General features: G+C 61.7%; 3 protein-coding genes across 5 annotated transcripts; 1 reads left to right on the top strand and 2 right to left on the bottom strand.

The window, feature by feature from the left end:
• Positions 1 to 4,943: 4,943 nt before the first annotated feature.
• Positions 4,944 to 8,564, bottom strand: IGFBP1 (insulin like growth factor binding protein 1). The gene is made up of 4 exons (XM_002724212.5): positions 8,102 to 8,564; positions 7,180 to 7,343; positions 6,097 to 6,225; positions 4,944 to 5,566 (listed from the first exon to the last, which is right to left on the bottom strand). The coding sequence occupies exons 1-4, from the start codon at positions 8,487 to 8,489 to the stop codon at positions 5,435 to 5,437; spliced, it is 813 nt and encodes a 270-aa protein (XP_002724258.3). The 5' UTR covers positions 8,490 to 8,564; the 3' UTR covers positions 4,944 to 5,434.
• Positions 8,565 to 15,730: 7,166 nt separating this feature from the next.
• On the top strand, positions 15,731 to 21,516 carry CCDC201 (coiled-coil domain containing 201). Of its 2 annotated transcripts, none has more exons than XM_051828351.1 (3): positions 15,731 to 15,922; positions 19,028 to 19,435; positions 20,258 to 21,516. In XM_051828351.1, exons 1-3 carry the CDS (start codon positions 15,905 to 15,907, stop codon positions 20,342 to 20,344), a joined length of 513 nt encoding a protein of 170 aa, XP_051684311.1. In that variant the 5' UTR covers positions 15,731 to 15,904; the 3' UTR covers positions 20,345 to 21,516. The 2 variants fall into 2 exon arrangements, 1 of the variants encoding a protein (XP_051684311.1); XR_011382996.1 differs by lacking the exon at positions 15,731 to 15,922 and adding an exon at positions 17,637 to 17,818 and having other exon boundaries at positions 20,258 to 21,515.
• A 2,751-nt stretch (positions 21,517 to 24,267) lies between these two features.
• ADCY1 (adenylate cyclase 1) lies at positions 24,268 to 112,395 on the bottom strand. Of its 2 annotated transcripts, XM_070059440.1 has the most exons (20): positions 111,575 to 112,395; positions 95,639 to 95,788; positions 83,211 to 83,329; positions 80,365 to 80,476; positions 67,784 to 67,911; positions 60,514 to 60,672; positions 60,272 to 60,413; positions 56,645 to 56,800; positions 55,255 to 55,449; positions 55,067 to 55,164; positions 53,975 to 54,059; positions 51,511 to 51,600; positions 49,760 to 50,013; positions 49,343 to 49,469; positions 42,081 to 42,197; positions 40,477 to 40,623; positions 40,016 to 40,114; positions 36,417 to 36,531; positions 33,890 to 34,014; positions 24,268 to 32,138 (listed from the first exon to the last, which is right to left on the bottom strand). In XM_070059440.1, exons 1-20 carry the CDS (start codon positions 112,214 to 112,216, stop codon positions 31,836 to 31,838), a joined length of 3,363 nt encoding a protein of 1,120 aa, XP_069915541.1. In that variant the 5' UTR covers positions 112,217 to 112,395; the 3' UTR covers positions 24,268 to 31,835. The 2 variants fall into 2 exon arrangements, 1 of the variants encoding a protein (XP_069915541.1); XR_011382995.1 differs by lacking the exons at positions 24,268 to 32,138; positions 33,890 to 34,014; positions 36,417 to 36,531; positions 40,016 to 40,114 and adding an exon at positions 48,965 to 49,047 and having other exon boundaries at positions 40,484 to 40,623.
• Between the last annotated feature and the right edge of the window lie 19,354 nt (positions 112,396 to 131,749).

Genomic DNA, 131,749 nt, shown 5'->3' with positions numbered 1-131,749 from the left:
CCTACCCTAACCCAAACCCTAACCCTAACCCTACACTAACCCTAACACTACCCTAACCCTAACACTAACACTAACCCTACACTAACCCTAACCCTAACCATAACCCTACACTAACCCTACCCTAACCCTAACCCTACCCTAACCCTAACACTAACCCTAACCCTACACTAACCCTAACCCTAACCATAACCCTACCCTAACCCTAACCCTACCCTAACCCTAACCCTAACCCTAACCCTACCCTAACCCTAACCCTAACCCTACCCTAACCCTAACCCTAATCCTAACACTAACCCTAACCCTAACCCTACCCTAACCCTAACCCTACCCTAACCCTAACCCTAACCCTACCCTAACCCTAACCCTAACCCTAACCCTACACTAACCCTAACACTACCCTAACCCTAACACTAACACTAACCCTACACTAACCCTAACCCTAACCATAACCCTACACTAACCCTACCCTAACCCTAACCCTACCCTAACCCTAACACTAACACTAACCCTGACCACCTAACCCTAACCCTAACCCCCTGACCCTAACCCTACCCTAACCCTACCCTAACCCTAACCCTAACTCTACCCTAAACCTAACCCTAACCCTAACCCTACCCTAAACCTAACCCTACCCTAACCCTAACCCTAACCAAAACCCTAACACTAAGCCTAACCCCCTAACCATAACCCTAACCCTAACCCTATCCCTAACCATAACCCTAACCCTACCCTAACCCTAACTCTAACCCAAACCCTAACACTAACCCTAACCCCCTAACCATAACCCTAACCCTAACCCTATCCCTAGCCCTAGCCCTAACAATAACCTTAACCCCTAACCCTAACCAACCCTAACTAACCCTAACCCTAACCCTAACTCTAACCCTAATAACCCCAGCCCTATATCCAACCCTAACCCTAACCCTAACCCTAACCCTAATAACCACAGCCCTATACCCAACCCCAACCCCAACCCTAACCCTAACCCTATCCCTAACCCTAACTAACCCTAACCCTAACCCCCTAACCCCCTAACCCTAACCCTAACCCTAACCAACCCTAACTAACCCTAACCCTAACCCTAACTCTAACCCTAATAACCCCAGCCCTATATCCAACCCTAACCTTAACCCTATCCCTAACCCTAACTAACCCTAACCCTAACCCCCTAACCCTAACCCTAACCAACCCTAACTAACCCTAAACCTAACTCTAACCCTAATAACCGCAGCCCTATACCCAACCCCAACCCCAACCCTAACTCTAACCCTAACCCTATCCCTAACCCTAACTAACCCTAACCCTAACCCCCTAACCCTAACCCTAACCCTAACCAACCCTAACTAACCCTAAACCTAACTCTAACCCTAATAACCGCAGCCCTATACCCAACCCCAACCCCAACCCTAACTCTAACCCTAACCCTAGCCCTAACCCTAACTAACCCTAACCCTAACCCCCTAACCCTAACCCTAACGCTAACCCTAGCCCTAACCCTAACTAACCCTAACCCTAACTCTAACCCTAATAACCCCAGCCCTATACCCAACCCCAACCCCAACCCCAACCCTAACCCTAACCCTAACACTAGCCCTAACCCTAACTAACCCTAACTAACCCTAACCCTAACCCCGTAACCCTAACCCTAATAACCCCAACCCCAACCCCAACCCCAACCCTAACCCTAACCCTAACCCCAGCCCTAACCCTAACCCTAAACCTAACCCTAACCAGATCTTCCCGCTTAGACTCGCCGTCATCTCAGAGAGAACACGTGTGGCATCCATTGGCCTTAACGTGCTGTGTCGTGCTTGTGAGCCAGAACGCAGGCTGCCCCGCGCAAGGCCCCGGGTGAGCGTGAGCAGAGGTGTGTGCAGTGCACGCCCACTGGATCCGGGTGGCGGACGGGGCGGCGGCTGCAGCTCTGTGTCTCCAGCTACCCACGGGGGTCCGTCCAGTTCTCCTCTCACGTCTACTAGGTTTTGCCCCATTTACCTTGATGTCCTGTTGTTAGGGCTGTTCCGCCTTTTTGAGTGAATCCTCGCTTTATTATGTAAATCTCTGTTTAAAAGTGATCATCTGGGGCCAGCGTGGTGGCACAGCAGGCTAAGATTCTACCTGTAGCAGCAGCGTCCCCTTCGGGCCAGTTTGGATCCCGGCTGCTCCTCTTCCTATCCAGCTCTCTGCTGTGGCCTGGGACAGCAGTAGAAGATGGCCCAGGTCCTTGGGCTCCTGCACCCACGTGGGAGACCCAGAAGAAGCTCCTGGCTCCTGGCTCCTGGCTTCGGATCAGCTCAGCTCCGGCCGTTGCAGCCATCTGGGAAGTGAACCAGCGGATGGAAGACCTCTCTCCGTCTCTCCCTCTCTCTGTCTGCAGCTCTGCCTCTCAAATAAATAAATAAAATCTTTAAAAAAAATAAAAATATTTCTAAAAAAGTGGTTGTTTCCCCTGTGTGAAGTTTGCCCTGTATGAAATCCTGCTTTCTTTGATTCCTGTCAGCCTGCTGTATACGCCCATCCCTTTGTCTTTAACCTGAGTCTTTATATTTAAAGTGGGATCCCCCCAGGCAACAAATAGTCTGCTCCTCTTTCATTCTTTAAAGATTTACTTATTTATTTGAAAGGCAGAGTTATAGAGGCAGAGAGAAAAAGGTCTTCCATCCTCTGATTTACTCCTCAGATGGCCATAACGGCCGGAGCTGCACTGATTCAAAGCCAGGAGCCAGGAGCTTCTTCCGGGTCTCCCACATGGGTGCAGGGGCCCAAGGGCTTGGGCCATCCTCCACTGCTTCCCCAGGCCATAACAGAGAGCTTAGTCGGAAGAGGAGCAGCCGGGACTCGAACTGGCACCCATATGGGATGCCGGCACTGCAGGCAGCGGCTTTACCCGCTGTGCCACAGCGCCGGCCCCTGGTTCTGTTTTTTCAAGCACTCTGACGACCTCTGTCATCTAGTTGTTGCGTTTAGAACGTTTTGTTGAAATCAATGGTATTTGTAAATAATTTCTGTTTGCATTATTCCTTGTTTTTCCCCCCTTTTCCTGCCTCCTCTAGTTTTAGCTGAGCATTTCCATGGTTGCATCTCCCGTGAACTACACTTTGTGCATGTTGGCTGTGAAGGTTAATGCTGCCTGTCAACCTGACAAGGAGCCCGGGGGCAATCAAACACGCTCCAATGCTTCTGTGTGGGTGTTGGGAGGGGTTCCCGTTGACATCAGTACACTTGGTACAGCAGATGGCTCTCTGCGGCGTGGGCGGGCCTCAGCCACTTGGCTGAATGACGAGCAGGGTGAAAACCTCCTCCCCAGGCAGTAGCCAGGCCTCCAGCAGGCAGCGCTGGACCTGAGCTGCAGCCCGGGCCCTGGCCTGCAGGCCTCGGGAACGCATGAGCCCACAGATTTAACAGCTCCATCCCCGCAAGAGAGAGAGCCCTGGCAGGCACAGCCTGCCGAGGCAACAGAGGCCCAAAATATGACCCCGGGGTGCTTGCAGGAGGCACGGATAAGGCCTTCAAACGTCCACGGCAAACAGGTACAGCGGCCTCCAAAGCTGGAGACAGTGCGGAAATATGAGGGCGAGCTCAGGGCTGGGAGCTCCCAGCCCACCGCCCAGCGACAGGGCCTGGAAGCCTCGGTGTCTGCCTGAAGGAGACCCCGTCTCACCCTGTGTCTCACTGGAGCACCTCTTCCCACGAGCCTAACTTACACAAGCAGTGTGCCCTGTGACCATGACGGGGACGGGACAGGTGGACATCGGCCACGTGGGAAGCCCTGGTGAAGCTGGGGCGCTGAGCCCTGAGATTCTGCTGATCGCCTACAAGGGCAGAGGCACCCCCTGCCCCATCCAGACCAGTGTCCTGGCCCCTAGGGCTGCTGCAGCGGCGCCCGAGGCAGTGCAAGGAGAGACACTGCTGTTCAGAGCCCACAGGCCTCTGAAGGGGAAGGTCAAAGTGTGACCACTAGGAGGCGCACTCACGCGGGAGAACTCCTGTGTGTTCTCATCTGCACAGACGCCTGTTTAGAGGACCCATGGGGATGGACACAGAGTGTGGGCTGGCGGTGGGAGGACTGTAGCCCTGGATCCGCTACACTAACTAAGATGGACACGCTGAGCGTGAGGGATTCTGACAGGTTGGTTGCCTGGTCGCTGGGTGGCTCAACTACGGAGCAGAGGTGGCCGTGGGAAGCTTATCTGGAATGCTGGCCCAGTGCTGGCCCCATGCTGGGCCACTGCCTGCGGCGCTGGCGTCCCGTATCGGAGTGCAGGTTCAAGGCCCGGCTGCTCCACTTCCAATCCAGCTCCCTGCTCCTGCAGCCGGGAAAGCAGCCGACAATGGCCCAGATGCTCAGCCCCTGCCACGCACACGGGGGAACCGGAAGGAGGTCCTGGCTCCTGGTTTTGGCCTGGCACTGACGGCCCCTCTGCCAGTTCTAAGACTTCCGTCTCTCTGACACCCACCGGTGTTATCAGCAAGGCTAAAGGTGGGGCACTTTGTGGTCCAGTCAGAGTGGTGTCACCTGAAGAGATTGACCAGGGTAGGGCCTTGTGGGAGGGAGAAGCTGGCCAGACCCCTGGGATCCGAATTACAGCCGAGGCTGGAGGCCACAGCATGTCGGGGAGGAGAGACAGCCCTGCACGGCTCAGCCAGGGGAACAAGAGCTGGCCCATGGCTGGGAGCCCCTGGGATGAGGAAGGGGCTGGGCTGCGGGGGGGTGGGGGGGTCAGCCAGAAGCCACGGGGAAGGGGCTGAGAACCCTGGGAGGCAGGGGACTGGCGGAGAGGTGGAGGCCCAGGAAGGGGTGCTCGGGGCTGCGGGGACAAGGAGTTCTGCACACAGACCACGGCGCCCCCATATGGCACGAGCCCAGCGCGCATGGGCAGGGCGGGGGTGAGGGTGAGAGACGCGAGATCCCAGAAACAAAGACCACAGGCGATTCCACCGTCCTCGGTGACAAGCACGGGCCCGGGCGGGCGTTTATTCCAAACAGGCAGGCGTGTGTGGGTAACAGCAGGGTCCACCCAGGCAGCCAGGGTTAGGCACGCGGCACCTGTACTTGTCCTGACAGTCCACACCACCCCCCAGCACGCAGCAGGCCATCCCCAGCCTCGGGAGGGAGCGTGGAAGCTCCACGCCCGTCTCTGGGCACTGCTTTCCCACTCTGAAAACCCAGAGGGGCCGCAACGCCAGGATTTACACCCAGGCGATGAGAAGTGCTTCCTGTACTCTTGTATAAGTTAATACAGCAAACGTTACTATGTAGAAAAAATAAACTTACAGAGAATAAATAAACTGACAGCCTTACATATAAGTTGTATGTGGAGTATAAAAAGTAGCCCTATGTATATACATGCACAAATATATATATAAAGTGTGTGTTCTGAGGATAAATACACCAGATACTTAAATAGTGGGGGAGCACATGCTGCAGCCGTTCTCAGTTTTGTGCATTAAAATGCTGGTGGCATTTGGGGTCCCCTCTGATCTCCAAGGACCCCGGGATCCTCTTCCCACTCCACGGGTAGACGCACCAGCAGAGCCCGGCCTCTCCATCCAGGGACGTCTCACACTGCAATGCAAGGACCAGGGTCAGCTGAGCGGGGAGCTGAGTCACCAAGCCCCCTGATGCCCACAGTAACATGGAGGCTGTGGCCGAGGACCACGTGGCACCAGGACTCCACGCGGGTGCTGTGACAGCTGCCGGCTTGGTGGTCCCCGTGCTGGGGGCGCCCTGCCCCAAAGGAGCAGGCCCTGAGTGTGACCCCCCCACTCTCCGTCTGTTACAGAGCCATGCCTCAGTTTCCCCCAATAGAACCCACAGGGCCTGTGCTTCGCAGGGCCTCCAGTGCGTCTAGGTGGAGGCCGCGGCACGCGGGGCTTGTGCACTATTTGTCAGGCCTCAGAAACTCGGGTCCAGCTCGGCTCTAGTTTCCCTGCTGCTGGATCTCAGCTGAGGGTAGGCACGAGCCCTCCACCTCCACTGCTTGCTGAGTGCCTGAGCCCTCGCTGGGCCACAGCCTGAAACGTGCACTGTGCAGGGGGGTGGGCACTGGGGTGGCATTCTCGCATGAAAGAGCACGCGCCCGCAAGGCCACCCACCTGCTTGCTGTGATAGAAGCCGTTCTTGTTGCAGTTGGGCAGGTAAAACCTGTACACGTCCCCCCCTGCCTCCTGCTGTGCCTTGGCCAATTGCTCCAGCACTCGGTAGAGTTCTCGTTGGCAGGGCCCCTGGAAGACAAAGGGCAAGAGACAGTGAGCCTGCAGCCCAGGGAACCACCCGTCCAAGAGGCTTCGTCCCAGCTGGGAGGACGGGGCAGGGCAGCCCGAAGCTGGCCGGGGGACCCTGCACCATGGGGGCCAGCAGGTGCCCTCTCTGAACCCGCTTTTCCACCGGCAAAGTGAGGGCCACCAGTCTGCCTTGAGCTGACAAACGCAGGGGGCTCGGTTCCTCCCTCTCTGGGTTTCGTCTGAGCACCTGTCACAGAAGCCCCGGGCAGGAGGCTGGCTCACTCCAGGAAGATTCTCGCTGCCCCTCCCCTGCTCGACGATGCAGCCCCTCCCACTCAGAGCAGGCTCCGCTCTCTGCACGGAGAACTTCATTCCGCTCTCTGCACGGAGACCATTCCAGGTCTGAACCTCCCTCCTCTGCCACCAGCAAGGTCATTTCACGAGCGAGTGAAGCCTGAGAATCCGAGAACCAGCGTCCCTCCTTCTGCCCTCGCTTCCTGGTGTGGGGTCCTGGGCTTTTCCTGGGCTTTCCTGGGCAGAAGGGACCCCTCCTTCCCAGCCCCAAGGAATGCCTGCAGCTCCAACTTTGGTTCTCTGTCGCCCCCAAGTGGCGGCACGGACGACCGACGTGGATGGAGGTGACCAGGAGCAGTTTGGGTTGAGTCTGATTGTGAGATGAGAAAGTTCTCCAGAGGGCGACAATGGTTGTGAAATAACGGAATGCGTTAGGGGCCTCTGAGCCCACCCGGAAAGATGTCCACCAGAGTGCGTGTACGTCCCCTGTGCTCGGCCACAGCGCTTAGGGCAGGGCGAGAAACGTTCAGCGGGGAGGTGGCCACGCACCCTACTCCCAGGCGCCAGGCCCAGGAAGCAGGGCCCGGGCCCCCAGCTCCCCAGCCCAGCCGACCCCAGCCAGGGGCCCCAAGAGCACAGCGCCCGCCGCACGGGCCTCACCTTCCGCTTTGTGCCAGGTGCGCCCTCCTGGGCCCCCGTGCCCTTCAAGGTGCTGATGGCGTTCCAGAGGGCCGGCACGTCCTCGCTGGAAGAGGCCATCAAGTGGAAACGCTCCAGCAGCTGCTCCTCCGTCATCTCCCCGCTCTGGGGGGCCGTGGGGGGCTCTGGGGAGGAAACACACAGGCCCTGAGCCCTGGGGAGGCCCCGCGCTGCCCCCAGGTCCCCTCCCTCCCAGGCTTCTGCCGATGCCCCCTTTGCAGGCGCTTTCACTGATGTCCAGGGAGAGCAAAGACCCAGCAGCGAGACCGGCTCCATCCGGCACGGGGGGAGCGTCTGCTGGAGGAGCATGGAGCCATGTGCACGGCACTCAAGGGCTGGGGTCAGCTCCTGACACCATGGATGGGAGCCTTGGAACCTTGGCTCTCCCCTCCATCAGACAGGATGTGACACAAGGAGCCCGGCAGCTCACAAGGGGTCCCAGGGAGTGGCCCATAAGGGACCGCTCCCTCCACCATGACTCCACGGAAAGCCGCGCTCCGTTCTTGGAAATGGCGCCACTTACAGGGCTTGTGTGACAGAGCCGGTTCTGGACACACACAGTGGAGGGTGGGGGCAGCACGGGGAGCCCCCACCCCAACCTCCCCAGGCACCCAGAGCCAGCAGGGAGGTGGCAGCCACGCCACCCCACGGGCACAGGCCCTCGCCAGCTCTGCACTAAGCTGGGTGGCCCTGGGGCCTCCCCATTCCTCTCCTCTGCCCTGCCAGGACCACACCAGGAGGCCCCCGCTGGCGCCTGTATCTCCCTCCCCGGCCTGGGCTCCGGCTGCAAACACTGGCCCAGCGGGTTTTGAATAAGACCCTGCGAGGCCTCAAAGGGCTCTGTGTCCCAGGAGCAGGGACCCGGGGATGGGGGCTGCGGTACCTGGAGCTTTGGTGCTGGGGGCAGCACGCTGGGTGGCGGCAGTCTCCTCCCGCATGCAGGCGCCCTGGCCGCGGGTGAGTGCGTGAAGGGGCCGCGGCTCCCCAGGCAAGGCGCGGCAGCTGAGTCCGCGGGCGCAGCGCGCAGTGGCCACGCCGCACGCGGCGCCCAGCGGCAGGGCACACACCGGGCAGCAGCCGCAGCCAGCCGGCCGCGAGCGCTCTGGGCACGAGGCGGGCACGGGTGGGCAGAGCGCCAACTTCTCGGCAGAGCAGGGCGCGCAGTGCCACAGCTGGGGAGCGCCGGCGGCGGCGGCGGCAGCGGCCTGGACGGCCAGCACGGCCAGCAGGAGCAGCAGCGGCCAGGGACTGATCACGGGGATTGCGGGCATCTCTGGCGGGACGGCTGTCGGCGCTGGACACTCTCTGGGGGAGAGGCGGAGGCGCAGTGGCCGATGCTGCCGGGGCAGCGCGCACGCTTTATGAAGAGCCGGCCGCGCCTCCGCGAGGTTAATGATTGGCAGCGTGGTGCGCTAGCAGCTCGGTGTTCAAAATAAGTTTGTTTTTCTCGTGGGCCCAAGGCCCTGGGCAAACGCAGTGAGGAGGGAAATGGTTGCTTTCAAACTGTTTGTCCCGTTGTTAAGGGGTCCGCCTGGGGCCAAAGTCCAGTTCTGATGACGAGCGCTCAGCCAGGTGCGGGTGGCTCCTGTTTTGGTTCCAGAAGCCTCCAGTGCCCCCTGCTGACCCCCGCACATCCCCGAGGGTCAGCGGCTTTCCCAGTGCTCCCGGTTTCACTGCAGCCCTCGGGCCGAGCCTGCACCCTGCCCTGTGAGTCTCCAGGGGCCTCCCGTGCTGGCCAGGGCTGGCCAGCGGCTCAAGCCAGGAGCCATCTTGCCTCGGCTTTCTCTCGAGGTCACTTTCCCATTTCCTGGGCAATAAGAAATTAGTCAGACTTCAGAGAGAATCTGAACTACACAGGTGGCCTTGGCCTCCTCCGGCACCCGCTGCACGGCCTCCTGGGAGAGCGGCCTTCCCGGTCGCCCCAAGGCCCCTGCTGTGTGCCCCAGCCAGGCATGTTCCCGCCAGCTCGGCCGTCTTGGTCTCTGAGTCCAGGAGCCCTAGAGCGGCCCCAGCAGCCAGCCCAGAGCCAGGTTTCGGGCCTGGGCTGTCAGAGGGAGCCTGCCCAGCCCTTCAGTTCCCAGCAGGCACTGGGGCCAGAGGAGGAAGGACATGGACAGAACTCACTCACCCCTGTCGCCTGGCCCGAGCTCCCGCTCACCGAGCCTGAGCCTTGGGGAGACGCCTTGCTCTGTAACAGGGCGACTCGGCACCTGCCGTTCCAGAGCAGGCGGCAGCAGTGACCGCCAGGATTTCTTAGTTGAAGCCAGGACCGGTGAGGACAACAGCCAGGTCCTGGGAGACAGCCGGCGGGCACCAGGGAGCCGGAGCAGGGAAGCCCCTGGGGAGGGTTCTCGGCTCGGAGTGGGGGGGGGGGGGGTGGAGCAGGAGGTGTGAGGCTCTGGATGAGACATCGCAGAGAAAGGGGGGCTCTGGGATTTGGAAGGGGGAGGCACCCAGGGTCTGTCCATCCCCGGGGAGGGACGGCACGCGCTCGGCCGGCTCTGGGCCTGGGAAGACAACTCAGGACCTGACAGCGATGCCTACTTGGGGGACGGGAGGGTGAAGCTGGGGGCAGGGGACAGCCTGGGTGACTTCAGGAGGACGTCATGGCCCGTGTGAAGAGTAGCCAAAGTAAAACGGCTTCTCCTGCACTTCTGGCCACTTCCCGGGCTTCCCCCCGCCCCGGGGACTCCGCGAGCCCAAGCGGCCCCAGGTCTGCTCTGCGGCAGGCAGGGAAGGTCAGCGAGAGACACTACAGCTCCAAGGTCACGGCCAAGCTTGCTCCAAGGTCACGGCCAAGCTTGCTGCTAATTCTCAACCAACCAACGAGTTTGAAGCTTCTTGAATTTTTTTTTTTTTTTTGACAGGCAGAGTGGACAGTGAGAGAGAGAGAGACAGAGAGAAAGGTCTTCCTTTGCCGTTGGTTCACCCTCCAATGGCCGCCGCGGCCGGCGAACTGTGGCCGGCGCACCGCGCTGATCCGAAGCCAGGAGCCAGGTACTTCTCCTGGTCTCCCATGCGGGTGCAGGGACCAAGCACCTGGGCCATCCTCCACTGCACTCCCTGGCCACAGCAGAGAGCTGGCCTGGAAGAGGGGCAACCAGGACAGAACCAGCGCCCCGACCGGGACTAGAACCCGGTGTGCCAGCGCCACTAGGTGGAGGATTAGCCTAGTGAGCCACGGCGCCGGCCCAGCTTCTTGAATTTTTAAATATGTGTTTCCATTTTGTTTGAAAGGCAGCAAAAGAGAGAGATTCTCGTACGCTGGCTTACTTCCCAAATGCCCACAACATCAAGGCCGAGCCTGCTGAAGCCGGGAAATGAGAGCCCAGGTCTCTCCAGTGGGCGCCACCTCTGCTGCCCCCCAGGGTGTTAGCAGACACGGGTGTTAGCAGGACGCGGGATTGAAACAGAGCCAGGACTCCTGAAAGGGACCTGGGTGTCCTGAGTGGTGTCTCCAACCGCCACACCACACGCCCACCACAACCTTTTAGTTTAGATGCACATTTTTACATTTACATTTTCTGTTATAAATCAGCACTTCTATCTAGGTGCACGAACACTGAGTTCCAAGCGCAGTCCCTCGCTCCCGCCGTGTCCACACCTGCCTGCTTAGCACAGTGCGTGAAGCCATGGGGCCGGTGTTTTGGGACGCAGGGCCTGGGCAGTCACACGCTGGCCCGGCACTCAGCCAGCCCAGCCTGCTCCCCGGGGTCTGTTACCCTGCACGTAGCGGCGCTTCCTCCCGCAGAATCGATTCCCCAAATGTTTCCATTGCTTGCCTCATGGCAACAGCAAACCACACCGTGTGTGTCAACACTAACAGAACCCAGCCCTGCCTCCAGGCCCGTGTGGGCAGGCTGGCAACCGTCCATCTGCCCCGAGCCTCCCCCTGCCCCACAACGCCCACTCATTTCCCAGCTTCAACTCCTGCTGCCCTGTTAATTTGAAAAAGCCAGCATTACCTGTGTATCCCCAGGACCCCCTGTGTGGCCACGCCGTTCTCGGGGCCCGAGCTGCTGCCGGTCCATTGTCCCCATCCCTCAGCCCTTGGTCTCCTACCGACATCCCAGCAGCTCTGTCCTGGGACCCCCGCCTCCTGCAGCACCCCCCACAAAACTGCACTGCTTGTGCAGCGCGGGGACGGCGGCTGGCCCTGGTGAGGAGTGTGGTGGGAAGAGGGGGTGTCCGGCCGTCACTGGGCACCTGGCCTCGGAGGGCAGGTGGGAGTCCGTGTGAGAGGAGGGGACACCAGCCATTCACTTCCTGCCCAGAAGCTGGGATATGGGGAGAGAGAGGGGAGCAGGGGCTCTGGACACGACGCATGGGGGCTCAGACCCACTGGGGAGGCAGAGGACGCCGGTGCGAGGACACAGCAGGTGGAGCCCCCTCCCTTACAGAGCAGCAGGGAGGGGCCGCCGTGGGGACCCTGGCTCAGGCAGCCCCTCCCAGCACCAGCCACACACTCGGGTGGACACTGAGAGCCAGCCACCGTTGAGACAGCTGCAGGGCAGAAGGAGGGATGCTGGGGCCAGGCTGCCCCACGGGCAGACGGACAGGCAGTAAAGGCCTGCACAGGACTCGCTGGGCTGTCGCCACGAAGAGGCCTGCGTGTGTGCGTGCGCATGCTTGTGTGTGCATTTGTATGTGTGCGTGTGAAACCTGACCCCCCTCCAGCCTGGGGGCAGCAGCAGGGTCCAGCCATCCCAGGACACGGCAGGTGCCCCGAGCCCATCTGACAGGGACTGCCCAGTCAAGAGCTGAGAGCCCCCAGGTGCGGGGCTCAGGGGCTGGGGACGGCTTGGAGCCAGCATTTTATGAGCACGGGCGGTGTACTCCTCGGGCCAGGAGCAGCTGGGACAGTCCCCAGGGGCCTCCTCAGCGCCCCTGCTCTGCCCAGGGTCGTGCCCGTCCCTTCCTGCCTCACACAGGTATTTGCTCGCAAGTGGCCAGAGACGTGACGAGCTCCAGGCCGCAGGGCGCGCTCCAGGCCGCAGGGCTGCTGGGGTGCGGGAGAGGATTTCGGGGCCAGCCAAGGAACTCCCATGGGACCCACGTGGCGAAAGCCAGCCCTGGACCAGGGACCCGAGACAGAGCCTCTGCCTCCAGCCCTGGGAAGCCATCTGGTTCCCGAGGGCAGGAGCAGGCACGGCCTGGCCCTGGGGCCACCAGGCAGCGGCCGCTCTGCCCACTCACTGGCCCTTCCTGAGGCACCCAGAGCAAGCACAGTGCAAGCCCTCCACCCAGAGCTCCGTTAGCGGCTGGAAGGAAGGTGGTGGAGGCCGTGTCACGCGGGGCTGGCCTGCCCACCCGCGAATGCACCGCACGTGACCCCGGGCCTCAGTTTCTCTCCTAGCAGCGCTTGGCACAAGTGTGCACTGAACAGACGCCAGCTGTTTGCCTCCTGGGCCACACTGCGGGGCTCACTCCTCAGAGGCTGATGCAATCACCCGGGGCTCCCCTCACCCGCTGCCCCCCACTCTGCCCCCAGGCGGTGCGTCCCCCACTCGCCAGCAGCCGGAAGCTTGGGCAATCCCTGATCTGAAAACAGTATGAGGGGTCAAGGGCAGCGTCAGACTTTCAAAGGGAAAAAAACACTGCGATCCAGGAACCCTCAGAAGGGAAATCGTTTTTAACCTAGGGAAACACACACACGCGCGCGCACACACACACACACACACACGGTGTTCTGGCCGTGTTCAGGTCGACGCCAGAATGATGTAAACGCGTACAAAGGCCCGACCGACTGCCCTGGTCTCCCGGGCAGGTGAAGGTCATTGCTGTGCAAACTGCAGGAAAAGCACTCACGCCCACGCTGCCCGAGGCGGGAGGCACCCAGCCCTCGTCACGTCAACAAGCCCGGCTCTGAGCACAGTGGCAGTCGGAGGTGTCCAGGGGCCGGTGCCCCGAGACCAAGCTCAGACGGCCGCTTTCAGTCTCCGCGCTGGCCACCAAAGCTGGGCGACTCCAGTGTCCCTGCACTCAGGGTACAGCAGGCGTCCACCCGCCCCTCCATGCATGAGGTGCGTGCAGAAATCTGACCCCTGGGTGGACAAGACCCCCAGAGACTTGACGCACACACTCCACTCGGAGGCCACAGGCTCACCAAGCCCTCCGGTCCCAAAGTCACTCAAATCACCAGGGAATGGGCAGAGGATTGTGGGAAGCAGGTGCATTTGAAAGGAGGACAGAGCAGCCGTGGCTGCAGCTGGGAGCTAGGGTGGCCAAGAGAGAGGTGAGTGGCCCCAAGGTGGCCCAAGGGACCTTCCCACACAGTCCCCACTGCCCATGTGCAAACGGGGATCAGAGAGGGGACCACGCCCACCCAGGATGTCCCGGGCGTCGGGAAGCGGGGTCTGCTCTGGGAGCCCAGTGTCACTGGCTGAAGCAGATTCACCGGCTGCCGGAAATGGTGGAAGGCACCGCCCGAGGCTGGCCCTGTGAGGGGAGACAGGGTTGCCATCGGCAAGCGCCCTCGGTGTGCCAGTGAGGCCACCCTCGCCCCAGCCGCCTGTGTGGTCTCCCCAGCCGGTGCTGGGCCCAGCTCCTTCCTGAGTGCCACTCACGAGGGCTTCCACAGGTCTGCGTGTCTGCAGGCACCGACGACTGGCGGCCCCCAGCTCTCCAGGGCTCCAGGCAGGCAGCCACGGCCCCAACCCCAGCAGAGGGGTCTCAGCGCCCCCGTCACAGTGCGCTCACTGCACAGGGGTGCTGTCCCCAGCTCCCAGTGTGCCCCGGGAGCCCCCGCCATGCCTGGCTCTGCTGTCGGACCTGCCGCAGCACCGCCCTGGTTTTAGAGTCTGGACCTCCTTTGCACCTGCAAACTTCTCTTCCCCGTGACCGCAGACCCACAGGTGCGAGCGGCGAGGCCACCGTCCCGGGCCACGTGGCACTTGCCTTGGATGGCGGGGGCCATGTCACGGCACACCTGATGTCTCAGAGCACCTCGCTGGGCCCATGCCCATCACAGCAGGCGCCCAGTGCCTGGCTCACCCAGGACTTGGTCAACCCCCCCACTGCCTCCCCAGCTCCCCCTTGAATGGACTATGCCAAGTGAGTTTCAGTTTTTAGAATTTTTACTTACTCATCACATGTTTTCCTAGAAAAATCAGGAAGAGAACTTAGAATTTACCCATCATTGTGCCTGCCAGGTATCACCAATGTCACCATTTCTGTGTCTCTCTCCAGGCATGTGTGTGCATGCATGTACATGTGTGTGCACACGTATATGTGTCTGCTTTTTAAAGTGGATCCCCCATGTAGGCTTTCTCATTCCATGTGTCACCAACATCCCGCCTACAGTGTACACATTCACACGCGTACACGCACAGGTGTACATACATGCATGTGTGTGTTTGCACACACACTTTATCAGCTACAGATCTTTCCCTTAGATTCGTCCACACTGACTTCCTCTGTGTCCTTTTCCTGGAAGTGTGCACTAATTGGACCCGTAAAGATAACCCCTCTGGCTATCAGTAATGGCGCTAAGCACCAACCCCGGCACTACCCCCGACACTTGGCAGGTGGAATTGCTGGCTCGGTCACCCACACTTAAGCTCACAGCACATGAATGTCAACGTGCACCTGCCGCTGGGCAGCCCTGTACCACCAGGACAGGCAGGTGGGTCCCATGGAGGCCCCTGCTCTCTATGGTCAGGAACCTCAGCCTCTCTGGCCACCAATTGGTTCCTCAGAGCGGGCGTCAGGACGGTGCCATGGCACCTACCCCAGGTGTCAGCTCTGCACCTGCCCGTGGTCTGCGCCGTGCGTCCCTTGCCGAGGTCCCTGTGTGCACAGATGTCAGAGCTGGAGCAGCCCCCCAGCTGCCCGCACTGCACAGAGAAACCGGAGGGCCAGTGGCAAAATCCACCAAAGGCACATGGGGACTTAATGGAAGGTTAAGGAAAATAACTTATTAAACAGTATAAACGAGCAGGAAGGATACAGGGCAGTGACCTTGGTCAGATGGTCCTGGGTCCTGTCTCACTTCTGCTAGCCACCCCGGGCTGTTCTCCCCACCCCCAGGCGCCATCTCCCCGCACTGCCCCCCAGGTGCCGGGGGCCTGGGAGCAGGAGGGTCCTGCAGAGGAGCTGTGCAGATGGAATTAAAAGGTAAGTGTATCTTGGTAAAAATATTCTAAATCCACCCATCGTGATACACTGTTTCTGTGAACCCATGGGAGATACACTGTTTCTGTGAACCCATGGGAGACTGGGGCGTGTTTCTGAAAGCAAGCGAACACAGTGGCTGCTCCTGGTCCAGCCTCTGGCCTGGTTTTCAGGCCCCTCCCCCGAGGCACAGGTGTGCAGATACCCAGAGGGGGAGGAGATGGGTGTTAGCAGATGGCTTAGATGGGTGCCTGTTACCCACCTCTGCTCTGAGTCCATAGGGGGCCGGCAGCAGGGCGCCACCTGTCCCGCCAGGCCTCAGCCAGGCCTGACCTGCTGGAGGCCAGGGACGCACACAGGTGCACGCAGAAGGCACCAGCCAGGTGGAGGCCCCCAGCGCGAGTGAAGCCGGCCTGCCCTGCGCCTGCGCGGCCGCGTGCTCATTACATGAGCTCCAGCGCGGGTGAGCGAGCTCCTGCCTGGGCTGGACGTGCAGTGGGAGGGTCTCAGGGCAGGCACCACCACGCCACGAGTGCCCAACTCTCCGCGGAGGCCAGTCCTGCAGGGAAACGGGATGGAGCCTGGGGCGCAGGTATGGTGGAGGGGCTTTGACACGGGAGGACGAGGAGGCAGGGTCCCGCCAGTCCGCGGCTGACACAAGGCCGTGACCCTGCTCTGGCCACTCTGGGCAGGACCTGACTGTGCTGCCACCTGGGTCCTCCGTGATCTTGCCTAGGGTCCCCACAGGGCACTCCCACCAGCCAAGCCTGCTGTCATGTCCCCCTAACCTGGGCTGAGGTTTCAAGAATGCACCCCAGGCCTGGCCAGGCCCTCAGTGACAACTTAGTGGTGGGGGGACCCAGGTCCTGTCCTGGGACATGGGGCATTTCTGGGTCCATCCTGCGTCTGGAGTCTCGCAGTAGGAGCCTCCTGACCACAGCTCTCCCTCGGCCACGGCCAGGGGCAGGAGGGGCCCCAGAGCGGTGGTGACCTAGGGGAAGCCCCCCCAACACAGGCCATCCCAGGTGCAGGCCAGTCTGGTTGATTAGCACCTGCTGGGCGCCCCGAGGCCCGGACGGCCTGGAGGCTCTGATGGCAGGAGGCGGCACCTGGGTGATTCAACAATGTGCAGGTGCCTCGGGAAGTTCCTGGAAAATGGATCCAAAAGCTAAGCTGATTTCGGTGCAAACGACTCGGGTCCACGCAGAGGACTCCCTGCCGCCTTCGACCGCCTTAGAGCACAGGAAGAGACGGCAGCCTGGCTCTCCCCTCCCTGCCGCCGGGAGGTGAACGGGACTGGGGCTGCCGCTTGCCTTCCCTCGGTTTGTGTCTGGTGCAGCCAGAGTTTCCTGTTCTGTAAAAACACCGCACTTTGACAAATGGCCGTGTCCAGGAAACAGACCACGAGGGTGAGGGTGGGGGTTGTCTTCAGTCTTCTACAAAACGATGCCATGAACACACATTCTCCTAGGCAGAAACTTCTAGAAGCAGAGTTCCCGGTCAAATGCAGCACGCGGAACGCTGCCCGGTCGCCTCCCCACTGTGTCTAAAGCTCTTGTACTTGGGGTTTTTGTCTGCTGGACTAAACAGTGTGGGCTGGTTTCCTGCTGATCCATGCTTTCTCTCGGGGTGGAGTGGAGCAGGTGCGTGCTGAGGGGCCAGGCTCTGTGACCCACTGGGGCGTTGGTCCCCAGATAACAGGGATCCACCTCTTGTTGCCCTCGTGTGGAGTCGACATTGGTCTTTGAGTTTTCATGAGCGTTTCTTCCTTGCTCTTATCCTGCAGGAGTTTGTATTTACCCTGATTTTTCTCTTACAGCTTCTATGCTGGGAGTCCCAGGAAAGGCTTGATTAGGACAAGTGCTCAGGACCACCCTCCGCCTCCCCGTCCCACCCTTCTGTAGCTTTGCTTTCCCGTGTCGGTCCTTATTCCGCTTGGGATTTTCCTTGGCAGGTGATGTGCCACAGCAATCCAGGTCCGGTTCAGATTCCTTTACGTTTTTCTGGTAATCGATGAACTGTTAAAGAACACAGTCCTGATCGCCTGTGGCGTGTTCAGGCGCGAGGCAGGAGGCGGGGTCCTGAGCGCCACTCGCTTCCCAGATGGCCAGGACAGCAGGTGCTGGGAGACGGAAGCTCCCCGCCCCCCGTGAACGGTGGCAGGAACAAGGTTCAGCTCGTCCTGTCAGCTGCCCACATCTTGCAATGTTAACTCACCAGCAAAACACAAATCACGTGTTGACCCTGAGGCAGGCGACTTTATAAACGCCGCGTTCCCCATCACCGTCTGGGGCCATTCTGGCTGTGTGTACCTGGCCTCTCGCTCTCAGAGCCACCAGGATTTGGTGACGGGGCTCCCCACCGCCACAGACACCTCCCAGAGGCCACGCCTCCCGGCACCAGATTCCGTGAAGTGCCCACCCTCTTAAGACTTCACAGGGGGGTTAAGTCTGAACCCGTGAGGCCAGGGCACCCAGACCACGCCAAGGTACCCACACGCAATCACGATTCTTTCCTCACTTTTACAAATAGGTTAAAAGGAGCCTGTTAATAAGAAACTATATTACTTTGCAGTTTCTTTAAGATTTATATGTTTGAACGCAGGGTTAGATGGAGAGAAGGAGAAGGGGATGGGGGGGGAGGATGAGAGAGAGAATGAGAATATCTTCTATGCTCTGGTTCACTCCCCAGAGGCTACCAGGACCAGGGCTGGGTCAGGCCAAAGCCAGGAGCTTCACCTGGGTCTCCTATGTGGGTGCAGGGGCCCAAGCACTTGGGCCACCTTCCTCTGCTTTCCCAGGCCACAGCAGAGAGCTGGATTAGAAGTGGAGCAGCAGGGACTCGAACCCATGCCCATATGGGATGCTGGTGCTAGAGGCAGTGGCTTAACCCACTGCACCACAGCGCCGGCCCCTGCAGTTCCTTTTTGATAAAAGCCCCTGTCTCCAATGCCCACGTGTGTCCAGAACACAGAGGTAGTGACAGGCCATTCGGTACGAGCAGTGTTCCAGGGACACTGAGAGCACATGCCTCCCTTCTGAAAGCGTGTGGACAGGGCTGGGATCACCTGAATGGAGGCCGCACCCTGGACGAAGGCTTGGCTGGACGTCGTCCACGTGCAGCCACCAGCCCACCGTGGTCCCCCAGCCTACGCATGAAAAACTGCCGTGTCCAGCGGCCTTGCACCGTGAATTTGCACGTTAGGTTTCCATGTTAACTGCACATGTTAGGGTTACACGTTAACTTTCCATGTTAGATTCACATGTTAACTGCACGTGTTAGGTTTATGTCTTAACTATGTGTTAGGTTTACATGTTAACTTTGCTAGGTTTACATGTTAACTGCATGTTAGATTTATGTGTTAACTGTACATGTTAGGTTTAGATATTAACTTCTCATGCTAGGATTACATGCTAACTGTGCATGTTAGATTTACATGCTAACTGTCCGTGTTAGGGTTACATGTTAACTTTGCACATTAGGTCTATATGAAAATCAGCCAAGCTTGGATCCCACCTCACAAGCCTGTTTCTGGCCAGGGCTTGCTGCCCTGGTGGTGATGGTGGTGGCCTGGCTCTGGGGACATCGCGCCCTGGGGCTCCATGTTGGGGCCCCGGGCGGTCGTGCTGGGTCAGCTCCTGGCTGGGATGGTGGTCGCGTGCCCTCCGAGACCCAGGTCTCCTGCTTCCCCCTGCAGGTGCCGGCACTGAGCCCCTTCCCAGAGACGAGCCCCGCTGTGAGACGGCCGGTCACACACAGCACCCCCGCGGGGCCGGCACTGGGCTTCAGCCCCCCGGCCCCAGGAGGGGCGTCCTGCCTCACTGCGTCCCTTGAGGCCACACTCTCCTCCCAAGAGCTCGTGTCCCACCCAGCAGGGCTCATCCCTGCGACCACCGCCAGCAGGAGGCAGCTGTCCACCATCAGGGCATCCGGTCAGTCTTCGGCTCTCTCGGTCCCTGGGGAGGAACCACACACATCGGCCCCAGAGCCTCAGCAACAGCAAGGAGTCCCTCAAGCAAGGAGCGGGCTGGGGACCACGGGACTGCCTGGGATTCCTGACGCAGCCCCGAGGAAGAGACGAGACCCCCAGGCCCGGGCTGCTGCGGTACGTTCTGCCCCCAGCCCCCGCCCCAAACGCCGGAGCTCAGGGTCCCTGGGGGTGGTTAGGGGGCGACCCTGCCCCGGACAAGTGAGCTCAACACTTGCCTCCGGCCTCTTCTGTTTCCATGGCCCTGGGCTTCAGGAGGCAGCACCCCCACTCTGCAGGGGAGTCCTCCTGGGCTGACCCCGGCCCTTGGGCCATGGACGCCAGCACTGCCTGTCCCAAGGTGGCTCTGCCTGGACACGTTGCTGTGACCAGTGCTGCCTTCGGAGACCCCGCCCTCTCGTCACCGGCTGTGGGGCCTGGCTGCTTCTGGCCTCCGTAGTCAGCACACAGGGGCCTGGGGCCAGCTCCTTGGCAACCACCTCCCAGGGCACCTGAGCTGCACCTGGTGCTGCCGTCACTACTCCTGGGACCGCCCTGGGCTCTGAGGGGTCGGCGGGGACCTGGCCCCATGGCCCAGCACGGCCGCAGACAAGGCTAGCCCACCCGCACTCTGTGAGGCCTCTGAGTAGCCAGGAGCCAGGGAGTGGCCCGGCACTGCCGAGACCTCCCTCCTCCACCGGCTGGGGGTGCACCTGCTAGGATTGGAGGAGAAGCCCCTGGGAGCAGAGCAGGTGGGGAGCCCTGCAGCGGTTCTGTGCCCTCGTCCCTCTGCATGCCTGGAGGGAGCCCACGCCGCTAGCCAGGCCGCCTGCAGCACTGGAGGCCCCCAGCCTGGCGGGCGCATCTTCCCCTGGTGTCTGTGGCCCGGGCGCGGACGCCGGGCCTGGCGCCTCTGTTCAAGCCTGCCCGCGGTAACGCTGGGGCGCCTCTCCTGTGCAGATGGAGCGGGTGAGGCAGTGGGAGATCCGCCTGCTGCTGGACATCGAGGAGGCCGTGCAGCACGAGCTGGCCGTCCAGGAGGAGTGAGTGCCTGGCCCCAGGCCAGGGCGGGGCCCCACTCGGCTGTGCCCTCCTTGGGCTGGCCCCAGGCCCACGCCCCCTCGCCAGTGAGGTGTGGGAGGTGAGGCAGGGCCCTGCGTGTCGTCCTGTGCTCCAGGACGAGGCTGCTGGCCTGGATGGAGCCTGGTGCTCACCTCGGGGACATCGCCGCCGTCACGGCCTGGGTTTCCTTCCCTGAAGACAGACGCAACCCCTGCACGAGGACGGCCAGCTGTCCGGCTCCCGGGGTCCTCTGAGAGGGCAGGGAGCCGGAGCGTGGGCTGCTCTGGGCTCCGTTCCTTCAAACCCTCAGATCCTCGGGATTGGGGGGGTGGGGGGGGCTGTTGCAGAGAAGAAACACAAACCCCAGGGCACCGCAGCTGACCGGGCCTGGGACAGACGCTGCGCCCTGGGCTTTGTGCCGAGGGAGGGGCGTACAGGGCCCAGCTGCTGTGCCCAGCGTGGACTTGGAGCTGGGGCCTGGCTCCGTGACGGAAGTGAGGAAGAGGAGACGGCCTCCTGGAGCCCCAGCGTCCACAACACGAGCGTCGCCTCCCGCTTGTTCTTGTGAGGATCCCATCGCCCCTGCTCACCGAAAGGGCTGCCATTTGCTTTCTGCGCATGAGAGAGTGAGGTTCCAGGCCGGGCTGGCTGCTTCCTGCCACCCCGCTCCGTGTGTCTGCACGTGGGCTGGCTCCTCTAGGGCACAGGGTCAAGGCCAATGGCAGAGTGGAGTCATAGCGCAACCCCACGGGAAACCTCAGCCTGGACTGAGAAACAGGCGCCAAGTCCCTCTGCGCAGGTCCCAGCCCAGGAGGCCCTCTCTGGGGAAGCCCCCACCCCCTCCACACGGTGCCAGCCAGGGGCAGTGGCCAGCAAGACCGCGTCCCCAGGGCTGAGCCTCCGGCTGGCGGCTCCAGACACCACAGATGTCCCTCCAGTGCCCAGGCTGTGCCCGCTGTGTCGTGGGAACCCTCACAGCTCCAAGTTCTCCCTGCACAAACAGGTGTCCAACTAACTGTTCACTTTCTTCTCTTTTGTAACAGTTATGAATTGTCGAGTTATAAAACTGATGTATTAAAATGGTAAATTTGCTTTTCAAATGAGATTTAAAGTATAAAGAAGCAGAAAAACTGTAAGTGCACAACAGAGGTGCAGCTTCAGAGTAATTCTTCCCAATCCTTGTTAACAATAAAACTTCTCATGAGAACTGTTTCCAAAAGTCTGCGTTCAACGCCAAGTGATTCAGACCGGCTGTCAGGTGAGTTCCGGCCCTAGCTCGCTTCCCAAGGATGAAATTCAAATGCAGAGTGAGTCCAGCGAGGAAGAAAAATGAGGCAGGCATTTGGGGAAACGTGTCCTGGAAGGACTGGGGCTCTCGGGCGCTTGGAGGGAGGTGTCAGGTGCACAGGAGAACTTAGCCCGCCGCACCGCGACGCGAGCTGATCACCACCTGCTTGTCCGACTGAAGCACACGTGGCTGTGCCAGCGCTCTGGGCCGTCTCACAAATGACACCACGCAGCGGGGGGGCGCGTCCTGTCCCTGTGCAGGTGCCGACGGGAAACAGGCTCAGGATGGCAGAGGGCCGTGCAGCGTAGTGGTGGGCCGAGGCCCTGTTCCCCGTCGGCTGCCAGTCTCCGAGCCAGAGGCGAGTTTACCGGGATGTTCAGGAAGCCCCCAGGGCTGCCGCGGTGAGCGCAGGAGGCGCCCGTGAGCTCCCTGCAGCTTCGTGCGGATCCCGGGGGCGTCTCCTAAAGGCGGGCGTGGACATGCGCGTGCTCAGTCAGCTGTCCCCTCCTGAATGGCTCTGCAGAGCAGCCGTCCGTCTTGTGGTTGGCCATGTTTGCTTCTCTAGTTAAATTCCGCTTGTGTGCCTTTGGCTTTTTTCCTCTGGCTGGGGGGTGGGGGGGAGTGTCTGCATCATAAAGATTTAAAAACCCTTTAACTAGAAACTGACTTGAAGTCAGGAGGCACTTAGCGAAGTGTGCTTCCCACCTGCCGGGGCCGACCTCACGCGTGGACTTGGTGTGGCCGTGGACCCAGTGGCTGGCGAGTGCCCCGTGAGGATGCTTTGTAGCTGGGACTCGGGTTTGCAAAGTGCTCTGGGGGCTGTGATGAGCCTGCGCCACAGGCTAGGCCCCTGCAGCCAGCTGACGTCCACGAGAGCGGAGACCGAGTCCCCAGGAAGGGGAGTTTCTGCCCTGGATGCCGCGAGCCACTTCCTTAAGATAAGGTGTGGGTGTGCGTGTGTCTCGCTCTTGCCCACTGCTGCCCTGAGACCCAGGCAAGCACACACATGCACACACACAATTGGTTCTGTGCCCCTGGAGAACTGAGACAGCATCCAGGGAAAACCACGCTGCCCACTTCTCAATAGAAACATCAGGCCCGGCCCTCGCCACTCCGCTAACCCCAGCGAGGTCACTGCCAACTTTCAAAGGACAATAACTTGTCGGCTGTTGTCGCTCCCCCTCTTCGTGGAGGAACGACACAGGACCCTGCGCTGTTCTTTCGTCTGCTTGGCCCTCCCCGGGTTTGCTGCTGGTTCTTCCCGGGTTGGCTACTATCCCTTCCACCTCCGTGGAAGGGCAGTTCCCCCTGGCCACATTCCCCACTTCCGCAGGGGAGCAGCACACCGCCGGCCGGCTCTACTCGGGGGCTGCACAGGTGTTCCTTCAGCTAGATGTTCCCCATAGATGTTCCCGGTGCATGCCGTCTCTCTCCTCCTTTATAGTCCTCCTCCGCCAATCCCAACTCGGCTGCCCACACGCCGAGTACGCTGCTCTCCTCCAATCAGGAGCAAGTCCTACAGTTTATTGGCTGAACTGGAGGCAGCTGTGCGGAAGCTGTTTACTTCTCTCCCAGCGCCATATTGTGGGAGAGCAGATGCATAGAATAAGTCTTAATTCGAGTAACTTAGTCTAGTCCGGATTGCTCCCCACAGGCTGTGCGCACCTCTTAGGAGGTGAGACAGCTTACAGGTGAACAAAAGTGAGTTCATCACCAAGTCCCGCACACTCAGACCCGAGCGGCAACACTGTTCCAGCAGAGTCCTCCCGGCCAGGAGAGTGAAATAACATGGAGCCCCCACCGTGAACCTGTGACACAACACGGGCGCCCACGCTGAACCCGTGATGTAACACGGAGCCCCCACGCTGAGCCTGTGACATAACATGGAGCCCACACGGATCTGTGACATAACACGGGCACCCACACTGAGCCTGTGACATAACATGGAGCCCCCACGCTGAGCCCGTGACACAACACGGAGCCCCCACCGTGAACCTGTGACACAACACGGGCGCCCACACTGAACCCGTGATGTAACGTGGGCGCCCACGCTGAGCCTGTGACATAACACGGAGCCCACATTGAGCCTGTGACACAACACGGAGCCCACACTGATCTGTGACATAACACAGGCGTCTACACTGAACCCATGATGTAACATGGGCGCCCACGCTGAGCCTGTGACACAACACGGAGCCCACACGCTGAGCCTGTGACACAACACGGAGCCCACACTAAACCACGAGCGAGGATGGCACAGAGATGCGGGGCAGGGACAGGCATTCGGCCCCACAGTTAAGAGGCCCACGTGGGGGACCTGGATCGGGTTCCTGGCTCTCGGCTTCAGCCTTGGGCTGGCCCAGGTCGTCCTGAGCGTCTGGGGAATGGTCCCACAGACAGGCAGTGCTCACCGGCGCTCTCTGCCTCTCAAATGAAACTTTAAAGAACGTAAACACTGGTGGGCACGGCGCGTCAGCGAGAGGGCGGCTGTTCCGAGGGAGGCACACCTGCCTCATCCACACGCGCTTTGATGGATAAACCCCCCGAAGGCACACGCGGCAGGAGACACCCGCGAGCACCCACAGGACCAGGCATCCTCCAGCACAGGGGTCGTGCCGGCTTACTCAAGCAATTTTTTTCCTTTATTTTTGTTAAATAAGACTTCAGAAAGTCTAGTGCAAACACTCAGTACAAAAGTTGCAGTTAAGAAATGTACATTCACATACAACATTTCAGGCCATTCACTTTTTTAAATAAAAATAGGACAAATTAGTCAATGACTTGTCTCAATTTAACAACCTTGAAAAACACTGGAAGGAGCTCTACAGTGTTCAGTTGACATAAAAATAGACCCGTATTGATTATGCAAATCTATCATGAGAAGTTACCCAGTGAGATCGAGTGGCGGTAGTGCTAAAGCGCCCATCGCGTTCTCGGGCCGTGCGGGACATGGCCCCCGGCCCACGACCCCTCTCCAGGCAAACCCAGGGGCTCACACGGCCTTCTCCACTCGTGACCGTCCAGGCTGCGATCAGGATGGAATCCACCAGAGGCGGGGCCATGCTGACACCACTCTCCTTTGTGCAAGTCCGTGTGCAGTCAGTGCACGGGTAGGGCGGTGGAGGAAGGGAGACGGTGCATACTAAGTGCATGAACCGTGGTGGCTGGGAGGCTCTGGGCCCAGCCCACGGGTGGCTCGGGGCAGGCTTGGGCCAGTCCCGTGGTGCATGCTGCGTGATTTCGAATTCGAACTAAATTCCACACAATCAGGAATCTCACGGCATGCAGACGGCTTGCATATACACAGTCTGAACAGGGATGAAGGCGGCACCGGGCAGGTGCGCTCCGGGTGGCGGGTTGCATTGGCACTGCCGGCGCGTGCTGGAGGCAGCGGTGGGCTTCCTCAAGACCCCCACGTGGGGGCAGGGTCCCCTGAGACTTGGGTTTCCAGTGCCCAGGGGCCCGGGTGAGTGGTGGTTGCTGGTGGGAGGTGACCTGGCTGCTGTGGAGTGTCTCCCCGCTGCCCTGCGGGGAGGCAGATGGCTACAGGCGGGACCTGGCGGCAGCTTCCTCACTGCCGCCCCACAGGCGTGCTAAAGCCCGCGAGATGCCACCGAGACCTTGCAGCTCATCTAGGAGATGCCTCTGCTGAAACAGGAATTCCCAACACAGCAGCTGGATGGGCTGTGAACCCCGCCCGCTGAGGGTGAGCGGCCCAGCACCGGCGGCGGAGCTCGGGTGCTCGCCCGGCTTCCCACCACCTGTCCTACCTGGGAACATTCCCCAGGGCAACCTGCTCTGCCAACGTCCCCTCACCCTGGACCCCCAACACCCACGTCCTGGCCAGGGACGGCTCTGCCACAGGGAAGGGGAACACAGACTTCAAAGGCAGCCCTGGCTCCCTGGAGCCCCGCCTGGGACTGGAGCTGGACTCCCTGTGGGTGGAGAGGCTGGGAGACCCGGGCTGCTCCTTACCTGATGGCGGGGTGCCCCCTCCCAAGAATGACGGCCGCTGTCTTCCCTGTTTAAGGGGATGCTGTACCTTGGCCACTACAGCAGGCTGTGCACCTGCAAAGCTTTGGGACATACAGTCTACGGTGGCGAGGCAGGGAGGTCTCAAGCCTACCACGTTCGTCCTTGCTGGGAAGACCTCTGCCTACCGAGGAGGGGATGGCTTAGCCCAGACGAGGCACATGGCTGTAACTTAGCAGTCTGAGGCCAGGCAGGGACACCGATCCAAGGAGGGGGGCCTGAGAGCTGGCCTTGCCCACGAGAACCAACCCAGGCTATACCAAGAGCCCTCCTGCCAGGGGTCCCCTCTGCCACCAGGGACACTGGTGAGCAGACAAGCTAGCTAGCATTCTCCAGTTTGCAGAGGTCACTGTCAGCACAGGCACTAAATGAAATGCAGAGACAAGGGCTTGGATGGGGACAGAACAGGAGGTGACGCGTGGCCTTGCTTCTCAGGGTTGTCCCTCAGCTCTCTGCACCCCAGATCCTCCATGGACAACATGAGGGCTGCACCGCCCACTCCCTCCACGGCTTTCTGGGGAGAGACACGCGGCACACGCAGGCGCCCAGCCACAGCCCAGCCAGGTCCGCTGGAGACCTGTTCAGCGCACGGGAGAGGGACGGCTCCCTCCCTTGGTGATCAGGGTGGAGCTCATCGAGTGAAGGAACCTCCCACCCTCCACGAGGGCCAAGCACTCACACGTGCGATGATCCGTCAACTGCAGGGGCTGGACACGACACTGGGAGGCCAGGGCACGGCCACCACAGTTCTGACTTCCAAGGTGCTGTTTCCAGCCAGCGCAAGAGGGCCACCTGCCTGTTCCTCCTTCCCCTGCACATCTGGGACGGGAGCCAGCACCTCAGCCGGGGGGGGGGGGGTCTGGGAACAGGGGCCTGGGGCTTCTCCTGCTGGAATCCCTGTCCCCAGGCTTCCATGTGCACCACACCAAGCAAACGGGACCCATCCGGTGCCTCACGTCCCCAGACATTAGTGCTGCTACTGACCAGAGGCCTCAGAAAGAGCCCTGGTGGTTATGTGGAGCTGGGGGCCTGGGGGCTCAGGAGCCGCGAGGACCCCCAGGGGGCGCTGAGCTGCCCTGCTTCCGTGAGGAGGACTTTCCAGGGCAATCACATCAGACACGCGGGGCCAGCTCCCCAAACGCCCCAGTGGCCATCATGGCTGGCTGAAAGTTTAATTTTGTTCCTTACACAAATTGGTCTTAATCCCAGGAATAAGTGATTTTCATTACCTATGAAATTTCATTACCTAGTTGTGTGGCACACACAAATGCACAGTGCACACATGCATGTGTTCGCACATGGTACATATGAACATACATGTCCACAAATGCTACACACGCTTTGTATGCACACATGTGCTCACACTCAACACACGTGCAGACATGCAAACACACATGACCCACATGCACATAAGCACTCACACGTGCACGCATGCACACACATGGCATGAGGCATGTTCCTATGACACACACATGTGCACACATATGGCACATGTTGGCATAGCACACAGGTTCACAGACATGCACATGTGCACAGCATACACATCCCAGTGCTCACAAATACAACACACAGGCACACTTGTGCAGACAACATACATGTGCGTGCACTCCCACTGATCTGAGCTGTGAACAGGTCTGATTTGGACACAATGCATTCAGCTTCCAGGGAAATTCAGACGGGTGTTCAAGTTATGAACTGGCTGTTCGTGGTTTAGGGAAGCTGTGGGATGGACGGGCGGCGCTAACGGTGCTGACTTTGAAAGTGACAGGTCCCCTCCCATCCCATCCCAGGGTCTGGGGACAAGGCAGAAACCCGACACTCCCCCAGCGTCCCTGCAGGTCCGGCGCTGTGGCAGCCCCAGGAGCCCACTGTGTCAGCGGAGGGCTGAGCTCATGAACCACACTGCAGCCACTCTGATGCCCTGGCTGTCTCCCAGGCGCAGGGAGAGGGTCCTCCATCCCCCAGTTCTCCAGCACGGCCGATGCACCGAGCCACCCCCTCCCCCAATGCAACAGGGCTCACCCCTCCCGACACCCCCTGGGCACCATCCCTGCCCACCAGCAGGGCAGAAGGTTCTCAAAGCCCACCCCTCCGGCCCCAACCCCGGGAGCCCCTCGGCTTCAGGGGGTCCAGCTGGGACACTGCTCTCAGCCCTCGTCTCCCGCTGCCTGAACAGGGTAGGGTCGCAGGAGGCAGAAGCCATGGGCTGTCCAACCGCCACCAGCACCTTCACCGAACACCGGAAATAGCGTGTCCTCCCTGGTGCCAGAGCGCACGGAACAATGCGTGTGCAGATGGCCATCGTGGGTTTCTGAGGCCCAGCAAGTCCCCCGTTGTCTCTCTGCCACCCTTGGGCTCATCTAGAAGGCTGAGCCACACCCACACCGGCCCCAGCAGCCCCTCCACCCACACCTCCAGGCGGGTCCCCGAGTCCTGGCCTGAGAAGCAGCAAGTGCAGACAGCCGGGAGTGTGGAGCAGGAGCCGCTCGCACGGGCCCCCACTCGCTCAGGAAGCAGAGCTCCACGCGAGCGACCCGGGAGGCTTTGCAAGAGAAGCAGCCGTGCGGCCAGCAGGGTCAGCACACTCCACTGTCTCAGCAGGCCCAGCGCTGCGCGGCCATTGCTTCGCACACCACCAGCACACCTGCACATTTCCAGAATGTACGGTTTGGACACGGGACTTTCACCCTCCGGGGCTGTGACAGCTCCAGAGGGCGCACGCTTTGCAGACCAAGCACCCGTGTGGGGCCCACGTGGGTCAGGGCGCTGCCCTGTAGCCCAGTGCCCCACTGGGACCCTCTACACACCCTGCCTCATGCCCACTGTGGCCAGGAGCTCTTGGTCAGCGACAGGACCTCTCTGTCTCCCCGTGGCTGGGTGAAGTGCACCACTGTGGTCAGGCTGCATCCTCCACCTCACCCAGAACGCCCCCACGTCTCCCGCCATCCCCTCCAGCCAGGGGGACATCCTGGGGAGGCCTCGCACTGCTCCCCCCTTTAACTCACTGTAGCAACACACCACGCAGCCAGCCACGGAGACAGCAAGGGACAGGTCGGATCCTGCGTGGGGACTGCCTTGGCTTCCTCCTCCCTCCCCGAGCGAGGCTCCCCACAGGAGGCTCGCACACCCACGCTGTCTGCTCACCTGCCGGGGCGCAGAGCTCAGCCCTGGTACTGGGGCCGGGCCGAGGGAGGGGCGGGGCCTGGGGAGTGGCGGCCCCAGGGTAAGACAAGCGCAGGGGTGTGTGGTTCTTCTCTGGGCCAGACTCATCTCTTTGGGATGGAGTTGGGGTTATTGCTTCTCGGACAGAGGGTCTAGAAGCCCTGATGGCCTTGGAGTCTGAGAAACCTGGGCTGGCGGCTCGGCTGCCGGGCCTGGGAGGCCCCCAGGAGTGGAAGCATTGGGGGCCAGAGGCCCGGGGGGCAGGCCGCCCCTCGCAGGGAGGCGTGGTGCCAGGCCCTTCCTCGTGTTTGGTGCGGTGTGCAGGTGGGCCCTGCAGCGCGTGCACTATGTACAGAGCATCCTACAAGAAGGAACTTAGAGAATCCTACTGAGGGCTCCACCCTCTGTACATGAATACTGTACAAGATTAAAAATAAATAAGGCAATATCATACAGTTCATAAATAAAAAGGAACAGGTTCTTCACCAAACCCCTGGGAACATATGGCTACACGTGCCGCTGAACACGCAGGAGGCGGGCAGGGTTTGGAGCTGCTGATGATGGAGAAGTGTGGGCCCAGCCGGGCTGCACGGCGCCACCCTGCACCCAGAGGCCTCCCGGTCCCCGGCCACAGGGGGGACCACATGCGTTCACTCACACGCCCGCCTGTGCTCTCGGCCTGGTGGCACATGTGCCCAGCCGTGTCCCCCAGGCTTGGTCACAATGTGGCTGGCTGTGCTCCGGGTCCTACAAGTCAAGTCCAGGTGTCACCAGAGGCCCTGGCGACACATCCGCTCCTCCTCCAGCTGCTGCCGAGCATGGCTGCCATGGCTGTGGGAACCACGCGCCACCTCCCCCGCTGGCTAGGGCTGGGGGCTGGCCTTGCATGGCAGCACAGCGGCACCACCTCCTGAGCCTTCTGTAAACCCAAATACAGCCGAGTCCCCACGCCGTCCTGTCTGGAGCCCCTCCCAGCCCTTCTGCCCTGGTCCCTTTGCGGGGAGGGGACCGTGTTCCCGCACAGTGCAGGCCGGGGTCCAACCCCCACCTGTCTTCTAACATCCCTGTTCTTCCTTCTGCCGGCCAAGTCCCATGAGTCCTCTGCCCCCGACACAGGATGGCCTGGGCAGCCAGCAGCACTGGGGACCCACGGGGACCAGGCTGCATGAGAGGCAGCCCCACGCCTGGGGCACCCAGGTTGTGAGTGACCAGGGCCGGGGTCACCACACCCACTGGGCCCCGCTCACTGCATGTGGCTCCTGCTGGGGGCAGATGGATGGACGGGGAAGTCCCAGCACAAAGGGGATGACCAGGACGAGTCATCTGTCGTCCTAAAGACAGCAAGGTGGGGAGCCCAGCTGAGGCAGGGCCCTGAGCAGGGCCAGCCAGGTTCTCAGCCCGTGGGTCAGCAGATGCATCTGCCCACAGTGGGGCTGTGGGGGACACCAGCTCCTGCCTCCCGAGCACCCCCGCCGGCCCCCAGCCCCACGCCACACACAGGCCCCCAGAGGAAGACCAAGCTGCCCTCCTCACCCCCTGAAGTCTGTGGCCGGCTCTGAGCTCAGCTGGCCCTGGCCAAGGGGCTCCTGGGTGACCAGAGGAGGGTCACCAGGGGCCGTCGTGGAGACGCAGCCCTGTCCGAGAGGGAGGAGAGTGGACAGAGCTCCTCTCAGCTCTCACCTGTCCCCAGGTCCACACCTCAGGACAGGCAGGCAGGGGACCCTGCATGGTCCCTGTGCCCCATTCTCAGAGCCACCTCGGCCACAGCCACCACACAGTACCAAGCACACACAGCTGTCCCAGCACCACACACGGCCCAGCAAAGCCACCCCGGCCGCCCCCAGCTGTGGCCAAGGCCATCCAGCTGCCCAGGGGACACAACCATCCCACCCGACTGGGATCCACACACAGCAGGGCCCACACAAGGGTCTACACTCTAGGGAGGGGGCGGTGGAGAGAGGCCCCTGAGCCTGGTGGCCACGAGCGGGGGTTGGAGGCAGGCTTCCCTTTCTCCACTCGAGCCCTGTGGCCACCCCTGCAAACAGGGGGCCTCGCCCTGCCCCCTCCCTGCACACCAGAGGGCTCCGCCTCGCCCACAGGGGCTGACCGGCCCCTGCCCACCAGTCCCCCCACACCCTCATCTTGGACCCAGTGCATGGGGCCACTGTCAAAGCCACTGTAGCTCCCTCCCAGACCACAGCCGAGACCCTGGCCAGGAGGGCTCGATCTGCCAGAGGACCACGTCCTGAGCAAGGGAACTGGCCTGTTCTCACCCGGCAGGAAAGACAGGATGAGGCCACCCCCTCCTCAGAACGCGGCGACAGCACAGGTGGATGTCCCAGGGTCACCGGAGCCAGGGCCGGCAGGTACAGCACACATGGGCGGGCCACGTGGCCACACCCACAACGCTGGGAGTGAGGCTGTGGGCCAGCCCCTCCTGTGAGGATTCCTGAAGCCCCACCCCACAGTCTCGACACAAAACCTCACCGCTCCCCACGCGTGAGAGGCGTGTCGCAGTCCTGCCCACACGGTCCCCTGCAAGGCCACCCAGCCCCGTGCTGTGCCCGTGGGGTGAGCGGCCCAGGCCTTGGGGCCCTGCCCAGTGGGTCCTCACTTCCCTTCTGGCTCTCAAGGCCGCCGCTCATGGCTGGAGTCAGGATCCGCTCGGGCCGGATGGACACGGAGCTGTGTTGGGTCTCCTCGGTCACCGCCAGCCAGACTTCCGCGCCCTCGCCCCGAGTCCGACGGATCTCTCAAAGTGCTGACGCTGGCGCCAGCCTGGCCTGACCCCGGCAGGGCCACTGGGGAGGAACAGCTAAGCCCCCGGGGGGGCTGGCACAGACAGGGCTCCGCGGGCCCTCGGTTCACACTCCGACAGCCAGGCCACAGGCTCTCTGCACTGCATGTCGGCTGGTCCTGGCTGCAGCCACATGGCCTGTGTGGCCTGGGGCACTCTTGCCCCGGGTGCGTGCCCAGTGGCCAGCCTGGGCTCTGCTAGGCCTCCTTCCCAGCGGCTGCAGGGGGCAGGAACTGGGCAGCGGGCTGTTGGGGGAGCCCGGCACCCACCAGGGGGCCGGCCGCAGGGCCCAGTGGGGGGCGCCTGGCCTGGAGGCCACCTCTCCCGTAAGGACACATCTTCTGCCCCAGGCTCAGGGACCTGGGCTGGGAGCCGCTCCCGTCGGTCCTGCCTTCCAGGAAGTAGGTCAGCATCTCCCCCTTGCCCTTCACGCTGACTTTGCCTCGGCACACGAAGTGGTAGGGGCACTTTCTCAGCAGCCGGTGGACGTCCTCCGTCACCTGTGGACGGACAGAAGCCAGGAGGGGGTCATGTGGGAGCAGGAGCCGGAACATTCCAGAACATTCCATGCCACTTCTGTCCCTGCCCACCCTGTCAGCTGTGGCCCTAGCTCCTGCTGCAACTGTTTCGTTCTACCTTAAGACGGACGAGACCCTGCAAAGACCACCCATGGGACCCAGAGGGACCTGGGCTGGGGTGGGAGGCACAGCCCAGGGGTCCTGATTCCTGCTCCTGAACAAATGGCAAACACGACCTTCACTGGCCTGGCCCTGAGCTGGGAGCGGTGACCTGGATGCTCCCACGGGCAGGGGATGGGGGCCGGGCCGGTGTGAGCCACCAGGGACACGCTTCAGCTGGACAAGCAGCGACAACGACGATGCAGCACTTTCCCAGGGACCTCATCCTGCAGCCAAACGGGTCAGAGCTGCCCCTCCCCTGCTTCATCCCGGAGCCACCCCTTGGCCTCCCTGGTGTCCTGGCTGCTCCCCGCCCCATGTGGGCACCCAGCTCTGTCACCCTCAGCCGCGGCAGCTCAGTGCATCCCAAACCCCGTCCTGAGTCCCGGCAGCACGGAAGGCGCGGGCACATCTGAGCAGGGAGGACGGTGCCAGGGCCTCTCAGTGCCAGGGAGGCCCACGGGAGACACAGGCCATGGCGAGTGGCCACGTGTGCAGGAGGCGGGGCCGGGGCAGCGACGGGCTCAGATCTGAGTCTGGAAACAGAGACGCCTTGTGGGGTGGGGGCAGGGCAGACGGTGCTCCTGGGAAGCTCTCCCTGGACCGTGAGCAGCTGGGGAGGCTGCAGACCGGAGCTCAGGTCCACACAGCAACACGCTGTGTGCGCTGGACCACCAGAGCCCGGCGCCGCTTTTGTGGATTTTACTGCGGTGAAGGAAATCACAGGATGTTTTTAAGAACACAGAGGCGCAGCACTGAGCTGCCGGCCTTAGACCGCCCCCGACCTGCCGCGCTCCAGGGTGCAGCCAAGGCGCCCCACCCAGAGCTCGTGCTGAGGCCCCAGCTGGCGGCCTGCGGGCTGGAGACCACGCTGGCTGCTGCACTGCCCCCGGCACCCTCCACACAAATGGGCGAACACTGCCCCCAGCAGGCTCCGCAGGATGACCAAGCCGCGGAAGCTGACGGCTGCTGCAGGAGGGGTCCAGACACCTGCCTCCATGGCCCATGGCCCAGCAGCAGGGAACCAGCCCTGCCTGGCCAGCTCTGCCCCACTGTCACAGGTCCCCAAGACCAGCGCTGATGATGTCACACACCAGGAGAAGGGACCTCAGTTCTCAGGCGAGCTGGTCCCTTCCTGGCTCCGTCTGACCCTTGGGGGTGTCAGGGCTGAGGTCACGCTGTCCCTCGGGACGCCAGCAGAGTCCATCGCGCCCCTCCACGCTGCCTACTGAACCTGCCCAGGTTCAGCCACCAGGTCACGACCCCCGAGTGGCCTGGGAGCTCCTGGGATGTGGAAGGCACTCTGCCCTCAGCCCCAGGGAAGAAGCCCTTCCTGGCCACGGCAGCACGGGGCTGGGTCCCAGCACAGGGAGGGCCCTGGAGCACCCACGGCACTCCCATGGCCGTACAGTCAGGCGGCAAACTCCAGCTCCAGCAGACACCCTGACACATGCTGGGGTCCGTGCTGCCACAGACTGGCCACGCTCCGGGGCTGGCCCTGGGCCCCCACGCCTGGGTGCCCTCACCCGCAGAACAGGCGTGCGTGTGCTCTGGGGACTTCCGGGGGAACTGACCTGGATTCGGCCCTGGACGCCAGTGCTGTCCATCCGACTGGCCACATTGACCGTGTTCCCCCAGATGTCATACTGCGGCCGGCGAGCGCCAATCACCCCGGCCACCACGGGGCCCACATTGATGCCTGCAAGACAACCGGGCAGGTGTGGCCTGCGGCCAGCTGGCAAAGTGCCACACGCACCTGCTAGGGGCCGCCCTGGACTGGGTGCCACAGCTGCTGGTGGAAAAGCTGTTCTTACTGGGGTCCTGCTTCCTGGGGTCGTCTGGTACCAGGCTCTACCCTAAGTAGGGGCTCCCCCAGCCTCACAGGAAGGCAGCCGTGAGCTCCACCTGCCCTGGGCTCCCTGAGCAGGCAGCGGGACCCTCACATCACCACCCACTGCCCCCTGCAGCCACACTGGCGGTCAGCAGATTCCAGATCCTGGAGAAAACCAGAGGTGGTCAGTCTGTCCCCAAGTGCAGCCCCTTCCCCTCCTATGTTGGGTGCAGCCCCAGACCGTGGGTCCCAGCACTGAGCCGATTCTCGGACACTTGGTGGGGGGAGGCGCTGGTATGTCTCAGGCCATCGCCTGACCCAGGCCCTGTGCCACCTTCAGCAAAGCACTCACCCTCGCTGGGACTGGGTTCCTCCCCCGAAAATAGGGTACCTGAGCACCAGGGGCCCTGGCCTGGCCTCACCTGAGCACCTGGGACCCTGGCCGGGCCTCACCTGAGCACCTGGGCCCCCGGCCTGGCCTCGGGCGGGGCATCTGGCGAGCTCTCCCCACGACATGGCCTGGAACAAGCCGAGGCCACCTCCACTGCCCCCTTCCCTGCTGCCGGGTGGGTGTTTTTAAGCCTGGCCTGCAGACTCCCCCGAGACCCTAGATGGTGGGGGCTGGTGTGCAGGAACAGCGAGAGGTGACACGGGGGTGTGGGCCAGGACAGGTTCCAGTGGGAAACCCCCAGAGGAACCTCACAGGGCTTCTGGACTGAGCGAGCCCCCTCTGCCCACCCTGAGGCCCCTCCCCACATGGAGGAGACGGCCAGGGCTACTTCTGGGCTCCACTACATGACGAGCCCCGAAGCCCGCCAACCACTGCCCCATGGGAGTGCAAGGAACGTGGAAGCGGGTCTCCCTGGCCCACAGTTAGATCTGTTTCTGGTCACAGCCCAAGGCCCATCGGCAGGCTAGCACCTGCCCAGCACACCCCTCAGGCCGCCAAGCACACACGAGTGCACCTGCCGTGAAGGGGACCCCCTGCCACCATCCCCACACCCCCACAGCACCCAGCTGTGCTCTTAAGGCCACGGAGCGCTTGAGTGCCAAACAGGCCAGAACTCTCCAGCTTGCATTCTGAGCCAGGAAGGGAGAGGAGAGGGAGGGAGAGAGGGAAAGAGGGAGAGAGACAGAAAAGGGGGAAACTGTACTCCTCCAGTTTAACTCTATCCTGTACTAGCAGGAAGTTCCTGGTAAACTGTCTAATGGGGGGGGGGGGTAGGATTAAAATACAAACAGGTGGAACATCCAGGGGGCGTGCCCGCCCCACATGGGAGAGCCTGAATTCAAGGCCCAGCTCCCTGCTGGTGCACACCCTGGGAGGCAGCAGTGGTGGCGCAGGTGCCCGGGCCCCCGCCACCCACGTGGGCGACTGTGTCGAGCTCCTGACTCCTGGCTTCGGCCTGGCCCAGCCCTCACTGCTTGGGCATCTGGGAATAAACCAGTGGAGAGAACCACCTCTGTGTCCCAGTCTCTCTCTCTCTCTCTCTCTCTCTCCCTGCCTTTCAAGTAAAATGAAAATGAATAAAAGTGTTTTTTTTTTTTTAGAGAGACAGAGAGGAAGGTCTTCATTCCGTTGGTTCACCTAATGGCCGCTGCGGCCGGCACACCGTGCTGATCCGAAGCCAGGAGCCAGGTGCTTCTCCTGGTCTCCCATGCGGGTACAGGGCCCAAGCACTTGGGCCATCCTCCACTGCACTCCCGGGCCACAGCAGAGAGCTGGCCTGGAAGAGGAGCAACCGGGACAGAATCCGGCGCCCTGACCGGGACTAGAACCCAGTGTGCCGGCGCCGCTAGGCGGAGGATTAGCCTAGTGAGCCACGGCGCCGGCTTGGGCTTCTCTTTTTTTTTAAATAATAAAATGTGGCGGCTCAGAGGCGGAGCCATGATGCTGAGCACAGCCGCTGGGGGACACTGGCGCCGGCCAATAAAAGTGTTTTAAAAAACCAACACACCATGGTTCTGAAAAGCTTCAAAGGAACCTGGACACTGGCGGTTCCCCCCACTCACTTCCCAGGCCACGGAAGGAGCCCCCAGGACACAGGCCCTCCAGGGTCCCACCGGGGGCTCTTCCTGGGTGCCTGTGCCCATGCCTGCACCTCTCCCTCCAGCTGTGTGCCTCTCAGCCTCTCAGCAGCACCTGAGTCCCACTAGGTCTCGGGACCTGGACAAGGACCCCAGTCCAAGCTGCCGCGGGGGTGGCCCTGGGCAGCTCCACCCTCGCTGAGGCAGGACGGGGAGCCAGGCCAGCAGGCGTGAGCACGTACCCACGCGGAGGACGAAGTCGTTGTAGGATTGGTAGTTGATCTCATCCAGGACGTCGAACATCTCGATGGCAAAGTCTGCCAGGGCGCTGAGGTGGCAGGAGATGGACTTTTTAGCCTGGGCGGGAACAGATGGGGGCCTTGTGTTTGGGGCACGCCCGGGGAAGCGAGCAGGGGCCGGCCAGCACCCCGCCCCTCACGGGATGGGGGCTTGCAGCCTGGGCGTGGCAGGTGCCCTAGGTGTCTGGCCGGGGCACACCGCTGGTCCTCTTCGTGGGCAGGAGCCGGAGTAGAGACGGGGTCCTGGGCAGACCCCAGCTCTGAGAGGCCGACACGACCCACCCGAAGCCATGTGAGCCACAGGGCGCAGGGCTGTCTGGGGGCTCCTGCAGGGACAACGGCACGGTCACTGCCCATTCAGAGGGGGCGGCAGAGGGGAGGGAGCAGCCCCGGCCTCCTTCCCTAGCCCGAGAGCCTGGTCCTGCACGCACGTGTGTGTGTGTGAGTGTGTGTGTGTGTGAGAGAGAGAGAAGAATGTGAGTGTACACATATGTGTATATGAGTGTTCTGTGTGGGAGATTATGTGTGAGTGTATGTGTGATTATGTGAGTGCATGAATGTATATTTCCATGTATGTGTGAATATCTGGGTGTGTATTTATGTGTATGTAAGATTATGTGAGTGTATGAAGGTGAGTCTATATTTGTGTGATTGTGAGTGTGTGTGTGATTGTGCGAGTGTGTATGTGTATGTGTTAGGATTATGTGTGTGCGAATGTGTGTATATGTGTGTGCAGGCATGTGTGTGTGCATGCATGTGTGTATGTGTGTATGCGTGCATGTGTGTGTGCATACATGTGTGTATGTGTGTGCATGCATGTGTGTGCGAATATGAGTGTGTATATGTGTGTGGATGTGTGTGTGCGCGCATGCATGCGTGTGCATGTATGTGTGAGAGTGCCTATATGTGTGTGCATGCATGTGTGTGCATGTGTGTGTGCAGGCATTGTGTGCATGCATGTGTGCATGTGTGCATGCATGTGTGTGCGTGTGTGCATGCATGTGTGTGCAGGCATGTGTGCGTGTGTGCATGCATGTGTGTGCATGTATGTGTGTGTGCATGTGTGTGTGTGTGCGTGTGTGTGTGTGAGGAACAGGGCCCTTTCAGGGAACAGCAGCAGCTCTAAGATTTTTCATTTTTATTTCTAAAGGAGATTTTAATAGCCCTCAAAGTCAGGGAGCTGCTGTGTTCACAAAGAAACGAGAGGCTAATCCAGTATCAGCTATAACCCAGTACTGTAATCCAGTACTCGGCTATAATCCAGTACTTGGCTATAATCCAGTACTCGGCTTTAATCCAGTACTCAGCTATAATCCAGTACTCGGCTATAACCCAGTACTTGGCTATAATCCAGTACTCGGCTATAACCCAGTACTGTAATCCGGTACTCGGCTATAATCCAGTACTCGGCTATAACCCAGTACTCGGCTATAATCCAGTACTCGGCTATAATCCAGAACTCAGCTATAACCCAGTACTATAAACTGGTACTCAGCTATAATCCAGTACTCAGCTATAATCTGGCACTCGGCTATAATCTGGTACTCGGCTATAATCCAGAACTCAGCTATAACCCAGTACTATAAACTGGTACTCAGCTATAATCCAGTACTCAGCTATAATCTGGTACTCGGCTATAATCCGGTACCCGGCTTTAATTCGGTACTCGGCTATAATCCAGTACCAGCTATAACCCAGTACTATAATCCGGTACTCAGCTATAATCCGGTACTCGGCTATAATCCGGCACTCGGCTATGATCCGGCACTCGGCTATAATCCGGCACTCGGCTATGATCCGGTACTCAGCTATAATCCGGTACTCAGCTATAGTCCGGTACTCGACTATAATCCAGAACTTGGCTATAATCCAGAACTCGGCTATAATCCAGAACTCAGCTATAACCCAGTACTATAAACCGGTACTCAGCTATAATCCAGTACTCGGCTATGATCCGGCACTCGGCTATAATCCGGCACTCGGCTATGATCCGGTACTCAGCTATAATCCGGTACTCAGCTATAGTCCGGCACTCGGCTATAATCCAGAACTCGGCTATAATCCAGAACTCAGCTATAACCCAGTACTATAAACCGGTACTCAGCTATAATCCAGTACTCGGCTATAATCTGGCACTCGGCTATAATCCGGTACTTGGCTATAATCTGGTACTCGGCTATAATCCGGCACTTGGCTATAATCCAGTACTCGGCTATAATCTGGTACTCGGCTATAATCCGGCACTCGGCTATGATACGGTACTCAGCTATAATCCGGTACTCAGCTATAGTCCGGTACTCGACTATAATCCAGAACTCGGCTATAATCCAGTACTCGGCTATAATCCGGCACTCGGCTATAATCCAGAACTCGGCTATAATCCAGAACTCGGCTATAATCCAGAACTCAGCTATAACCCAGTACTATAAACCGGTACTCAGCTATAATCCAGTACTCGGCTATAATCTGGCACTCGGCTATAATCCGGTACTTGGCTATAATCTGGTACTCGGCTATAATCCGGCACTTGGCTATAATCCAGTACTCGGCTATAATCTGGTACTCGGCTATAATCCGGCACTCGGCTATAATCCAGTACTCGGCTATAATCTGGTACTCGGCTATAATCCGGCACTCGGCTATAATCCAGTACTCAGCTATAATCTGGTACTCGGCTATAATCCGGCACTCGGCTTTAATCCAGTGCTCGGCTATGCTCACAGCAAACCCGGGTAACCAAGACTAATCCAGGGCTCGGCTGTTCCCACGGCAAACCCGTTCACAGGCAGACTGAGCAGCGGCACAGTCTCCCGCCTGGCCGACACCTTGCCTCCCGGGCCCACTCAGGCTGCGGCCCAGGGACAGTCATCTCATTCCTGGGTGTGAGGCTACGCTGTGGGCTCTTGCAGGTGTTCCAGGTAACTGGCATTCCCTTCTCTCCCTGGTCACCCAGAGCTGCCATCAGCACGGGTGGCGGGCAGAGCCAGGTGACTCCTCTGCACCGGCTGCTGGGATCAGGTTTCTTCTTCGTCCTAGGGACACGCTGGATCGCATGACTCGCTTCAGAAAGCTGAACTGGCCTTGCGCAGCTGGAGTAAGTTTAACTTGGTCTTGACATTTAATTCTTTTTATTTATTTTTGGATTCAACTTGCTAACATGTGTAGAGGACCTCCGCATCGCTATCCTGGAGAAACACTCCTGCAACCTCCTTCCTCGCAGTGTCTGCTGCTGGGGACTCTGGGTGGTGCTGGCCGCGCACCATGAGCTACCACGTGGTCGCTCCTTGCGCCTCCTGGAGGAGGGAGGAGAGAACTGCGCAACTGGGAGAAACCCCCGGCAAAGGCATCTGGCCGGTGCCTTCTGTTTTAGAGCATGACTGTGGATCGGATTTCCCCGACAGACACCGATCTATTCCGATTATGTATCTGTGTGTATTCGCAACCCTGCTCTGGGAAGGACAAACCGCAGGGACCCGCCCGGGGCGCAGAGGGAACACAGGGCTGGGCTGGGTCCCGAGCAGGCAGCCCAGGACGGCACTCACCCTGGTGCCGGCCGTGGGCGCCAGCCCCACTGCAGCCATGTAGGTGCTCCCAATGGTCTTGATCTTCTCTAGGTCCTTGTAAAAGTCTTTGTCCATGAGCTTTGTTTAAAACACAAAACTGGTAAACATTACACAACATTTAAGAAACAGCACCACAGCCAGCGGCCACCAGGAGCTAAGCAGAGTGGCCCAGCGCCTTCTGGACACAGCCTGACTCCATCACTTGGGGCCTCACACGGTTCTGGGAGCTCCTTTGGGAGGGGCGGCGAGAAAGGACAGGGCAGGATGTGGTCCTGTCCCCCACCACTCGAGGGCCTGGGAAGCCTGCCCACCCACGTGGTGAGGAGGCTGCCAGCCCCGCGTGGTGGCCTGTCCCACGGCCTGGGGCTGGCGCGGCGTGCCTCGGGCTCTGCCTTCCCCGCCGCAGCCACAGAGACGCTCGCCGGCTGCGGCGGCCTCACCTCGTCAAAGTCGGCGATGATCTCGTTGAGGAGCCGCAGGCACTCCACCCCCATGTTGTTGCCGTCCAGCTCGATGTAGAAGTCGTTGAAGTTGGGGATGGAGGCGAACATGACGCCCACCTGGGAGTAGGACTGGTAGTAGAGGTCCTGTAGGGCCAGGGCACAGGTCAGCCCCACACGGGCACTGGGCTCTGGGTCAGCCCCACACGGGCACCGAGCTCTGTGTCAGCCCTGCATGGGCACCAGGGCTCTGGGTCAGCCCTGCATGGGCACTGGGCATTGGGTCAGCCCCACACGGGCACTGGGCTCTGGGTCAGCCCCACACGGGCACCGGGCTCTGGGTCAGCCCCACACGGGCACCGGGCTCTGGGTCAGCCCCACATGGGCACCAGGGCTCTGGGTCAGCCCCACACGGGCACCAGGGCTCTGGGTCAGCCCCACACGGGCACCGGGCTCTGGGTCAGCTCTGCATGGGCACCGGGGCTCTGGGTCAGCCCCACATGGGCACTGGGGCTCTGGGTCAGCCCCGCCCAGGCATCGAGGCTCTGGGTCAGCCCCACATGGGCACCGGGCTCTGGGTCAGCCCCACATGGGCACTGGGCCCTCGGTCAGCCCCACACAGGCACTGGGCATTGGGTCAGCCCCACATGGGCACCGGGGCTCTGGGTCAGTCCCACATAGTTATCGAGGCTCTGGGTCAGCCCTGCACAGGCACTGGGCATTGGGTCAGCCCCACATGGGCGCTGGGGCTATGGGTCAGCCCCGCATGGGCACCAGGGCTCTGGGTCAGCCCTGCATGGGCACTGGGCATTGGGTCAGCCCCACATGGGCACTGGGGCTCTGGGTCAGCCCCGCACAGGCATCGAGGCTCTGGGTCAGCCCTGCACAGGCACTGGGCATTGGGTCAGCCCCACATGGGCGCTGGGGCTCTGGGTCAGCCCCACATGGGCACCGGGGCTCTGGGTCAGCCCCACATGGGCACTGGGGCTCTGGGCCAGCCCCACATGGGTACCGGGCTCTGTGTCAGCCCTGCATGGGCACCGGGGCTCTGGGTCAGCCCCACACAGGCATCGAGGCTCTGGAGCCACCTCGTCCCAGAGCTCAGCCACGTAAGCGTAATCAGAGCCCACAGGGGAGGGCTCTGCACAGCCGAGCGGGAGGGTGATACTCGGGCTGGGCTCCTGGGCTGCCTCCAGGACCCGGAACCCAACCCACACCTCGCCTGGAGTCTGGGGCTCTGGCGCGTTCCACGGCAGTTCTGAGAGCCTTGCCGCACGAGCGCAGCCACGGGACACGAGCTCCCAGAGCTTCAGGGAGCGTGCGCAGCACGTGGCCCCGGGGCTGGGCACGGGCTGCCGCTAAGGTGCCCGGAGCCCTAAGTCAGCGGCCAGGGACACCACGCCCGGCCCACGCCCCACACCCTGCGCTGCAGCCTCTGCTCGTCTTCCCTCCCTTGGGGGCAATGGGAGCCACGTTCTCTACGTTCCCTCCAGGCTATGGCACCGAAGAAAACCCCTGCACCTGACCCTCCTGGCCCAGGCCTGCAGGGGAGGCAGAGAGGCTGCGCGTGGCACCCGTGGGGTCCGTGGCGATCGGGCGCTCACCATGTTGCGTGGGTTGGACATGAGGAAGTGCTGGGCCACGTGGGCGGGCAGCAGGTTGAACAGGATCCGCTTGTTGTCCACCTTCACCCGCTCCATGTCGTCTCGCTCCTCTTCCGCCTGCGGGCCGGGAGCCCCGTGAGTCCCCCGGCCACGTGGCCCTCGCCGCCCACGCACGCTTCTGTGAGATCACATGCATGAGGCCCCAGGCGTGCCCACGGTCTACACTCAACCCTCCCCTCCTCCCCACCAGGGGCGCCAGAGCCACGGCAAGGGTCCGGAGAGCCACACACACCAGCGGAGCCAGCACCCCACCTGCTGGGGCATCCGGGGGGGTAAAGCTGCCGGCTCCCCGTCGCCAGCACGCTCGCTCCAGCCTCACCCTCCCCACAATGCCGGGAGCCAGGGGGTGGGGTGGCGTCTCCCTGGGGCTCCTGCTTTCACTCTAGACACTAAGGAGGAGGAGGTGGCAGCTCGGGGACAGGCCAGCACCCTGGGGCCCAACGCGCTGTCCACCTGCTGCAGAGTCTTGGCCGAGGTGGGGGGTGCCGACAGGTCAGGCCCCACCCCCGGCCAGCGGTCAGCGAAGGCCTGGGAGCCAGGCAGCTCCTGGCTCCATGAGGCCGATGGCCTCACAGGACAGTAAACTCCTGAGCAGGGAAAATGGTGCCACAAGCCCAGGACGCCAGGCCCGATCCCGAGCCAAGGCCAGGACGTGGCTGGCACGAGCGTCTCCCGCCGTATGGTCTCCTGGCTGTGACGTGGCTGAAAGACGCCCGTGTCAGAGGCAGCCTTCCCAGGAGGCTGCCCGCCAGCCCGGCCGAGAGGCCCCTGCCGAGTGTGCCACAGCCAAGGTCCCCATGTGAGACGTGTGTCCTCGCCACGCGACCACACGCTACGCTCTGGCCTGCACGGGAGACAGGTTTCTGAGGGGAGGCGAACAAGCAGTGGTACTCTTGTTTATTTATTAGCGGCATAAGAAACCTTCGCTGCCTCCCAAGTGCTACTGTGGGTGCCAACAGTTCAGTGACAGCGGGACTGGACACATTCAGGCAGGGTACAATCCTGGTTCACGGGCTTGTTCCGCCCACTCCCACGCGTGACCATCGGAGCGGCTGCCCCTCCTCCACCACCACGGAGCCTAACCCAGGCACAGGTGACACCCACGCCACGTATTCCTATCAAGCGAGCGGAAGTTGCACTGTCGCGTTCCGACAATAAGACGGAACGCTCTCCCGAGAAGACTCTCAGGAGAGCCAGGAAGCTGTAGCACGTTCCAGAAGGAGTCGTGTCGTGGGCGACCGGCCGTTCCTGCCAACCAGATCACGAGAGACACAGGCTCGGCTCCCGCTGGCCGAGCGCGCTCCTGCCTCCCCTCCTGCCGGGGTATGTTTTGGAAACGGCTGGCCCAGCCACATCGATTTCTGAGGAGGTCACCACCCCGGTCACTTGCTGGGGAAACAGAACAGCGCAGCACACGGCTGAGCCAGCCCCGTGCACACTGAGTGCAAAGGGAGGGCCTGGGGCCAACACGGGGCCCTGCCTGGGCCAGCAGGCACCTGCCCAGCGTGGGCGCCACCTCGGCTCTAACAGCACACCTCTCGCCCGCGACGAATGCCCCTCCCCACGCCCGCTCAGTCGCCCAGTGCCCTTCTGGGGGGCAGGCACCCCGCTTCAGGGAAGCAGAGGGCTGGATTTGTCGTGCACCGTGGCAACACAGAGGGCACACACAGATCGAAGATGGCAGGCGACTCGGCGTGGTGTCACCACCACAAGGAGAGACGTAGACGTCCCTAATGGTCACCACCGACCTCTCGGGGGGATGGGAACTGTCCACGCTCACCCACCCCGAGGCAGAGCGAGCCCATGTGGCACTTCTGGCCTCGGGGGCTGGGGAAGCTCTGGTGGCCTCCAGCCTGGTTCCTGGACAAGGTGCCCTCCCTAAACCACATGGCACATGTCATTCCTGGAGGGAAGGATGAAGCTCTGTGGATGCTACGGGGCCTCCCGGGGACGCTGTGGCTGCAGCACCTCCCTGCCCGAGAGCCACCAGGACACCTCCCACAGTTAGGGCCCCCTGGACCCCGCCGCTCTCCAGCCTCCCTCCCGCGGCGCCCAGGCTCTTCCCCGCCAATACCAGCATTTCCAGAAGTCATCTTTCCTGCATGGTAGCAAGCAACTTGTCCCCAGCATCTCCTCGAGCCACTGTCCACTCTTCCTCCAGTCCCACCCACCTGCCTCATCCAACCTGGACCCTCCGTCCTGGGCCTGGGTTCCATCCCCACTCCGCTCCCAGCGCACCCTGATGGGGCACAGAGGACTGGAACCCCCTCCCTCACCCTCCCCTCCTCCAGCCGGTGTTCTGACCCCAGACTGGCTTGAAGGCCCTTGCCATCAGTTGTCCAGGCTGAGCCCAGCAGGCTGGGTGAGGCCCAGGCCTCCCCAGGAAGGACTGTGGCCCAAGTCAGGGATTTAGCCAATGGGAGGCTCAGCGGGGAGGGGGGACCTACTGCTGAGCTGGCTGTGCCTTTCCCCCGCCCACAATGCACAGTTCTGCCTGCTGCCCAAATGAGATCTGTGTCCCTCTTGGTGGGATTCCATTGGGAACAGCGGCTCCCAGAGTGGACAGGAGTGAGGTGGGGGAGCCCACGGGGCCCAATCTCCCGGGAAAGGCACCGGAGAGGAGGGGGGTTCCAGAGGCCAGAGCAGGGGCCCCTCCAAGCCCCAGGCAGAGTCCTGCTGAGCACAGCCCAGGGACCGAGAGCCCCACGGGATGACGGGAACAATCCCCAGCGCTCACACAGCCCCGAGAACGGCTCTGCCTCCAGCGGAAGAAACGGGAACCTCAGGATTCGCCGGCACCAGGCAAAACCCGGAGAAGGGCTGAGCACCACGGCAGGAAAACCATTCCAGAGTCAACGCTCCCATGTACTCCCAAACAAAAGCAAGACCTCGAAGGCTCCAAATGACCTGGGCCCCAAAGGATCAAGGGTAATTTTAGGAAGTCATGTCTGACACCCACCAGAAATTAACACAAGCCAAGAAGCAGGAAGGCTCCCTGACCAAGAGGAGAAACGAGGGGATGCTGACTTGGAATGCAGCTGATCGGATTAGTCAAAGACATTAAAATGGTTATTACAGGGGCCGGCACTGTGGTGCAGCAGGTTAATGCCCTGGCTGAAGCACCGGTATCCCATATGGGCACCGGTTCTAGTCCCGGCTGCCCCACTTCCAATTCGGCTCTCTGCTATGGCCTGGGAAAGCAGTAGAAGATGGCCCAAGTCCTTGGACCCCCTGCACCCGCGTGGGAGACCCGGAAGAAGTTCCTGGCTCCTGGCTTTGGATCAGCGCAGCTCCAGCCATTGTGGCCAATTGGGGAGTGAACCAGCAGGTGGAAGACTCTCTCTCTCTCTCTCTGCCTCTCCTTCTCTCTCTGCCTCTCCTTCTCTCTCTGTGTAACTCTGACTTTCAAATAAATAAATAAATCTATGGTTATTATAAACGCATTCTACGCACCGCAGAGGCTCATGGAAATGTGTTAAGCAGGCACAGAGAAAATATCAAAAAAGACCGAACTCCAGCACCCAGGAAGCTGCAACGGCTGAGGTGGAAAACACGCTGATTGGGTTAAAGGATCTGTAGGCTCGGGCACGGCTGTGAAACCAGGTGAAGTACGGGGAAGACAGCAACAACAGACGTGGACCCAGCATCGTGCGGTGTGGGTCGGCTCCGAGTGCTTGGCACAGCCGTGGGTGGGGGCCCCAAGGAGAGAGGGGAAAGGGGCGTGGCCTGGCACAGCCGTGGGTGGGGGCCCCAAGGAGAGAGGGGAAAGGGGCGTGGCCTGGCACAGCCGTGGGTGGGGGCCCCAAGGAGAGAGGGGAAAGGGGCGTGGCCTGGCACAGCCATGGGTGGGGGCCCCAAGGAGAGAGGGGAAAGGGGCGTGGCCTGACAGCTGTCTCGGGCAGCCCTGAAGGAGAGAGAAACAGGGAGAGATGGATACAAAAACACTGGAAGAACTCACAGCTGAAAGATTGTTCTAATTTTTTGTAAACAATAAACCTAAAGATCCGAGAAGCTCAACAAACCCTAGCACAAGAAGCCTGAAAAAAACCGCAGCGCGCACATGATAATCACACCAGTTACAACCAGCGATAAAGGGGGAATCTGGAAGAGCCCGACACGCACTCGCAGAAACCGAGACGAAGACGACAGCAGGTTCTCGCCGGAACCGACGCCAGACAGGAGGCGCGACGGCTTCCAGGCACTGAAACCCTGCGCTCAGCAAATCTGTCTCGCAGACGAAGGCAAATGAGGAATTCACAGACCTGCAGCGTCTGCAAGAGCCGACCCCCAGGAGACCTGAAAGGGGTGCCCACAAGTCCCCCGGGCAGAAAGACCACGCAGGGCGGGGCCAGCTCCACACAGAGGGCGAAGGCGCCAGCAGCCACACCTGTCGGGGAAGGGGCTGGCTCCCCCTCACCGAAAGTCTCCAGCCAGAAGCAGGAATGACACACTTGGGATTACAGCACACGCACAAAATCCTGGAACGCGAGGAGCAGCCTGGCCTGGTCCTGCTTCTCCCCACTGTGCAGCCTGGAGGGCTGAGGTCAGGCCACAAGCTTGCCAGATTCTGTCCCAACCATGGCTGCCCCGTCTCACCGTGTCCCACATAGCACAGGGGTACGGGCGCCCTCTCGTGACACGAGTCCCACCCACAAGGGCTCCTCCCCCTTAGGACCCCCCCACCTGCAGTGCCGTCCCCTTGGGGGCCAGGACCCATGAGGGACACGTCCTGAGACCACATGAGGACAGACAGAGAGGTGCCTGTCACAACAGTACAACAGAGGCATGGCTGACAGGCCAGGAAAAAAGTGGAATAATAAAATAACCCAAAAACAGGCAGGAAGAAGGGAACGTGAAAACGAATGAATGAAGAATAAAACCCAGGCACGCCTGACTGCCTACAGAGGGTCCCGACCAGCGCAGTAAAAGGCGTGGATTCGTAAACTACGGACACAAAGGCAAAGTTCAGTGCGTGTGGCTTAGGAGACACCGCTTTCAGTAAACAACACAACACAGGGTTAACAGCACGCCGATGGGAGCAGGTGATAGCGGGATCACTGGCACAGCAGAGCAGGAGACGAGCCAAGTGACTAGTGAGCAAGGAGGCTCTCCTAGGACACCCCAGAGACGGAGGGCTGGGCTCTCAGGGGACATGCCCTCAACACTCGGATGTGACCACAGACCACCAGGGCACCTGCAGCCACCCCGATGACGCTGGGAAACCCCGCCCAGTCACGGTGCAGACTCCAACACCTCTCACAGCGACAGGATAACTGGACACTGACCAAGCACCGCATTCCCTGAGGGCACCCTCCTCCACCAGGAAGCCCACCTGCACCCTGGCCACGCCACAGGCCCCTCACCCCGGGACACCTGTTACCACACACCCGCAAGTTCCCTCAGGAATGCATCCGCTGGTGCATTAGCCTGCGGTTTTAACCAAACAGCGACAACAGCACCCAGTGCCAACAGCAACACCACCCAGTGCCAACGGCGACTGGGGGCAGGGGGATGTCGTCACAGGCAACCCCGTCCGTCCTCGGTGAATGAGTAACAGCCGGCCCGGCCATTGCACAACCACCACGGGCACTCTGCTGTTTACAACCCGCCTACACCTTTGTCCAGGGGCACTCACGCCAGCTCTGGAAAGTTCCGTGTTGTGCTAGGGTTACGGGAAACAGCGGTGTTGTTTCTCACGACAGATCCATGCAGAAATATGTCAGCGTGTTAGCTTCAAGGAACGCCTCCTCCCTGACCCGCCAGGAACACCCGCTGGCACGCTCACGCGCGGTGCAGGGCAGCCCCGTATTTACCAACACCCACACTCGGGGCACAGCACCGGGCGCCGGGGCCCCAGGGAGGAGGAAGCGGCCCTGCCGGGGGCATCCCAGAGCCCCGAGGCAGCATATCCACAGCCTGCGATCCCCGAGGCTCCACCTGAACCCACCTCGCTCAGAGCAGCCGTCCACCAGGAAAAGACCTGAGGCCAGAGGGCAGCTGACGGCAAAGGGGCCGGACAGCTGGGCTACCCCCGACGGCCAGCAGAGCCAGCCAAGGAGCACGCGGGCAGCACCGCCCCACAGAGGACGCTCTCCCCTGCTACCTGGCAGCCTCAGGCCCCCTCACCGGGCCAGGTCCCCCTTGCGGGAGCCTGTGTGTGCTGCAACCCGCTCTCCCCGCCCTGTCCCTGCGAGGTCACCCGCGCGCTCTCCCAAGGCTCGCTGGCTCCTGCTTGGGGCTGGTTGCGTCAGTGGGGAGCACCCACAGGAGCTGGCAGGCAGAGAGGGAGCAGGTGGGGCCCTGCTGGCTCGGCAGCTGCTCTGGCTGGTAGATGCCCTGGCCCAAAGGTGTGAACCGCATCACGCGGCTCCCCCCGCCCCCGGCTCTGGGGACCCTCCCACCGAGGTTGCCGGGAGCTCTTCACCACCCTGGGGTGCCCTGCCCCTGCCTCCTTTGCCAGTCCAAGGGTCACTCTGGTCTCGACCTCATCAGTAAGAGTGTGGCCTCTGCTATGCACACGCAACACCTCCCCAACTGTCCCCCACCCGATGGCCACCTGGGGCTGGACCCCTGGGACCACTTCCTGGGGGCCCCCGTGGTGGCCCCATGCCTGTGACTGTGTCTTGCAGGTGAGCCTGGGGCTCCCACCTGAACCTTACACAAGCGCCACGCGCTGTCCTGGCGCCCCCGCGGAGTGGCCATGGGCAAGCCCCGGCATCTCTGTGTGACCACACGGCAGGCACAGGGAGCAAACACCCGGCAGGCAGTGCCCGCGGCACCTGAACCCGAAGCCACCTACAGACATCAAGAAAGTGTGACCCCACCTGGTGCCAGATGGTTGGGGCCCACGGCCGCCCACACCACTACTTCTCCAAGTCTCCCAAACTGCCTCAATTTCCCCGCGTACCTGTCAAAAGATAGATAAATAAATAAGAGTCCCAGTCCCTACATGCAGACCTCCTGCACTGGCGCCTGACTTCCCAGTGACACCTACGGCCAGTGCAGCCCTGCAGAGGCCGAGCCCTCGGACGGGGGAGCACTGCCCATCCGACGGCCCCGGCACGGTCTCCTGCCCCACACGTCCCCGCGGGGGACTCCTGCACCCAGCAGAGCACAGGCCTCTGGGACACATGCCTGGCGCTCACTCAAGGCTCCTTGCAGCCCCCGGCCCGCCCCCAGGAAGCAGGGAGGCCTCCGCTTGCCTGCGCTGCCCAGAGGTAGTCCAGCCGCAGCTTGATGTCCACCTGCCTGGCGTGCAGGGCCAGCGTGCAGGAGAAGAGCAGGATGGCCATGACCGGCTCGTAGCTGCGCCCCGGGGCGGCTCCGGCCCTGTGGGGAGAAGAGACCGTCAGAGCCCAGCCCATCAACCCCCGGCACCTTCGGAGCGGCCCCTCCGCGGGGACACCCCCACTCCCGCTGCAGGGGCCAGGCCCCGAGCCTCTGTGCCGTGGGACCCCCGAGCCCTGGCTCCGACCCGGGCTGCAGAGCAGTGACAGGGAAGCCACCACAGCAAATCCTGCGCCGGCCTGGTCCTCAGCGGCCTTCCCACCGGCAGGGGAGCGCCAAGCCCCCTTCAGGAGCTGAGGCAGCCCGCGGGGCCGTGCCGGCGCCTCACTCACCCGGCCTCGCCGTAGCCGCCGAGCTCCAGGGCCAGGATGTAGGAGGCAGTGAGCCCGCACAGCAGGACCATCTTGGGCAGGGAGGACACGCGCAGGAACACGGCCAGCGGCAGGGTGCCCACCAGGCAGCAGAGCAGGGCGTGCGGCGCAGACTCACAGGGCATGGCGGGCAGCACGGTGCGCCGGCCGCCGGCTGCCAGGACCACCATGGAGCTGTTGGCCTTGGCGGGCCAGGCCCAGGGCAGGCAGCCCACCTGGGAGGCGAGGGCACAGGGGCTCAGCCAGCGTCCGGCAAGGGGCGCTCGGGCTCCCAGCCCCACCCGCATCTGCTGGCCAGCCCAGGGCCCGGCGGGCTCTCACAGCCCTGAGGCCAGGAAGGAAAGGGGCGGGGGGGGGGCAGGAACCAGCCCCGCCTCTCCCCCAAACCTGGGAGGTTGGCACTGTCACTCCCCTCACCTCCACCCTCACCCCTCCTCCCTTCCACCCTCAACCCTCCTCACCCCCACACTTTCACTCCTCTTCACCTCCACCCTCACTCCTCCTCCCTCCACCGTTACTCCTCCTCCCCTCCACCCTCACTCCTCCTCCCCTCCACCCTCACCCCTCCTTACCTCCACCCTGTTATTCTTCCTATCTCCACCCTCACTCCTCCTCCCCTCCACCCTCACTCTTACCTCTACCCTCACTCCTCCTCCCCTCCACCCTCACTCCTCACCTCCACCCTCACCCCTCCTCACCTCCACCCTGTTACTCCTCCTCACCTCCACCCTCACCCCTCCTCACCTCCACCCTCACCCCTCATCTCCACCCTTACCCCTCCTCCCCTCCACCATCACCCCTCCTCCCCTCCACCCTCACTCCTCCTCCCCTCCACAGTCACCCCTCCTCCCCTCCACCCTCACTCCTCCTCCCCTCCACCCTCACTCCTCCTCCCCTCCACCGTCACCCCTCCTCCCCTCCACAGTCACCCCTCCTCCCCTCCACCCTCACTCCTCCTCACCTCCACCCTCACTCCTCCTCCCCTCCACCATCACCCCTCCTCACCTCCACCCTCCACTCCTCCTCCCCTCCACCCTCACTCCTCCTCCCCTCCACCCTCACTCCTCTCCCCTCCACCCTCACTCCTCCTCCCCTCCACTCTCCTCCTCCCCTCCACCGTCTCTCCTCCTCTCCCCCACCCTCACTCCTCCTCCCCTCCACCCTCACTTCTCCTCTCCCCCACCCTCACTCCTCCTCCCCTCCACCCTCACTTCTCCTCACCTCCACCGTCTCTCCTCCTCTCCCCCACCCTCACTCCTCCTCCCCTCCACAGTCACCCCTCCTCCCCTCCACCCTCACTCCTCCTCACCTCCACCCTCACTCCTCCTCCCCTCCACCATCACCCCTCCTCACCTCCACCCTCCACTCCTCCTCCCCTCCACCATCACTTCTCCTCACCTCCACCCTCACTTCTCCTCACCTCCACCGTCTCTCCTCCTCTCCCCCACCCTCACCCCTCCTCCCCTCCACCCTCCACTCCTCATTCCCTCACCTGCTACTCTCACACCCATCTAATCTGTCCTTCCTGCTCTACTCCGTCACGTTACTCCACCCTGTGTTCGCTCCCTGTACAAGAGCATTTCCTGGGGTGAGGGCGCCTGTCCTCTCTGGGTGCGGCTCTCATCACCTGCTTCTCACAGCAGCCCGGCCCGTGCTGTCCTCCCGTCCCCATGTCCACAGCCCTGGCCCCTGTGGGAGGGAGAGACGCTCACCACGCAGCCCTGGGCTACCGAGTAGATCAAGACCACGATGAAAATGCACAGGACGGTGCGGATCTGGATGGTGAGGCACCCTGGAAAACACTGGGGGGGACAGCGTTTCAGACGGAGCCGCCGCGGACCACGCGAGGCAGCCACACAGGCACAGCGGGGGGCGGCTGCGCGCCGTCTGCCTGCTCCCTGGTCCTCGCACGTCAGCTCCCTGCTGTCTTCACGCCTTTGTTCTCCCGGTGACAAACTCGCCAATGCCAGACAAAATCTAATCAAAGAGAACAACATCTCCCTCCCTCTTCAGGCATCACGCCTGTGATTGGCTGAAATTCAACGGAGGCACAGGTGCGTGCTCCACCCAGAAACGGTGAGTGCACACCTTCACCTGCGCTTCTCCGTGCCCCGCGTAGTGCGGTTACCACGTTCTTCCCGCAGACTGGCACGTAATTCCTCGTTACTGGAACCTGTGTTTTCAATCTACTTAATCTAAATACGTTTTGAAATAGTCAGCAAGCGACTCCGTGGACAGACGGAAGAAGCCTCTCCACACTCGCACGCCACGCCAGGCCTGCGTCGAGTGGGCCGCACTGCCAGCTCGGCTTTCCCACTCGAGCACGGGGACCCCGGGCCACGGCGAGCCAGAGCCCTGGGACGCTGCGAGCCTAGTCCTTGGGCGCCCCACACCGGGGAGCGTGCTCCTCGCCCAGCTGTGCGTCCCCTCACACGGGCCACTCGGGATTGTCCTGGCCCACGCTCCCAGCCATAGGCACAGCCACCTCATCAGCGAGGGGGCGACACCCCCAGGCTCGCGCGTGGGCAGCCAGGTCGGGCTCAAGTCTGACACCATCCCGACAGACAGAGGCCGGGGGCGGTGCAGCTCCCCAGCCACACGATGGGCCACGCCACGGCCTGCTCCCACGCTGCCCCTGCCTGCAGACAGAGCCTGAGTGCAGTCACGGGCAGGGGCTGAGCCCACGAGAGGCCGGGGGCCCTGGGCTGCCCCGGCAGCTCTGCTGCCTTCACACACGTTCTGCATCCCTCGTGCTATCTGTACACCTGCAGGAGGGCACACAGGATCCCAGCACGGGGACAAAGTGACAGGTTTCAAAACGACCTCCCTTCGGTCAGGCTCTCCTTGAAATCACGTGCACACAGCAATCGCATTTCAAGTGGCAACTTCAAATCTGCCCGACTGGAGGACACGCGGCCCACAGCTGGGAACGCAATGCCCATCAACAGCATCTTCTGACCCAAAAAGCAAGACGCTCCCTTCTGAGAGTCCCTGCCCTCCACAGCAAGAGGGACACACTCTGGGTGTGCCAGCAGCAACAGCTGGGAGGCAGCCGCTGGTGGACAGGAAGCTCCAGCCCCACGGCGGAGCAGGCAGGACCCCGGTCTGCGCTGCGGACATGAGAAGCACCACTACCTCCTGCCCCCGCTGGCCTCTCGCCTCCAGAGCACAGGGTCAGAGTCTCCATTTATATAATCAATATATATTCTGTACAGTTCTGTACTCAGCGCTCACTTCTACGACCAATACTCATCACCGGCCAGCTGCACATGGTACCCAGCCCAGGACTGGCCTTAACGAGCACCCGCTACGTGGGCGGCTCCGCCACCCATCCTGCTGACGGGGCAAGCCGCCAGGACTCCTGCAAATCTGGACTAGGTGCAGGAGCAGGACACACACTGTGCACACACCGGAACTGGATGATGGACAGCTACGGAACACGCACCACACATATACCTGGTCCAGGTGATGGACAGGTAGAGGACAAACACACATGTACCTGAACCAGATGATGTGCAGGTACAGAACACACACACATGTACACACACACACACACACACATACCTCGTGTGATGGAAGGACACAGGACACACGCACACGCACCTGGTCAGGTGATGGACACAGGACACACACACACACACCTGGTCAGGTGACAGACAAAGGACACACACACACACGTGATCCAAGTAATGGACAGACACAGGACACACACCAGGTCAGGTGATGTTCAGACACAGGACACACACACACACACCTGATTGATGGACAAAGGACACACATGCACGCATGCACCTGGTCAGCTGATGGGCACAGGACACACACACACACACATGCACCTGGTCAGCTGATGGACAGACACAGGACACACATGCATGCCCCTGGACTCAGGTGATGTGCAGGTACAGGACACACACACACATACACAGGACACACACACACACACACAGGACACGCACACACACACACAGGACACGCACACACACACACACACGCACCTGGACTCGGGTGATGTGCAGGTACAGGACATGCACACACACACACACACAGAGGACACGCACACACACACACACGCACCCTGTCAGCTGATGGACAGACACAGGACACACGCGCACGCACCTGGACTCGGGTGATGTGCAGGTACAGGACACACACACACACACACACACACGCACGCACCTGGACTCGGGTGATGTGCAGGTACAGGACACAGGCCACCAGGAAGCAGATGCAGAAGACCAGCAGGAGCAGGACGGCCACACTCCTGGAGACAGAAGACACAGGTGTCCCTGCCGGACGGGGGCCAAGGGGCACCAGGAGGCTCCTGGGAACCGCCCCTGCTCTGCTCCCCACACCCCAGCGCCTCCAGGAGGAAGCTGCCTGCCCGGGGTCCCTGGGAGCCCACAGGGGTTCCCCTCCAGGGAAGGGCATCTGGGGGCCCCAGGGGAGTGGCCTCTCCCAAGCTTGCCCCCACTCTTACTGTCCCCACCTCCACAACCTGGCCTGGCTGTGTGACACAGCTGTGAGCCCTTTTTCTAGAAAATGCTTGACCCCCAAATACAGCTGTGGGGTGGCCACTACGGCACTGTCTGTGTGGGTGTGGGGGCACAGTGCCTAAGACTGAGACCCCCCTCCTCAGCAGGTGTCTCCTGGAGACCCCACGGAGCCTGGCCCCACAGGGAGACCCTGTTAGGGAATGAATGTGCCTGGGACCCGCGTTGCGGCACAGCGGGTTAGGCCATCGTCTGCGACACCAGCATCACAAACGAGCATCCCGGCCGCTCCAGTTCTGATCCAGCTGCCTGCTAATGCACATGGGAAATCAGCAGAAGATGGGACTCCTGCACCCACATGGGAATCTAAAAGAAGCTCCTGGCTCCTGCCTTCAGCCTGGCCCAGTCCTGGCTGCTGTGGCCATCTGGGGAGTAAACCAGTGGATGCAAGACCTCTCTCTCTCTCTCTCTCTCTCTTTCTCCCCCTCTCTCTCCCTCTCCTTCTCTGCAACTCTGCCTCTCAAATAAATAAAGGAATCCTTAAAAACCTACTTCAGAATCAAAACCCAGCCGTGACCAGCGCCACACTTCGAGGCTTGCTGTGCTACTGATTCGAGTAACAGCAGGACAGCGGGGCTGGTGTCCTCCCCAGCAAAGGCAGGCGTGAGCGAGGGTCCTGGGGAGGAGAGCCTGGACCTCAAAGGAAGCAGCCGGCACCCCCAGGAGCCCAGGGCCCCGGCACCCACGTCCCAGCGACCCAGACGGGACCGGCACTCACTGCGGGATGATCAGAAGGTAGACGAGGCCGAACAAGGCAGCCAGGACGAGGGCGAGGACAACGGCAGTGGTAAAACACTCGTCCTGCAGCTGATGGTACTGTGGAGAGGGGACAGCGGGAGGGCAGCGGGGCCCCGCCCAGCCCCGCCCCCCCCACCCGCGCCCACGCAGGCACTCGGAGGCGCTCACCTTCCGCTCCCGCTCCACGTGCTTGTACTTCAGCGTGAAGAAGTTGAGATCCGCCATCTCCAGTTCCGTCTGGCGGGCTTCCAGGAGGCGGCTGATGTACCTGTTGACGCGCGAGCCCGGCGTGGCGTAGACGACGTTTGTCGAGAAGGACGAGCGGTTTCGGACTTTCTCCGAGGCTGTCCTCAGCGCCCTCCTCTGCGGCCACCGTGGGAACGGGGGAGCATCAGCGAACCCCGCCCCTGATGGAGAAGAGCCCTCCACGCGCCCCCAGCCCTGCCCCCCGGCAGTGAGTCCTCCCAGCAGCCTGCCGGGGTCCCCAGCGCTGTGTCAGGGGTTGGGGCATTGCACACGTGCAGTAGGGGAAACAGGGCCTGGAGCAGAGCACGCCCCGAGTGACAGCGCAGGGCTCGTGCCCTGCCCCGGAAGGAGAAGCAGTGGCGAGAGGAGTGGCCAGTGAGCGGGAAACGCCCGCCGCAGTGGACCCCACTCCTGGAAGCCTCCAGACAAGCCTGCCTGCTCCAGAACCTCGAATGGGAAAACCCAGAAATCCAGACACGTCAGCGACCACCACCTCCCACAGCCAAAGGCCACAGAAGCTGCAGCCACCCCTCGCCCACCCAGGCCAGCAAAAGCAGGGTGGGCAGGACGGGGCCCCTAGCGGGGCTCAGCTCCAAGCAGCACCCCCAGGATGCACAGGGGGACCGTGCTGGGGAGGGGTCGGGCAGGACAGGCCCCTAGTGGGGCTCAGCTCCAAGCAGCACTCCCAGGATGGACAAGGGGACGGTGCCAGGGATGGGGGAGGGGGGCGGGCAGGATGGGGCAGGGCTCATCTCCAGGCGGCACTCCCAGGATGCACAGGGGGACCGTGCTGGGGATGACGACAGGGGTGGAAGTGGGCAGGACGGGGCGGGGCTCATCTCCAGGCGGCACTCCCAGGATGCACAGGGGGTCTGTGTTGGGGACAGGGGTGGGCAGGACGGGGCGGGGCTCATCTCCAGGCAGCACTCCCAGGATGCACAGGGGGTCTGTGCTGGGGACAGGGGTGGGCAGGACGGGGCGGGGCTCATCTCCAGGCAGCACTCCCAGGATGCACAGGGGGTCTGTGCTGGGGACAGGGGCGGGCAGGACGGGGCGGGGCTCATCTCCAGGCGGCACTCCCAGGATGCACAGGGGGTCTGTGCTGGGGACAGGGGTGGGCAGGACGGGGCGGGGCTCATCTCCAGGCAGCACTCCTAGGATGCACAGGGGGTCTGTGCTGGGGACAGGGGTGGGCAGGACGGGGCGGGGCTCATCTCCAGGCGGCACTCCCCTAGTGGGGCTCGGCTCCGAGCAGCGCTCCCAGGATGGACGGGGGACGGTGCCGGGGAGGGGTGGGCAGGCCGGCCCCTACCTTGTCGTCATCCTCACAGCTCATGACGTTGGAGAAGGGGATCTCAGCCTTGAACATCCGCCGGCAGTGCATGAGCTGCACCAGCAGGTAGCACACGGTCTTGAACTTCATCCGCTTGGCCGGTTTGATGTCTGAGAGAATCAGGCCTGGGAAGATCTGTGTGAACACAGCAGGAAAGAGGGAGGCTCAGCAGGGGCGCTCCCTGCTCACCTGCTGGGACGACAAAGGCGTGCTCGGTGCCGGGCGTCGGGGCATCGGGGAGGTGCGGGGGAGACGGCCCATTCCCAAACACCTCCGGCCCCTACAGTCCAGGGCCACTCACGGGGGCAGGGCTGCGGCCGGCCTGGGCTTCGGTCTGCATGGTGGGGCCCGCTCGGCAGGGGGCAGCTCGGGGAGGGTCAAGGGGATGCACGGGGGCCAGCAAGCTCCACAGGACACTGGCACATCTTCCCTGCCGGCTGCCGGCTGCCGGCTTCCCAAGGTGGTGCCGAAACACCTGACACCAGCCTCGGTGGGGCTCAGGCCGCCCGCCACACCCCTCTCCTGCGCCAACACCGAGGCACGAAGCCCCCTACTCTCCAACATGAGAAGACCAACTACTTCGGGGCTGACCCCCGCCCCCGCCTTCCCCACACCCCTGCACACAGGGGCTGCATGCCCTGTCACACCGGGAGCCCCTCTCGCTCTCATTCCCGGGACCCTGCCCTGCACCGCTGTCACCAGCACCCACACAGGCACCACAGAGCCCCCTTCTCAAGACCCCAGGGCCCCTGGGCCCCACACCCACCTGCCCCTCCCTTTCTGAACCTGTGCCTCTCGTCCTTGGGCCACCTCTGAGCTCTGCCCCTCACATTCCTCAGGCTCTCCCTCAGGGTCCCACCCCAACACCACCCCCGCCCCCAGCAGAACGCCCTGCCCTTGGACCCCAGGCCACCCCAGCACTGCTGCCACCCACACACAGCCCCTTAAGGCAGATGGGGATGGCCCCCACACCCACCCATGAGAAGGGTCTCGCAGGCCCACAACCACATCCCCACGGCAAGGAGAGCACAGGCCCAGGGCAGGAGGGTGGGAGTCACTACTGGACTCACACCCACCGTCCAAGTCCTGTCCACTCACGCCAGGCCCGGTCTGCTGGGACCCCAGGCCTCAAGGCAGGGGCTCCAGAGCTGAGCAGTGAGCTCAGGGCTGGAGCAGACGGGGCTCGTCCTGCCTGGCCCCTCCCCCAGAACCTCCCCTGCCCAGGTCGGGGTGGCCAAGCTTCAAGGCAGCCCCCCAGGGCCTCTGACTCAGGGCAGGTCAGTTCCTGAGCCTGTCCCACCTTACACCCACCCCCACCTGAGCCTGTCCCACCTGACACACACCCCCACCTGAGCCTGTCCCACCTGACACCCACCCCCACCTGAGCCTGTCCCACCTGACACACACCCCCACCTGAGCCTGCATCCCACCTGACACCCACCCCCCACCTGAGCCTGTCCCACCTGACACCCACCCCCACCTGAGCCTGTCCCACCTGACACCCACCCCCACCTGAGCCTGTCCCTCCTGACACCCACCCCCACCTGAGCCTGTCCCACCTGACACCCACCCCCACCTGAGCCTGTCCCACCTGACACCCACCCCCACCTGAGCCTGTCCCACCTGACACCCACCCCCACCTGAGCCTGCATCCCACCTGACACCCACCCCCACCTGAGCCTGCATCCCACCTGACACCCACCCCCACCTGAGCCTGCATCCCACCTGACACCCACCCCCACCTAAGCCTGTCCCACCTGACACCCACCCCCACCTGAGCCTGCATCCCACCTGACACACCCACCCGCACCTGAGCCTGCATCCCACCTGACACCCACCCCCACCTAAGCCTGTCCCACCTGACACACACCCCCACCTGAGCCTGTCCCACCTGACACCCACACCCCCACCTGAGCCTGTCCCACCTGACACCCACCCCCACCTGAGCCTGTCCCACCTGACACACACCCCCACCTGAGCCTGTCCCACCTGACACTCACCCCCACCTGAGCCTGCATCCCACCTGACACCCACCCCCACCTGAGCCTGTCCCACCTGACACACACCCCCACCTGAGCCTGCATCCCACCTGACACCCACCCCCACCTGAGCCTGTCCCACCTGACACCCACCCCCACCTGAGCCTGTCCCACCTGACACCCACCCCCACCTGAGCCTGTCCCACCTGACACCCACACCCCCACCTGAGCCTGTCCCACCTGACACCCACCCCCACCTGAGCCTGTCCCACCTGACACCCACCCCCACCTGAGCCTGTCCCACCTGACACACACCCCCACCTGAGCCTGTCCCACCTGACACACACCCCCACCTGAGCCTGTCCCACCTGACACCCACACCCCCACCTGAGCCTGTCCCACCTGACACCCACCCCCACCTGAGCCTGTCCCACCTGACACACACCCCCACCTGAGCCTGTCCCACCTGACACACACCCCCACCTGAGCCTGTCCCACCTGACACCCACCCCCACCTGAGCCTGTCCCACCTGACACACACCCCCACCTGAGCCTGTCCCACCTGACACCCACACCCCCACCTGAGCCTGTCCCACCTGACACCCACCCCCACCTGAGCCTGTCCCACCTGACACCCACACCCCCACCTGAGCCTGTCCCACCTGACACCCACCCCCACCTGAGCCTGTCCCACCTGACACACACCCCCACCTGAGCCTGTCCCACCTGACACCCACACCCCCACCTGAGCCTGTCCCACCTGACACCCACCCCCACCTGAGCCTGTCCCACCTGACACCCACCCCCACCTGAGCCTGTCCCACCTGACACCCACCCCCACCTGAGCCTGTCCCACCTGACACCCACCCCCACCTGAGCCTGTCCCACCTGACACACACCCCCACCTGAGCCTGTCCTACCTGACACACACCCCCACCTGAGCCTGTCCCACCTGACACCCACCCCCCACCTGAGCCTGCATCCCACCTGACACCCACCCCCACCTGAGCCTGCATCCCACCTGACACCCACCCCCACCTGAGCCTGTCCCACCTGACACCCACCCCCACCTGAGCCTGCGCCCTTCAGAACCTCTCACTTTGCCTCCTGCATCTCCCCCGTGGCAAGCACCCCTCGCCTGAGGCTAACACCTGGAGTGAGCACCCTGTCTCAGCTCTGCACTCACCTACTCCCTGCACATGACTCCGCCACCCTGCACCTTGTCCGGGTCACTCCTTCCTGGCAGGGTGACCCCGAGTGCTCCAGGTGGGATGGTCAGGGCCGCCCATAGGCACTGCACCCCGCAGCTCCCAGAGCTCCCCACCCAGTCCCCTTCAGGGGTCTCAAGGGGAGGTGGCAGGGAGGGGAGTGTGGACACAGGCTGGCCCAGTCCCCACAAGACCCCGGGCCTCTGACAGGGGTCCAGCCCCCTCCCCTGCCTAATCTGCCCCCCACCGCACACCTACGAGAAACCCGGCTCAGGTCACAGCGCTGCTGGGGAGCCCTCTCCCCGTCTGCAAGTTCACAGGCCGAGAGGCAGTGGTGGAGAGGGCGGCGGGAACAGGACACCCCCCAGACCCAGGCCCAGCTGTCAGGGCCCAGGGGACAGGGGCAGGCCAGGGCGCACCTTCCTGCGATGCGACGGCACGATAAAGAACGTCTCGATGTCGTGGGCCCTCAGGAAGCTGTTCCTCTCCTGCCCGTGACCCGGCTCCACCTCGTAGTCCCCGTTCAAGCAGGCCAGGGTTGCCTTTGTGATGTGAACCTTCCTATGGGAGACGGACAGAGCCACGGGCGGGGTCAGAGCAGAGCCCTGGGGAGGACAGCCCTACCCGCCTGCCCACAGCCGGGACCCCGCCCCCGACTCACCCGGGCAGGCCAGCGGCCTCCATGACGTTGGCCAGGGTCACGTCGTTGGACCACACGTCATACTGCCACTTGCGCAGGCCCAGCACGCCGCAGAGCACACGGCCCGTGTGCAGCCCCACGCGCATGTTCAGGTCCACCTCGGTGGCCTCGGCCACGGACCTGCAAGACAGGGCACAGGGTGGGGCTGGGCCTTGACCGTGGGGGCTGCGACAGGATGGATGTGGGAGGTCTCCGGGCCCAGTCAGGGGGCTTAGGTCCCTAGGCGGGCTGGGCTGCTCGGCCACAGCATCCACCCAGCTTCCTGGGCCCCTCCACTGCCCACCCCTGCAGGGCAGGCCCCAACTGGAAATGAGCCCAGTGGCCGCCAGGGTCCTTGGAGGCCAGGTCAGGACAGTCAGGACGACAAGGGCCCTGTGCGGCCGCTGCTGGCCTGTGAGGAACACCAGCCTGGGCGGCGGCAGACCAAGCCAGGGCCCCGAGGTCCGGCACGCACCCCGCTTCCGGGAGCCATTAGGTGTGTGAGTTACGAGTTACTAGGAAGGCAGACCAACTCAGCTTCCTGCATTCTCTACAGAACTTCTTAATTTTCAGTTTTTTCCAGTTCTTTGTCCATCTCCAGAAGCACTAAAACAAAACACTTCAGTTAAACTTCCCTTATCCGGAATTGGGGCTCAAGGGGTCAAGCCACCCCCTGGGACGAAGGCATCCCACATGGGTACTGATTCCTGTCCCAGCTGCTCCACTTCCGATCCAGCTCCCTGCTAACGCCCCGGGAAAGTCCACAGAAGATGGTCCCAGTGCTTGGGCCCCAGCAGCCACGTGGGAGACCCGAAGAAGCTCCTGGCTCCTGGCCAGGATTGGCCCAGCTCTGGCCATTGTGGCCATTTGCGGAGTGAACCAGTAGATGGAAGATCTCTCTCTCTCTCTCTGCCTCTGCCTCCCTAACTCTGCCTTTCAAAAAATTAAATAAATAAATCTTTAAAAAAAACTTTACTCATTTTTTGACATTCACAAAAGGAAATTAAGCCAGCGCCGCGGCTCACTAGGCTAATCCTTCGCCTTGCGGCGCCGGTACACCGGGTTCTAGTCCCGGTTGGGGCGCCGGATTCTGTCCCGGTTGCCCCTCTTCCAGGCCAGCCCTCTGCTGTGGCCTGGGAGTGCAGGGGAGGATGGCCCAAGTGCTTGGGCCCTGCACCCCATGGGAGACCAGGATAAACACCCGGCTCCTGCCTTCGGATCAGCACGGTGCGCCGGCCGCGGTGGCCATTGGAGGGTGAACCAACGGCAAAGGAAGACCTTTCTCTCTGTCTCTCTCTCTCTCACTGTCCACTCTGCCTGTCAAAAAAAAATTTTAAAAAAAAAAAGGAAATTAAGAGGGGGGAGTACACATAGCTGAACCTGGCACACGGTGCCGCGGGGCCTCTCAGCGTCCTCACCCCTGCAGTCGGGAAAGGGTTAACAGGGCAGGCGTCTCTGGGGCCCAGGCCCACCTTGTCCTGGACGTCCAGGGAGCAGCACAGCGGCCTCCAACCAAACCCACGCAGCCTCTGCTGCCGCGCCTCCTGCCACTGGCCCCACTGCAGCCCCGCCCAGCAGGGCCCGCCTCAAACGCTGCAGCTCTGCCGGCCCTAGGACCCCTGCTTCTGGTCAGCCAGGCGCCCAGAGCGCCGCCCACCACCCTGCTCTCGGCCACTCTCCCGGGACGGCCCTCCCCGCTTCACCGGCCCCCTTCTTCTTTCTCCCCTTCAGTTCGTGTGTTATCCCCCCACGTCTGCAGGTCTGACCCCAACAGGGAGGAAGGAGGAAGCAGCCCCCCCACGGCATGGGGGCCACTCTGGGCTCCCTGGTGTTAAGAGACGCTGCCAGAGCCAACCCCTCGCGGTGGCCACCTGCAGTGCCCCACGGGAGGACCGGCCACACCTGCAGCAGGTGTCACTGGTCCTCCTTATGTACTGTGCTGCAGCCACGCAGGCCACAGGAGCAGAAAGGCGGCGAGGATGCGACCAAGGCCAGCTCTCCAGCCTCTAGGTGAGGTGGAAGGTTCCAGAAAAGGCAAGAACATACACATACACACACACACACACACACACACACACCCCTGCAGGTGTGGTGGAAACGGTGGAGAAGACAGAGTCAAGCCCCACCCCACCCTCGTCCAACATCGCAGCTCCCCTGGGGCTCCCCACGGCCCTCCTGGGCCTCAGGATCCCCGCGACTCTGCAGTCTCAACCGAGGACACACCGGCTCTGCATACCCCGAGAGGTGAAGAACCGTGGGCACCCCTGACCCCACAGAAAACCCAGCTCCAAGTCCAACAGCCTCTGAAAACCAGAACCCAGCACTGAGACACGGTGCTCCCTGCCGGGAAACTGAGGCAGGCTCCGTGGTGCACACACGAGCAAGTGCCGCTGGCGACAGCCCCAAGGCTGGGCACAAGGCCCTGCTCCCACGACCGACGACAGCACACGCCAGCCAGCCAGATCCACAGACCACAGCGGGAGCCGTGTGCAGGGGCAGCCCCTGCACGGCCCAGCCTTGCCCATGGGGAGACCCGCAGCCCAGGGCACCCTGGGCGCCAGCCGCCACCCCCCTCCCCTGCATGGCTGCGGGAGCACCTCCTCAGGCGCCACCCGGCTCTCAGAGAGACCGAGACACGGGCGCTGCCATGGAGAGGCCCCTCTGCTTCCTCAGAGACTCGGAAGACAGCAGCGGGGAGGAATGTGCAAGGGGCGTGGCACAAGCAGAGCAGGGCGGGCACAGGTGTCCCAGGGGGCCAGTGCCAGCGGGAGGGACACAGGTCTCCCAGGGGGCCAGTGCCAGCGGGAGGGGCACAGGTCTCCCAGGGGGCCAGCGCCGGCGGGAGGGGCACAGGTCTCCCAGGGGGCCAGCGCCAGCGGGAGGGGCACAGGTCTCCCAGGGGGCCAGTGCTGGTGGGAGGGACACAGGTCTCCCAGGGGGCCAGTGCTGGCAGGAGGGACACAGGTCTCCCAGGGGGCCAGTGCCAGCAGGGAGGGACACAGGTCTCCTATGGGGCCAGTGCCGGCGGGAGGGACACAGGTCTCCCAGGGGGCCAGCGCCGGCGGGAGGGACACAGGTCTCCCGGGGGCCAGCACCGGCGGGAGGGGCACAGGTCTCCCGGGGGCCAGTGCCGGCGGGAGGGACACAGGTCTCCCAGGGGACCAGCGCCAGCGGGAGGGACACAGGTCTCCCAGGGGGCCAGCGCCGGCGGGAGGGGCACAGGTCTCCCAGGGGGCCAGCGCCGGCGGGAGGGGCACAGGTGTCCCAGGGGGCCAGTGCCGGTGGGAGGGGCACAGGTCTCCCAGGGGGCCAGTGCCGGCGGGAGGGGCACAGGTCTCCCAGGGGGCCAGTGCCGGCGGGAGGGGCACAGGTCTCCCAGGGGGCCAGTGCTGGAGGAAGGGGCACAGGTCTCCCAAGGGAGCCAGCGCCGGTGGGAGGGGCACAGGTCTCCCAGGGGGCCAGCGCCGGTGGGAGGGGCAGGCCTCATCTGGCTCCACCTGCTCGGCCCTGCCCTGGCCCCTCTGCCCAGGCAGTGCTGTGCTGTGGGCAGTTCCAGGCACAGAGGCCTCACACAGGCCAGGCCTCCCATTTCCCGAGGGTCGCAGGCAGGTGCTGCTGCCCACATCCCAGCCACCAGGGCACCACTGGGAGTCCTGGAGTAACCCAAGGATGGGCCCCCAACAGCAGCAGATGGGGGGCTGGTCCTGCTGGCCCTCCAGGCTGTTGGAGCCAGGAGTGGCCAAGGAGGGGGACAGCCCTGGGCCTCCGCTTCCCAGGACATCATCTCCATCATCTTTCCAAGGAGATGCCCGCATGCTGGGGGCTCCGGCTGAAGCGCCCCTCGGAGGTAGGAGGGGAAGAACCACATCCTGTCCTCCTCGGCCTGGACCGCCTCCCCAGATACTGCGCTGTCCTGGGGTTTCCAGATGCCGCCTGGTGTGGCCACGGGGGAGGGCGCGGGTGCGGAGAGTCCCAGTGGGAGGGGCTCCAAGCAGAGTGCGCCCTGGTGGCCCCAGAGAGGGCAGGGGGAGGCCACCTCCAGAGCCCAGTGTCTTGCAGCTTCCTGTCCAGGGCCAGGACCCCACTGGACAGCTGAGGCCCCGGGGATTCCGAGGCAATCAGCAGTCAAGGCAGCTCCAGTGGCCCTGGGGTAGCTGGTTTCAGGCGGGGCCAGGACACAAGGCCAAGAGGCTCAGGGCCTGAAAGCCAGCAGCTGACACACAGGTGAGCGCTGGGCAGCGCTTCGTGGAGTAGCGGACCAAGGAGCAGAGTGGGATGGTGGGTGTGCGGCTCCACACGGCTCCACACAGTGGCAAACCGAGCAGGGACACACAGGGTTTGCTGGGTGGTGGCCAGGAACGAGGGCCCCTCAGGCTAGAATTCATCAAGGTGCAAATCGGGCAAGACAGAAGCCGGAACGCACGAGGGCCCCGGCCAGAGGTCCCAGCCGACAGCACAGCAGGGCCACTGCCTGCAAGGGCACGACCGTGGATCAACTCCGAGAGCTGCCGGCCAGCCCAGGCCACGGCTCTGCTCCCCACACGCACCTCGGCCCAAGCTGAGCTCCAGCCCCTGGCTGCTCCCACCCAGCGCTCTGTGTTCCACCCCAAGAAAGCACACACCACAGGGTCCAGACAGACACCCCAGGGCACTTCGAAAAGAAAACGGAATGGAAAGGCAAGCTTATGGTGGTGAAGAGAAAGCCCGACAGCAACCTGGCTGCTCCTCTTCCAGTCCAGCTCTCTGCTGTGGCCTGGGAAGGCAGTGGAGGATGGCCCAAGTCCTTGGACCCCTGAACCCACGTGGGAGACCAGGAGGAAGCTCCTGACTCCTGGCTTTAGATCAGAGTAGCTCTGGCCATTGCTGCCAACTAGGGACTGAATCAATGAATGGAAGACCTCTCTCTCTCCCTCTCTCTGCCTCTCCTTCTCTCTGTGTGTAACTTTTTCAAATAAATAAATAAATAAAAATTTAAAAAAAAAAAAAAGAAAAGAAAAAGCCCGACAGCTCCGGAGGGGGCCTCCGCAGTTCTCAGCAGGTGCGTGCCACGGGAAATCTGCACACGGATTCCAAACGCTCGGTCCCAACAGGAACTCACCTAATTGTCTCCCTATGGACTTCTGAAGCACCCTGGTGTGACGCATATGACACAGGATACCATGCAACGTGCCATGCCATGCCATGATGCGACATATGAGGACATCAGACAATGACACACAGGGGTACCACTTGGTGCACGTGACGTGATACATGGCAAGACACAGTACGATCTGATGTATGTTCTGACATGGTGCATAATGTATGATGTGACATGACGACATGCTGTATACATGATGCAATATCCTGTGATGCATGATACGGCACATGTGTGACATGTATGTAACATGACCTGCTGTATCGGCTAGGACGTGACAATGCGTGAAGTGATGCGGCCTGACCTGAGTGACACGTGTGATGTGATGTGGGATATGTACAATGCTGCGATGTATGCTAGGACGTGACAATGCGTGAAGTGACGCGGCCTGACCTGAGTGACACGTGTGATGTTTTGTGTGACATGTATGTAATGTGACCGTGCTATATCAGCTAGGACGTGACAATGCGTGAAGTGACGCAGCCTGAGTGACACGTGTGATGTGATGTGGGATATGTACAATGCTGCGATGTATGCTAGGACGTGACAATGCGTGAAGTGACACGGCCTGACCTGAGTGACACGTGTGATGTTTTGTGTGACATGTATGTAATGTGACCGTGCTGTATCGGCTAGGACGTGACAATGCGTGAAGTGACGCAGCCTGACCTGAGTGACACGTGTGATGTGATGTGGGATGTGTACGATGCTGCGATGTATGCTAGGACGTGACAATGCGTGAAGTGACACGGCCTGACCTGAGTGACACGTGTGATGTGATGTGGGATGTGTATGACACTGCGATGTATGCTAGGACGTGACAATGCGTGAAGTGATGCAGCCTGACCTGAGTGACACGTGTGATGTGATGTGGGATGTGTATGACACTGCGATGTATGCTAGGACGTGACAATGCGTGAAGTGATGCAGCCTGACCTGAGTGACACGTGTGATGTGATGTGGGATGTGTATGATGCTGTGATGTATGCTAGGACGTGCTCCATGCTCTGTGACCTGGGGTGAGAGGATGTGATGCTGGCGTGTGACGCGCCAGCCTCCAGCACGCGGGAGACAGCCCTCCCCTCCCGGCAGCTCTCCGAGCCACACGCCCGCCCACACCCCTGCCTGGTTCCTGCAGGCAGCATCTCTCCAGGGCAGGGGTTGCAATGGGGAGTGAGGGGCTGCCCCACGCCCGGCCTTGGACCACACCCAGGACCCACACCAGGCCCTCGGGGAGAGCACGCACATCAGTGCCTGGAGGGCCCAGCGTCCCTCAGTGTCCCGGGCACAGGGGACCCACGCCAGCTCCCTCCTGAAGCCTCCTCTGGTCAAACCCACATGGCACGGCTGGGGCAGCCCAGACGCGGTAACACCGCACAGGGAGCCAGGCCCACGCAGCTCACAGCCCCACGGTCCAGGGAGCCAGGCCCACCCAGCTCACAGCCCCACAGTGGTTCTTGGGCGACTCGTCCACGTCCTCCCCACGGCCACGTCCTCCCCATAGCCACGTCCTCCCCACGGCCACGTCCTACCTACACCGTTCCAGTGCCACTGCTTTTCTGCTCCAGGGCGAAGCTGTAACCAATCCCCATGAACGCTGGAGCACACCCACCTCTCCACAACGGGAGACACTTGAATTTGGATGTGGCCTCAGGTCCAGGCGCCAGCCTCCCAGCTCTGTACCCCCCCTCACCTGACAAAAGCCCCCCAACTCTGTCAGCGGTAAGGACCACGGTGAGCTGAGACTGCCCAGGAAGCAGCAGCCTGGCAGGTGCACCGTTCACACCTCAAAGACACCTGCTCGGATCCCAACCCTGCCCCACACGGAGCACTGAGGCCAGGAGCCCACGCCTCCTGCCTGGGCCTCCCTGATTTGGCTCAGCTGCCAAGGTCATTCCTTTGTGTGCCATCCATGCACACCCACAGCACGCGGGATCCTGTGGGAGAAGAAACACGCCAGCCCCTGCAGAGGAGGGGTCGGGGAGCACAGCCCCGGGTGCGGTGGGCTTCCTGGCCCCTGGCCCTGCTGCTGCTGCACCATCAGACCTCCGGGCCCTCGTGCAGCTTTGTGGGGGCGCCCGTGGCGGGCAGGAGGGGGCTCGGCGACCGCACACTCACGTGATGGTGTCGATCATGTCCAGTCCCATCTCCACGCAGCAGTGGGCGTGGTCGGCCTTGGGCTGGGTGAGGCCGGACACGCAGTAGTAGCAGTCCCCAAGGATCTTGATGCGGCGACAGTGGTTCTCCTTGGGGAGGCAAAGCACAGGTCAGGGACCACGTCGCCACCGGCAGGCGCCTCTGCCTCCCTCACCACCACCAGAGGAAGGGGCCACTGCACACGAGCACCGCGGGGCACCCGCCCGCTCAGGCCACAGCCTCACGGGGTCACCCGCCCGCCCAGGACCAGGCTCACAGCAAGGCGTCCCACACAGCCCCGCCCATCCACCCAGGACCAGGCTCACAGCAAGGCGTCCCACACGGCCCCGCCCCGCTCACCCGCCCAGGACCAGGCTCACAGCAAGGCGTCCCACACGGCCCCGCCCACCCACCCAGGACCAGGCGCACAGCAAGGCGTCCCACACGGCCCCACCCCGCCCACCCAGGACCAGGCGCACAGCAAGGCGTTCCACACGGCCCCACCCCGCCCACCCAGGACCAGGTTCACAGCAAGGCGTCCCACACGGCCCCGCCCACCCAGGACCAGGTTCACAGCAAGGCGTCCCACACGGCCCCGCCCACCCGCCCAGGACCAGGCTCACAGCAAGGCGTCCCACACGGCCCCGCCCACCCAGGACCAGGTTCACAGCAAGGCGTCCCACACGGCCCCGCCCACCCGCCCAGGACCAGGCTCACAGCAAGGCGTCCCACACGGCCCCGCCCACCCAGGACCAGGTTCACAGCAAGGCATCCCACATGGCCCCGCCCACCCACCCAGGACCAGGCTCACAACAAGGCGTCCCACACGGCCCCGCCCATCCGCCCAGGACCAGGCGCACAGCAAGGCGTCCCACACGGCCCCACCCCGCCCACCCGCCCAGGACCAGGTGCACAGCAAGGCTTCCCACAGGGCCCCGCCCACCCAGGACCAGGTTCACAGCAAGGCGTCCCACATGGCCCTGCCCACCCACCCAGGACCTCTTCTCGGGTTCCTGTCCTACTTGGATGAACCCTCCAGCCCTCTGCACGCGGCCAAGCTTCCCACCCAAGATCCAGGTGGCCCTACGGGGAGCTGCCCCGACCTGAGCCTGCCCAGCACCTCCCCTGACCAGCAGTGCAGCGTCGTGGGTGTGGGGCGAGCGCCCCCGGGAAGAGGGGAACACGCCTGTCCCCGTGTCCTCGGCCCTGACCTCCCCAGCACGAGACACGGCCGGGTGCTGGATGCCCGTCCACCCCTCTGCCCAGCAGGGTGCAGAACCCAGAGGCGTGTCCCCCGACAGGACTGCCGGGCACAGGGCTTCAGGCTGTGGAGTTTCCAGGGTGTGGGATCTTGGATCAGGCTGTGCAGGCTGGGCATCTCGAACCCAAAAATCCAAACGCAAGATGCCCCAAAATCCGACGGGATTTGACAGTCACGTCAGATTCCAGATCGGCAGATTCGGGGCGCCCCGTAGGTGACGGCAGCCACCTCGGGCCACACTGAAGGGGGCAGCGTCCGGGGAAAGCCAGCCGCAGGTGAGCGCAGCGACTCCTTAGCTCACGGCAAGGCACACGTTAAGGTGGCAGCTCCAGAAGCTTCCATGCCGGGCCCCTTCACATCTTGAGGCTACGTCTTGAGGCTACTGCTGTCGCCACGACGCTACCCCCAGGGATCTGCAGAGCGGCGTGGTTGGGGTTTTTAGAACAGCGACCCCACTGCACGAGAACCTAGGTGGCATCCTGTGAAACCACAGCGTGTCCCCCGACACTGAGTGAGCAGCGCCCTCTGCCGCCCGTCTAGGGACACACAGTTGGACAGACACAGTCTGATGCCCGAGTCTGCGTCCAGCCCTTCTCATAGGCGTCCGGGAAGGGAGACTGCCCCACAGCAAGGCGAGAGCTCACGGCCCCAGGATGGCCCCCAGCCATTTCATCTCCCCCTTCCCTTGCTGTGAGCGAGCTACTCCCTGTGGCTGGGTACACGCAGGGGCACCGGGGGTGAGGTGTCCTGGTGCTCCCCCACCCGAGCTCACCCACGCCCCCACTCCTGCAGGAGGACCAGGGGCCAGCACAGAGCAGACTCAGAAAGCCATAGTGCCTGGGCTGGGCAGGGGCCAACAGAGCAGCTGAATGGCCCGAGGTCTCCCCAGGCTTGTCCATGGACAGGCCTGCCCAGAGCCGAGTGGACAGCTGTCCCCGCTGTCCTGCACAGACCCAGGCCTAGTGACACAGGCATCTTGAGAGGGACCCCCAGGCACCGTGCAGCATCTGAGAACAGTGCACCTGCAGCCGGCCGGGCAGACGGCTCCATGCCCACTCCTTCCACCCCACACCTCCCTCTGCACATGACGCCACGGACACGTAGGTGGCAAGGACGTGAGCAGAGGCTGCAACCTGTCAGAGGACACTGGGCCCGGCCTCCAAGGCCAGGGGCTGGGCCTGCCCTTCCTGGGCCACGCAGGCTCCTCCCATGGGCAGGAGCTGGTCACGGACACTGGCCAGAGTGCACTCTTGGTCCATGGTGGCCCTTTAACCCTCAGGACACCAGCTGGAATGGGGTCCTCCCACGGGCCCCCAGCCAGCTGATCACAGGCCCAGGAGCACAAGCTCACAGTCAGACAGGCCCGTGTCCTCCCAGCTCTAGCCTCACTGTGCGTCCAGGGTGCACCTGCCAGAGCGGTGACACGGAAAGGACAGCGCCCCTCCCAGAGCAGGCACAGCCATGCCCCACACACGGACATCTAAGAGGCTGCACAGGTGACCTGGGCGCAGGGCAGCAGGGACCCACACACACTAGCGTCCTGGCCCCTGCCTGTCTCCAGCGCTGGCCCCAGAAGGTCACAGAGTGCTGAGAAGGCTCCGGCCACAACGGGACGGGAGGGTCGGTGGCAGGAGGAGCCGCGCGGCCCCGGAGCCGAGATGCCCAAGCCCCGCCCGCACAGAGGCTGGAGGTCAAGGCAGGGCCGCCAGCCACGCCTCGATTCTGAGAAGCAGGGACGTTCTGGGACGTGGCCGCTCCTGCAGCCACAGGAGAAGGCATAGAAGCCTGAATTAACCCAGTTTGGGCCCCAAAGCAGCCACTTCCTGTTCCCACAGAAAGACAGAGGAGTGCCCGTGCATCAGCCGGGGGGCAGAAGGGAATTTCCAAAACTCCATGGGTGCGCAGCGGCGTGGCTGAGCGTGGCAGCCTCGCCCGGCAAGGGGCGCAGAGAGGGGCCCTGTGGGGACCAGCCAGGAGCACTGGCGTGGCACAGGTCTCCCTTCCCCACCGCTGAGACTGCACGCGGCAGCCTCCGGAGGAGACAGTAATGATTCCGTGTGCAAGGTCTCCAGCAGCGAGGGAGAACACACAGGGATCCAGGCAGCGAAGGCAAGTGAACCTGGAATCCTAACATGACCGCAAAATCTGTTTCTTAAAAAAAAAAGAGGGACCGGCTCTGTGGCGCAGCAGTTAACACCCTGGCCTGAAACGCAGGCATCCCATATGGGCACCGGTTCTAGTCCTGGCTGCTCCACTTCCTATCCAGCTCCCTGCTATGGCCTGGGAAAGCAGTGGAGGATGGCCCAAGTGCTTGGGCCCCTGCACCCACATGGGAGACCTGGAAGAAGCTCCTGGCTCCTGGCTTTGGATCAGTGCAGCTCTGGCTGTTGCAGCCAATTGGGGAGTGAACCAACGGATGGAAGACCCCTCTCTCTCTCTCTCTCTCTCTCTTCTCTCTTCTCTCTCTCTCTCTCTGCCACTCCTCTCTGTGTAGCTCTGACTTTCAAATAAATAAATAAATCTTAAAAAAGAGAGAGAGAGCCGGCGCCGTGGCTCAATAGGCTAATCCTCCACCTTGCGGCGCCGGCACACCGGGTTCTAGTCCCAGTTGGGGCGCCGGATTCTGTCCCGGTTGCCCCTCTTCCAGGCCAGCTCTCTGCTATGGCCAGGGAGTGCAGTGGAGGATGGCCCAGGTGCTTGGGCCCTGCACCCCATGGGAGACCAGGAAAAGCACCTGGATCCTGGCTCCTGCCATCGGATCAGCGCGGTGCGCGGGCTGCAGCGGCGGCCATTGGAGGGTGAACCAATGGCAAAGGAAGACCTTTCTCTCTCTGTCTCTCTCTCTCACTGTCCATTCTGCCTGTCAAAAATTAAAAAAAAAAGAGAGAGAGAAAGCGTGAACAAATCTCTTATCTCTGTGCCCTGAAACACCCCAGGCCCGATGACGGCCCAGAAAATGGGCTTGAAAAATGACGTCCTTAAGAGAGGGCTTCTGGGAGCACGCGGAGGGCATGGCTGCGGCGGGAGCGTCCCGGGGAACACCGGAGCACTGCAGGACGGGAGGCTCCGGCAGGCCAAGGTTTAAGCCCACGAGTTTCTGACAGGCTGCGACTCGCTGGTTGGAAGACTGATGCATTGAAAAGAATGGAGTATCCGAAGACTTCTGAGGACGACCGAAAGCAATGAATAAACCCTCGTTAAGAAAAAAAACCAGGAGCTGTTAAATGCAGCAGTGATGGAATTAAAAACCACCACGTCGCCAACCAAATACACACAATCTGAGCCACGTGTGGGGAGCACAGGGCAAGGTGGGTGGGGGGCAGCGAGGGCAGATCACGTGACAAACCGTTCCCCGGTCAACCTCGACCTGGCCAACGCCCTCTGCCCGGGAGAAGCCACCAGACGCCCACAGCCGTCCAGGGAAGAAAGCTGAAAACCAAAGGGACCCCAGAACCCAAGTCATGACGGGCGGGGCCCACTGCACAGAAGGCGGGGCCACAAAGGGAGGGGCTCCCAAACATCCCCAGGGAAAAGCACTAATGCCCCCGGGAAGGGGGGGGGAGTCTGCACCAACCAGTGCAGGAGACCAAGCCCGGCCACCTACCGTCCATTGCCGCCAGACACTAAACCATCACACCTTCAGAGGGAAACGAGAAAGCTCTAGACTTCTCCTCCTGCGTGACTGGCTATTTCCTGACGTCTCAGGGCCTCGCCGACTGACCCGGGGATGCAGCCGCTCACGGGGCCCTCACCTCGCCTGTGCGAGCCAGCCCGGCCCGCACTCCCCGGTGCCACACCCAGTTCACGGAAATGTATATTACGAAAAAAACAGACGTGGACGTCCACTTTTTGCACCAGAATATACTCATCTTTAAGTTCCACTCCTCTACCAACGTCCTCGCGTCCCCTCTCACTGTCCCTGCCCTACGTCACCCCAGAGCCAGCCGCAGCTGTCGCCGGGTTGGTGGGCGTGACCGGGGCTGACACCCCAGGTGGTGGCGCTGTGTGCTGACGGGCTTAAGGACAGGTGCACGGGCACCTGGGGCTCTGAGGGAGGCGGGGGCAGCTGCTGAGGCTACACTTCTGTGGGCACGGAGGGGGCCGTCGTATTATCTGCTCCGACTTCACACCTCGCTGCACCCTGAAGCCACGCGTGTTCCCAAAGGGGGTGCGACGATTGTCTCCTGTCCCCTTTAAGCAAACAACAGCAATGCAAATGATCCGACCCTACACGCATGTGGTGGAATGAGAAGGCCATGCCAAGATGGCCACTGGCAAGCGAGCGTCAGTTACTCAGGAATGGCTTTGAAACCCAACTGGCAACGGAGCCTGCCTGGCAACAGGCTGTGATTGGATGGCTTTGAAAACTGCCTGGCAACAGGATGTGATTGGTTAGGGTAAAGACCACCCCTTGACCAGATTGGCTGTCTTGGCTGTGATTGGATGGCTTTGAAAATTGCCTGGCAACAGGCTGTGATTGGTTGGGGCACAGACCGCCCCTTGACTGGATTGGCTGTCTTGGCTGTGATTGGATGGCTTTGAAAATTGCCTGGCAACAGGCTGTGATTGGTTGGGGCATAGACCGCCCCTTGACCGGATTGGCTGTCTTGGCTATATAAGCTGTTGTACCAACTGAAATAAACGAGTTTGTAGGCTGCTGGCCTCAGGCCTGCTTTCACCCGACTCCCGGGGTCTGTGTGGTGACTCCCCGCCTCTTGCCCCCACCACGCTCCTCCTCTCAGAAACCAATCCACTGCAACATTGTTGAGAAATCAACTGCAACACACGCACACTGGATTCTTGTTGGGACACTCCTTGGTGTCGGTCCTTATGGACGACAAAGTCCCTGGTTGTGGCCACGTTTGGGGACAGCACAGCCTGTGAGCACGCATCCCCCTGGGATTCCTCACACACGGGGTGGCCCAGAGCTCAGTCCTACAAATTGGCCACTGGCGCTGTCGCCTGCCCCCTCCTGACTCGGAACCCACACTGGCCAGGCAGCAGCCACACGGGGGCCGAAACCCAAAACACCACCATGTGCTCTCGTGGACACAGGAGGTCCCGGATGGATTCCGAGTGTCACAGCAGGACGAGGAGGCCCTCATCCACCCCAGGACAGGCTCAGGACGGGCTTCCAGGGCGCAGCCGGCAGGAAGTCAGGCCCCAGCAGGCTTACCTCTGCAGATGCACACCGGGGCCTCACCACGCTGTGCCAGTCCCAGCTGGCCCTCCATGGGCTGAGGCCAGCAAATGCACTCCCGTTAAGGAGACTGACATCCAGACAGAGGCCTGTCCCCCCCCACCACCAGGTGACGCTGGAGGAAGACGGCAGGACAGGCGCTTCTCCATCATGTCCAGTGACTTCGCCAGCTTCCCAAATACAGGAGTGCCAGGGCCACCGCAAACCCACCAACTACTCCACCAATGGGAAAAGGTCAAAGATATCGCCCCCTTCTGTGACTGTCAACCACGCGGCAACCGCCAAGCCAAGGCAAGTGCGCTCTGGGCTTGCTTCCCTCCCCCGGCCTTCACAGAGAGCTCTGGGAAGGCAGTCTGTGACGTTCCAAGAGGCACCCGCGGTGCTCGGGACTTGGCCCCAAGGCGAGCACATCGGAGGGGTACACGCCAGGGGCTCCCCTGAGAGGGACTCCTGCAGATCCAAGCACTCACTTAATGCACAACACCAGGTAAGCGGCTGCCGGCCATGCTCACATCCCACGTGGGCGCCGGTTCAAGTCCCGGCTGCTCCACTTCCGATTCAGCTCTCTGCTAATGAGCCTGGGGAAGCAGTGGAGGATGGCCCAAGTGCTTGGGCCCTGGCACCCATGTGGGAGACCTGGAAGAAGCTCCTGGCTCCTGACTTCAGATTGGCCCAGCTCCAGTCATTGCAGCCATGTGGGGAGTGAACCAGCAGATGGAAGACCTCTCTCTTTCTCTCTCTACCTCTCTGTAACTCTGCCTTTCAAATAAATAAATAAAATCTTAAAAAAAAAAAAAAAAAAAAGGCCGGCGCTGTGGCTCACGAGACTAATCCTCCGCCTTGCGGCGCCGGCACACCGGGTTCTAGTCGGGGTGCCAGATTCTGTCCCAGTTGCCACTCTCCCAGGCCAGCTCTCTGCTGTGGCCTGGGAGTGCAGGGGAGGATGGCCCAAGTGCTTGGGCCCTGCACCCCATGGGAGACCAGGAGAAGCACCTGGCTCCTGCCATTGGATCAGCGCAGTGCGCCGGTCGCAGTGCGCCAGCCGCGGTGGCCATTGGAGGGTGAACCAACGGCAAAAGACCTTTCTCTCTGTCTCTCTCTCTCTCACTGTCCACTCTGCCTGTCAAAAAAAATAAATAAATAAAATAAATTAAAAAAGAATGGTCAGGGTTGGGCCAGGCTAAAACCAGGAGCCAGGAGCGTCCCACGTGGGCGCAGGGGCCCAAGGACTTGGGCCATCTTCCACTGATCTCCTGGGTGCATTAGCAAGGAGCTGGATTGGAAGTGGAGCAGCCAGGACTCCAACCGGTACCCACATGGGATGCCGGTGTCACAGGCAGCAGCTTAGCCCGGTAAGCCACACCAGCCCTTGGGCTCTAATGAGACACAATGGTGAATGGACGGATGCAAGAAGCTCCACGGACTGCAAGCACAGAAAACCACAGCAGAGTCAAAGCCCTTGACACCAGGACAGAGGGCAGGGCTTCCAGGCCAAGAGAGCCCCACCACCACAGGGAGCGCGAGCCGACGCAGGCCTCCCACTAGAGACAGAGCCCCACCACCCCAGGGAGCGCGAGCCGACGCAGGCCTCCCACTGGAGACAGAACACAGAGCATGACAGCTGCGGCTCCAACGTTCCGAAGGAAGCAGAGCCGCCCGCCTAGCATCGGACGAGCAGTGGCGAGAAACCCCTTGTAAATGGAGGCAAAATGAGGAGCTCCTCAGAGACACGAAGGCAGGAAGAAGTCACCACCAGCCCACGGGAGACGCCAGGGAGACTCTGGGTGGAGAAAGGGAAAGAGCGCCCCGCAAACGCACGCAGCAGCTCCTCGTGCTGAAATCCCCCGGAAGGGAACGGACCGTGTAAACACGCATACCAACAACAGACAGCAGCCTCACACAGGAGAAACTAAGACACTGGAATGTGTTCAGAAAGGCCAACGGGGAAGAAATGGGAGTCAGGTTCTTTTTACCAAAAAATAAAATTATTTTAATTTCAAAGGCAGGTGAAAGAGAGCTCTTCCGCCTGCTGGTTCACTTCTCTTTTTTTTTTTTCTTTCTTTCTTTCTTTTTTTGGACAGGCAGAGTGGACAGAGAGAAAGGTCTTCCTTTTTGCCATTGGTTCACCCTCCAATGGCCGCCACGGCCGGCGCACTGCGGCCAGCGCATAGCGCTGATCCGAAGCCAGGAGCCAGGTGCTTCTCCTGGTCTCCCATGGGGTGCAGGGCCCAAGCACTTGGGCCATCCTCCCCTGCACTCCCAGGCCACAGCAGAGAGCTGGCCTGGAAGAGGGGCAACTGGGACAGAATCCAGCACCCCGACCGGGACTAGAACCCGGTGTGCTGGTGCCGCTAGGTGGAGGATTAGCCTAGTGAGCCGCGGCGCCAGCTGGTTTACTTCTCAAATGGCCGCAACAGCCAGGGCTGGGCCAGGTGGAACCCAGGAGCCAAGAACCCCATAAGGGTCTCCCATGTGGGTGCAGGGGCCCAAGCACTTGGGCCATCTTCAGCTGCTTTCCCGTCTGTTAGCAGGGAGCTGGATGGGACGTGGAGCAGCGGGGACTTGAACTGGCGCTCCAGAATGGGATGCCGGCATCACAGGCGGCAGCTTCACCTGCTGCGCCCCAGAAGTGAGGCTCTTACGCGGTAGTCAGATCACGGGACACCAGATGTTACAAGACACTAGGAAAGCCCAAAGGAACCACGCGAGTATGGAGTAAAGGGACTTATTTTTAATAACAAACAAACACAGTAAAACAGCATCATAAAGTGTACTCAACAAATCCACATAAAGGCGGGAAAAGCAAACAGGGAACAAAGGGCAGAGGGGACAAACCACGGTCCTGGGAAGCCACAGGTCACAGCTGGCCACAGCGGCCAGGAGTCCAAACGCCACAGGCCAGGCCGCTGCTCGCAGTTCCAGCATCCTGCATCAGAGCGCCAGTCGAGTCCCAGCAGCTCCACTGCCAATCCAGCTCCCCGCGGACACGCCTGGGAAAGCAGCAGAAGACGGCCCGCGTGGGAGACCACAACGGAGTTCCTGGTCTTGGCTTCAGCCCGGCCCCGCCCTGGGTGTGTGGCTATTTAAGGAAATGAATCAGCAAATGGAAGATACATATCTTTCTATTTTTTTTAATTTATTTATTTTATTTGAAAGATTTACAGAGAGAGAAGGAGAGGCAGAGAGAGACAGAGATCTTCCATCTGCTGTTTCACTCCCCAAATGGCTGCAACGGCCACAGCTGTGCTGATCCGAAGCCAGGAGCCAGAAGCTTCTTCTGGGTCTCCCACACGGGTGCAGGGGCCCAAGGACTTGAGCCATCTTCTACTGCTTTCCCAGGCCATAGCAGAGAGCTGGATTGGAAGTGGAGCAGCCAAGTCTTGAACTGGCGCCCATATGGGATGCCGGCACTGCAGGTGGCGGCTTTACCAGCTACGCCACAGTGCCAGCCCCAGATACATATCTTTCAAATAAATATATCTCAAAGAGAAGTCTGAACACTCCAAACCTAACCAAGATTGTTGCATGGGACAAAAAATAAAAGCAAAATCCAACTGGAAACAAACTTTAACTAGAAAGACAGAAGAGACGACCTAACAGCATGGAAGACGCCTACGTTCTGATGACAACCAAAGGGAAGCGGAACAGAGATCGTCATCAGTGTCAGGCTAGCGAGACGACAGAGCAGAGAACACTACGGGTGGAGCCGCTTCTTCACATGGACGGACCAGTTCATCCGGAGGACACAGCAAGGTGTGCGGGCCAAGAACCTGATGACCCGGCTGACGCACCGGCGACGCAGAAAACTGACCAATCTGGAAGGAGAATTCAAGATCTCAACACTCGCAATGATGGAGAGAACAAGGCCCGGGAAGTTGCAGGAGACATAAACAATTCTTTGGGCAATGTGTCTTTACTTTCATCTGCATAGAAGCAGGGTGACACAGAAAGAGATTCCATTTGCTGATTACACACACACACACACACAGCTAACTCCAAACTTCATGAGAGAGGCTGGACGGCTCTCCCTGGGAGCGAGAACGAGACAGCAGGGCCCGCCCTCCCCAAGTGCACCGTGCATCCTGCTTTCATTTGCAAACAACATGATCAAGATCTCCCTGGAAACCCGCAGAAACCTGCCAAAAATAAGTGACTATAGGAGAACTTCAGAACTACAAATGAATACAAAAACTCCACTATACTTTGCTACACTGTAACCGAGAATCAGAAATTGGGTTAATAATAGCACCTTCAGTACTATCAAAGACCAGGAACTCCTTAGGGATAAACTAGGAAAAGACACGAAATGCCTTGTTTCTCTGAATAAGGCCCCCAAGGACAGAGTCAGTGCTGGCAACTCAGCCTCGCCCAAGAGAAGCCACCACGTGCTTCCGAGGAAAGAAACCTGCGCTGCCGCACGGTGTGCCAGGGTGCCCGCCGCTGTCCTGGGCATCTGGGGGACAAGGCGGGGACGGCTGCACACGCACCCGGATGGACAGGTCTCAGCTTGGCGGTGCAAGAGAGGGGACGCCAGACACGCAGAGCGCTCCCTGCGCTGTTCACACAGGGACATAGAGGATGCCAACCTGAGGCGCACAGAGCAGACCAAAGGCTGCCTGGATTGAAGGGAGGTGGGGATGAGACGGGGAGAGACGGACGGCAGAGGGTCCAGGCGGCCGCGGGGTGGGGGCAGGCACTGCCACCCGCGCAGGAAGCAGCCAAGAGGAGGCAGCTCTGCGGGGCTCGGGCCCAGCCACAGGGAGGCACGGGTGGGAGAGCGCCCGAGGCCGCGGATCAGGGCCAGGGCTGGCAGAGGGCGGGCACTCAGCACTCTCGTCTTCTGGGAGAAGGAAGGCGCCGTGTGTCAGCTCCCCTTCCTGTCCACAGAGCCTCCTAGGCAGCACCCCGGCCCCCCCAGGGAGGAAGGGCTGTGCACCTGCCAGCACCCCATGCCCAGGAAGCCAACGCATGCCGGGACCTTCCCTTCCCAAAGCAACCGTCCAAAGGGAGCAGCGTCCACCCCGGGGTCCACACGGCCTCCAGGGTTTCCTGCACCTCAGTGACCCCGCCCAGCCAGCCCCTCCCTCCCCTCATCCAGGGAACCTCTGGCCACCCCGACCTCAGCGGCCCCGCCCAGCCTCCCGCTCGCTCCTCTCACACACTCCTCCCGTCTCACGGGGCTGGGCTCCAGGGACCCCGGGCACCAGCGCCTGACAGGCCTCCTGGAGAGGGAGAGAGGGGACTCCTGGGAGGTGGGCAGGAGCCTCAGAAGCCGTCCCCTCCAGCCCGGGGGCCGCTACGTCTAGGGGGGACGCACGAGCGGAGTGGAGTGAGTGCGGGGTTCCCCTCGGGCCAGCAGGGTGCAGCCCAGCACAGGACCCACTGTTGCCGGATCCATCCCCAGCACCAATGCAGGCCGCGGGGAAACCCGGGGGCAGGTGCCCTCTCCTGGCCTGCACGGTCCTCGGCTGGCAGCCCAGCCCTGCAGGCCCCCTCCCCGCTCTGCAAATACCTTGTGGCTTACTGCTGAGTTTCCCGAGACCCCAGACCAGGACACCCAGCGAGTATCAGCCACTCGACCACCTGGGAATGCAAACACGCGCGCTCCTGCGTGGGATCTGCCAGGGGCAGTCCCAGGAAGGACTTTCAGTCCCAGTAGGCAGCCTGCCCTGAGCAAGCGTGGCCCTCTCCCAGGCCAGCTCGGCAGCTCTGCAGATGGCCCCAGCAGTCAGTTCCATCCCAGGAGGGCAGCCCAGCGGAGGCAGCGCCCACAGAGCCACGGCCACAGCCACCTCCAACCCTGAGGCTGCAGCCACTGGCTCTGTGTGCCACGCCCAGAACTCCACGAGGCAGCACGTGGCTGAGCCGAGCCGAGCCGAGCCCGAGCCGTGTGCCCAGAGCCCTCGATGGCAGGCGGCTGGCCGAGCTGGTGCAGCATTGCCTCCTAGGTCCGCATCGGCGAAGGGCGAGGCTAAAAGCTGTGGCCACTGACCACGGGCCAGCTGAGCAGCTTTGCCCCAGTCCGCGGCCGGAACCCTCCTGGCAAAGCGTGCTGCGGGAGCCGTTGCGGCCGAATTCCCGCTGCCGCCCAGAGCTGCTTACCGTGGCTAATTCATCAAACTTGCCGAACAGCTCGTTGAGGAGTTTGACCAGCTCCTGGGCCGTGCACTGGGACGCCAGCCCCGTGAAGCCCACGATGTCCGCAAACAGGATGCTGCAAGAGAAAGAAGTGGTGACAGGGACAGGGACACTTCCCTGGGGCAGGGACAGTGATGGGCTCCTCCTCCCGTCCCTCGGGAAGTGACCGCACCCCTAGAGCGGCAGGGGCACCCACGTCCTCCTCGTGCAGGCTGGACAGCAGGGCCTCCTCGCTCCCATTTCACACTGGGGCTCAGGGACGCTGTGGGGAGGGCAGCCACTGAGCTGGTCAGGGCTCGCTGTCCCCCACGCCAACCCCAGGCAGACCACGTGCCTGGACGTGGCCAGCAGCAGCAGCAGCGTGCTTTCCCAAGGTGCCTGGGCCCCTGCACACCCTCCCTGGCCCCTTTGGCCAGCCGGACAGGGGTGACCACAAGGCCCTCAATGGAAGGGTCCCCGACCATGACTTCCTGCACGCCAGGCTGCAGTGCAGTGGAAACTCGGTCGGTGAGGGCCGGCTGGGGGTCTGCTCGGTGCAGCAGGGAGCTGGGTGGGCCGGAGCAAGACGGCGTCCGCCTGCAAGCCACAGCCGCCCCCGTGCAGACGAGAAGACTAAGACGCTTCCAGGGTTTCCCCAGCGTGCTCCTTGCAGAACAAAGACGCTGAAACGTGGTCCTGATGGCTCGCTCCCCTCAGTCCAGATGTTCCTGGCTTTTCTCCAACTTTGGGACTCCCTAAACCACAGCCCCACACAGAAGCTATCCACGCCAAGGAGGGCCACAGCAGAGGGTGTCGCCACAGACAGGCCAGCACAGGAGGGCACAAGGACCCCAGGCCACTTGCCCATCTCGTCCTGCACCGGAGATGAGCCAGGCAAGTGCTTAAGTCATTCATCACCATCAGTGTTCAACTCGTCCATTACTTCACTGGCTCATCCGCCAGGTACCAATGGTGAGGGCTGTGTGGGCAGGCACGGCTCCAGCTGCCCGGCACTCAGCAGTGAACAACGGCGCCCAGCGAACGTCACTGCCCTCAGCAGGATCCACTCTGCACCCAGCGTACGTCCAAGATGGCCCAGGGAGCCACGGAGAAAACTGGATCAGGGTCCCTGGTGGTCCGCCAGGGCTGGGCAGGGGATACACCTGCTGACGGGGCTGCTCCTGCCCCCCACCGCCTCGGCCCCCTGGGCCCCGGGGAGGACTTGGCTGTGGGTCTGACCGGGCAGCCCCTGCAGGGCCCGAGTGGTCCCTCCCCGGCTGCTCCGCCGCGCTCAGCTTCAGAGCGTCTGTTGACGGTGGGTGTCCGTGCACATACCCTCTGAGTACACGGAGCTTCTCGGATGTGGGTCGATGCTTTCCCCAGCGTGGGCGACATCTCTGGCCACTGTTTCTTCAATCCCCGCTTCCTCTCCGCGTGCCCCACCCCGCCTCCCTCTCTGCTGGGACTCCCGGCCGCCTGTCGATCCGCTGGGTGGCGTGTGTGTGTGTGTGTGTGTGTGTGTCCCCCACCCTGGTCTCCGGGGGCGCCAGCCCTCCCCGAAACGCCTGCTGCCGCCTCCTGCCCGCTCAGTGCTGCTGAGCCGTGTGCAACGGCGGATTTTTCATTGCAATAATTTTTCAAATCTGCAATTTCTGCTTCATCGGGTTTTTCAAACACTTTCTATGGCTCTGCCCGGCTGGAGGAGAACACGTTTCCTTTTGTTGTGTAGACGGCTTTTCTCTGAACACCTTTAAACCAGCAGACTGAAGGTTTTCTCCCAGAAGTCCAGTGCCGAGGGTCCTCAGGGGGCTTCTGTCGCCTGCCTTTGCTCTGCCCGTGGGAGCCACAGTCTCACAGAGAAACGAAGCAAACCACGCGCAGCTTCCCCTCAGACGCGAGGAAGCACTGGGGGCGGCGGCTGAGACGGCGGCTGACCTCACGCTGTGCGCGCTCGGTCCCTGGGCAGCCCCGCAGAATTCCGTTCTCCAAGTGCCCCGCGGGCATCTCGCTCGCTGGGTTTCCTTGAGGTTTCCAGTCCCCTTGTTGTCTGCCTCGCCTGTTGTCATTGCCCAAGGAAGCTCTGAGGAAGGAAGGCCCGTCCTGCTGCCGTCGGGACGCGGGGCGGGGCAGAAGCCGGGCCTGATGCGGGGCTCCCCCGTGGGATGCGGGCATCGCCCTGCGCCACAGGCTGCCCCACAGCCCTGACTTAAACCCGGCGCTTGTTCTCACTGACGACCGCTCCATTCCTCCCCGGTCTCTCTTCCGTTGGCTCCTGCGGCTGAAATCTTTCCAGGACAGAGCAGGGCCTCGGCCCTACCCTCTGCAGGGTCCTCACGCAGCAGCCGGAGGCAGGGCGTGAATGAGCCGCCTGCCAAGCGGCCACGCCCTTAGCACACAGGGACAGCAGGGGCCCGGACAGGTCCACAAACCCTGGCTCACGGGGACCAGTCTGCGGTGCTGGCCGGAAGGCAGAACCAGCGCTCCTCAGGGGCCCAAGTGCACACAGCCTGACAGCAACACCGTAAGAGCCGGCAGAGGGCAGCGGACAGGGAGCGTCTGGGTCCCGCCGGGTCCGCCCACCTCGAGTGTCAACTCCCTACAGGCAGCGCCAGTGCGTACCCTGGAGTGTCTGCAGCCAGCGAGTCGGCTGGCTCTGAGGGCTAACTTTCCTCACCTGTAAAGTGGGGATAACTGTGACACCTCCCGAGGTTGTCACGGGAACAGCCGAGGAGCGAGGAGTGTGGCAGGCTCAGCCGAGACGCCGGCACCGGCACCGGCGGAGCAAGGCTCGGCTCCGGCCCGCACCCCGCCCCGCCCCACCGCGACCCTACCTCACGTTGTCGTGTCTCTGGATGTAGATCTTGTGGAAGATCCTCTCTGGCGGCTTCAGGAAGTCCTCCTTCATCTCCATGGCGACGTTGCGGGGCAGGAGGCTCATGAGGAGCCGCTCCTGGGCGGGAGAGAGGGGTCCCCGTTACCCAGCCAGTCCCCCACCCTCCCTCCCAGCCCGGCCCGCGGCAGTACAGAGGGATTTCTTCAAATGTGCACCCAGTCTCAACACCGACCGGGGGCCCAAGAAGCAAAGCATCAGTGTGGAGAGAACACAGGGCAGCAGGCCTCGGGACAGAGGCCACCCTGAGCCAGCACCCTGCAGGGAAGGCAGCGCCTGCTAGGACCCCGCAAACCTAAACCTGGTGACCCTCACTGCCCGGCACGCCACTCTCAACACCAATCAGAGGCGGAGGTGGCAGCCGTGAGGACTCTGCCGCGTCCTGGTCCCTCCTCCTCCCGCAGGGCAGCTCGGACCACCCAGGAAGCTCCTCATGGCCCAGGCGGCAGGGACCCACTCAGCTGGGCTCGGCTGCGTCTTCTGTCTGCGCAGCACATCCCGGCCTCAGAGCCGGAGAGGCAGCAACTCAGAAACGCCAGTGGCCACAGACCAGAGAAGGCCCCCCAGAACCCTCTCCCCAGCCTGAGGCCCTTGGCTGAGCAGTCTCACAAAAGAAACTTCTAGACGGGGCCGGCACTGTGACGTAGCGGATAAAGTCCCCGCCTGCGGTGCCGGCATCCCATATGGGTGCCGTTTCGAGTTCCGACTGCTCCACTTCCGATCCAGCTCTCTGCTGTAGCCTGGGAAAGCAATGGAGCATGGCCCAAGTGCTTGGGCTCCTGCACCAGCATGGGAGAGTTCCTGGCTCCTGGCTTCAGATCAGAGCAGCTCTGGCCACTGTGCCCACTGGGGAATGTATCAATGGCTGGAAGACTTCTCTCTCTCTGCCTCTCCTTCTCTCTCTGTGTAACTCTGACTTTCAAGTAAATAAATAAATCTTGAAAAAGAAAAAGAAAAGAAACTTCTAGGCAGTAAGCCCCACTGCAGGCCACAGACGGTGAAAGGCCAGGGCTCCAGCCCCGCCCCCAGCAGCAAAGCTGGCGTGAGAGGTCCCCAGTGGACGCGGCCCCCACCCTACCCCAGGCCACGTAGTGGAGCCAGGCCTGGCACCCCCACCTCCTAGAAAGGAGGGACCCCCCTCCTCCCTCAGCACAGAATATGTGTGGGGCCACGGGAGCCACAACTCACTGGTTTTTCTTCAATATTCTTTATTTATTTGAAAGGTTAAGTCACAGAGAGAAACCGAGAGAGACACAGAGAGGGATCTTCTATCCGCTGGTTCACTCCCCAGATGGCCACAATGGCCAGACTGTGTCAGGCTGAAGCTAGGAGCCAGGAGCGTTGCTATGTGAGTGGCAGGAGCCCAGGCACTTGGGCCTTCTGCTGCTGCTTTCCCAAGCACATTAGCAGGGAGCTGGACTGGAAGTGGAGCAGCCGGGCCACAAACCAGTGCCCATACAGGGGTCGCCGGTATCACAGGCGGAAACTTTACCCGCTACCTCCCAGGAGCCGGGACTCTCACATCCACACAGCAGTGAGAGGTGGCAGCCCCCTTCCCCCACGAGAGCGATACCCAGGAAACCAGCCCAGATGAAGGTCACAGAGCCTCAGGCAACCCCCAGGTCCAGGGGCCTGTGGAAGCTCACACACCATGGGCTCAGCCAGTGGACCCAGACCACCAACACACACCCACCAAGCAGAGGAGGCGCTAGCATAACTGACTTTAAAACAGCCATTCTTTTTTTTCCCTAAAGATTTATTTTATTCATTTGAAAGGCATAGTTACAGAGAGAGACAGAGAGTGAGCGAGCGAGCTTCCATGTGCTGGCTCCCTCCCCAGCTGTCCAACCTGTCTGCGCTGGGCCAGGCAGGAGCCAGGAGCTTCAACCTGGTCTCCCACGTGGGAGCAGGAGCCCAGGGCCCTCCTCCGCTGCTTTCCCACACACGTTAGCAGGAGCCAGATCAGAAGTGGAGCAGCCAGGACTCGAACTGCTGCCCACATGGGCTGCCAACATCACAGCTGGCAGCTCCACCACCTATATTGCAGCGCTGGCCCCTAAAGCGGCCATTCTAGGGATGGGCCTGTGAACGGCTGCAAACACGCTCTAAGGATGAATATGGGGGCAGGCACTGTGGCACAGCAGGTTGAGCCGCAGCCTGCAATACCAGCATCCCACGTCCGAGCGCTGGTTCAAACCCCGGCTGCTCCGCTTCCCATGCAGCTCCCTGCTAATATGCCTGGGGAAACAGGGGGAGATGACAGGAGGACTTGGGCCCCTGCCTCCCACTTGGAGGACCCAGGTGGAGTTCCGGGCTCGGGGCTTCAGCCTGTTCCAGCCCCGACTCTATGCAGCCATCTGAGGAGTGAACCAGAGAACAGAAAATCTCTGTCTCTCCCTCTCTCTGTACCACTCTTTCAAGTACTAAAATAAATATCTGTAAAAACATGAACATAAATGTAGAATTCCTGATAACACCCCAGCAATTCAGTGACGCTTAGAAAGAGTTGTGCTCCCAGGCCCAACGGGGCTCCCTCCATCCACGGATGCAACGCCACGGATGTTCCAGTGCTCAAAACCACACCACCCATCAGCGCTAGACACCACGCCAGGGGCAGGCTGTGACGCTCAGCAGGTTACGCTGCTGAGTCATCGCACTCCACGCCAGAGCGCCTGGAGTCCCACCTCCGCCTCTGCTCCCTGCTAACGTGCGTGGGAGGCAACAGCGATGGCTCCAGTCCTTGGGTCTCTGCCTCCCACGTGGGAGATCCAGATGGAGTCCCTCACGGCTGGCTCTGGCCTGGCCCAGCCCCAGCTGTTGGGAACCAGGAGTGTTATGAACCAACAGACAGAAGATCTGTGTGTGTGTGTGTGTGTGTGTGTGTGTATGTGTGTGTGTCACTCTGCCTTTTAAATTAAAAAAGAACTTTAAATTTTTTAATGAAAAAAACACCATACCAGCAGGAAAAAGAATTAAAAATTGCAGAGAAATGGGTACAGACAAGGAAAGTGATGACACCCAGCACCCACTTATGATGAAAACTTCCAGAGAGATGGAGACAGATAGAGATTAGCAGCAAGAACCTGGGGCTAACGTTCCCCTTAACAGCAAAAAACAGTAAATGCTCCTGCCAGGAACAAGGCCGGGTGTCAGCTCCCACACCCAGACATGCCATCGCCCTGGGAGGGCGAGTCAGCGAAACAAGCTAAGGAAAGAAAGAGACGGCACAGAGATTGGGAAGGAGAGGTGAAAAAGACATGATGGGCTACACAGCAAACAGAGAGGATGCACAGACACAAAACACCACACATGCCTGCAGAGTGAAATTCTTAAGGTCAACACCCAAAAGTCAATTGTGCTTTTGTAGACTAGCAATAAACACACATAAACTGACATCAAAATTAAAATACCACTTATTATTGTTCAAAAAATGAAATACTTGGATGTAAATTTAACAAATACACAGAGGATTTGTACACTTATAAAGATAAGACATTGGTTAGATCATAAAAGCTCTAAATCAATGGAGACATACCATGTTCATGGACTGGAAGACTCCACACGGTAAAGAGGTCAATCCTCTCCAAATTGAATTCAGACTTAACACAATTCCTATCGAAATTCCAGCCAAGTTTACCATAAAACTTACATAAAAAGGAAAATAAATAATAATAATAGCTAACACAATTTTGAAAAAGCATAGTAAGGTAGAAGAAGTCAACCTACTGGATTTTTTTAAAACATCTTTTATTAAGATTTAATTTATTTATTTGAGAAGTAGAGTTACAGTCTGAGGGAGAGACAGAGAGAAAGGTCTTCCATCCACTGGTTCACTCCCCAATTGGCTGCAATGGCCAGAGCTGTGCCGATCCAAAGCCAGGAGCTAGGAGCTTCTTCCAGGTCTTCCACGCTGGTGCAGGGGCCCAAGGACTTGGGCCATCTTCTACTGCTTTCCCAGGCCATAGCAGAGAGCTGGATTGGAAGAGGAGGAGCTAAGACGCAAACCGGTGCCCACATGGGATGCCAGCACTGCAGGCCAAGGATTAACTACTGGCTTTCAATACTTATTATACCACAATACTAATCAATACTCTGTGATACTGGTTGCAGGATAACCACACAGTACAATATAACAGGAACTGGAACCTAGGACTCCAGGACTAGACCCTCACAAATGAACCCAATCAATTTCTGACAAAGATCCAAAGGAATCCAATGGAGGAAGGGCAGACTTCAACAAACGCTGGAGCAAGTGGACATCCATAGGAAGAAGACAAACCTGCGCCCAAACCCCACACCTGGTGCAAACACTGACTTACCATATCTCACAGATTTAACCACAAAATGCGAAGCTACAAAACTTTTAAGAAACCACATGAGAAAATCTTCAGGACGAAGGAGTGGGCAGAGGCCTTAAACTTGACATGAAAAGTACAACCCATGGCAGGAAAAACCAATCAATTGCACCTCATCGAGATTAGAGACATGTATTCTCTGAAAGAGCCTGTTAAGATGAAAGGATAAGCTTTGAGAAATGTTTCTGACGCATACAGCCCAGGGAAGGAATGGAAGCTACAACAGCTAAAGCCAAGAGTTAAAGAACCCACTTAAGAAGTGGGTGAGGGGCCGGCACTATGGTGTAGCAGGTAAAGCTGCTACCTGCAGCACCAGCATCCCATGTGGGCACTGGTTCTAGTCCCAACTGCTCCTCTTCCAATCCAGCTCTCTGCTATGGCCTGGGAAAGCAGTGGAAGATGGTCCAAGTCCTTGGGCTCCTGCACCCACGTGGGAGACCTGGAGTAAGCTCCTGGCTCCTGGCTTCAAATCAGCCCAGCTCTGGCCACTGAGGCCACTTGGGGAGTGAACCAGCAGATGAAAGACATCCCTCCCCCCCCCCCGCCTCTCCCTCTGTCTGTAACTCTGCTTCTCAAATAAATATTTTTTTAACAAAGCAAGTGGACAAAAGACACAAACACACACATGTTGCCAGGAATGGAAATGGTGTAGACGCTTTGGAAAACAGCTTCCTCTGTCTGCGAAGCTAACTGTGCAACCCCTGCACTCCCGGCATTCATCCAGAGTGACAGCTACGTTCAGATGGAACCTGTTCACGAATGTTCTCCCAAAGCCTCCTTCAAGGGGTAGAGGGCTAGCGATGATACGGACACACCTGACACTGTCACCCAGCAAAACAACGGAACCAGCCACGGGGCCGACTCTCCGGAGAAGCATGCTGGGTGAAAGGAAGCCAGCGCGGAAAGCCCACAGACCACGGGATTCCACGTCCGTGGCATTTTTGAAATTACAAACTCACAGAAGCAGAGAACTGGGCCATGGCTGCAGCGAGCAGGTGTGGCTACGTCAGGGCGACAGCAGAGATCCTCACAGGGAGCGATGCCCGTGCCCCCACCCAGCGTCCAGCTCCTGGCTGTGACGCTGCACCTGCGACCTCACCGTGTCCCCAGAAGGAAACCGGTCAAGGACACGTGGGACCTCTGCGTTGCTTCTTCCAAATCCACGTGAGCCAACAGGGGGCTCAAGGTTTTTGAAAAGTTTAAAAAAAAAACAGGGGTGAGAGGCGGACACAGCAGGCTGGGCGGCCACTTGGGGCACCACATCCCACACGGGAGCTCCAGTCCAAGTCCCAGCTCCTCCGCTGCCAATCCAGCTTCCTGCTGATGCATCCTACGAGGCAGTGCATCATGGGTCCCTGCCACCCACGTGGGAGACCTGGTGGAGGTCTCGACTCCTGGTTTCAGCCTGGTCCGGCCCTGGCTTTCGCAAGCATTTGGGGAGCGAAGCAGCAGATTCGCTCATTCTCACTCTCGCTCACTCTCGCTCCCTCCCTCTCACTCTCTGACTTGCAAGTGGATGAAAAGCAAAAGATCGTGAACGTGGAGGCACGGGAGCCTCAGCTCGTCCTACCGGGAACAGAGAATGGAGCAGTCGCTGTGGGAATCAGCCCGGCCTGAGAGTGGCCCCCCGGGCCAGCGACTTCCCTGCTAGGCACGGCCCCAGCAGAACCGAAGCCGCGTCCACACAGACCTGCAGGCGGTCCGCACAGCAGAGTATCCGTGGCGGCGAGCGTGAAGACAGCCCACACGGGCACACAAAGCATGCTCCATCCACCAACAGGGACCATCTCAACACGACTCACGCCACCCAGTGGACACGGGGCTCAGTGCAAGGAGCCAGCCGCAGAGGAGAGATGGCCCTCACGTGGGGGCAGGCACCAGGGGGGTGCCAAGGCCTGGCTGAGACTCCAGGGGTGGGGGGTGTGCAGGGGTGCAGAGGCCTGGCTGAGACACAGGGGGTGGGGGTGTGCCGGGGTGCCAAGGCCTGGCTGAGACACAGCGGGGGCGGGGGTGTGCCGGGGTGCCGAGGCCTGGCTGAGAATCAGGGGGTGGGGGTGTGCAGGGGTGCCAAGGCCTGGCTGAGACTCCAGGGGTGGGGGGTGTGCAGGGGTGCAGAGGCCTGGCTGAGACACAGCGGGGGCGGGGGTGTGCCGGGGTGCCGAGGCCTGGCTGAGACTCCAGGGGTGGGGGGTGTGCAGGGGTGCCAAGGCCTGGCTGAGACTCGGGGGGTGGGGGTGTGCAGGGGTGCAGAGGCCTGGCTGAGATGCGGGTGGGGGTGTGCAGGGGTGCCGAGGCCTGGCTGAGACACAGGGGGGTGGGGGCGTGCTGGGGTGCTGAGGCCTGGCTGAGATGCGGGTGGGGGTGTAATGGGGAGAACTCTAGCAGATGCAAAGTTTCTGTTTATGGCCCAAAAAGTATCATAAAAGTGATTCTGTACAGCAATATTACTGCTACTTAACATCAGGATTAAATAAGACCAAAATATTATTAAGGTTACATAAAAATACATATTAAGTATAATTAATATAAAATTATAGCAATTCTAAAGAACAATAATTCTATAAATACTGGGAAAGCATTTAATTATTCTGAACTTGCAATTTGCCGTTGTCATGGAAACTACCAAGATGGACAAGAACAAGGGCGGAGCCGAGGTGGGGCCCCGCCCTGCATGGAGCCTGTGTCACCCAGAGGGACGCCTGCTGCCCCCAGGCCATTCCGCTCGCCCAGCCAGGACAGCGCTGGAGGAGGGTGTGCCGTGAGGAGCCAGGTGTTCTTTCTGGAATTCTGCTTCGATAACGCACTTGAGGCACAGCTGGGCCCCAGGAGGACCCGAGCTCCACGGTGGGGGTGGGGGTGGGGGTGCTGAGCTAGGGGCCCCAGGCTTCCTGGGCGCAGTGGGGGGTGGCGGGGGGAGCAACCCAGAGGCAGAGGGCACCCTTCTCTGGGCTCTCAGCTGTGACCAGCACAGAGCCCAGGGCCGGACCCCAGGACCCATGGCACCCAGGTGGTCTAGGCCCGTCCCCACCTCTCCATGACGAAGGAAGCCAGAGCTCGCGGCCCTGCTGAAGACGTCCCATGGCCCCCAGCCTGCGCCTGACGCCACCGGCAGCTCCCACCTCCCGCCTGGCCTGGCAGACTGCTACACCTCCCTCAAAGCCCTCACCGCCCCCAGCCTCCCACAGGCAGGCCCCACGGGGCGGTGCTGCCGGAACCCGTGTGCCACGAGCGCCAGAGCTCTCCTCAGGCACCACCTCCTGGCATTCAGCTGCACAGCCTGGTTCCGGGGGACATGGGAGGGGCTGGGTGCCCGTGGCTCTCCCCCACGCACCGCTGGGACCCTCACTCCCTGCAGCTGGGGTGCACCCTCCCACGGGGGCTTCTGGGCAGGAAGGTGGGGGGGGGGGGCAGGGACCGGATGCAGGCGCAAAGGGCATGAAGGTGCCTGGAGAAGGAGGGGCCGTGTGTTCTCCCTAGAAAGAGCACCTGGTCGGCCTCACCCAGGTGGGCGGCACGAGGCCCCGGAGTCCTCCCCTCACGTGCCAGGCCCACGCCAGTTGTCCAACCACTGCAAGAAGCTCCCTGAGCCGACCGCCATTCGGCCACCCACAGCATCCAGGACCCAGCCCACAACCCGCCTTGGGGACCACCCCCGGGTCACCCTCCCAGGCCTGACCTGCTCTCCTCAGTCCACGGCTGCTGTGACTGGCAACGTCCCAGGGTTGGTGCACAACTCAGCAGCGGGTGGGCACAGAGACCCAGCCTGGCCCTCGCTGGATTCCACCCAGGACCACACCCTGCTGCTGGGGTCCGCCCGGGCTGTGGGCCCTGCTGGCGTGGGTCCGCCAATGTGCAGGCAGCAGAAGCCCTGCCCAGGCCCTGCACAAGGAAGCTGCTCTCCCAGCATCGCCCAACCACTCCGTCACATCCCCGGGACAGGACCAGGGGTGAGTGCTGGGCCTGCGTCTCAGGGCAGCAGTCTACCGCTCGGCCTCCCGTCTGCTGGGCTGGTCCCAGGGGAAGGTGTTTTCTGGTCTCTTGAGTCAAGCACTCACTTTGGGAGCTGGACCCTTTCCTCGCCCATGGTACCTCCGCCAGGCCCCAGAGGTGTCACACTCAGCCTCAGGAAGGGACAAAAGCAGCCCCAAAGTCCCCCCTGTGCACCTGTTCCCCTGCCGGGCTCTCACTCCCGACGGCCAGTGCCTCGTTCCCATGGGTGTCCAGGCCCCGTCCACGTGCAGCACCAGTGCCACCACCGTGTGCAGCCGTCCCTGAGCAGACATAGGAGACAAGGAGCCACCCTGCCTCCTGCCCCCTTCAGGGCCACCTCCTTCCACCGACGCCCCAGCCCCTCACACGGGAGCCCAGCTCCCCCTGCCACGCGCCCACTCCAAGGCCCGGCCCCCTGCAGGCCCCACTCCCTGGCCCCTGGTGACAATGCTGGACCCCCAGGTGGGATTTACCCCAGTCACCCCCAGAATGGGTGCTCCCCATCACCCATCTTAACAGGCACTAAGTGGCTAAAGGCGGCGCTAGAGGCAGCCACTGAATGAAGTGTTGCGAACTGAGCGGGCTGTGGATAGGGTCCCCGCCCCGGGATGCACGCGGGAGGCTGCGCTTTCACTGGACACAGGGGACGCCTGGGCAGGGCTCCCCAAACACCAGTGCTCAGACAGGAGCAGACCGCACGCCTGTGGCATCTGAGACCAGCGGAGCCGGCAGGACCACAGGGCAGAGGGCTCCCTTCCTTCCCGGATCCAGCAGGAGGCGGGGCGGACCCTGAGGCCCGGGTACGACCCCTGAGAGGCAGCCCGGGCTGGGGCGGCAGAGGGCAGCAGCCAACAAGGAGGGCCCCGGGACCCCAGAGGCCGTGTTCCAGGTCTGTGCTTGCCCAAGGAGACACCTGCTCCGCTCTCAAGGAGAGGAAGCCAGGAAGGAAACGTAGAGACTCTGAGCAAAGGAACACAAAGCTGGAAGACAGGCGCCCCTCTCTCTGGGAGAGGCGGGAGCCCTGCAGGGGCTGGCGGGCAGGGCGGCGTCTGTGCCGGCACAGGGGCGGGCGGGAGAGGCAGGGACAGAGAAGGGGGCAAGCAAAGGTGATGAGAAGCCGCACGGGGCACGGGGCTGCTCCCCAGGGGCCGCTCCCCAGGGCCCGGCCGCCTGCAGCGCCCCACAGTCTGCATTTCCAACAGGCTCACCAGGGCCCCACGCAGAGCCAGTGCTGCAGGGAGGGAAACTTCAGAGAATCGCCCAGGAACTTGGGAGAGAAATGACCGCGAGGGACCAGCACTGTGGCACTGCCTACAATACCAGCACCCCATGTGGGCACTGCTTTGAGACCTGGCGGCTCCACTCCAGAACCAGCTCCCTGGAGCGGTGGTGGTCGTGGGGACTGAGCCTCAGCCCCAGGCTCTGATGGCGTCAGAACCAAACAAGAGAGGGCCGGGGACATCACCGTGCCACTGCCGGCTGGCCGGGCAGGGAAGCGCCAGCCCCTGGTGTCAGAGCTGTGAAAGCAGAACTGGGGAACCTGAGCTCCGGTCTGGTCTTCTCCTGTAGTCAGGCAGAAAGGCAAAGCGAAGCAGCCATCGTCAAGCACGCTGGTAGGAGGAGGAGATACGGGGCCAGCGCTGTGGCGTAGCGGGTAAAGCTGCCGCCTGCATCGCTGACCTCCCCTATGGGCACCGGCTTGTGTCCTGATTGCTCCACTCCCGATCCAGCTCCCTGCTAATGGCCTGGGAAAGCAGTGGAAGATGGCCGAGGCGCTTGGGCCCCTGCACCCATGAGGAAGACCCAGAAGAAGCTCCTGGCTCCTGGCTTTTGCCTGACTAAGCTCTGGCCATTGCAGTCATTTGGAAAGTGAACCAGTAAACAGAACATCTCTCTCCTCAATCTCTCTCAATCTCAATCAATACCTCCCTCCCTCCCTCCCTCTCCCTTTCTCTCTCTCTCTCTCTCTCTCTCTCTGTCTTTCAAGTAAACAAATAAATGTTACATTAAAAAAAAAAAAAAGGACGCTGGCTAGGACCCGTGTCCCACATCGGACGGCCTCAGCCGAGCGTGTGCTGCACTCCCAGGGCTCCAGCTCCCGGCTGACGCACACCCTCAGAAGCAGTGGCGATGGCTCCAGCAGCTGAGTCCCTGTCGCCCGCAGGGAGACCTGGACTGAGCGCCTGGCCCCCAGCTTCCGCCTAGCCCAGGCCTGGTCACTGCAGGCAGACGGAGTCTCCCCCAACCCGCCCTCTCTTTGTCTCTGACTCTCAAATACATCAGGTTTTAAGAAAAGGAAGAAATGCACACAAGCAGAGTCCACAGGGAAGTCTCTGCTTTCTCCAGGACTCAGGGGAGGTTTTAAGGGGAAACAGGGCTTCTTTATTTATTTTTTTATTTTTTTAAACAGGCAGAGTGGACAGTGAGAGAGAGAGACAGAGAGAAAGGTCTTCCTTTGCCGTTGGTTCACCCTCCAATGGCCGCTGCGGCCGGCGCGCTGCGGCCGGCGCACCGCGCTGATCCGATGGCAGGAGCCAGGAGCCAGGTGCTTTTCCTTATTTTTGACAGGCAGAGTGCACAGTGAGAGAGAGAGAGACGGAGAGAAAGGTCTTCCTTTGCCGTTGGTTCACCCTCCAATGGCCGCCGCGGAGGGCGCGCTGCAGCCGGCGTACCGCGCTGATCTGATGGCAGGAGCCAGGTACTTCTGGTCTCCCATGGGGTGCAGGGCCCAAGCACCTGGGCCATCCTCCACTGCACTCCCGGGCCACAGCAGAGAGCTGGCCTGGAAGAGGGGCAACCGGGACAGAATCCGGCGCCCTGACTGGGACTAGAACCCGGTGTGCCGGCACCACAAGGCAGAGGATTAGCCTAGTGAGCCACGGCACTGGCAGGAAACAGGGCTTCTCAGATTCATTTCTAGGACCTTGTGGGTGAGAGAAATAAGGTCAAGCCCTCTCAGAAAGCAGCCAGGGGACGTCACTGCTGGCGCTGACAACTCTGCTCAGGGCACAGTGTCAGAAGACTAAGGCTTACGCACAACAGACCTATGGCCACACTCACGTACGCAGATCCCACACACCCAAGACACGTGCAGGTGCACACATGCGGCCACAAAGACACACATGTGCACCCATGCAGAGACAGGCAAACACGCAATATCCACACGTGCTTCTCCACACATATGCAAACGGACACATGTACTGTACCTGTGTGTCCTTCCACACACACGCACAGATGGCAACACACACGTGATCTTAACACACCTCTATGACCTACTTCTTACTTATGTCCTGCTTTACTGTGGACCCGAGGTACCATCACGATGTTTATGTGCGAAAAGCAATGTGTGCATCTGTACGGGTGCGGTCAGCACGGCCACGCCCTATCATCACCACATAGGGAACACAGTTCAGAAACAGGTCCTGCCTCTCCCATCTCCCAGCAGCCCCCGCCTGGGAGGGCCTGGGAGCCCCAGGCTGGGAAAGAGCCTGGCCAGACCCACCAAGAGATGCACCTGTGAGGCCAGGCCAGCCTGGGGGTGTGAGAATGGGGTGGCAGCCATGTGGGATGTGTCCAGGAACCAGGCCGCAGCCTCCACTGTGGCCACCCTGCCCCACTCACTCCCAGCACGTTCTGGGGCCAGCCATGCAGGGCCAACACTGAGCTTATGGAGGCTTCAGCCCTTTGTCCATGCCGCGGGGGCCTGTGGGTCAGGCCTAGGGGCACAGCCAGGACCAGCCTTGTCCTCACATTGGCCCTATTAGCCTGTTCCAGGCACATCCAGAAGGCAATGCACCCAATGCCAGCTGCTACACCACTGCCTGCAAGCTGGTCAGCCCTCCGAGGACAGCCAGTCCAGCTGCCCATCCGTGCGACTCCTACACAACCTTGAGGGAGTCTTGTGTCCCCAGTGCCAATGTGTGACACTGGGAATATGGCCCACCACCCGACACAGACCAGCCGGGAGCCCAGCGCCCACGCAGCTCCAGAGGGGCAGAGGGGCCATGGGGCCGGGGCCACTCACCTGCTTCTCATTCTCGTCTTCCAGCCGCAGCCGGTCCTCAATGCAGCTCCGTGCCTGCAGGAAGGCCTTGCGCTGTGAGCGCTCGGTCAGGATGCGCACGAACACGCCGTACATGTTCACGCCCACGAAGAGCAGGGCATTGGCGCCGAGCTGCAGGAGAGAACACGTGTGGCTTCAGGGCCTGGACTTCCCATGGAGTTGAGGGCCACAGGCTGTCCAGGGAGCAACAGGCCCCCCAGCACCCCTGCAGCCAGCCACAGGGCAGCCACGGCCACTCGAGACAAAGCCACCACGAGCCGGGCACAGGTTCACCCCCATCCATCCAAGCTGATGGACTACCAGCCCACCCCAGCAGCCCAGCCCAGGGAAAGGGCTGAACTGGACCCCCACACCCACACGCTGAAGACCAGACCCCCCACACCCACACGCTGAAGACCAGACCCCCACACACACGCACTGAAGACCCGACCCCCCACACCCACACGCTGAAGACCAAATGCCCCGTGCTTCCAATGCAACCGTATTCAGAGGCAGAGCCTGGGAAAAGCTGACCGATGTCGCCAGGGCAGCCCCGACCCAGGATGACCGTGTCCAAGGACCCAGGGAGAACACGGCGTCTGCAAGCCACAGGCAGCGGCCGCACTTTCTGAGCGTGAGTCAGCTCGGGCTGCTGCAGGTGGCGCGCCCTGCGCCCTGGAAACGCACTCTGGGTCCACAGGCCGGAGTCCAGGGCCGAGCTGTGGGCAGCTGCACCCCTCCTGTGGCCTCCACCCCCCCCCAGAGGCTGCTTCGGCTCAAGGACCCCAGGAACAGGAGCGCGGCATTGACGACGTCCTGACCCTAACCCAGCGCCCGTCAAGACCTCACACGGTTCAGAAGGGGACGTGTCACAGGACCCTGTGACAGCCAGGGACTCGCCCCACCACACTGGGAGACCTGGTCCCCAGGACAAAGCTCTGTCCCCATATCACAGGACAGACAGACAGAGGCGCCGCTCAGGAGCCCCCCAGGAGGGCTGGGGTCTGCACGTGCCGGGTGCAGCGGTGGGCTCCAGCAGGAGCAGGGACTTCTGCATCCTGGTGAGAGCCGGGCATTTCCTCCCTGCCCAGGGAGCAGGCGCCACAGGTCCCAACCAGCCCGGCTACTCACGGGGCAACCGCAGGTCTCCAGATACCCAACCATGTACCACAGACCACTGAACAACAGGGAAACCTCAGCACCCAGACACAAATGCGTACCACACACCATGCAACAACAGGGCAACCATGGCACCCAGATATGACTGTGTACCACACACCACCTAACGACGGGGTAACCCCACCCAGATACGACTATACACAACACGCCACCCAACGGGGTAACCACAGCATCCAGACATGATTGTGTACCACACATCACCCAACAACAGGGTAATCATGGCACCCAGATACGGCTGTGCACCACACACCACCCAACAACAGGGTAACCATGGCACCCAGATACGGCTGTGCACCACACACCACCCAACAGGGTACCCATGGCACCCAGATACGGCTGTGCACCACACACCACCCAACAACAGGGTAACCATGGCACCCAGACATGATTGTGCACCACACACCACCCAACAACAGGGTAACCATGGCACCCAGATACGGCTGTGCACCACACACCACCCAACAGGGTAACCATGGCACCCAGACACGATTGTGCACCACACCATCCAACAACAGGGTAACCATGGCACCCAGATACGGCTGTGCACCACACACCACCCAACGATGGGGTAACCATGGCACCCAGACACGATTGTGCACCACACACCACCCAACAGGGTACCCATGGCACCCAGATACGGCTGTGCACCACACACCACCCAACAACAGGGTAACCATGGCACCCAGACATGATTGTGCACCACATACCACCCAACAACAGGGTAACCATGGCACCCAGATACAGCTGTGCACCACACACCACCCAACAACAGGGTACCCATGGCACCCAGACATGATTGTGCACCACATACCACCCAACAACAGGGTAACCATGGCACCCAGATACGGCTGTACACCACACACCACCCAACAACAGGGTAACCATGGCACCCAGATACGGCTGTGCACCACACACCACCCAACAGGGTAACCATGGCACCCAGACACGATTGTGCACCACACACCATCCAACAACAGGGTAACCATGGCACCCAGATACGACTGTGTGCCACACACCACCCAACAGGGTAACCATGGCACCCAGACACGATTGTGCACCACACACCATCCAACAACAGGGTAACCATGGCACCCAGATACGACTGTGTGCCACACACCACCCAACAGGGTAACCATGGCACCCAGACACGATTGTGCACCACACACCACCCAACAGGGTACCCATGGCACCCAGATACAGCTGTGCACCACATACCACCCAACGATGGGGTAACCCCACCCAGAGATGATTGTGTACCACACACCACCTAACAACAGGGTAATCACAGCACCCACACACCACCCAACGACAGAGTAACCATGGCACCCAGACATGACTGACAACAGGTTGACCACAAGTACCTGAGACATGGCGGCATGCTACACTCCACTGAACAGAGCAAAGACACAAACAGCACCACCAGGGAGCACAGAGGAGCCATCCAGACAGCCTCGGACACACTGGCAGCACTGCACCCACTGGGTGCTGGGCCAAGGGCCATGGGGGAATGGAGAACAGGACCAGGACCAGCGAGAGGGCGACCTGGGCACCCCGGACTTGAGGTGTGAGACACAACCTCTGTCTGGAGGCCAAGCCTGAAGCAGCGCTGGGCAGACAACAGCAGGTGCACCTCTGGAGTGACCCCACCTTGCCTGATAAAAACACAACTTGGCCAACTGCTTGCAAACACCCATATGACAGCAGCTCAATCCCTCGGAAGCCAACAAAATCTTATAATTATGTGAGGGACTTTCCGATGAGACAGATCAAATGAAGCAGGTGTATCACCGTAACCAATATAATAATTCATTATGTCTCTGCAGTCTCCAGTGTGCCAGCACCCAACGCTCTGCACTCAGAACGTTTAACTGCTTCAGTGACATTTCCCAATTCATAGCTGCTTCAAACGCCTGACAACTGTACTGTGCCACATATGGTGGCACTGTCACACCTCAAGGTACACACATCAGGAGGCTGGAAATAAAACCTGTGGTCCACAGTCAAAGGAAACCTAGAACATTCCACAGTCACAGAAGACATAAAACATCCCATAGTCACAGGAATCCCAGAACATCCCACAGTCACAGGAATCCTAGGACATCCCACAGTCACAGGAAACCTAGGACATCCCACAGTCACAGGAAACCTAGGACATCCCACAGTCACAGGAATCCTAGGACATCCCACAGTCACAGGAAACCTAGAACATCCCACAGTCACAGGAATCCTAGATCATCCCACAGTCACAGGAATCCTAGGACATCCCACAGTCACAGGAATCCTAGGACATCCCACAGTCACAGAAGACCTAGAACATCCCACAGTCACAGGAATCCTAAAACATCCCACAGTCACAGGAATCCTAGGACATCCCACAGTCACAGAAGACCTAGATCATCCCACAGTCACAGGAATCCTAGGACATCCCACAGTCACAGGAATCCTAGGACATCTCACAGTCACAGAAGACCTAGAACATCCCACAGTCACAGGAATCCTAGGACATCCCACAGTCACAGGAATCCTAGGACATCCCACAGTCACAGGAATCCTAGGACATCCCACAGTCACAGGAATCCTAGATCATCCCACAGTCACAGGAATCCTAGGACATCCCACAGTCACAGAAGATCTAGAACACTCCACAGTCACAGGATCCCAGAACATCCCACAGTACGGGAATCCTAGGACAGTAGAGACAGTCTCAGGAAACCCAGGACAGTAGAGACAGTCTCAGAAGGTGACAGGAGTGAGAACTAAGGAAAGCATCTGCAGCCCCCACGGTCAGTGCCCACAGCCCGAAACCTCCCTGGACAGCTACCCCTTGCCCAGCACAGCCCTCCACTGACAAACTCGACGACACTCAACAGCACACATGGACAAGGGGAGGAGCCACCCTGCCTGATGTCACCGCAAGGCCACAGCCTCCAAGGGCCAAGCAAAATGCAGGCAGGCGTTCCTTAGAGGCTCAGCAAGGGTGGCGTGACAGCCACGGAGAGGGTTCCCCAGGCCCCTGGAAATCCTCAAGATGACCTCAAGTCTCCACGGTGACCGCAACAGCTCCCTGGAACACAAACACCTGTGTCCTCACCACCTCACGGTGACCTCACCACCTCACTGTGACCTCACCACCTCACTGTGACCTTACCACCTGTGAACTCACCACCTCTCGGTGACCTCAACACCTGTGACCTCACCACCTCACTGTGACCTCAACACCTGTGACCTCACCACCTCACTGTGACCTCACCACCTCACTGTGACCTCAACACCTGTGACCTCAACACCTGTGACCTCATCACCTCACTGTGACCTCACCACCTCACTGTGACCTCAACACCTCACTGTGACCTCACCACCTCACTGTGACCTCACCACCTCACTGTGACCTCAACACCTGTGACCTCAACACCTGTGACCTCACCACCTCACTGTGACCTCAACACCTGTGAACTCACCACCTCACGGTGACCTCACCACCTCACTGTGACCTCAACACCTGTGACCTCACCACCTCACTGTGACCTCACCACCTGTGACCTCACCACCTCATGGTGACCTCACCACCTCACTGTGACCTCACCACCTGTGACCTCACCACCTCACAGTGACCATGTTTCCCTGTGACTCAGACATGTCACTGTGACAGGTACATCTGCCACTCCTCCTGTCCTTGCTCTTCCGTCTCCCGTCAGAGAATGGCTGGGATTTAGAGCCTGCTTTCTCCTACAGCGCCTGGGACGTGTCGCTGGGTGCTCACGGCCACGGTGTCAGTGACCTGGAGGTTCTGGGGGGCACAGTCGGCCCGTCTCTCCCACAGCCACGGTCTCCCTCTGCGTCCCTGTGTTTCCCTAGGAGGTGACTCTCGGCTCTGGGTTTCTGAGCAGGTCCAGGCCGAGCCCCACTCCCGCTGCAGAAATGCCTCGCTCGGTGTTTTCCTACAGGCTGCCCGTCGCTGCCCCCCGCAGCCCTGGGGACGGAATCCCTCGCGCAGCTCAGAGCCCAGGCCGCCTGTGCCTCCTGCTCTCAGGTGAGGGTCCCCTCCTCCACTGTGCCTCCTGAGCCCACACCCTGCAGGCGTGTCCACTTCGGCCACCTGGCCAAAGCAGGGATGGCCCCAGCTCTTCTGACTGCTTCGTGCAAGGACAGTGGCTGGGCTGCGCTGAATCTCCCCAGCCACTGGGGGCCACGTCACCAAGGACTGGGGCAGGTGGGCCAGTCTGCTGCCCCCCTGCCGGCACGAGGCTGTCCTCCTGCAGCCCCCACCCCAGCTAGGCCCCCTCCACGTCTCCTTGGGTGCTGAGAACAGACTGGCAGCTGGCACTGTGTGAAGTGGCCCCAGGGAGGATGCTGGGTGCTGAACCCTCCGGCCCCGTCAGTCCCCAGGGAAGTGACTTAGCCAAAAGGACACAAACCAGTCCCAGGGGTGACTGCTCAGGACTGCAGGGCTACGGAGGCCAGGAGAGAGGGTGGAAGAACACGGAGCCTGGGAACCCACAGGACACCCAGAGACAGCGAGGCTTGGAGCCAAGAGCCACCCACACCCCCACCTGAGGCACACTGGAGGCTGCAGAGGATGGGGGACCTTGCGAGGGCCTGGAGCACAGGGAGCCATAGGGGCTGCCTCCAGGCCCTGGGCAAGGCCTGCCACTGTATGGAAAAGCTCCCAAGGTCACAGGGCCAGGCGTCAGACACAGGCGGTGACCCTGCACCGGGGGTCTCAGGGCCAGGCATCAGACACAGGCGGTGACCCTGCACCGGGGGCCTCAGGGTCTGGCGTCAGACACAGGCGGTGACCCCAGCACCGGGGGTCTCAGGGCCAGGCATCAGACACAGGCGGTGACCCCAGCACCGGGGGTTTCAGGGCCAGGCGTCTGGTCCCAGACACAGGCGGTGACCCTGCACCGGGGGTCTCAGGGCCAGGCGTCAGACACAGGCGGTGACCCTGCACTGGGGGTCTCAGGGCCAGGCGTCAGACACAGGCGGTGACCCCAGCACTGGGGGTCTCAGGGCCAGGAGTCAGACACAGGCGGTGACCCCAGCACAGCACTGGGGGTCTCAGGGCCAGGCGTCAGACACAGGCGGTGACCCCAGCACCGGGGGTCTCAGGGCCAGGCGTCAGACACAGCGGTGACCCTGCACCGGGGGTCTCAGGGCCAGGCGTCAGACACAGCGGTGACCCTGCACTGGGGAGGCTGCAGGCCGCAGCACCTCTGCCCCTCAGCACAGGGTGAACAAGCCTTCAGGGTCTCCAGGGCTCCTGCACCGCGGGGAGCAGGCATCAGGGCAGCTGGAGGTGGGAGGGTGGCTGTGGCCTGACGCAGGACAACAGCCGGGCTGAGCAGGGGAGGCAGGGGCAGCAGAGTCCCCAGGACGACACAGCACGGACCTGGCCGGCCACTGGCCAGCGTGGGGTCTGGGAGGGTGGAAAGGGGGCAGAGGGGCTGCACTGGGCGCCAGTGTCCACCTGCAGCAGGAAGGGAAAGGCAGAGCTCGGTCTGAAGACAAAAGCTGCAATCAAGAAGAAAACCTCCCTCCGAGCTCTCCCACCCCTCCCGTCGTCCTGCTCTGGAACCAGGATCACAGGGAAGGGGGCCGCTGGGGGGGGGGGGCTGTGAGACTGCCGGGGCGGCTCCTTTCAGGTCCGCTTCGAGCCACCACACAACTTCCGCATGTGCACGGGAGGCTCTGTGTGGATGCCAGGGTAGCGCCGACGTCACGGGCACCCCGACAACTCCACCCCCACTGCAGAGCTGAGTGTGGAGCTGGGCGGGGCGGCTGCACCCTCCTCGTGCCCCACCGCACCCTGCACCCCAGCTCCCACCGGACAGGCAGGCCCACAGGAGTGGACAGAGGATGTGGCGCCCTGGCCACAGCCCGCCAGCGCCCACTCGTGCCCAGAGAGGGGGCAGAACTCAGCCCTGAATCAGAGTGCCCACCTCACACAGGCCAGAGGCAGAGGGCAAGCAGAGAGGCCAAGGCCCTCCCTCGGGCATTCTCCCACAGGAACGTGGGCTGGCTCCGGCCAGACACCGCTTGGCCCGCCCACCACAGGGAGAGCACCCAGCAGAACCACCGAAGCCACGGGAAACACACAGTGACCAGCAGCTGGACAACCTGGGGCAGCCTCCGGGGACTGAGCCGCCAGTCCCGAGCACAAGCGCTCCCTGGGCCCGGGACCCAGCAACACTGAGCACAGCACAGTCCCCAGGCAGCCATGGGCCTCAGGAGGTCGCTGTCTGCCCACCCCCACTCCCAGGTGCCTCCCACGGAAGGGAGCCACGAGTTAGCCTGGGCAAGGCCGCAGGGGCCCACAGGGAGCCAGTCACACCCAGAGCAACTCGGGTTCAGCTCAACAGAGACACGGGCGGGCACGGCGCCAGCGTCCACACAGATGGGCCCACCCCTGCAGCAAAGGGTGCCCAGGAGCCACGAGGCCGCCTGGGCCCGGGGCCTGGTCTCTACCGTGATGGCCTCACCAACAGAAGGGGCGGTGCTCCCGGGACAGGCCAGGTTCCTGGGCCAGGCCACGAGAGCAGGACGGACCCCAGAGCGTCCCCAGCACCAGGAAGAAAGGAAGGTGCTGACCCCACACCCAACAGGGGTCGGAGGACTCGGGGGCCAACCAGAGCTTGGGACCACAGCCGGAACAACTCCGGTCACCAAATAAAGTGGACTGCAGCAAACCCACGGCGTCAAACGAACATCACCAGCCCACGCTGAGAGTGAAGGGAAACAGCCAAGCAGGCAAAACTCAGGCATTCCTGATGACGAAGCCCCTCGCCCCTGGGGGCCGGCGCACTGCTGCCTCACAGGGGCGCGGCCACGGTGGCACCGGGTGACAGCCAGGCTGATGGATGTGGCTGTGACAGAGAGAGGGTGCTGCCCTGGGGGCCCAGAGTAACCACAGGAAACCAGCAGGCACCCTCCAAGGCCACTGCGTGAACTTGCCTCATGGTCAGCAGGTGAGCACCGCTCACGGTCACTCACCTGGGCAGCTCCAGCCTTGCCAACCTGCGACGTCCCAGGAGAAATGGCCCGTCCCCCCGACCAGCTTTGTACCACATGTAGCCACAGGTGTCCCTGCCCAGACAACCTACGAGTCCTCTGACGCCCCCCTCCCCCGCTCTTTCCCTCTGTGCTCTGCAGTAAAACTACCCTGGGAGCAGGGCCTCCCCCCACCTGCACTGCACGGAGCCCCAGCTCCCAGCTCCCAGCACACAGGAGCCTGGGCTCCCGTCCCCTGTGCCGCACGCATGCTGTATGTGCAGCACACGTATGTGCGTGCGTGCATGCGCACACCTGAGCACATGCCCCGGTTCTGGGCAGACAACACCCTCAGTGTCACCCCAGCGAGGCAAGTCCACACCTGTCACCACAGCTTCTGGCCTCCTGACCCCGGACTCCACCTCTATGGGACTTGCTGCCACCTTCAACCAGGTCGCAGTGCCTGGGTGGCACTCGAACCACCCACGGGGCCCAGGGAGCCGGCGGGGCCACTCCCAGCCGAGCGACTGCCAGAGAGGACACAGCCGAGCCCCTGCTCCCCCGGCCGGCGGCAGGACCCACACAGCACCGGCACGGCCTGGCTGTACTGCAGGCCGCCCTGGGCACTCACCGCCCTGGGCACTCACCGCGGGCTGCGCGTGGCGGCCATGCCTCTCCCGAGCCGCGGCTGTTTTCTCAACACCCCAAGCGAGTGTGTTTTCCAATCAGTGTAGCGCTCGTTAGCGCTCTGCTTCTGAATTAATAAAAGTGGCCTGGAACCAGCCCTGCTGGACGAGGCAGGCGGGACGGGCACTCCAGGAATCTCCTGTGTCTGTCTGAATCTCCCGTGACAAGAAAGAAAACAAACACCAGTGGGGGGAACCTGCCAGGGCCTCCCAGAACAGATGGCAGGTCCCTAACACCCACGGCCTCCAGGCAACCGATGGCAGGTCCCTAACACCCGCAACCTTGGTCACAGACCCGGGGACGGACCCGTGCGGGACCTGGGGCAGCAGCCGGTTTTGGTGCTTCCTGCGCCGACCCCAGCACCGCCATTCCAAGGGGCCTCGGGTGTCAGGGCCCCATGCAGCAGCCACACCACCATCTGCTCACCCACCACACGCCCTCCACGTGGGCACACCAGGGCCCTCGCCCGGGACCCGTGCAGGCTGGGCCGGCAGGCACCGGCAGAGGAGACTGGAAGAGAGATGGGGGCCCACGCAGCCCAGCACCCCAGGTTCAGCCCCCATCAGACGCCAGCAGCTCCCCACACCTCTCTTGCCTAGAGGATCAGTGAGTGACACCGTGACGGGGGGACCCCCCACAGAGGGCAACTCAGGCCCAAGCCCCCACCCAGCCTCAGCCAGCCCCCCACGCGGCGCGCCCACCCACCCCCTCAGCACCTCCCCTAGCTCCAGACACCTGGGGCCCAGCGTCAGCTGAGCGCTCAGGGCTCCGCCCATTTCCAACCTCTGAACAAACCGAAGCCAAGGGGCTTTGGTTAACGACAACCACAGGGTCCAGCCAGGGACCAGAGCCCGCACGGCACCGGGGATGTGGTCTGTGCCCGGCAGGCGTCTGTGGCACCTGCAAATGCAGCTCCTCCTCCCAACAGTCCCACATCTGCAGGCTAACCCGTGACTCCCACAGGGGCTCCTTCGGCTAATCAGTCCAGCAGGGCACCGAGTGATGGGAAACGTGCTCATGGACTGACCATCCCAGACCCTCTGAAGGCCGCGGCTCATTCCAGAGGCAAAGGCACCAAGCAAAAGGCACAGAGGATTTCTGAGAGCACGCTCCGGCCCAGGCTCACCATGCTGCACGCACTCACACGCACGCGCACGCACACACACGCTCTGGTGCACAGCTGCACACCTCCACGCCCACGCCCACACAGTGATCCCACCCCAAGAGCGGCGTCCAGACTGTGCGCCGACACCCGAGCCCCGGACACCCCAGGCAGCCCTGCGCTCCGGGCTCTGAGCAGCCTCCAGCCCCCCAAGCAAACGCCCAGCTCCAGATCAAAGCAGGTTCTGCCCGCGGTAAATCTGCGGAGACGGATCCTGCGGTCTGCGCTGCCCCCCGCTGGAGCCGGAGCTCAGCCGCTCGGTGGGGGCCCCCACGGGCCTGCTCTCTCCCCAGAACCCCCACAGCCTCTGTCTGCTTCCTGGGGCGGGCGTCTCTGCACAGCTCGTGGGGAGGGAGGCCGGGGGGTCCCCTGGCAGGACACACTGGACTCCCTGAGCGTCACTGAGGACACACAAAGCCAAAGTGGACAGAGGAGGAAGCTGGGGGGGGGGGGGGTGGCAGGAGGGACAGGGCAGAGAGAGGGGCCCGCACAGCTGGTGGGCGGCTCCACTCCCTTTCCTGCCTAGGACCCTGGGGTCCTGGTCACTGTCCCCACGGCCACTAAGGCCACTGTAGATGGCACAAAGAAACCATGATCTGAGCCTGGGGCATCCTTGGTGCCAGGAAGCCAGGCGAGCGTGGAACCCCACACGTAACAGGGGCAGCAGAGGACCCGGGGAATGACCTCCCGCCGGATTCACTGACCCCACCCCACAGGCCACCTCTGAGGTCGCCCAAGGTCACGGATCTGCAGGTGCAGGAGCTGAGCGTCAGCAGGGACACAGACGGACCCTCCCTCGGAGACAGGGACACAGCCACCCACGAACGAGGGGCATGTGACAAAAGTGTGTGCAGGAGTGCACGCCCTGAGTGGGCACAGGAGCGTGTCTTTGGGTGGGAGCACCCGTGGAAGTGTGAGAAAGGGGGAGCGCTCTGGCGGGCACGTGTGGGGGGCACGTGTGTGAGTGCGTGACAGTGGGGGGACCTCCCATCCTCACTCAGCCCCACAGTGAAGGGTGGGGCCTGTGGCTGTGGGAACAGGGTCCCTCAGGAAGGCCCCAGGGCCCTGCTGGGCGCCCCAGCCAGGCCCAAAAGGGGCCAGCCTGACAGGAGAAACCCGCAAAGCCCCCAGCCACAGGGATGCCCACCTGCACCGCCACCACACGGCCCCTCTGGCTGGGCTGTCGAGGCCCGGCTGTTCGGGTTGCTGGCTGACCGAGACCGCCACCCGCGTGCCAGGGCATCGTCCAACATGTGCTCCAGGCCGGTGCCACACGTCGATGGCTCAGGCTCACAGGCCACCAGCTAGAGTAGGTGTGACAGCGAGACACAGCTCCCGTGTCACAGGGCCCTGCAGGGCACAACTAGCATCAGAGCTGGCAGGGGGGCGGGGTACACTGGTCCTGCAGCCCAGGGGTGAGGCACTGACGGCAGAGCTCAGGACACTCTTGCTTTACAGACACGGGAGAGGCACGGAGCCCACTGACCACGGGGGCTGAGCCCAAGGACTGCCTGTGCCCCAGGTCGCACAGCTACGCCAGCACCTGAGGTGCTGGGTGGTCCACCCAGGTGCAGGCCTGGGCTCCGCCTGAATGGTCAACTGAGCCCCTGCTCCACCTGCCCCGCCCTGCTGCACCCCTGCCGGAACGGCCCACCCCCCAGGAGAGCACAGACCCGGCCCCCTGGGCCTCAGAAACATGACAGCAGAGGGACATCATCCAGGATCGCCGTGGGTCCCAGAAGGGCATGATGACCATTCTGAGAGTGGCGGGGATGGGCCATGCAGACCCCAGCCCACAGAAGCCTGCTGAGCGGGACGCCCCACCAGGGGCCACCTCTGGCCTCTTCTCACTCTCCAGGCCCCTGGCCTCCTTGACCATGCCCCTGGCCTGGCCTGTTCCCTGGGTCACTCAGTCCCCCATGCCCCTCCCCAAGGCCCCATGAACCCCTGCCCAGGTCAGGTGCAGGCCAGGGTCTCCCGGGGGGTGGGGGGTACCCCAGCCCCTAGCTTGAGCCTGGTTCCCAACACCATCTGACCACAGAAGTGCCACCGAGAAGCACACACACCAGGCAGCTGCTGCCGCGTGTGCTCCCAAGGGGACTGGGCCCCAGCACCTTCCCGGGCAGCGGTCCCTCTGGGCTGGGAGCAGAGAAAGCCCTGGCACGGGACAGTGGAGGCGGAGCAGGTGGGAGTCCCGGTGCCCGGGATGACTCCCAGCCCAGCCTCCCTCTAGCTGTCCTGTGGGAGTCAGAGACCACTGGCGTGGGGGGGGGGGGCAGGAGGTGACAGAGAAACAGGCCCGGCTGTGGGCCAGGACCCAGGGAGCCACCACTCTGGGCAGAGGCACGGGGTGACCTCCAGGGATCTGCATCCCCTGTGGGCTGCAGCAGACAAGGCCTGGAGGGAGTAGCAAGACTGGTGGGAGTGCAGGGTCCTGCAGCCAGGCATGGGGGGCAGGAGCGCCCAGGCAGCCAGGAGACAGGGGAGGGTGGGGGTGAGGGGCCCAGCCAAGGACAAGGAGACCACCTGCAGGTGTCTCCTCCCCACAGCCTCTCCTTGCCCCAGGAGGAGCGCCCATCTGTCGCCCTCCTGTCAAGGCAGGGGCGTGCCCAGGAAGGTGAGCACCACGGGGCTGTCAGGACCGAGACAAGGACAGCTGGGGAAGAAGAGGGCCAATGAGGAGGGGCTGGTGGGGAGGAGCTAAGCTGGGGGCGGGGCGGCGAGGAGGCGGAGCCAGCAGGGGAAGTGCGGTTTGCCGGGCTCAGGCAGCCTCAGAGCAGCTGGAGACTGTGTGTCCGGCCCTGGGCCCCGCACAGGCGAAGGCGCGAGTGCTGGCCGCTTAGCATCAGCGGCGCACACCTGGGCCGCCAGCTGTGCCACCAACAACCAGGTCACCCGGTTCTGCACGAGGGCCGGGAAGGAGCTGGGGCCGCACGGGGAATTTCAGCTGACTTCCGTCCCCAACTACAGTGGCCATCTCGGCTACCCTGGCCACGGTGAAGACTCGGCAGAATCAGGACCACGCGTCACTCATTCTTCCACGCAGCAATGCGCTCCTGCCGCTGCAGAACATAAAATAACGCCCATCGTCCTGCCAGGGCGCTCAGAGCGCGCGTGCTCCCAGCTGCCAGGGACCACACCCTGGGCTCTCCTGGCGCACGATGGGGGCCCGGCCCCAGCAGCTGGGCAAGGGCCACCCTAGATGCCATCGTCCCTCCTGGGCTCTGTCAGTCTGTCCCTTGAGCGGGGTCCGCAGGGGGCTCAGCCCACACCCACGCCCTCACTCTCCAACCCACCCGGGCAGGGCTGAGTTCTGGCAGGCACTCCCCTAAGTGAAAATGAATTGTGCTGCGTTAGAACACCCAGGGGCCTGACGCACAAGTACATGACACCTCTGCCCGGCTGGGCCCTGGAGGGCAAGGCCAACCCCCGACCCCGAGCCCTCCAGGGTCTGGCTGTCTGCGCAGCAGGGCAACCCCTGCGCGAAGCTGCCGCCCCTCCTGTCCTCTTGCTCATCCAGGCGGTCAGTCGGCCTCTTTGGGGGCATCCAACGCACCTGCCCAGAATTCCGGATCGAGGCGGTGCTACTCTCAGCAGGCGACCACGCAGGGTCTGAATGGGAGGCAGAGCAGCAGCCACCCCCACGTTCCGCAGGGTGGGTGCCACCTGCTTGGCTCCCCTCGAGGACACGGGGCAGGAGTTCCACAGGTCCCAGAATCTCCCACCTGGAAGACGGGATTCCCCGGGGTCCTGGAGGCCCCTCAGTACGTCTCTGTGCATTCACCCCACACCCACACACCATGTCAGCACCACGACCACTGTGCCGACTGGAGGACTTCATAGGAGTGTTCAAGACGACCGGGGGCTTCCACCACGGGCTCCTGCAATGGGGACCTTCAGCCCTCAGCACGGTACTGCTGGTGGGGGGCTCATGCCCCTCCTGTGAGTGGGGAAACCGAGGCCCATGGAGGGCAGGGTTTGCAATGCCCAAGGGGCTGGCGGCAGAAAAACCCCAACGTTTGCTAGGAAAGGAGCCCAGGTGCCTCCTGAGAAGTGGGACAGAGGCTGCCCCGTGGCGGGGGGGGGGGCACTGCTGTGACACAGGCACCTCCAGAGGCTGCCCCGTGGGGGTGGGCCACTGCTCGACACGGGCACCTCTGAGGCCACCAGTGGGGGGGTGGACCACTGCTGTGCCACAGGAACCTCAGGCCACCCATGGGGGGGTGGACCACTGCTTGACACGGGCACCTCTGAGGCCACCAGTGGGGGGTGGACCACTGCTTGACACGGGCACCTCTGAGGCTGCCCCATACGGGGCGGGGGGGGGGGGGCACTGCTTGACACAGGCACCTCTGAGGCCACCAGTGGCGGGGTGGACCAGTGCTGTGACGCGGGCACCTCTGCAAAACCCCCTCCCTTTTCAAAGCTTTAATCTTCTAAAATGAAAGCCTGGAGGCTCTACAGGAAAATTCTTAATTTAAAAGGAGAAAACAATAATGCAGCCTTTTAGTGCACCTGCTGCGTCCCTGGTGTGCACAGGGAAAACAGCCTGGTCGGGGTCCCTGGGCCCCTGTTCTACTCCTGAACGGCCTGGGTGTCTGGTCAGAGTGGGGAAGTCGTCTCCTGGGGACAGGTCTGGTGTGGGGGACGGCATGAGGCCCCGGCTAAACACAGACCTGTGGGGCAGGCACAGGTGTGTCCCTGAGATGGTCAGGCAAGGCCGACCTGGAGTCCAGAGGAGGCTGCTGGAGAACCCTGCACCGCCCTCAAGGGGAGGGGTCTCACGGTCTCTGGCTCCATTCCCCCTTTCTCCACCTTCACCTCTGCTCCGTACCCTCCCTCTCTCAGCTCCGTTTCCATGTCGCCCCTAGGGGCCCGTGGTTTTGAGCACATCCCAGCTCTCTGCCCTTAAAGCAGAGTCCAGACATGCGCCTGTCCCTGCACCCAGCCGTATGTCCCAATGCCCGGTGACCACGGCACAGGGTCTGACCCCTCTCACCCTCTCTGTCCAGCTCCCCCCCTTCACTAGTACTGCAAACCTCTCCTGGTGGAGCCCCCTCCCCACCTGACTCAGCCAGTCCTCCTGCCCACTGCAGCTAGAGGGAGAAACCAAACGGTCTCTGGGGCACTTCCAGCCCCAGGCACGCTGCCCCCCACCGGCTCCGAAAGCCCCGCGGAGAGCTCGGGCCGCCTGCACCTCCACCTCCCCAGAGCCCAGGAGGAGCTGGAAGCCGTCCTTGCCACCACCTCGCCCGCCCCGCTCGGAGGACAGTGGCAAAGTTCCGGCGCTGCGGAACCAGTCAGGACGGCGGCAGCGCCTACCGCGAGTGTGACCTTGGCAAACCTGTTCCCTCGGGGCCGCAGGCGGGGCCGCACAGAGCGGCCCCGGGAGACGCGCGCGGGGTGGGCAGGGAGCGGGAGCGGCGGCGAAGTCCTTTCTCCTCCCGCAATCCATCCCCGGATCCGCAAGGCTGGGAGGCGAGCCCGGCATGCGCCCTGGGCGCTCCCAAGAGGAGCCCCGGGCGACGCGCTCCGCCAGCCCAGGAGCGGAGACCCCCGCCCACGGAGAGCGGTGCAGCGAGACAGCCAGCGACGGCCCCGGCTCCAGCACCGCTCAACAGCTGCCTGACCTTGGGCCAGTCCCCCTCTCCTCCTGCCTGTCTCCAAGAGGGAGCTGGGTGGACTCCAGCTCAGAGGAGCGCCCGGACGAGGGTGCCATCCCCGGCTGCGTTCCCAAGGGTCTGGGTGACCTTGAACACGCACCCCCGCCCCTTCCCCACATTCGGGGCCTCAGTTTCCCCCCACCCCCCGCCCGATAGGGAAAAGCGCGCCCCACTGCGGGCGCTCCCGGTCCCACCGGGCAGGTGCGTCCCAGACCAGATGCGGGGCACAGCGGCACTTACCGTCCTCCAGAGACGAGGGCGCCTGGCGGGGACCAAGGTGGCGGTGACCAGCAAGTGCGAGGCAGCCACCACGAGCCCGAAGCCGACGGCCAGCAGGCTGCGCACGGGCAGCAGGGCATAGGACACGAAGGTGACCAACAGCAGCTGCCAGACCCCCTGCTCTGCGGCCGCCGGCCCCGCCGCCGCGCCCGCGGGGCCCCCCGCGGGGCCGCCCAGCGCGAAGGGGCAGCAGAGCAGCGCGAAGGTGAGGCTGAACAGCAGCGCCAGCTGGCCGACCTGCTGCAGCTGGGGCACCTGCAGGGAGCGCACGTTGGTGACCACGAGCAGCGCCAGGAAGAGGACGCAGTGCACCGGGTGCGAGCCCTTGGCCAGGCCGGGCGCGGGCCCCGGCGCGCCGAGCAGCTCGGCCAGCGCCAGCGCGCCGGCCAGCAGGCTGAGCACGGCCAGCGCCTTCAGCGTGGCCGCCTGCTCCAGCCGCAGCGTGTAGCCGCGGAACAGCGCCTCCAGCTCGGGGCACGCGAACTCCTCGCCGCACGCCCGCAGCCCGCGCCGGCCGCCCGGCCCGGCCGCCCTCTCGGCGCCCCCGGGCTCGCCCGCGCCGCCGCCTCCGCCGCCGCCTCCGCCGCGCGGCGCCCCCGCCATCTCAGCGCCATGCAGCGGCCGCCGCCGCGGGCGCGCCCCTCGCCAGCCCGGGGCGCCGGGGCGCCGGGGCGGGCGGGCGGGCGGGCGGCTAGGCGCCGGGGCGCGGCGGGCGGAGTTGGGGCGCCGGCTGCCCAGCGCGCGCGCCCCGAGCGCGTCCTTTCCCGCCCGCCGCGCCTGCGCACTGCGCCCGCCCGCACCCCGGCCGCGGGGCTCGGCGGCGGCCGCGCTGCGACAGCCGGGCCCGGGAGCCGCGGTCCGGGGCGCGCCCCGCCTGGGCGACCGGCGCCCCCGCCCGCAGGGAGGGCCTCGTGACCTGCGGGCACCTGCCTAGCCCCGCAGGGCCTCACTTTCCCCGCCCTTACGCAGCGGAGCCCGCCCCCTCAGCGTCTTTTGGGACCTTAAAAAAGCCGAAATCCTCGAAATCGCCCAGGGAGGGGGGCGTGATCCCGCCACCAGCGCGTCCCCTCCCCCAGTGAGACCCGGACGGTGCCGGACTGCGGACCCAGGGCGCGGCAGGAGAGCGGGCCTGGGGACGCCCGGGGCTGGGCGGAGGCCGGCGGCCCCTCGGCACGCACGCGGGACCCTCCACGTGGCTGTTCCCCCGGGGCGCCTGCACACCGCGTGCGCAGGTGCGGGGCGTGGGGCTGCGGCAGGGGGCGGGGCGAAGTCGAATTAGCGCAGCCTGAGGAGGGGGCGGGCTGTGGGGTCGCTCCCCCGGGCTGCACCAAGGAGTTGTGTCCCCGCGTGCGGGGAGGAAGGGGCGGGGGGCACAGGGGACGGGTTGCGCGCCCAGCGTCTCGGTGGGCGCCCTCTGGCCGGCGCCGTGTACCGTGAGCATCCCGAGTAACCGTGGGCGTGGAGGCGGCGAGGACAACCCGCCCGTCGTCGTCCCACGACCTGGGGATCCCCTGAATTCTCGGAGACACGGGTGTATTTTAGGGGCCCCCAGAGACCCAGTGACGCTCGAGTGACAGCCACGGCCCGGGGCTGTTAGATGGGCGTGAGAATGAGAAATGCAGCAGTAGGCAGAACCGCGTGAAACCGCCTTTGTAAAAAAGTCCAAGGCAGCCCCGCATCCACCGCCAGGCTCCAGCCAGTGCCCAGGGCACGCGCGGGGTCCCACGCAGAGCCTACAGCAGCTCCCAGTGAAGGCGCGGGTGCGCGCTGGCTGACCGGCTGGCTCCTCCCGGGCACGGGCACCCACCCACGCAGCTCCCTGCTGCCTGCGGCCCCCACCTTCCCGCAGGCTCATCCGCACCCCTCCAAAGCCGTTTTCTGTTCCTGGTGCCGTCTCTGAGCACTGGAAGGAGGCCTGGCTGGGTCTTGGTTTGTCACTCTGTCCTCATCGTGTGCTGCCTTCCTCCTCCCCAGAGCACAGCCAAATCGCCCAGAGTCTTCCTCCGAAGAACCGGGCACCAGGATCCTGCCTGTGACTCAATGCTGTGTGTCCACGGCCTCGGGATTTTATGAAAGCAGAGCTAGGTAACAACCAAAACAGACCAAGCGGCGTTCAGATGAGGGCAGCGTGACAAAGCTCACACGCACAGAGCCCCTGTTGCACCTGCCTGGGCCCTCGGGCCCCCCCGCATTCAGGAAGTATCTTTACAGCATTGAAGGCGGTCCGGGAGACTGCTGGGCTTCCGAGTATCTTCAGGTTCGGACGGCAAGGGGTTTGCTACTGGGCATGGCCGCCCCGTCCCAGGATGGCACCCGGGGCTGCTGGTGGGCCCCACGTGGCGTCCGTCATCCTCATGCCTCTGGTCCCACTGGCCCCAAAGGGGCATCTTAGAAAGCAGATTTTGGGGCTTCGTTTGTCAATGAAGTAGACACCCAAGCCTTGGGGGTCCCCCCGAATGGGCCCGGAGCAGGGGGCCCCTCCCTCAACCACCTGTTGTTCAAACCCCTGAGGGAGAGCCTGTAACTCCCTGGAAAGAGGCAGCCTCCACGGGGGCAGTGTGCAAGCGCAGGCCAAGTCTCAGAGCTGCTGTCACACCCCGTGGCTGTCAGAGGTTGCATTGCCCCCCCACCAAGTTCTCAAGTGCCTGGAGCCGTGGCTTTGTCTGGAAGCAGGGTCATTGCAGATGGGATTGGAAAAGATGGGCTGTGCTGGGGAGGGGCGGGCCCCCCTGCAATGCAACCGGTGCAGCCGGGGAAATGTGCACGGGAACTTGGAGCACACCGGGAGGGGAGGACGCTGGGTGAAGTCGGAGAGAGGTGGGGGGAGAGGCCAGCACCAGACCCTCCGGAGAAACCAGCCCTGGTTCCCCCTGAGCTGGGAGCCCCGGCCTCCAGCATCGGGAGGAGGACATGTCTGTGGCTTAAGCCTCCCCCAGTGAGCGCTTTGTCCACCTGCACGATGGTCCCTGGGAAAGGCCGCCCCTTTGGGGAGCACCTGCTACCCCCTCAGAGGGCAGCAAAGGGGGCACTTGTGGGGGTGTCTGCAGGGACGGCCACGGGGCTGCCTCCTCCTCCCGCCAGCACCCTCCGGCTCTCCAGAGAAACAAGTTCGCGGGGCATGTTGGGCCGGCTCCTTCCCACCGCGGCCCCTCCTGCCTGGGCCTCGCTGGAGACACGGGCAGGGCTCAGGCAGCGGTGACGCCGCCGCCCGCGTCCCCGGCCCTTCACCATGTGCAAACCTCTCCTGTGCGTCTTTGCTCTGGAGCCTCCTGACCGCCAAGCGCCCGGAACTTCTCCAGAAACTGAATGAATTTCCCAGATTGCAAGGGGCGGGCTCAGCTCCTCTGACCCAAGTCCAGCTCACGGCCATTACAAGAGGGTCAGGTGGTGTCGGGGCTGGGGGTCCGGAGCCCTGAGCTGCTTTGCTGTGCTGGTGTCGCGGCACCACCCTTCCTGGCTATGTGACTGCATAAGCTGCCACCCTTCTCTGTCCTCTATCTCTTAGCGCCTCGCTCCCAGGATGCGTGGGAAGTGGGGCCCATGCGCGCCCACAGTCTGCGCTTTGTCCACGTGACAGGCACACAGCCTTTGCTCTAAGAGCTCGTTGCTCTGTGTGCCCAAGAATTGGGCAGGTGTCATTCAAGCTGTTCCAGCTCCATGCATCGGTTCAGGCATCGGGACAGCCTGGGGAGACGCTTACCCGTTCCCACTAACTCCAGAGACTGAGCCTCAGGGGGGAGCACGTATGGGACACCGCCCTGCTTCGTGTTCTCCTGGGCCACATGTAGAGCCACATCAGCCTCACGGTCTCCAGCTCTGGAGCCGCTGGTGGGATGAAGTTGGGCAGAGGCCATCAGCTCTGTCCGTGGGACGCTCACGGGGTGAGCCTGGGCACAGCAGTTTCCGGAGGGGTGAAGACCAACCTCAGGGCTGTTTCAGATGGGGACGCCCTAGAAGTCGGGCTTTCTTCCCGCTCCTCCCCTGTGTGGGGCCACTCCCAACCCCAGCCCCCTCGGAGGGACACCGGGCACCGGCCCGCGGCCCCTGCTTACTTCCTGCTCTGTGCTTGGATCGCGTGGGGACACACGAAGCATCTGTGGTGTGTGGAGGGTGGCAGTAGGAAGCGGCACAGGCATCTGTTCAGGCTTCCTCCGGTCCCAACGTGAAGAAAGCTCTGTGGCACAACACCTTAAGCCGGCACAGCCAGACGGCAGGGGCTGTGGTGACAGAAGCCTGGGGCTGGCAGAGTCGGGTCTGCGCTTGGCAGTGAGCAGCGTGGCTGTGTCAGGCCCACAGCCCCAGAGCCTGGAGAGGCTACGGCTGGGGTCTCTGCTGCCACCCACATCACCCTGCTCAGCTGCCAAGGCCACGTGACTACAGCAGGAGGTGCTGGCCACCCGTGTGCTCCCCTCCTGGAACCAGGGGGCAGCACCCAGACACCATGGGGAAAGAGTCCTGGGGGGAAGGGCAGGGCAGCAGGTGCAGGAAAGAGGTGGATGATGGTTGGCCACGCCCAGCAGACAGAGGTGGGAGGAGCTGACCTTGCTGATTCCGCCTCAGCTTGACGGGGTGGGGGGCTGCAGCACTCAGGGTCCCCAGGGTCGCAGGCCGGCCTGGGGGCGGACACTGGGCATCAGATAAGCATCTGCTGTGTGTGCCTGTGTTCAGGCTGGCGGGTACAGCTTTGCGCATTGTCCTTGTCCCATGGGATTTGGTGGTGGACAGAGGAGGCCCTGCCCCATCAGGACACCTGGCCGGGTGGGAGAGGCAGGCTGTAAGCCTAAACAGGTGCTTGTCAACGTGGCCAGAGAGAGGAGCCGCCCGGGCATGGCTGCAGCACACCCGGGAGCGGGCGGGGACACCTGCTCTGGCTCTCTCTCCCACTGCTCTATGAAGTGGCCGTGTGAGGGAGCTGCGCCCAGGTCCACGGGACGGGGGTCCTCGCCCCTGGGGGAGGGGGCGGTGGCGCAAACACAGGGGCCGCAGCAGGCTGCTGAATTCACACATCGTCCTGGCCACGCTGACTCGCACAGAGAGGGCTGCTCCCCTGCTGCCTCCGGCACGCCCTTGGAACGTCCACCGAGGGAAGCCGTGGTCCCTGGCACCTGCAGGGCAGGGTGGGGCTTCCCCTTCCTCGTCCTCTCCCCACCGCCACCTCCCTGCCTTTCCGTTGTCCCCCCGAGCCGAGCAGACCTCACAGTGGATGCAGGGACAGACTGAACAAAGGCCGCCCCGAAGACGCTGTAGAACCTCCCAAGGCTTCAGTCCCCAGGACACCGTCGGCCCCGGCTGCCACCCCCCTGAGCTCCCTGAGCCCATCTGAGACCCAGCCTCTCTCCCTGGCCCTCTGCAGACCAGCGCGTGCCCCCGAGCCCTGGGCGAGCGGTGAGTTCTGTCTCCAGTGCTATCCACACGCAGCTTCCATGCTGTGTCCACTCCTGGGAGGCGACAGGTCACTGCCACCCGCCACCCGCTCAGCTGTCCCCCAGGAGCCGAGCCGGCGCATCTGCTCCCGTTCTTTCTCACTGCAGTTTCTCCCTACTCACTTCAGAAGACAAGGGATTCGCTGAGGTTCGCGGGGCAACCCCAATCCCCACGTCCCCGTTTCCTGAAAGCCCAGGCAAGCCGGAGCTTACCCACGTGGCGTGGACGTGGCGTGTGGCAATGCTGTGTCCTGGCTGAGCCCCCCGAGGCTCATCCTTGGGTGCAGGACTCACTCTGTCAGCTCGGGCTGTGCGTCCCACCAGGGCTGGCCACCCTGTGAGCACCTCCTAGCACAGGTACTTGCTTGTCCCAGACTGGTTGCCCACTTCATAGAGGACACCCAGTCCTTGTCCTAATACGCTCGGTGGGAGGAGGCGGGGTGCTTCAAGGCCAGCTGTGGCCAGGTACCGGGGCATTGGGAGAACAGGACCAGGGACCCCCACAGTCCTTTCCTGCTGAGCGCCGCAGGCTGGGGGCTCACGTGCTCCCTTCCAACTCCTCTGCATTGGCTTCAGACCACAGCCGCGCCGTTCCCACAGCAAGGACGCTGTCCAGGTGGCTGGAGTCTGCTGCGCGTCCAATCACATGGGGCCCCCAGAGCGGGACATCTGCTCTGTGCGTGGTCCTCAGACTTGGCTGCCAATTTCGTCCTGCAACACCGGGATAGTGTGTGGCGCACACCCGGGCGCCATGGCCCCGCCCTGAAGTTAGCTGTCCCGGGGAGTCCGGCCCACGCCACCGGAGAGGGAAGCTGTCCGCAGGGCAACTTCCTGAGTCGCAGCAGCCTGGTCTGCGGGTGAGCAAAGTGTTAGAGACCAGAGCCCTCTCCCAGGGCTGGACCTGAGGCTCGGGACGTGAAGGTGCCACTGGGCGGGGTGTCCTTCCTCTAAGTGCCCCCGGGACAGGGGGAGGGTGACAAACTTCCAGCACAGTCTCACCATGGACACTGCTGAGAGCTAAAGGATCTTTGGGAAGCAGCAGCCAGGGGCTGCCCTGGTCTGTCTCCCTCTCGCCAGCATCCTGGCTTTTAAGGGAATGGGCTGGGCTTTTTGGTCACGGCCCTGTGACGACCTGCCGGGCAGGTGCGCCCAGGAGCCCGCCCACGTCAGACCAGACTCAGGGTCTCCCCGGCCACCTCTTGCTGGTCCCACCCTGGACTGAGCCAGGGTCTCCCTAGGCAGGAGAGGACGCCCCGCACCACGTTCTGGGGACACAGACGTGGGGAGGCCCCCCGCCTGCCCTCTAGGAAGGAGGCAGAACAGGCAGCATGAGAGGACCACAGGCTGCAGGCTCTGAGAGGGGCCCAGGGAGGCCGTGGCAGCAGGTGGGCGCAAACCCCACCCACCCCATGGCTCTCTGGGCCAGCAGGAGCCCTCGTGGAACCCCGGCCCCCACAGCCCCTGTTCCCTGCACCATCCCCAGCGGGGGGCAGAGGCCATGGCTGGTGAGCCCCCAGGTGCTGCCCCACAGCCAGGCTGGCCTTGTTATTTATAGTGACCCTAGAGAGCTAAGCTGATGAGCGTTAAATGGATTTGTGAAAACCATCCTGGGGCCCAGATGGACAGCAGACCGGGAGCAGGCCGGCAGGCGCACCCTGGAACCCACCGGGAAAATATTTAAAATCAGGTCTGGCTCAGGAGAGCAAGCGCAGCCGGGAGCCGGCTCCGGCAGCTGCGTCTGACAGGCCGAGCAGCTCCGGCCTGAGGATTTGCTAAAAATAGCATCGCTGGCTTGTGGGTAGAGAATCTGACCCAATTAGAGATTACCCGTTTCAGGAATTACTGGAAAAGAAATCTCATTAAATAGGTTAAATATAGGAGCCAGAAGCTTAAAAGGCCATTTGGGATTAAAAGGAAAACCAAAACCCCACAAAGATTTGAAAATAAATTGTGCATCTCCTTTAAGGGAAGGGGCCCCGGACCCTGCAGATGCAGCGGCTGCTCCGTGGGGACCCAGCTGAGCCGGCCCAGGGAGCTTGCATTTCACGGCCGGCCGCGGAGCCGCTGGAACCTGAGTGGTGCCCCAGCCGCTGCTGGGCTCTGGCTAAAGCAGAGCGTCTCGTGCTGCGGGGCCTCGCACCTGACACACACACGTGACCACGCTCCTGCCAGCCCCACACAGCCCCTTCCGGCCTCCCCGCAACGCCACACACCGCCCTCCCCCCGCCGGGAGCCAGCATCTCGCTGCACGCCTTCCTCTCCTCCCCACGCCCAATCTGTCCCCGAGTCCTGCGGATCGCTTGCCCAAAATAGCTCCCTCCTCTGTGTCCCCCACGTTCGGGTCCCCGCCACCGACTCCTGCAGGGCCTCAGCCCCCACCCTCCCCCAGCTCCGTCACTCTGCATTTCTTCTGAAATGTGGAGAGGTCTTTCCCATGTCTTGCTCTTAAAAAAAAAAAAAAAATCGAGAGCTTCCAAGTGCCTCCAAGCATCCTCTGAAGTGTGTTTTTACAGCACACAAGTCCTGAGAAAACCCTATAAAAAGAAAGGCTGTGTTTGAGTGCATTCGAGAGAAATCGCGGGCAGGAAATGCGCTCGCGTTCCCCGCAGGCGGCGTCTCCAGTGTATCCAAGCAGGGAGCACCTGTGGCCGCCCTCGCATCAGGAGAGCTTGAGATTGCTCTGGGCAACGCGGGCGCTGCAGGGGACAGGCCGGCGTCCTGGGGCCCTCTCGCCCCCAACTCCCACCTGGGACTCCTCACCTGTTGTGCCCTCTCCCCCTGCACCCTGCCACTCCCTCCCCCAGTGTCTGTTCCTCCTCCGGAGTAGAGAGCAAAGCCCCAGTGTCCCCTATACCCTCACACTCAGCACAGAACCCCTCTCATCACCACGGTGCAGGCTTTTCCCCACACCCACCAACCCCGGCACCTGCTGGGCGTCCTACAGCTTAGCTGCAGTTAGCCTGCAGCCCACGGGGTGCGCCCGCTTCAGGTGCCAGCCACAGCGGGGGCCCCCACGTCACCCACAGCTTGTGCCCCCTCGTCTGCAGACTTGAGCCTCTCACGAGCCCTGTCTGGAGCAGCCAGCGGCCCCCAGGGCAGCAGGCGACTCACCCAGGTGCCCCGCTTACCCGCAGGGTGCACCACGGGTTCACAGGAACAGCCCCGCGGTTCAGAGGGGCGCGGGGCGCGTGCCTCCAGCCCCGTGGAGTTTCAAGGTGCCTGTTCCTCATCTATACACGCTTCTGTGACCCGCAGTTTCCGCGGTAGGTTTTTCTCATCAGAGAAGTGCGATTTGGAGCCCGTATTGTGGCACAGCAGGTTAAGCAGCTGCCTGCAAGGCCAGCATCCCCTTCGGGCACCAGTTCCAGTCGCAGCTGCTCCACTTCCGACCCTGCTTCCTGCTAATGTGCTTGGGAAAGCAGCGGAAGGCGGCCCGAGATGGAGCTGCAGGCTTCAGTCTGCTGCGGCTTCGGTCTGGCCCAGCCCTGGGTGTTTCGGCCACTTGGGGAGCGAACCAGTGGGTGGAAGATCACTTTCTCGGTGTGACTCTGCCTTTCAAGTCAGCAAAAAAATCTTCTTTACCAAAACAAGTCAACGTGCGAGGTTTGAAAGCTGACCCAGCGCTGGTTTGCTGTGGGGACCGACAAGTAGCTGGGCTGGGCGGCTGAGACGCACAAGGACGCAGACCCCACTGGGACGCTGCGTCCTAGCAGGGCAGGGCAGAGCCGGCCAGCTCGGCGCCGTGCAGTCAGCGTCCACAGCCAGAAACTGAGGGACGCGCTCCCAAGGTCGTCATGGAAGAGAGGAGTGGGACCGCGGTGCCCCCGGGGAGAAAGGCTCAGAGACGCCGGTGCCGGGCAGCACTCTCCCGACACGCGGGCTCCCGCTGGTGCTGGTGTCGTGTGAGAAGGGGCCGAGGAGCCAGCTGGGAACCCCACTGGGGCAGCACACGGCCCCCAGGCCCGCCCCTGGGCCCAGCCCCCTGCACACCTGCACCCTTGCTGGGGGCCGCACCTGGACGTGGAGGGAGCTCCCTGGGGCAGGACACACCGTGTGGAGCCCAGCAGCCGGCTGCGGGCACTCAGTCAGTTTGTTATCCAGCCTCGGCCTCTTTCCGGATGAGCCCGCCCAGGCTGTCCAGGCACCAGGCCTGACTTCTGTCAGTGGAGTGGTTCTGAAAACAGACTGCCGCTCAGCTGAGGGTGGAGACGGTGTTTGCCCCTCCTCCTGCCCTTCCCGGGGGTCCGGAGCAGCACCTTGCCTGCGGTGCAGGGTCACCTGGAGCCGCGGTCCTGGATGGCTCACTCCGCTTTAGGGATTGTGTGTGTGTTGGGGGCAGGGGGCCGGGAGTCTTATGTAGACAATCTCTCTCTCTCCCTCTGTTTCGCTCCCTCTTTCTCTATTTCTATCTCTCTATATCACTCTGTCTTTTAAATAAATAAAAAAGTGAGGCCAGCGCCACAGCTCACTAGGCTAATCCTCCGCCTGCGGCGCCGGCACACCGGGTTCTAGTCCCGGTCGGGGTGCCGGATTCTGTCCCGGTTGCCCCTCTTCCAGGCCAGCTCTCTGCTGTGGCCCGGGAGTGCAGTGGAGGATGGCCCAAGTCCTTGGGCCCTGCACCCCATGGGAGACCAGGAAAAGCACCTGGCTCCTGGCTTCGGATCAGCGCGGTGCGCCCGCTGAAGCACGCTGGCTGTGGCGGCCATTGGAGGGTGAACCAACAGCAAAAAGGAAGACCTTTCTCTCTGTCTCTCTCTTTCTCTCACTGTCCACTCTGCCTGTCAAAAATTAAAAAAAAATTTTTTTTAATTAAAAAACGTGAATAGCCGTTTGTTTGAAAAGTTAATTTAGAGCATTTTAGGTAGAAAAAGAGGGGATATTCTACATACAGCTTCTTTTCTAAGCTACCACACTTTATTAGCATTGAAAAATCTGTAAATATCTTTCTCCAAATTAGCATATTAATGAGGGGGAAACCGCAGGATCATCTCAACTAAGGCAGTAAAATCTGGTAGAATTCATCACACACTCGTGATGAGTCTTCTAATTGACAGCAAACAGGAGGAGCTCTCGGCTGACAGCACGTGACAGCACGTGTCTGTCAGGAGCCTTCAGGACGCGGGATGCTGTGTGACGAGGTCTTGGAAACATTTTCTTCACAAACAGAGAACGCGATAAAGAAGCCATCTGCCCGGCTCACGTTCAGAATTACGGAAGGTCAAGAAGCAGCGCACAATGTGAAAAACAGAAAGCTCGCACACTGGGAAACCATGCGGATACGGGGTGATTCCCACACAGAAACCCCAGCCGAGCCCAGCGGCAGCCTAAGCACGATGGCTTTGCATGGGACAGATCAGCATCAGAAGGTAACTATGTGTTTATACCTCCGAAAAAACCAGACACAGGATCTTGGAAAAGATTAGTTCAGGATAACAGGAAAAATTATAAGATATCCAGGAATAAATCTAGCACAAGAGTTATAAGTCCTGAAGAAACTCACATAAATGGAAGAATTGCTGTATTTAAGAGTCAAAAAACCCAGTGTCCAAAAGATGTCCATTCTCTCTATTACAATCCCAATCACAAGCCTTAAAAGGTTTTAAATATAAAACTGACAGCCTAATTTTAAAACTTCAGTGTCGGCCGGCGCCGCGGCTCACTAGGCTAATCCTCCGCCTTGTGGCGCCGGCACACCGGGTTCTAGTCCCGGTCGAGGCGCCGGATTCTGTCCCGGTTGCCCCTCTTCCAGGCCAGCTCTCTGCTGTGGCCAGGGAGTGCAGTGGAGGATGGCCCAGGTGCTTGGGCCCTGCACCCCATGGGAGACCAGGAGAAGCACCTGGCTCCTGGCTTCGGATCAGTGTGGTGCGCCAGCCGCAACGCACCAGCCGCGGCGGCCATTGGAGGGTGAACCAACGGCAAAGGAAGACCTTTCCACTCTGCCTGTCAAAAAATAAAATAAAATAAAAAATAAATTTAAAAAAAAACTTCAGTGTCAGAGCAAGACCTTGGGAGAGGCAGGCATTCCTGAGGAAGGGGAAGCGACAAATTGAACCCTGGAACAAAATAATTCAGAAACGGATCCACGTGTGCCCCAAACAGTGGCACTTAGCAAAGGTTCCGTGGTAAAACATTACGGGTCCTTGGGGGAAGACAGATGCTCGATCAATAATGCTAGAAAATATGAAACTGGTTACTCAGACATTTGATCCAACGCTGTTCTGCATGTGTTGTGACGATATTTTTAGGTGAAGTAAACCCACAGGTTTGAATAAAACACGTTACCCTTTAACACGAAAGCAGTCGTATCCCACCAGTCAAAACCTTGAAGGAGAAATGAGTCCCAGGAAGAGCCTTCCAAGGTGAGCCGTGGCCTCAGCCCCCCTGCTCTCAGTCCACACCCTGCCCTGGAGGTGAGCTGTGACCTCGGCCCCCCCTGCTCTCAGTCCACACCCTGCCCTGGAGGTGAGCCGTGGCCTCGGCACCCCCTGCTCTCAGTCCACACCCTGCCCTGGAGGTGAGCCGTGACCTCAGCCCCCCCTGCTCTCAGTCCACACCCTGCCCTGGAGGTGAGCCGTGACCTTGGGCCCCCCCTGCTCTCAGTCCACACCCTGCCCTGGAGGTGAGCTGTGACCTCAGCCCAGCTGCTCTCAGTCCACACCCTGCCCTGGAGGTGAGCTGTGACCTTGGCCCCCCCCCCCGCCCTCAGCCCGCACCCCTGCCCTGGAGGTGAGCCGTGACCTCGGGGGGGGGCCCCCTGCTCTCAGTCCACACCCTGCCTTGGAGGTGAGCCGTGACCTCGGCCCCCCCCTGCCCTCAGCCTGCACCCCTGCCCTGGAGGTGAGCTGTGACCTCAGCCCAGCTGCTCTCAGTCCACACCCTGCCCTGGAGGTGAGCCGTGACCTCGGCCCCCCCTGCTCTCAGTCCACACCCTGCCCTGGAGGTGAGCCGTGACCTCGGCCCCCCCTGCTCTCAGTCCACACCCTGCCCTGGAGGTGAGCCGTGACCTCGGCCCCCCCTGCCTTGGAGGTGAGCTGTGACCTCGGCCCCCGCTGCCCTCAGCCTGCACCCCTGCCCTGGAGGTGAGCCGTGACCTCGGCCCCCCCCCGCCCTCAGCCCGCACCCCTGTCCTGGAGGTGAGCCGTGACCTCGGGGGGGGGGCCCCCTGCTCTCAGTCCACACCCTGCCCTGGAGGTGAGCTGTGACCTCAGCCCAGCTGCCCTCAGCCCGCACCCCTGCCCTGGAGGTGAGTCGTGACCTCGGCCCCCCTGCCCTGGAGGTGAGCCGTGACCTCGGCTCCCCCTGCCTTGGAGGTGAGCTGTGACCTCGGCCCCCGCTGCCCTCAGCCCGCACCCCTGCCCTACTGTTTCCAGCCTCACCATCACCACAATCTCGGAGCTGCATCTCTCTCTGTGGGTGCACACACAGACATACAGGGTACTTCACAGAGTTCAAGGACTTATAAGTTCATTTTGGTACAAAAAAAATTTGAAATCCATGTTTTCCATGAATGCTTTGAAGATTTAGATTCAAAACCTTTTGCATCAAAATAAACTTTTCACTCCACCCCCCTGAGCCCCACGTGACCGTCAGGGACCCGGCTCCTCGGGCTGTCACCTGCTGCGGTCCAGGCGCATGTTAGCAGGAAGCTGGGCCCAAGGGTGTTGATTAACGGGAGCCGGGTGCGGCACGTGTGTGTCTGCCCTGGCTGCTGTGACAGTCTCGCCATCTGGGTGGCTTCAGACCAGAAGCTCGCCGTCTCCTGGTCCCGGAGCCAGGGTGTCGGCGGGGCCTGCGGGCGTGAGTGGTGCGGCCCTCGCTCCGGCATCTGTGGCAGCAAATGCCCACTCCCATGCATGCCCGCCTGTGCCTGCCCTCAGACACAGCGTGAGCTTAGGGACCATCCTAACCACGAAGCCTGGCTGCACACACTTAGCTGACGACACAGTAAGACCCAGATAAGAGCGCTCGATGAAGCACTGGGCGCCAGGATGTTGACAAGCACCTTGGGCATGGCCACGGCTCAGCCCGTTACAGCTCACGTGCAGCAACACGGACAGATCTCAAGGACAGGCACTGACGGATTTTATCCACACGTAGACTCATACAGCCCCCTCCCAAGTCAAGATCACGAACACTCAGCACCCAGCTGGCTCCCTCACTCCCCTCCGGTTAGTTCTTTCCCCCAAAATAGCTGCTATTTTGCAGAGATTTTATTTTAAAACCAAGGATCTATTTTTGTTCCCGGATATCTGTTTAGAACTGCTCCGTCTCAGCTGAGCCCCTGCCGCCGCCCCTCGTCTGGCCCTTTTGCCGCAGCGGCCGCCCCCGTCACCCTCTGTGGGGCTGCTCCTGCAGCAGGTGCCTGTGAGGGCTTCCAGCCGAGCAGCGGTGGCCCTGGGGGTCCTTGAGGACCTGGCTGCCTCGGGTGCATGGCTGGGGGGAGAGGGGAGCCCATGTGACCTTCCTGGAGGCCCCTGACACCCCCCGTGCACCTGGCCAGCTCGTGTTGTGGCCATGGCTGCTGCACCGCCTGTGAGCAGGCAGCGTGGCCGTCTCAGGGACCCCAGCACGCCCGGCTGGACCCCTACAGTCCTTGTGGGCATTTCCCAGGCTACTCCATCCTGGGTCTGTCCCTGCGTCAGGACCGGATCGGCAGATACATGGCACGGTGACGATCTCTCAATCAGTGAGTCTCCCCGTAGGGAGCCGTGCTGAGCCCGAGCCGGCCGTGGCCGGAGACCGCAGCACAGCCCCTGCAGAGTGGGGTCTCCTGTGTCTCCTGGGCTCCCTGCTTGCTGTTCTGTGTCTGTGTCTTACTGTGGCACCGGCTCCCCCCCCCCCCAATCCTGGGCCATGGTCAGTGGCACTCTCCTCCCCAGTCCACGGCTGCACCCCTGCCCAGGCTCCCATCCCCAGCCGCCTTCTGAGGGGCACCGGCCTCAGTTGCTCCCCTCCCTAATGCCGCCTCTGCCCGGTGGTCACCTGGATTCCCCCAGAAGGGGATACACCAGGCTGGCTTCTGTGTCCCACACCCCCAGACCTCCTCGCGCCTCTGCGTCAGCACAGAAGTGACTGCTCTGGGGCTCTGGGGTCTCCTGCCTGTTCAGTTGGACCTCCCTGCTCCCCAGCCCCTGCTCCACTGTGGGGAGCCGTGGCTGCGTGATGTCGGAGCCCAACGCAAGACCCCAGCTGCTCACAGAGCAGCTCCCCACCGGGAGCAGGGCCGCCCGGTGTCAGGACCGCCCCCCACCCCAGCACCCCCAGCCCAGAGGCCCGAGCCGCTTGGCTGACCTCCAGGGCCTTTGCTGCGTCCTCTGTAGACGTGGGTGTGTCCAGATCAAGTGCAGTCACAATGGGATTACTAGAAACAACTGGAAAGTCGCCAACACGCTTCTCAAGTAACCGCCGATTGAAGAAACCGCTCGCGGGAAACAAAAATACATCTGGCAGGCTAGGCGCTTGGCACCGTGGTCAGGACGCGGCTCGGGACACCCACATCCCACGCTGGAGTGCCCGAGTCCCGGCTACACTGCCTGCCAGTGCGCACCCTGGGAGGCAGCAGGTGACGGTCCAAGCGCTTGGGCCCCTGCCACCCACCCGGGAGACCAGGATGGAGTTCCTGGCTCCTGACTTTGGCTGGGCCCACCCTGGCTGACAGACATTTGAGGAGTAAACCAGCGGATGGAGAATCTCTGTCTCCCTGTCTCTCTCTCTCTCTCTGTCTCTCCCCCAACCCTTTCAAATAAATAAATAATAGTTCATTAATTTTAAAATATACTTGGAACTGAAGAAAAATGACAGCAGCGTGTGGGTCCCAGTGACGGCAGTGCAGAAATGTTAACAAGGCACGCGGGACACTGCCACTGACCAGAGAAACGGTCTCATGTCAGTCACCTAAACCCCACCTCCAGGGGAGGGGACGAGCACACCCTACGAAAGTGGACGGGGGTACTGATGGAGAATGCAGGAGCAATCAATGAAAGAAACAGCAGAAAAATCATAGAGAACAATGATCAATAAGCAAGCGATCAATAAACAAGCGATCAATAATATTGACACAAATTTCTCCACCCCACGGTGGAGCAGAGATAGCAGTGCAGACCCTAAAGACCTCAATAAGGCCGGCGCCACGGCTCACTAGGCTAATCCTCCGCCTGCAGCGCCAGCACACAGGGTTCTAGTCCCGGTCGGGGCACCAGATTCTGTCCCGGTTGCCCCTCTTCCAGGCCAGCTCTCTGCTGTGGCCAGGGAGTGCAGTGGAGGATGGCCCAAGTGCTTGGGCCCTGCACCCCATGGGAGACCAGAAGTACCTGGCTCCTGCCATCAGATCAGCGTGGTACGCCGGCCGCAGCACGCCAGCCGCGGCGGCCATTGGAGGGTGAACCAACGGTAAAGGAAGACCTTTCTCTCTGTCTCTGTTTCTCACTGTCCACTCTGCCTGTAAAAAAAAAAAAAAAAAAAACACATAACCACTGTGTGCATATACTAATGAGGGAAAGTCACGAGATCATATCAATACTGCAGAAAAAGTTACTTAACAACATCCGATACCCATTCTGGGTAAAAACAAGAAATGAGAACGGGAACGGAGGACAATTGCTCGGCTTGACCAGAGGGGTTCACAGAAGCCGGCAGCACCGTTACTCTCACAGGTGACAAGCTGAGCCATCTCCCCAAAGCTGGGGCCCGGCGGGAAGCGGCCCTCACCGCCCGCGGTCAACAAGGTGCTGAGAAGCCCCCCCGGAGGGCGACAAAACTGTCCCAGCTCGCAGAAGATACGATTTTCTACGTAGAAAATCCCAAAGAAGCCCCACATGTTTGTGTGACTTAGAAACAAACCAGCGACAGGACAGGAGCCACCACGCCAGACCTTCTGCGGACCCGCAGTGAGCCCACGCAAGCCTAACCGCTCAAACATAAATGAAACTCACGCAGAAGCTACGTTGAAAATGACAGGGCCGGCCTCGTGGCAGAGCAGGTAAAGCCACCGCCTGCGATGCCGGGATCCCATACGGGCACTGGTTTGTTTCCTGCCTGCTCCACTGCCCATCCAGCTCCCTGCTGATGGCCTGGAAAAGGCAGTGGAGGACGGCCCAAGTGCTGGGGCCCCTGCCAGCTACCTACATGGGAGACCCAGATGAAGCTCCTGGCTCCTGGCTCCTGGCTTCCACCTGGCCCAGCCCTAGCTGTTGTGGCCATCTGGGGAGTGAACCAGCAGATGGATGCTCGCTCTCTCTCTCTCTCTGATTCTCCCTCTCTCTCTCTCTCTCTAACTCTGACTTTAAAATAAATAAATAAAATCTTGAAAAAAATGACAAAATTCTAGTCAAGGAAATGTAAAGAAACCTGGGGGAAATGGAGAAAATACGGTGTTTTGTGCTGCAAAAGGGAGTGTGGTCAAGTCCCTGCCCTTCCACAGAGACACAGGCTGAATGTGACTCCATCAAAGCCCCAGGAAGACGTTTTGTAGATGAGAGGAGGTTATTCTAAGATTACTGGAAGTTCTTACATGGAAAGACAGAAAGCCAAAGCAGCAAGGCAATGTGACGAAGCATAGGATGTGAGGACGCTTCCTCCTGCGGCGCTGACAGCGAGGGTCCTGGCAGAGAGACAGACCACAGATCCACGAACAGAAGACAGCACCAGAAATAGACCCTCCCGGGCGCAGCCAGCGGAGCTCGGAGAGAGCTGTAAAAGCAGCTCAGTGAAGGAGGGACAGTGCTTCCACTGTACCTCCCCAGGCGAGAAAATCGATAAATAAACCTTGACCTAGATCCTGCACCCTACACCCTATAATTAATTCAACATGGCTCACACGCTTGACTGCAAAACGTGAAACCATAAAACTTTTAGAAGAATAACAGTGGGAGTCTTCGGGGCCTAGGGTTTGCTGCAGAGTTCTTGGTCTTGACACCACGAACATGACCCACACCTGGGGAGAACGATGACTTGAACTTAATAATTAAACACTTGGCTCTGGGAGGTGCAGGGCCTGGAGGTTACGATGCCAGTTAGGATGCCCGTGTCCTTCACCAGACTGCCTGGGCTCCTCGCGCAGACCCTGGGAGGCAGTGGTGACGCCGCCGGTATCTGGGCTCCTGCCAGCTACACGGCAGACCTGGCACCCCTGCCTGGACTGTTGTGGGCACTTGCGGAGTGAACCAGAGCTCTCTCTGCTCCCCCCACACCCCAAAGTGAAAAGAAAAAGCAGAAAACCTCGTTCTGCAAAAGTCTATCAAACGCCGGCCGCAGCACGCCAGCCGCAGCGGCCATTGGAGGGTGAACCAACGGCAAAGGAAGACCTTTCTCTCTGTCTCTCTCTCTCTCTCACTGTCCACTCTGCCTGTCAAAAAAAAAAAAAAAAAGAAGAAGAAGAAGAAGAAGAAGAAGAAGAAGAAGAAGAAGAGTAGTCTATCAAATCTAAAAAATCCAAAACCAGGAAAAAGCTTTTCAAGCACTTATCTGACAAAGACTGGTAGAGAAGTCTCGACCCCAACAGCACAAAGTGGGAAGTGATATGAGGAGACCCCTGACACCGGCAGCCTCAGAGGCTGTGCAAAGCGAGACCACCGAGAGCTAAGACAATGGCAACACCAAGTGTGCAAGGATGCGGGCAAACTGGACGTCTCCCGCAGCCGATGGTTACGTAAAACAGCTCCGCCACTCTGAAAAGCGGTTCGGTGGTTTCTTTAAAAACTAAACACACACTCACAGCACAGCCCAGCAATCCACTCCCGGGCCAGGACCACGAAAGCGCAAGTCCACACAAATCAGGGCGTATTTCTGAAGATATACACGTGCCAACAGGTACACGATGAAGTGCTCAACATCACTCATTATTAAGGAAACGCAAATTAAAACGCAATCAGATATCTCCCAGGTATCAAAGCAGCAGGTATCAGAAAGAGAAACTGACCTGCTGGGCAAGGCGCAGAGACAGGGCCTCCTGTGCAGGGCTGGTGGGGCTGTAAGCCAGAGTGGGCTCTGCGGGAGCCCTGCGGGAGTCCCCACGCAGCCTCCAGGCGAACCCGCAGCCCTGCTGCTCCGTCCCCAAGGAGATGAAACCCACAGATGGGAGGGCCCTTGGCACCCCAGCGTCCATCACAGACGGGAGGGCCGTCGGCGCCCCAGCATCCATCACAGACAGGAGGGCCGTCGGCACCCCGGAGTCCATCACAGACGGGAGGGCCACTGGCGCCCCAGCGTCCATCGCCACGTTGCCCACAGCAGCTGAGATCCGGGGTCCCCGTCAGGGTGGATCAGGGAATCAAGGAGGCGTGGCCCCGGCACTCGGTGGAACACTCTCTGGCCGCACAAAGAATGAGCTTGCGTCGTTTGTGACAACAGGGACATAACAGGGGACAGAAGCCAAGCGCAGAAATGCAAAGCCACTCGTCCCCACGGCGGCGCGCGACCTGACCAGGGAGAGTACAGGGCAGACGCCGGGGGAGGGGGCAGCAGGGTCCCCCGCAGGCGCTGGCTCGTGGTTGGGGGAGCACACAGGTGTTCTGTGACCCAGCAGGCGGTGGTAGTGACACAGACACACAGCGTGTTTCAGGATGGCTGCAAAGAGGGCATGAAATGTCCTCACTACAAAGAAATGGTGGTGGATGTGCAAATGGATCAGAACATCACACTGCACCCCCCCAACGTACGTTACCACATGCTACTCAAAAATAAAGTGAGGGGTGGGTGTTTGGCTTAGCAGGGAAAGGCCCCCGGGACACCTACGTGCCACATCCCAGTACCTGGGCTCAGGCTCAGCTCCGTTCCAGACGGCAGCTTCCTGCCAACACGCACCCCGCGAGGCGGCAGGCGAGGCCCCACCACCAGAAGTGGATGCAGTTCCCAGCTCCCAGCTGCAGCCTGGACCAGCCCCAGCTGTTGCAGACGTCTGGGGAGTTACCCCCCCACACACACACAGCCCCATCTCCGTGCCTTTCAGATGAACAAAATGAATACAACTTTTAAAAATTGGCATACTTTTTTTTTTTTTGTCTGTTCTACTTAATATGACTGGTTTAATTCTGTAATTATCACACAGTTATTCTTAAGTGTTGAAAATTAACTGAAATGTGATCCCTGTTAAACATAAGAGTGGGAATAAGAGAGGGAAGAGATGTATAATTTGGGACATGCTCGGGCTGACTTGCCCCAATTGGTAGAGTTGGAAACATACCAGGGGATTCCAATTCAATCCCATCAAGGTGGCATGTGCCAATGCCATCTCACTACTCCAAGTGATCAATTTCAGTTCACAATTGATCATAATGAAAGGACTAAGAGTCAAAGGGAGCACATAAACAAGTCTAGTATCTGCTAACACCAACCGATAGAATAAATAAAGGGGAGAGTGATCCAACATGGGAAGTGAGATACTCAGCAGACTCATAGAATGGCGGATGTCCTAAATAGCACTCTGGCCTCAGAATCAGCCCTAAAGGCACTCGGATCTGGCTGAAAAGCCCATGAGAGTATTTCAGGCATGGAAAGCCAAGACACTCTGGCAAAAAGATCTCTGTGAGTGAGATCCCAGTGGAAAGAACAGGTCTTCAAAGAGGGAGGTGCCTTTCTCTGAAGGGAGGAGAGAACCTCCACTTTGACTATGACCGTGTCTAAACAAGATAAGAGTCGGAGAACTCAAGGGGCTTCCATAGCCTTGGAAACTCATAACTGGTGCATAGGGAGATTACTGATGCCATAAACAGGAGTG

The sequence above is a fragment of the Oryctolagus cuniculus genome, chromosome 16 (genome assembly GCF_964237555.1).
Source record: "Oryctolagus cuniculus chromosome 16, mOryCun1.1, whole genome shotgun sequence".
NCBI lineage: Eukaryota > Metazoa > Chordata > Mammalia > Lagomorpha > Leporidae > Oryctolagus > Oryctolagus cuniculus.
The sequence above is the reverse complement of the archived record's forward strand: the minus strand, read 5'-3'. Positions and strand labels throughout refer to the sequence as shown.

Coding starts and splice junctions, on each gene's coding strand:
- IGFBP1 (XM_002724212.5), bottom strand. CDS start 8,489: ATGCCCGCAATCCCCGTGATCAGTCCCTGGCCGCTGCTGCTCCTGCTG. Junction 7,344..8,101: donor CCCCAGCACCAAAGCTCCAG/GTACCGCAGCCC, acceptor TTTCCTCCCCAG/AGCCCCCCACGGCCCCCCAG. Junction 6,226..7,179: donor CACCTGGCACAAAGCGGAAG/GTGAGGCCCGTG, acceptor TTTGTCTTCCAG/GGGCCCTGCCAACGAGAACT.
- CCDC201 (XM_051828351.1), top strand. Junction 19,436..20,257: donor CCCAGGCCCGGGCTGCTGCG/GTACGTTCTGCC, acceptor TCTCCTGTGCAG/ATGGAGCGGGTGAGGCAGTG.
- ADCY1 (XM_070059440.1), bottom strand. CDS start 112,216: ATGGCGGGGGCGCCGCGCGGCGGAGGCGGCGGCGGAGGCGGCGGCGCG. Junction 80,477..83,210: donor CAGAGACACGACAACGTGAG/GTAGGGTCGCGG, acceptor TTTCTCTTGCAG/CATCCTGTTTGCGGACATCG. Junction 40,115..40,476: donor TCATCGCCGACTTTGACGAG/GTGAGGCCGCCG, acceptor TTTTAAACAAAG/CTCATGGACAAAGACTTTTA.